General features: G+C 50.1%; 2 protein-coding genes across 2 annotated transcripts; one reads left to right on the forward strand and one right to left on the reverse strand.

Moving 5' to 3' along the window:
- The first annotated feature begins 13,317 nt into the window (after positions 1 to 13,317).
- On the forward strand, positions 13,318 to 73,749 carry CIB4 (calcium and integrin binding family member 4). The gene is made up of 7 exons (XM_033176311.1): positions 13,318 to 13,419; positions 14,112 to 14,146; positions 25,054 to 25,150; positions 59,543 to 59,684; positions 71,043 to 71,152; positions 72,032 to 72,120; positions 73,555 to 73,749. Exons 1-7 carry the CDS (start codon positions 13,366 to 13,368, stop codon positions 73,583 to 73,585), a joined length of 558 nt encoding a protein of 185 aa, XP_033032202.1. The 5' UTR covers positions 13,318 to 13,365; the 3' UTR covers positions 73,586 to 73,749.
- Positions 73,750 to 75,424: 1,675 nt separating this feature from the next.
- FAM166C (family with sequence similarity 166 member C) lies at positions 75,425 to 93,035 on the reverse strand. The gene is made up of 4 exons (XM_033176312.1): positions 92,679 to 93,035; positions 78,731 to 79,004; positions 77,293 to 77,405; positions 75,425 to 75,644 (listed from the first exon to the last, which is right to left on the reverse strand). Exons 1-4 carry the CDS (start codon positions 92,951 to 92,953, stop codon positions 75,500 to 75,502), a joined length of 807 nt encoding a protein of 268 aa, XP_033032203.1. The 5' UTR covers positions 92,954 to 93,035; the 3' UTR covers positions 75,425 to 75,499.
- Positions 93,036 to 142,360: the final 49,325 nt, after the last annotated feature.

A 142,360-nucleotide genomic window follows, 5' to 3' on the forward strand; every position in this document is an offset into this window, starting at 1 on the left:
TGTCTGCTCAGAAAGCCACTAAGGACCAGCTTTGAAATTACTTTTTCCTTTAACACTACCAAATTACCCGTCATAACTCCTTTCCCTAGCAGCCTCTACAGGCATGTAAAAATGCATCATCCTTTTGATATGAATTATACCACCCCCTTAGAAGGCAGAAGAAGCTAGAATAATTTTGCTGGTTGTTTAAATAGCAGCTTTTTCTTTTCTGTTGCTCAAGTTTAACTATAGCCCAGAGATGCTTCCATCAGCCCCACCTGCCTTGTTGGATAAATCTTACCCCACCTGGCCCCATCCTGCACTTGTCAGCACCTCTCTAGCCACACCCTACCTCCCCAGTACATGAGACTTCTCAAAATAGCCCAGGCCCTTATCCCCATTCTCACTGCCTCCCAAGCTGGAGGATCAGCCACGGGGTACCTTGAGCCTTAAGAAGGCCCTCTTTTCCCTCCTCCAGTGAGATCTTAGGGCCTTGCTGCTTGTCTGAGGTCAGTCTCCCATGCCACCCTGCTTCTGTGTGGCTGAGAGTCTCCCAGTGTGTGATTCAGACGCAGAGTCCCTAGCCCTGGCAAGTCCCTAGCACCTAGTGGAGCACCTGGCTCATGAGAAGCACTCCAGACACGTTCACCTGCCTCATTCAGAGCTGTACTGTGTCCTGGGCGCAGGGTGGAAGCAGTCAGACTGGAACTCAGTCTCTCAAGGGCTGCACAAACTACAGCCTGCTCCTTGGGCTGCCCCATGGTTTCTGAGCAGGCAGCCTGGGAAAGAAAAAGGAGCCCTGCTCTGAGAGGTGAGACACAGGCCAGTTCTGCTCTCAGCTCACTCCAAGTGCTGGACAACCTCCTTCCCCTACTCGGGCCTCTGTCTGTCATTGGAAAAAGGAGAGGCTGGATTCGATAAGGCCCAGAGATCTACAACGGAGTCCTGGGCAGGGGCTGATCTTACCTCTGGTAGGAGTTCACAATGGTGCCTGGAGCCGGGCGGCCTGCGAGGGCGGAGGCTGTGCTGCCCTAGCTGGAGGGATGAAAGTTGCACCAGCTCCTGGCCTGGGGTGTCCTGGATGGTGGCGCCCTGAGGAATGGAGGGAGGTCAGTGTGGCTGGGGCACAGTGGGTGAGGCATACAGCCACTCAGGATGGGGCTGGAGAGACAGGCAGGGGCACCTAGGCCATAGCAAGGCATCTGTATTTTGCGGTAAGTGCAGTGGAAAGCCATCGAGGAGGTTTTTGTGGGGCCCTGACATGATCCGATCTGTTTTTAAAGATTGTGCTGCCTTCATGCAGAATGGACTAAAGAGAGGCCAGGGGAGAATTAGGGACATGCAGGGGCAGGCGCATTGGTCTGAGTGGGAGAGCAGGGTGCCAGACAAGGGTAAACGGTGGGGATGGAGGTAGAAATGATCATTTTTGCAATCAATATGGTGGGTGAGGATACTGGACAACTGGGGTCTCTTACCACCTAGTTTCCAGCGTTTTCACCAGGACTCAGGTACCCCTGGCTATCTACATGGAATGCAACTCAGCTAGCTTCAGGAGGAAGGGTGGTCGGATGGGCTAGGGTTCCCAAACTTCACTGCTAACCTAGAAGGTGACTAAGGTGGGAGGCTTGTGTCTTCCAGTGACTCCAGGAAAGGTAGGAACTGATGGGAGCAGAGGTTGGGGCGCCTGTGCAAGGGGTTGGAGCTTGGCCACTGTCCCCTGCATCAGCACTGGGGAAGAACACCCCAAATGTCATCAAACGAAACCAGCCTCGCCTGCAGCCCCGTCCCTGCAGCAGCGAAGACCAGCTCCCATGGGTCAGCCAGTTGAGATTCAGGAACCCTCTCCTCCAGAGGTGCTTCGGACTCAGCTCGGTCCGCTCCAACTCCCAGAGGCCTTTGGGCTGATTTCCTGCTTCCAGCTCTGCTGGCCACGGGTGGCTGACGGAGGCAACTCAGTTGATTTGGTTTGCCTGGCAGGCGGATTGGTGCTCTCTGGGAATGGGGATAGAAGAGGGATCCTGTGAGACAGAGGAAGAGGGAGAAGAGCAAACAGGGGCTTGGTGTGAGAGGGGTGGGCTATTTGCTAAATAAAATTTAAATCCTTGCCGTGGTGGCTGCCAAGAAGAGAGAAGTAACTGATGAAAACCATATGTCTCTAAGTAAGTGGAAAGAGGAGCCCTGCTTGGTGTGTGGAAGATGTTGCTGTTGGTCTCCCATGCAATGGAAAAATCTCCTGTTTTAAAGAATACAATGTTAAGAGGCACTCTGAGACAAACCACATTTCGCAATTAAGTAGTTTACAAGGTCAGTAAAGGAAGGACAAAATAAACCAGCTGAAAAGGTCTTGCTCAATAACAAAATTTGTTTAAAAGTTGAATCTTACTGTCCAGAACTGTAATATAGGCTCATCACATAGTTTTTGGGGAAAAAAATAGCCAAAAAGATGAAATTTTTGAGGGATGGGGAAGCAGATCAAATGCTTTAAGTACTGATACAGCTATTGTATCTCCTAATGTTTGGGGAAAAAAGAGTAATTTTTTAAAAAAACGTAAACTGTATCACTTTTTACTTTTTCTAAATTGACCCGGAGACAAACTAAAAGCAGAGATGCAGACAAACATAACTACTGTTCTCTCAGTCGGCAGAACAGAATTCTAATTTCATCATCCAACATTCAAGTTCCAGCATAATGTGGTTCCGACTGTCCTTTCTAGAATTTTCTCCCACGGAACACTGCTGCCCCGCCCTTCTCACCCCCCTCCTCTCCTCCCCACCCCACCCCCCTCCACACACACTCCATCCTGTTTCAGGCTGCCACTGTGGGGCTTCCTGGTATACCCACTTCCCCCTGGCATGTCTTTCCTCCCAGCTGTATGGAAAAATGTTAGCCCTTCTTTAAGAATATCAATTTCCAAATTCTACCCATTTCACCGTAATTTCCTTTTGATACTTTTGGATAGATTCGAGTTCTGTGGTGAAATTCTCCATTTTGTCATCTGTTTTCTTAACTATGTTAATCACACTTATTTTGAAGTCTACGTCAGGGAGCTCCAGTATCTGGGTCACCTGTGGGGCTGTTTCTATGACGGAGATACTTTTTGGCTCCGACTGATGCTGTCCTTCATCATGGGGGATTTACTTCATTTTCCGGAAGGCAGTTAGAGAAGGGAAGGTCACTTGTAATCCAGGCTGCGGTTGAGCTGGTTTGAAGCTGTCAGGCTTTTTGAAGGCCGCTCTATTTCCAGCTCACTCTGCCTCCTGGTGTGTAACCCATCTGAGGTTCTCGCTGGAAGTCTGGCTTGTTCTTTAGGGCTCTTCCTCTTTGGTGGGCCTTCAATTCCAAGTTTGTCTTCCAAGTCCCACGAGACTGCCAAAAACTCTGCTCAGCTTCCCGGTCTCTTAGCCACGCTTCACTCCTTGGCTGGGTGCTGCTTACGGATCCGTGAATGCCTTCCAGAGAAAGGGGCCTTAGAAGCTAACCTCCACGTGCTTCTCTTCTCCAGACATCTTGGCCCCTAGGTCCTGCTTGCCTTGTAGTTTGAACTCCAAATTTATCTCTCAGCCCTTCGAAATTGCCAAATTCTCCTACTCAAGTTCTCAGCTTCTTATCCACACTTTCTGCTTGGCTTTAGCCTCTTGGCCCCCAAGCAGCTCATGAATCAGCAGATGCCTCAAGGGGAGGCGTGGCGCTGACGCTACCCACAGGCTTCCCTTCCCCCGGGGACCCTGCCCTCTCCAGCCTGGCTGCCCTCAACAGACAGCTTTTGGACTTTATCCAGCTCATTCCTGGTGGGAGGACTGGCCTCTAAGGAGCTACTCTGACATGCCAGAAAGTGAAGTCTTCCGTCCATCCGTTAGAATGTAAGCTCAGTGAGGGCAGGAACCATGTCTCTGCCACTGCTGAGATCTCTGGCTGATCTTAGTCACGGCTTTAAACATTCCTGGACATTCCCGAATGCCTGTCTGCAGCCCCAGAGCTCTGTTCTGAGCCCCTAGCCCCACATATCTAAGCGCCCCCTTGTCATCTTCATGCAGCTGCCACACAGATATCTCAAACTCAACACGTCCAAAATCTTGTTCTTCTACCCAAATCTGCATCTCCTCCCTTCATCCTGCTGCTTATGTCAGAAACCCCAGGGTCACTGTGACAATTCCTGCTCCCTCCCCTCCCACATCCAATCTCCCCGTGTTGCCAATTCCACCTTAAACGTCATATGAAGTCATCCTCCACTTCTTGAAGCCACAACCTTGTTCCCAAGACTGTGCCCTCCTATAGGTTACTCAGCAGTGCCCTCACAGTTCCCTGGAGCCATGCTGGCCTCCTTCCAACATGCTCACCAGCCACCCTGTGGGCAGAATGATCCCTTGAGCACAAAAATTGGATGATGTCATTTCTCCGCAGAACATCCTCCAACAACTTCACGCTGCTTTTAACAGAAAGCTTTGAAGATAAACTTTCAAGGAGCCACTGGTCCTGCCTGGGTTGCCCAATCCCCCTCCCTGTCTCTCCTGGCTCTTGACCTTGAACACACCGCATCCACGGGGCCTTCTCTGTCCTGCCAGTACCAGGAGCTCCTTTGCCCAGGCCTTCACACATGTCCTTCTCCTGCCAGGAAACACCCTCTCCCCATGTCTGCCTCTCTGCTGCTCATTCTGCAAGTCCCAGCTAAATGGCCCCTCCTCAGGGGAGCTTCTCGGACGTCCATAATTGGTTAGGTGCCCCTGATAATTCACCATCACTGCCTCCTCCACTCTGCTTATAGCGCCCAGCACAGTCTTCTTCGTGGAGAGGTCATTGCCTCCTTTTCTCCCCTACTAGACTCTAACCTCCCTGAGGCCAGGAACCGTGTCTGTCTTGGTCACCACTGTATCCCCAGCACTAGCAAGTTACCCAGGATACCTTAAAAGACTTGTAAATACTTTTCTGAATAAATGAATAAAAGATGGACAAGGACAGCAGATGGCCATACCCCAAGCCCCGGGCACTCAGCAGAAGGCCGTGCAGGGAGCGCTTGGCAGTCAGGGCAGCTGGGAGAGGGCTTTTAGTTAGCAAGTGTCTGAGGGTGAGACTATGAAAATAAGCAATTGTATCTAATGCAGTCCTCTGCTATCCAGGGAGCCAGCAGATCTGGGTTCCAGTCCCAGGTCTGGCACACATCATGACAAATAGCATTTTTATGATGCTTCACAGTTTACAAGGCATTTCCACAGATGGGATCGACTTAAACCGGCTCTGTGACCTCCAAGGAGCAGCTCTCAGAGGCCCCTGGGGAGGAAGGAGCCAGGCAGCAGACTCCTGAGCCAGCTCTGCCGTCAGCTCCACGTGCTGGTAGGAAAGACTCTCCAGCCTCAGTCTCCTCATCTGTTAAACGAAGGGGTCCAACAAGATGACCTCTAAGTTTCGTCTATGACATTTTAGAAATTCAGAACTACCCAAATCAGTAAGCACGTTTTTGGAGTCCCCCTCTCAAATAGCTGCTCCCCACTTCAGCATAAGTAGTAGGGCAGTGTCACCAGAGGCTCCTAACAGTACCAGGGGTGACTTAGCCTTTGTGTGATTTTGTGTCACACCAAAGCAGAACCTGAAACCAGGGCTTTAAAACAATTTTTTTTTGAGATGGAATTTCGCTCTTGTCACCCACATTGGAGTGCAATGGCGCTATCTCAGCTCACTGCAACCTCCGCCTCCCAGGTTTAAGTGATTCTCCTGCCTCAGCCTCCCAGGTAGCTGGGATTACAGGCACGTGCCACCACGACTGACTAATTTTTGTATTTTTAGAAGAGACGAGGTTTCACCATGTTGGTCAGCTGGTCTAGAACTCCTGACCTCAGATGATCTGCCTGCCTGGGCCTCCCAAAGTGCTGGGATTACAGGCATGAGTCACTGCGCCTAACCTGAAACCAGGGCTTTTGAGAGCTAACCCCAGAGCAGGAGTGAGGGGCTGGGGAGAGAGAGGTGGGAAAGAGGAGAAGCCCAAGTGGGCATCCAGATGTGTCTAAGTCACCTCCAGGTGTCTAAGGGCCTTGACTCCACCAGGGCCTGCTGAGAAGCCACAGAACCCCTCCAGAGCTGTCACCCAGAAATACAGGTGAGGGAGCTTCTCCACCAGCTCCCAGCCCCACTGGTTGAAGGTCAGTGTTGCTCTGAACTTCGGGGCTGTGTGTAACCATAGCCTGAGGGGTCTACTTGATAGAGAAGGTTCTGAGGCAGAAAATGAGGCCTTAGGAGGCCTTGAGGCAACAGTGGATCAGTGAGAGAAGAACTAGGTTCACAGGAACCTGTCTGTGTAGCAGCACCTGAAATCAGGTGTCACCTGGAGCACCAGGGCATCTAATGCAAATTGCCAAAGGGCAGGATGATTGCTGTCCAGCCCTGCCCAAGAACCAGCGCTGGGATTTCCTCCCACACCCCCATCAACTCTCTGCTCTCTAAATGTCAAGGCCCCTCACTGGCTTTTCTGGGGAGCTTTTTGGTGTCTCATGTCACTGGAAATGGAGGATACCTCTCCACCAGGGCAATTCAGATGGGGCTCAGCAAAGCCTTGGGACACAAGCAGCTGTCACTCTACTGGGCACTCCGTGAGGAATGGATGCCGTGATGGGTGCCCTGCCCCACAATGACGCAGTGCTGGTCCATGTGGCTCCTCCCCATCCTCCCCTGGACAGTGAGTAGTGCTCCCAGGGCTGGCAATGGTGATGCTCCTGGTACCGTCGGGAGACCCTCGCTCAGGCTCCCTGGTGACATGGTGCTTCCTCCCTGTCTTCCTCATCTGTCCTTTTATTAACTTTAAACTCTAGGCTTCCCTCAGCTTCCCCCCTGATTCTTAAATGTCTGATTTGTTAGTAAAAAAGGAGCGTAGGCTGCTTCTAGCTTTTTCCCTCACACTGAACAATTCTGCTTTTCCCCCAGGCAACGTGAATGGAAGACTAAAGAAAAAAAGAAGTCTCTCATGAGAAGATGGGGGAAAGAACATGAAGATTTCAGTTTTAAGATATTGTCTGCTACCTTCTCCACACTGCTGTGGGAGTCCGCGGCATCCCGTTTGACCCTGGGAGATGTACCTGGGGGGCTCTTCATCCTGGCCAGGACTTTGCCAGGACACTGCACTCTCAGGCCCTCTGCACCCCCTCCCTGGGGCGTGTGGGAGCTTCTGGGTCCCTGTATGGTACCATCAGGCCAATGAAGCCAGGCGCTCTGCCTCGGGCACTCCTGCCCTGCACCCTACACCCGGCTGGAAATGGCTAAGAGCATGAGGCAGGTTTCTAGAGATGTGCAGGCTCCCAAGGCCCCTGCCCAGGGAGCTCAGGGATGTTGCTAACCAGCCCCGCCCCACCCACGCCATCCCTGGATAGCCAGTGCAGGGCGATCTCACTTCCTCACTGCCTTCCTCAGCTCCTCTGTCCCCAAGACCAGCAAAACAGCCCTGCCATCCTCTATCTTCCTGTCTACTCGGGAGGTCCCCACAGAAATCAGGATCTGCTCCCCGAGCTCTGCTTCTTGCCACACAAAAGGAATTTGGAAAATCTTGCCTCCAGACAGAGCATAGCTTTCCAGCCTGCTCGTTTGCTGGAAACGCAAACAAAAGTCTAACTGATGTTGGGAGCCAGGGAGCGACTTGCCTCAGCAGGATTTACCTTTGTGCCCAGCACAGAACTATTGCAGTGGAGGAGCCCCCTGGGCTGCAAGACTCAGGCTGAGGAAATAGATCTGAAGCAGTTTCAAATATATCCTCCCATGTACACATTCCTTTAATTATACTCAATGGTGAGGCACTGAGTTAGGACTTAACCCTTGACATTTTAAAAATAGCTTTATTAAAATATAATTGGCATATCATACAATTCACTTTTTAAAGCATACGACACAATGGATTTTAGTATATTCACAGCTGTACAACCATCACCGTCATCTAAGATCAGAGTATTTTGACCTCCCCAAAAAGAAACTCCATGCCCATAAGCAGTCACCCACGAGTCTCCCCACCCCCCGGCTCCCAGCAACTACCAATCTACTTTCTGTCTCTATGGATTTGTCTATTTTGGACATTTCCTATAAATAGAATCCCACCATACATAGTCCTTTGTGACGGACTTCTTTCACTTCACATAATGTTTTTAATACTCATTCGTATTGTAGCGTGTATCATTACTTTTTATTGCCAAATAATACCCTGCTGTATGGATATACCACATTTCATTTAATCAGTCGATGGACATTTGGGCTCTTTCCACTTTGGGGCTATTATGAATAATGCTGCTATGAACACTCATGTGAAGTTTTTGTGTGGACCTTGTTTCCATGTCTCTTGCGGATATACCTGGGCGTGGAGTTGCTGGGTCCTACAGCAACTGCTTAAAACTGCAAGGAGCTACCAAATTCTTTCCCAATGAGGTCACACCATTTAACATTCCCAGCAGCAATGTATGAGGGCTTCAATTCCTCTATATCTTCATCAACACTTATTACTTGGGTTTTTTTTTTTCCATTGTTGTTGTTGTTTTGAGACAAGGTCTTGCTCTGTTGCCCAGGCTGGAGTGCAGTGGCACAATCTCAGCTCACTGCAACCTTTCCCTCCCAGGCTCAAGCAATCCTACCACCTCAGCCTCCTGAGCAGCTGCAGCTACAGATGCATGCCACCATGCCAGGGTAATCTTTGTATTTTTTGTAGAGACAGGATTTCACTATGTTGCCCAGGCTGGTCTTGAACTCCTGGGCTCAAGTGATCCGCCCACCTCAGCCTCCCAAAGTACTAGGATTACAGACGTGAGCCACCATGTCTGGTGCTTATTACTCGTTCTTTTGATTTTGACCATGCTGGTAGGTATGAAGAGGTATCTCACTGTGCTTTTGATCTGCATCTCCCTGATGGCTACTGATGTTGAGCTTCTTTTTATATGCTCATCAGCCATTCATGTATCTTCTTACATGTCTATTCAAATCTTTTGCCCATTTTTAAGTTGGCTTATTTGGCCTTTTATTGTTGAATTGTAAGAGTTCTTTATATATTCTGAATGCAAGTTTCTTTTCAACTCTTCTTGAATTCTAAGAGACACCTAAATCATGGTCAGAGCAGGGGTTGTAGTTTTACTGTCTGTAAAACTGTAAGTTGCAAGGTGACAGAAACCTTGCAAAGAATACATTCTGTTCCACACAGAGGGTTCTTGCAGGGGTGGACCCTGGAGGGGAAGGATGTAGAACTGTCCTTCCCCAGAGCCTCCTCCCTCCTCAATTACACCCCTTTCAAAATCTCTGCTGAAGAGGAGTTTGAGGGATGTTGTGGGCTGGGGATGGATAGAGAGGCAGGTTGGTTAGTGTATCAAAGGCAGAATCATATGGAGGGAGGATTTCTCTCTCTTTTTTAAAGAACACTAGCTTTTATTTCTGGGGCAAATGAGATGGTACATAGAAAAGCATTTTGAAATGATAAAGGAATATGCAAATGTAAAGTGATATTCTTATTGTTAGTATTGTTATTGTAGGAACCAATGAAAACCCTCTCTGTGATGAAATGACAGAGCCTGCGGGGGTGCAGGGTTAGCAGGGGTTGGGGAGTTAGGGGGATGAAAGATCAAGGAGAGAGAAGGGTAGCAGAGTTTACAAACCTTGATTGTGTGTGTGTGAGAGAGACAGAGAGATTGAGAGAGAAAGAGACACACACAGAGAGAGATTTGTGATTTCTGGCATATTTCTTTAACACCTATATAATTATTTACTTAATATTTTTGCTTAGGTTCCTATTTATTTTAATTAAACAGATATGTTTATAAAGGAAATTTTAGATCACAGTAATAAATGGTAAAAGTGCCTCATTTTCAATATGGAAGATACCTTTATACAAACAAATATAATGAAATCAGTATTATTAAATTCTTGCTGGACCCGTGGCCATCTGGGCCTGTGCAACTGGCCCTGACTTCTTAGCCTGGTTCACTCCTCCCTGTCACTCAGGTCTCTGCTCTGGTGCTTCCATGACCACCAGCCCCTCCATTGTCACACCCTCTCTCCCACTTTCCCTGCTTTCCTTCTTCCATAGTACGTATGGCTGTCTAAAGGATGTGGGTGCACATATGCACGTCTGGATCCATGAGGGCAGGACATCATCTGTCTCATTCACCTCTGTCTCCACTGCCTCACTCAATGAATAGTGGTTGAGCCAATAGCTTAAAGCTCTGGGCTCCAGGGCAGCTCTCTCTTTTGTTTTTGTTTTCTTTTTACCAAGTGTCAGCCAGGTGTGAAAGTCACAAGCAGCCAGTGGCAAGCTGCCACTTGCGCCTCGATGTGATGAGGAGCACTGAGGCTGGAGAAGGAAGTGGCTTTCTGGGGTGTGATCCTGCAGATCACCTGACTTCCCCGAGTTTCCTGCCCGGTGCTTTGGGAATCCGCAGACCTGCAGCATGCCCACTTACCAGCTGACTGACTCAAGAGTATCACTTCACCTCACCGGCCTCCACCTTCCCTAGAGCAAAGAAGCAAGGATACCTTACTACCTTCACTGAGCTGCTTGAGCCTGAAGGCAGACAGTTTACATGGACACACCTGGCAAATAGAAGCTGCTTAGTCAACGGTGGTAGAAGCTCAAAGCGGTTAGCAGAAGATGGAGTTTAACCACTGGCTTAGCCTGCAAAAGTCCTACCCTTCCTTCCAGGCCTGACTCTTTTTTTTTTTTTTTTTTTTTTTGAGATGGAATTTCACTCTTGTTGCCCAGACTGGAGTGCAATGGCGTGATCTTGGCTCACTGCAACATCCACCTCCTGGGTTCAAGCAATTCTCCTGTCTCAGCCTTCTGAGTAGCTGGGATTACAGGTACATGCCATCATGCCCAGCTAATTTTTGTATTTTTAGTAGAGATGGGGCTTCATCATATTGATTAATCTGGTCTCAAACTCTTGACTTCAGGTGATCCGCCTGCCTTGGCCTCCAAAAGTGCTGGGATTACAAATGTGAGCCACTGTGCCCAGACCAGGCCCAACTTTTAAAAGTAGTAACATAATTTACCCTTGTTTTTGTTCGTTTTGAGACAGGGTCTTGCTCTGTCACCCAGGCTGGAGTACAGAAGCACGATCTTGGCTCACTGCAACCTCCGCCTCCTGGGTTCAAGCGATTCTCATACCTCAGCCTCCCGAGTAGCTGGGACTGCAGACACACGCCACCACACCTGACTCAATTTTGTATTCTTAGTAGACACGAGATTTCGCCGTGTTAACCAGGCCGGTAATTTACCCTTTATTGAGAACTCAATACATAGCAGGTATCTTGCTATAATAAGAGCTTCACATACACCCATAATTTTATTTTATGACTGCAATACTTATAAAGTAGGGATTTATCATTCCCCTTTTACAGATGAGGAAACTGAGGCTTATAGTATTTCATGACTTGCTTGAGGTGATGCAGTAAGAAGTGATGCCGCCAGGTCTTTCAGATTTCAGAGCCCGTGTTCTTAACCACTGCATGATAACAGTGACTTAAATGCCACCACCTATATGAAAGCTTGGTGCCCAGCAAGACTTTCCTCTTCTAAACACTCGTAACTCTGTACTCTTCTCTGTCTGTGACACCTGCCTCCGTCTGCTTTAGTGTGTGTATGTGTGTGTGTGTGCGCGTGTGGTGAGCATACATTCTTTTTTCTTGCTCCCTTAAAAGAGCGTGAAGAGCATATGTTCCTTGAGGGTGGAAGTCATCTTCAGTCCTCTCTCCCCCAGGGTCAAGCCAAGTCCCTGGCACACCGTGGATATCCTACTTGTGTCTGGTGAGCAGATCAAGGAATGGGGGTCCTGGGTTTCCTTCTGCCAGGCTCTATCCCCATGGAGCACAGTCAAAGAAAAAGCAGGCAGTTGCACTTCAGAGATATAAATAAGCTTCATCAGAGGACCACTGGGATGTTTATTCAGGAGAGCATAGGGAAGATGTGTCCTAGAACAAGGAGACCAGCCCTTCATGACAAAGGTGGGTGTGCAGACCCTCCTGGAGGCAGGGGAGGGAGAGATGGCTTCTGGAAGGCTCTCCTGGCCTGTGATGTTGATGGCTGTGTTGGACATTATCTCTGTCTGCCCATCCTGCTCTGCCCTGCTCTCTGCCCTGTGGGAGATCAGAGAAAGAGGAGAGAGTGGGGTTGGGGTGTTGCTCCCAGGTGGGTGGTGCCGGGGCGAGTAGCAGCTCTTTGTTGGGCTCGGGAGTCTGTGTTATCCGTGTGATTTCCCTACACCCTGAACACACCTTCATGGAGAGTCCTTTTGTTAGACCCTTTTCACATGATCCTGATTTGATGGTGCCCTTTGTTCCTGCAGAGACCTGACGGATGGGGTAGAATGCCCTTTTCTATACTTTTTGGGCCACTTCCTGTGGCTGGATCTATGCTGATTTATTTCTGTATCCCCATGCCTGGCACAGTCCTGGGGTTGTGGTTCCTTGATTATTTTTCATTTTGATTTATTAGAGACAAGGTCTTGCTCTGTCACCCAGGCTGAAGTGCAGTGGTATAATCATCGCTTACTGCAGCCATGAACTCCTGGGCTCAAACAATCCTCCTGCCTCAGCCTCCTGAGTAGCTGGGACTACAGGTTTGCTGGTGTACACTTCTGCACCTGGCAGGTTGTAGGTTTTTTCCTTTTTTTTTTTTTTGAGATAGAGTCCCAGGCTGGAGTGCAGTGGTGTGATCTCGGTTCTCTGCAACCTCTACCTCCCAGGTTCAAGCGATTCTCCCACCGTAGCCTCTGGAGTGGCTGCGACTACAGATGCATGCCACCACACCAGCTAATTTTTGTATTTTTTGGTAGAGACGGGGTTTCTGCATATTGGCCAGGCTGGTAGCAAACGCCTCACCTCAAGTGATCCACCAGCCTTGGCCTCCCAACGTGTTGGGATTAGAGGCGTGAGCCACCATGCCCAGTTAGGTTGTGGTTCAAATAGCTAGCATTTATTGAGCACTTACTATGTGTCAGGCATTGTGCCCTGTATTAGTCAATCCTCACAACAATCCCATGACTATCATCCCAGCTCACAGATGAGGAAACGAAGACACACAGATATTGAAGAGCTTGTCCCAGGTCACAGTGGGGCGGATCTGGGTTTGGAGCCCCGGCAGTGTGACTCCTGAGCTGACAGTGTGACTCTCAGCCCTGTCTTTGGGCTGCCTTTCTGCTTGTTGTATGGGGACTGATGTCTCTTAGCTTTGGGATTGAAAATAATTTGCTTATTTGCTAACTCAGCAACTCAGGTGGAATGGGAATGAAAAGAATGTGTTTCTTTGACAACTCAGTGACTCAGGTGGAATGGGCAGAAGGTGGAATGTAGGTCACCACGGCAACTGGATCAACGAGGTGCCCCAGCTGGTGAGTCCTTGGGGCTGAGGTTCTACTGCTGGCAGAGAAAAAGGTGTGGTTGGCATGGGGCAATGCTTAAGGTACCAGATGCACTGGGAGGACCTGGAAGAGTACCAGGTGTGTAGATCGGGCTGGGGATTCTGGGCAGAGGTGGGAGCTTTCTCAAGCAGGTGGAATGAATGGGAAATTCCTTCCTGAAGCTCTAGCAGGGTTGTCCAACCTTTTGGTTTCCCCGGGCCACATTGGAAGAAGAAGAATTGTCTTGGGCCATACATAAAACACACTAACACTAATGCTTGCTGATAAGCTAAAAAAAAATCACGAAAAATTCTGATAGTGTTTTAAGAAAGTTTACAAATATGTGTTGGGCCCCCATTCAAAGCTGTCCTGGGCTGCATGTGGCCTGCAGGCCGAGGATTGGACAAGCTTGCTCTAGATTTTACCAGGCGGGATAGTGGTGGTCCCTGTCTTTGCTAAATCTGCACCCATGTGGCCCAGATGAGTTCTCTGAGGTCGCCTTCCTCCATCTGTCTCCTGCTCCAGAGCCCAGAGTTTCACTCTTGTGTCTGATCTCCTCTCCACATCTGTGCCAATGCCCTCCTTCCCAGGGCTGTAAGAGACTTGGGGGTAAGAAAGAGCACCATTTTCTCTCCAGCTGCCACCTCAGGCATCCGCCTCAGCCTGGGGTTCCCTAGCTGTGCAGAAAAAGAATGGGCGTTTCCTCCCCAGCCTCTGAATTGCGCCACTCTCCAGGGGCCACAGCAGGGATGAATGGAGTGGACACATCACTTCTTTGTGATTTATTGCAGGCCCTGACCTTCCTGACCAGAAATGAAATTCTGTGGTGAGTAGAGGCCCCTCCCCTCTTTCCTTCTCCCAGCTCCTCCCTCTGAACTGGATTCTTGCCCTAATACAGCCTCACTCTGGTCCCTGAGTGTGGTCCCTGCTCAGAGCCACACAGTCCTGGAGATGGGGCTGGGACAGGGCCGGCAGGGATGGGAGGGCCATGATCCACAGAGCCCCACTGGAGCTGAATGAGACATCAGGCTTTAGGCTGCTAAACCCTTTACTGGGATCCAAGGTGAGTTTTCTTCAGAGGATCATGGAGCTGGACAGAACCTCTTTGGAATAAGGAGGGAAACAAGGAAATGACTGGGGGCAGTTAGGTCTGAAGTCCATTTTGGCTGTTCACTGGCTGGGTAAACTTGGATGCATGACTGAAGCCCAGCCTTCCTTCCCTTCCCTCCCCTTCCTGCTTTCCCTCCCTCCCTCTCTCCCTCCCTCCCTGCCCTCTCTCCAGTGCCTGCCCCTGGAGGCCCTGAAGGTGGGATGGTGAGCAGCCCTGCTCCCTGTTATCATGCAGACCCCTGTCCAATGGGGAAGAACCTTCATTCAACGTGGAGGTGGCCAAATACCCTTCCCGTGGGGCTGTAGGGAGAGTGAACAGTGTGAGAGGGCTGTGTGTGTGTGTGTTTGGGCCAAGCCAGGTGCCCAACAAAACCTGTTAGATGAATAAAGGAGCTCACCAAGACACTTTCAGGGGAAGGTGGGGGAAGGTTCCCTCTCACCATCTCCGCTTGGACTAACCCTCCCCCGTCACCACATGGAAGCCACATTTCCCACTCAGGGTCTGGGGGTGGCAGGTAACGACTTTGTCACAAGCGCAAGACTCTCCAGGCACAAACAAGGATGGGGGATGGCCAGGGCACGGGGAGCTACAGAAACCAAGGGCTGTCACCCGGCGACGTTATTTCCCTTTTGAAAATATTATTCACTCACTTTTTTAAATATTAAAAAAATGACATAACTCCAAATGACCCATACCCTACTACCCATATAACCTCTATTGAAATTTTCTGAAAAGTAACACATGAATAAAAATAAAATGAAATCTAAAAAAAAAAATCTGCGAGCACGGCTAGAAAATTCAAATAATGGTTCTCACTCATAAGTGGGAGTTGAACAATGAGAATACATGGACACAGGAAGGGGAACATCACGCACTGGGGCATGTCGGGGGGTGGGGATCTCGGGGAGGGATAGCATAAGGAGAAATACCTAATGTAGGTGACAGGTTGATGGGTGCAGCAAACCACCATGGCACGTGTATACCTATGTAACAAACCTGCACGTTCTGCACATGTATCCCAGAACTTAAAGTATAATTTTAAAAAAAAAAGAAAAGAAAATTCAGATAGTGTAAAAGTTCTAAGAGAAAAATAAACGTCTACATTCTCTCCTCCCTATCCTTTTCCCTCAAGGCCACCTCTGCTCACTGTTGGCTTTTCTTACTATCTAGCCTTCTGGAAGAATTTTCCATACATAGGCCGACACATTTATCCTCCTTTTACCCCATTCACACTGTTGCATTTATTTCATTCATACTGTTCTGTATCTTTTTTTTTTTTTAAGCTTCTGGTTTTTTTTTTTTTTTGAGACAGAGTCTTGCTCTGTCTGCACCTCCCTGGTTTAAGTAATTTTCTTGCCTCAGTTTCCTGTGTAGCTGAGACTACAGGTGTCTGCCATCACGCTCGGCCAATTTTTGTTATTTCTGTAGAGATGAGGTTTCTCCTTGTTGGCCAGGCTGGTCTCGAACTCCTGACCTCCAGTGATCCTCCCACCTCAGCCTCCCAAAGTGCTGGGATTACAGGGGTGAACAACTGCACCCCACCTACATTTTAGAACTTCGATAGGTATGACAATGTTGTCCTTCAAAGGAGTTGCACCAGTTTATACTCTCAGCAATGGCCATACCTGTCCCTCTTTCCACCCCAGGGGCTTCAAATGGCATTCATGGATCCACCCCTGGGGCTCCTCCTATATGCCAGGAGGGATGTGGGTGGCAGATGAGAGGAGTGAGAGGAGGATGGGAGGGGTTCAGGCTCTTTCTTGAACATCGATCCTCCATTTTCATTTGTTCTGCATTGGCCTTCAGAGAAAGATTTCCTTGGAAGCGAGCCATGCTCAGGGACGCCTCCCTTCTGAAACTCTCACCCAGGCCCTGAGATGACCTCCTCCCAGATCCTGTTTCCAGTCTGTTTCCATCCCCATGGAAGGTACATTTCCCCTGAGAAGAGCACAGTTTGGCTCTGTGTTTTGCTGGGGAAGGGGGTCCCGGTGAGTGCTGCCAGGGAAGGCTCCAGTTCACAGTTCACGGTTCATGGTTCAGTGCAAACTTCTCCAACAAGCAGTTCTCAAAGCTCTTTCTGGCCTGCCCCTTCTCTTGACAGCACCACTCCTGAGCATGAGGGGCCTGTGCCTGCCCCCGGGGTAGCTCCTGCTCAGGAGGCTCCCACTCTTGAAGGCCAGTGTGGGTCAGCGCTGGGGATGGTAAGGTTGGGGATACCACTGCATAAGGAAGTCAGAGTGGACGGCAAAGTGTCCAACTCCTGTTACTTGGACACCTTCAAGTAAGACAGAGTGAGAAGCACTGGTGAGGCCAGGGGCAGCAGCGCAGAAATGCTCAAATGGGAAGGTGATACCAGTGAGGGCTCTCTGCTGCTTTAAACCAAGGGGAGTCTCCATACTCAGGAGACCACAACCTGGGGAGCAGCTGAGAACGTGGAATAGCTGTCAAGAGCTTTGAAGAATGGAAGACCAGTGAAGGCAGGAGATGCTGAAATGTCCCAGTTAAAAAATGAGAAGTACACCTTGACCCAGCCATTCCACTTGCATGAAGAGGACACAGGTGAAGTAATGCTGATTCATCCATCCGGGGAAGACTGCCCTTGGAGAGGAGGGGAAGAGCTTTCCATTTGATATAGAGCCATCTCCAAGGGATATTATTAAGTTAAGAAAGCAAAGTTCAGGGGGCTTCCAGTTATATGGAGAATAGAGCATTTTCTTTGACCTCTGTTTCGTCTACTAAAAGGAGAGTAAAGGAATTAAAAAAAAAAGAAGAAGAAGAAAGAAACCCATAAGGACAAAGAGAACACAAGCAATGACAGCAAACGAGAGAGGTCAACAAAAATTTTAAAAGTGCAAAGCAGATAGACCCATGACACAGACTTAGCTGAACAGAAAGCTGAAAGAATTTGCCTGCAGGGGTTGGATGATGGAATCGAGAACCCAGAAAGGCTCAGGAACCTCCGAATGCCAGGATGCAGGATCAGGTGAAAACAGAAAGGCGGACTGAAAGTCTTATGTGATTCCTTCTCTCTCTCTCTCTGCAATCCACTTGGCACCCCTGCCCTGCCCCAGCAGAAGACAGGAGCTAACAATCTGGGGAGAGTTGGAGCCAGACAGGCCCCTGACTCAGGGCCACCAGCATGATGAAGAGCAGGGTGAGCTTCTGGTCAGCATCTTAGAGCCTCCCTGTAAGTATAAATCGAAAGCTAAGGGACACCAGGTATTTGAGGAAAAAATAAAACACAGCCTACATACACTAAGTCATGTCATCATGACATTTCAGACTGCCTGAGATGATGAGAAGATCCTGAGTGCTTCCATAGAGAGCAAAACAGACTACAGAGAATCAGGAATCAGAGTAGCTTTGGACTTACGTTGGAAGACAGTGGCTAAACACATTCAAAATTCTAACGAAAAAATTTCAATCTAGAGATAAGTTCTAGCTAAGCCATTAATCAAGAGTGAGGGCAGAATAACAATACTTTCTGACATGCAAATTTAAAAAATCATTTCTTATGGACCTTTTCTTAGGAAGCTTTTGGGAGATGTACTTCATTAAAACTAGTGAGTAAACCAAGAAAAAAGAAGACCCAGGATCAGGGAAACAAAGGCTTTCAACCTAGAGGCAAAACGAATTACAAGGAAGATAGTGAAGGGAAGCTGAAGGATGACAGCAGGACAGTCGGCTTGTAAGGCAATCAGTTCAGATTAGAATTAAGGAGTCAGGGGTTCCAGGAGTGGTGTCTCTAAGAAGATAAAATGAATCTATCTAGATACCATATTGAGAGGTACTTAGTTCTGCAGAAAGTTTGGAGATGAAATAAAGATAGTCACGCAAAAAACAAAGCAAAAAACAAAAGTGATTATTAACTCTGGGAAAAACAAAAAGCCTTTCAAGAAAGAAGATGTAATCATGTTGCACTAGGGAACTCAGCTTGAGCAATGTTTGAATAATGCCTATATAATATATAACATTATTATAAACACTGAATATTCATTCAGGAAAATTGTTTTATATTGGGAGGTTGGGGAAAGGAAAAGAAGTATATATAGAGAAATCCTCTTTTTTTCTAGTAAGAGGTCACAAGATAATATCTATAGTGAAAACAACAGCAAAAGGCAGTATTAGCACAGCATTTAGAAGTACCATATAAATGTTAAGCAAAAACCAAGTGAAACAGCAAAATGCTTGGAAACTGCTGCCTCTGGAGAGCAGGGTTAGAGAGGTGGTGTGGGATACGGAGCAATAGTAACTTTGATTGTAAGCCTCACAGCACTATTTGCATTTTTAATCTATTTAACTGTATTACTTTGGCAAACAAGACCAGCACATCCAGGCTGCTACTGCTCTTGTGAAATAAAGGGCTGTTCATACATGCACACACACAGGAGAATATCCCTGGAAGCAGACACACAGACTGATAATAGCTTATCTTCTTGGAGGGCCCTGGGGAGTGGAATACATTAGGGTTGGTGTGGGTGTGCTGTCTGTAAAGTGAGGGGACAGCTGTGATATGGATGCCCAGCTGCTCTGGCTCAGGGAGCAGGAGGCAAGTGATACTCAGGGAGAAAGTGGCCATCCTGGGCTGCCAAGGCCAAGTTGAGCCAGATGAAGCCCTGGTCACTTTTGAATGATTTTCCACTGTGGCCTCTGACAGTATCTTGTGATTTTCCTATGAATATCATAGAGAAATGTGGTCCATGGCAGTACAGTTGGATGGACTTAGCCAGTTAAAAAAGTATTCAAGAGACCAATGAGTAGAAGTAACCTTTGCAGGGAGGCTGGCTTTGTCCAACACTTTCCCACCTTCTTATCTGTGACTTGCATAAGGACACAAAGGCCTAGTCACCAGATCTGTAGATGGCACCTCCTGGGGGTTGGTGGGGGGAGACCTCATGTGCTAGACTTGTCTTGGAGCCAGCCCCTTCCCGTTCCAGGGCTGCTTTGGTTTGGCCCTCCAAGAAGAGGTCTGTTCATCCTAAGTTTCCAGCCTATGAGACTTTCCTTTCACATGTTTTTGATCTCAGCAAAAGCAAGGTCCCTTTCCACCTTAGCATTGGGGCAGCACTCTCTGATTCTGGTTAAATTGGTTGTCCCAGAAGAAGCCTTTTCCTGAGATGCCTATTCTGGGCCCAGGCCCTTCTGGCAGTGACTGCAGACCCTGCAGACCCAAAGAGGGCCCATGTGGCTTCCTGGGCAAGGCACAGCCTGACTCCAGCCCAGACCTCTATGTCTCAGGAGCAGGTCAGCCTGGCCCAGCCTGAGCTCTTTGGACTACTCTGCGTCGCCTGGGATGGTTCCTGACACTCTCTTGGGTGGGGTGGGGTCTGGTTTAGGAGCCTGAAGCTTTGCTCCCAACCTCTGCCCAGGCTGACCCAGCCACAGGGCCTCTCTTTCTTCCTAGCACCTCTGGAGGCTCCAACACTTTGTAGACTCCATGGCCCTGTCCTGGCCATTAACAGGCACCTCAAGGCCAGCAGGTGGAGTGGTTACAGGTTTATTTCCTGGAAGCCAAAGACCTGGGTTCGAGGCTCAGCTCTTCCACTTAGTAGCTGTGCAAACACGGGGGAGTTTCTTACCCTCACTGAGCGTCAGTTTCCATCCTTATAAAATAGTTGAGGGAAACAGAACCTAATCTCACAAGGTTGTTATTAGGACAACTAGAAGATCAAATCTGTCATTGTGAGAGCAATACCTGGCACATGGGTAAGCACAGATTATGTGGCTGCTGTTATTATCATGGTATTATTATCCCTACTTTTTGCAAATGAGGAAATCAGCTCAAAGAAATGAAGTAATTTCCTCAAGCCCACACAGATTGCAAGTAGTATATCAGGGAACTAAAAGCCATATTTTCAGGCTAAAGAAGGAACATTTGTAAAATATCTACTATCTGCAGGCAGTACCATAGAGCAAAGGATTATTGACCCCATGGGGTGGGGGTGAAGCCAGAAAGCTGAGTCCAGGCTGGGGCTTGAGGAGTGGGAATGTTCTTGATCTTGCTGGGACAGTAGAAATACTGAGAAGCTTGTAGAACCTGTAGGTGCCTAGGGCTGTATCCTGGCCTTGAATAAGAACCTCAAGGAGTGGGGAGGGCAGATCCTTTTACAAACTCCCTACCTGATTCTTACGTGGGACCCCGCTGAGAACTACTAAGCTAGAGGGTCTCAGAGGCAAGGGGGTAAATGGGATGCCAGAGAGAGGCATGAAAACCTACAGTCATAGCGTCCCTAAACTGGAGGGAGCCGGGGGATGCTGTGACTCTCATTTCACAGAAGGGAAACAGAGGCCCGAGAGGGGACTTGGCGAGTCCAAGGGCCCACTGAGAGTCAGCGGCGGAGTGACCTCCACCCCGTCTTAGGGCCGGCCCCTGAGCCTGCAGACAGCCCCTCCTGCCTCTCCGGGCTATGTGGAAGGGAGCCATGGCCCAGGCTGCTGGATTGCTGGCAGGCTGAACGTGTGAGTTTTTCAAATGGCTTTGACTTTTGAGTCCATTAGTGATTAATTCAGGGTTCCATTTAGAGCCAGCTGATCCATATTTGGAGGAGGAGAACATTTTGTGGCAGCTGAGATGCAGCCACAATTCATCTATGGGCAGCCCGCCCACTCTGCAGCCTGGGAAGGCACCAACTCCAGGCAGGCACCCCACCAGCACCCTCCCCCAGAGGACTCTACAGGGGGGCGACTCGAGTCTCTCACCTGGAAGAAGGGTGGGCAGCACAGCCCGAAGAACTTGGTTTAGGGTTCAGTCCTCCACTCTATCTCTTCCCAGCTGTATAACCTTAGGTACAACCCTTCAACTCTCTGAGCCTCAGTTTACCCATCTACAGAAATGATGTCCCCTCCACTTCTCCCGCAGGGAGTTGTTGGGAAAATTCAGTGAGATGATGTGTGTGAGTGCACCCAGCACAGAGGCTTTGTCATGACAGGAGGGTGGCGAGGGCCGGGGAGTTTCTTCTCTGTCCCTCGGCAGCCCCTGGTGCCTCCTGGGGAAAGAGCTTTGGTGTTTGTATCTCTGGCTTTAACATTTACCACTGTGTGACCTTAGGCAGATTATTTTACCTACTTGACTTTCAGCTTCCTCATCTGTAAAAGAAACAATGAGCCCTTCCTTGCAAGATTGGCATGAAACATGAAGAATGTCCGTGAGAGTTGGCTGCCCAGAGCGGGCACTCCCAGTGGTGCTCATGGTGGGGGCAGGAGCCCGAGTACACTTGCGCATTGCCTTAGGGATTTAAAAAAATAACAAAACATTGTTTTTTGTTGAAAATTGGTCTTATTGAAAGTTGGTCTGCTCTCTATCACCTCAAGCCAGCAATTCTAACAATGACAGTGACAAAATGCTCCTTTTGACTGGGGCCGGCCACTCCCACTGCCCTTGACCCTTTTTTTTTTTTTTTTTTGAGATGGAGTCTTACATTGTCGCCCAGGATGGAGTGCAGAGGCACAATCTCAGCTCACTGGAACCTCCACCTCCCGAATTCAAGTGATTCTCTTGCCTCAGTCTCCGGAGTAGCTAGGATTACAGGTGCATGCCACCATGGCCGGCTAATTTTTTATATTTTTGGTAGATGGAGTTTCACCATGTTGGCCAGGCTGCTCTTGAACTCCTGACCTCAAGTGATCCGCCTGCCTCAGCCTCCCAAAATGCTGGGATTACAGGCGTGAGCCACTGCACCTGGCTGGACCCTCGCCCCTTGTAGGCCACTGGACACTTCAGCAGTGATGGCTTTTCTTCCTCCTGGTTGACCTGTGGTGCCCAGCACCCACCTCAGTACCTTCCTGGAGAATCTCTCCCCCAACCCATTCCACACCCTGCTTTCTGCTCCCTCCCAAACATGGGCAGTCCCTAGACCCTAGTGACAGCTCAGGCCCCTTACGTGGTCAAGGCAGCAGTCATGGTGCTCTCCATGAACACCACACGCCACTTCAGCTCCCATCCGTCACACCTTAGCCCAGGTCTGCACAATGCCACTGGAAGGAGCTTGGCTCCCCATCGGACAGAGTCAAGATATGAACCTGGGCCTGCGTGCTCGGAGAGATCTGGCGGTTTGCCTCGGGTCTCATAGCTAGAGGTAGAGAAATAGGATCCAGATAGATCTGTGAGCATCCCAGCGGGAAACAGGTGGCACACTCAGCGGGGTCTGTGAAGGTGCTTTGCAGTGAAGGAACTGTTCAGAAGGAGGCCCAGGGAACCACCCAGGGACCAGCCCTGACCGCCTCAGGCCTGAGGTGCCAGCTGAGAGCTAGAGCTGCGGAAGCTGGCTGCTAGCCCGAGACAGTGGGAACACAGACACTGCAGAGTCGTGTGGGGCTGGGGGGAGAGGAGGGTAAATTCCCCACCCCTCCCTCATATCTCCAGTCCTCCTGGAGCTTCCCTTAAGCCGAAGGGCAAGGGAGGTAGGAACGCTGTCAGTAGAGATCAGCCTCCCAGGGCACAGAGTGCAGTGGGCACACAGAATCTCAGCATAGTTTCTGTCCACTCTCCGGGTGCTGGGATCTGAAGGATATTTTTCTAGTCAGTGAGATGAGAAACAGTATGTGGCTGGCAGGGTGGGAAGCCTCACCTACCATCATCGTCAGAGCCCTGGGAGAGCCTCCTGCCTCCTGCTCTACCTCTGAGTCATCGTCAGAGCCCTGGGAGAGCCTCCTGCCTCCTGCTCCACCTCTGAGTCTCCACTCATAAAATCACTCTCCAAATTCTTCACCTAGCTTTGATTGTTTTTTGAGACAGAATCTCGCTCTGTACCCCAGGCTGGAGTGCAGTAGTGGGATCACAACTGGCTGCAGCCTCAAACCTCCTGGGATCCAGTGATCCTCCCACTTCAGCCTCCCGAATATCTAGACCATAGGTGTGCACCAGTATGCCTGGCTAATTTTCACTTTTTTTTTGTATAGATGGGGTCTCCCTATATTGCCCAGGGTGGTCTCAAACTCTTGGGCTCAAGCGATTCTCCCACCTCGGTCTCCTGAAGGGCTGGGATTTCTGGTGTGAGCCACTGCACCCGGTCTTCACTTAGTTACATGTCCCTAAATTCCACCAATCAGAGCCTCATTTGAGTCAACAAACCACATGCCCTGCTGCGTACAGACTCCTTTCATGGGATTGCTGGCCTCTTAGCACTCCGAGGAGAGTAGAGGTTTGATGGCAGACAGGAGAGGAACAGGAAAGGACTAAACGAGGGAGGGGTAATTTTGGAGCATGGAGGGAACCATGAAGAAAGGGGAGAGCAGGTCTGGGTCAGGGTGGTGGGCTCCCACTGTAACAGTCTAGGTGTGGGTTGTTCACAGCCCACGGGCACAGGGGCACCTGGAGCATAGGAGAGAAACACAGAGGGGGGCAGGCTGGGTATCCCCTCCGAGGCCCCGGGTAACACAGATACCCTCACCTACCAGACACTGCGCTGATGTTTCATACATCTCCCCTCATTTAATCCTCAGGAGTGTGTGGGGGAAGATTTATTACCCCCACTGCAAAGAGGAGGAGACTGAGGCTCAGGTGGATTCAGAACCTTGCTTGACGCCTCAGAACTATTAAGTGGCAGAGTCAGGATTTCAACGTAAATCTGTCTGGCTCTAGAGACAGTGTTTTTAACCAGCCTGTGGTGACCCCACCACCCACCATCTACCATTTACACACAAACACATAAACCCTTCAGCCTCCTTCATACTGAATCCCCACCCCACCGCCACAGACCTCCAAGAGAGGTATCATTCTCGTCCCTTATCCAGATGATGAAACTAAAGTTCAGAAATGTCAAGTGAGTTGCCCGAGGTCACACAGCCCTGCCACAGTAGTTCAGGTTCTGGGATCCAGGCCTCTTGGGCCCCAGGGCACCACTGTCTCACCTCCACAGGCTGCCTTGGTTGCTGGACCTGTAGGCCTAAGAGCCTGCTGGTGGACAGGGACCCAGGTTCAGGGCTCAACCTCTCTCAGCCTCAGGCAGAGCTCCCTCCCACCCCCTTACTCTCAGGGATCACATGGCCATTTCACCTTCTGCCTGTATCTTATAACCAAAATCCTCTTGACTGGCATGGGATCCTATAGACAGAGACATTGCCGACAGGGATGATTAGGAAGACCACTCAGTCCACGATGTCCTAGGACCAACCTTGCTGTCAAGTGGCCTAGCAAGGCTGGTGGTTTGCTGACTGCAGGCAGCTGGGTTCTAATCCTGGCTCACTCAGGCCCACAAAGTGACCTCTTTTCTCGGGTTGAGGATGGAAATTGGCAGATGGCCAGAGGTGTGGACCCTGGCTTCCCCAAGGTCCTGCTGGCTTCCCCATCTGTAACCGAGGGACTGGACATAAGCCCCTTCAGTTCTGACATCCTATGACAAACCCTCGTAGAGTGTGCTGCTGGCTATAGGGCATATTCGCCTAACTTTCCTCTCACCTGGTTCATCTTTGCATCCCGCATGGTGTGCCCGGCACACTGGAGGGTCCAGGGATGTTTCTAGAAGACATATTTATTACTGCACTTTATTATTATTGATTACTGCCTTTTCTGCAGTCGACCCCGAGTCTCTTTCCTCAAAGAGACACCCCCACCCCTTGCAGCAGAAGACAGTCTTGCTGGTCTCCTTCTGCCGGTCACATGGCCCTCATGCGTCTCTTCTCAGCATCCATGACACCTTCCTGAAGCTCTGCCCTCCTGGGAAGTACTACAAGGAGGCGACGCTCACCATGGACCAGGTCAGCTCCCTGCCGGCTCTGCGGGTGAGTCCAGGATGGTGGGTGGGGCGAGGGCAGCATCAGTGGGACTGGCTGATGGGCTCATGGGTGCTGGAATGGGTGGGGTGGGGTGGGCACTCCATGCTGTGGGATGGTCATCTCACTCCAAGGGACTCCTGATCCTCCAGGCAGAGGAGCACAATGACATGGCTCCCAGACACTTCCTGCATGCATCTGGCCTCCCTCCATCCTCGCCTCGGTCCTAGAGCAGGACCATATGATAACTGTCACTACTTCTCAGGTGGGGCCGGGGCAGAGGGAGCATGAGATCTGCTCCAGGCCTCACCGTGGGAGGTGGCGGCCCCAGCTGGAGGTGCTCACTGACCCTGCTGATGAGCCTCCGAGGCCAGCCTGTGGGTCTTTGGGTGGGCTCCAGCTTGCAGTCCACCCCACGCTGTCTGCTCATTCCTTACTTAATCCTCACCCCAGCGACCCTACACCAGCCAGTTTCCTCTGCTGTCTGTTGTGCCCCAAACAAGGGCAAGTGGTCCTAGGCCAGGATCCCCTGCAGGACCGTCAGTCCTTGAGGAAGCCAGGGTGCAACCCCAGCCATCGGCCCAGTCCCTCAGCCCTTCTCTTCTCCTCAGGCTGCCTCAGTGGACTTGGGCTTTTCTGGAGGAACTGAGAATTTTCTCAGGTTCTTCTCTGAGAAACCAGGAGGAGCAGGACTTGGGGCCCAGAGACTGTCCTCCCAAACTGCCTTCTTCCAGCTCCAGGAGTGGCTGCAGGAAAGAAGGGTGTTTGCATTTCTGCTCTTGCAATCCTCTCTCTCCTCATCTCACCCTCAATTTAGCCAATGCTCCCGGACTGGAGGTTCCTGTTACACAGAGGGCTAGTTGAATGCTCATTCCCCTCAGCTTCCACAACTTTTCCTGGGCTGAATCTCACCTTCCAAGTACCCAGAACACACTCCCACCCCGCCCAAACACACACCCTTGCTATGGGTGGGTCCTTGGCAAACCTTCCCTGGTCTTGGTTTCCTCACCTGTAAAATGGGTAGAGCAGTAGGGAGAAGCTGGGAATGACCATGTGCACTCTAAGACTCTGACTTCACAGGCAGTGCTAGCCTGAGCTGTCCCGGCTCCCCCAACCTCCCAATCCTTTAGGGACAATTATCTGAGCCTTTATCCCTGTGATGAAGAGGCCCTGCCCTTCCCCCAGGGCAGCCTAGAAGAGCCCAGAGGCACACAATAAAGGACTCCAAAATCACTCCTGAGATTTTAATTAAAATTTGTGCATCGCATTGAGAGGCAATGTCATGTTAACAAATCATGGCTACGTCAGGCTTTCCTATTTTTCATTTAGTTCTTGGCAGAATAATGATTTCAGTTTGTCATTGTTCAATGAGAGCCCATCTTCGTTTCTGTCTGGAGCGAACTGGGCTCTGAGAGCTGTGGCCATCACTTGGAAGAGGCCCGGGGACACCAGGGAGGAGGAGGCTGGCTCCTGAGGGAGGAACATGGAGGGGGCACAGACATATCATTCAAGCCACAGCTGCACCGCCCCTCTAAGTGACAGGTCTATCTGTAGGGCAGACAGAGACAGAGGAAAATGCACAAAGATGGGTCTTGAAATAGAGGCAGGAGTGGAGAAGACAAAATAATGAGAAAAGGTGAGGGGTGGGTAGGTGGGTAGGCAGAGCTGGGAGAAGCTGGGATTCTGGAGGGGGAAAGACATAGAATCCTCAGAAAGGTGAGTAAATCGGAGACTGTGGCTGTGACAAAAACAAAATGGGGAGGCTGTCTTCCTGGCACCCCCCACTTCCTGGCCTCACCTGCACACAGTCACACCCCACATGTACAAGTGCATGGACTCCACTACACTTAAACATGCGCCTGGGATTTCTCTCAAACCCAGGCCATCCGCTGAGGGACCTGGGGCCACGGCCAGCCAGAGAGGCAGGGTGGATGAGAAGCTTCTATCCTCCCCTGGGTGGAAGCAGGGTCACCGGACAGTCCCAGACTCTCTGAATGTTAAGACTGGAAAGAAACTTAGAGACCACCCAGTCTACTCACTGTCTGTTTTTTTTTTTTTTTTTTTGAGACCGAGTCTCGCTGTCACCCGGGCTGGAGTGCAGTGGCCGGATCTCAGCTCACTGCAAGCTCCGCCTCCGGGGTTTACGCCACTCTCCTGCCTCAGCCTCCCGAGTAGCTGGGACTACAGGCGTCCACCACCTCGCCAGGCTAGTTTTTTGTATTTTTTAGTAGAAACGGGGTTTCACCGTGTTAGCCAGGGTGGTCTCCATCTCCTGACCTCGTGATCCGCCTGTCTCGGCCTCCCAAAGTGCTGGGATTACAGGCTTGAGCCACCGCGCCTGGCCAAAAGTGTCTAATATTACTAAGGAGTTAGTAATTCCTTTTCATTAGAAGGTAGGGTATGTTTCTTTCTTTCTTTTTTTTTTTTTGAGAGGGAGTCTTGCTCTGTCTCCCAGGCTGGGGTGCAGTGGCTGGATCTCAGCTCACTGCAAGCTCCGCCTCCCGGGTTTACGCCATTCTTCTGCCTCAGCCTTTCCGAGTAGCTGGGACTACAGGCGCCCGCCACCTCGCCCGGCTTGTTTTTTTTTTTTTTTTTTTGTATTTTTTAGTAGAGACGGGGTTTCACCGTGTTAGCCAGGATGGTCTCGATCTTCTGACCTCGTGATCCGCCCGTCTCGGCCTCCCAAAGTGCTGGGATTACAGGCTTGAGCCACCGCGCCCGGCCTTACTCGCTGTCAAATGCTCCTCGCCCTGATTTTATTCGTGAGGAAATTGAGTTCCCAGGAGGGAAACAACTCCCCAGGGGCTACATGATGGAAGAATCTGGACTAGTCCTTGCTTTAGGGGAGTCATTCTGAACTCTGACCCAGGCAGGGCCCCCTATTCTAATCAGGGCTTGGCTGAGCAGTGACCATGTGCCTGGGTCTTCCAGGTGCCACAGAGGGCCCAAGGGCAGCCGAACTGGAAGGGTGGCATAGAGGGTGTTGGTGACCTATGGCCCCAACACATTCTTCTCCAGCAATAGCCTTGTCTCAGCAGGGTCTGGAGTCTCTGTTTGGAGTCCCAAAGGACTAAGATCAGGGGGACTGAGTCTGGGCCTGGCGCTATCACACTCCATGCATGTTACATCCCCCCATCTATAAACCAGTATGAATACCTTGTGCTGGGTAAGGGATCCAGTGGAGGTGAGCCATTGTCTTCTGCACCCTCTTTTATGCTTCCCCTGTTTCTCTCTTCCATGTCATGGGTGAGGAGCCTGTTGGGGTTAGGAGTGGGGTGCAGCAAGGCTTGAGAAGACCTGGCGTGGGGCGGGCGGAGGGGGAAGGCCTGCTCTTCCCAGCAGATAGTCTAGGTGCACAGGCCGGGGCTGGGATGCTCCACCTTTTCTAGACTCTCAGACTCCCCTTTCCCCTCGAGCTTGCTCACTGGAAAACAGCTGGGAAGCAGGGTCTTGGCCACATGACTTTAATTTTACTTTTCTGATTTAATCTTAAATGGTCATGATTTTATTCTATTATACAAATAAGAACCAGCTCATTGTAAAAAAACAAGAGAACACAGAAAAAGAAAAATAAGATAAAAATGATATATTAGTCTAGCTCAAGGGATGACTGCCATGATCATTATGGCTTATTTCCTTCCAGACTTTTTTCTGTGCAGATATATACATGTTGATTGGGATCCCATTGATTTTTTTTGTATATTGCTTTTTTTTTTTTTTTTTTCTACTTGGGTTTCTTTATTACCTTTCCAACTGGTCTCCAACAGCCAGAACCATCTTATGAAGGGAAAACCCCGAGCCACTGCCCCACCTAGAGAACTAGGGATAGGGCACTGGGCCAGGCCTGAAAGAACTAGGTTTGGATTCCCTTGCTAGCCACATGATCTTGGGCAAGTCACATCACAAGAGGAATGATTGGGGTTAGGAGAAACAAAGGGGCAGATAGACTTCAGCTAACTATACTACAAGGCTACAGTAACCAAAACAGCATGGTACTGGTACAAAAACAGACATGTAGAGCAATGGAACAGAATAAAGAACCCAGAAATAAGGCCACACACCTACAACCATCTGATTTTTGACACATGACAAAAACAAGCAATGAGGAAAGAATTCCCTATTCAATAAATGATGCTGGGAGAACTGACTAGCCATATGCAGAAAATTGAAACCAGATCCCTTCCTTATACCTTATACAAAAATTAACTCAAGGTGGATTAAAGATTTAAATGTAAAACTCCAAACCACAAAAGCCCTAGAAGAAAATCTAGGCAATGCCATTCAGGGCATAGGCATGGTCGGAGATTTCATGATGAAATCGCCAAAAGCAATTGCAACAAAAGCAAAAATTGACAAACGGGATCTAATTAAACTAAAGAGCTTCTGTACAGCAAACAAAACTGTCTGTGCAAGTCAGGGTGGGAAGCAGTGGGGAGTGGAGGCTGTTTTCCGCAGGTGAAAGGCTGTCCTTGGAAAAGGAAAGGCCTCACTCTAGGTGGTCCCAGGCATAGGTACAGGTAAAGCACATGCAGGTTTCTCCACAGTACAAGGAAACACTCCCTAACTGCCAGCGCTATGCACAGAGGGAAGGCGCTGTCACTGAGGGATGTTCTAGCATCCTTAAGTCTCAAAGAGAGATTGGACCGCTGCTCTGGTGCCCTCCACACTCTGAGTCTGTGGTTCTGGCCCTAGGACTTGCTCTTACTCTCTTTTGTGGTGTGCCATCTACCACAGTATGTCCCAGACTTACAACATTTTGGGGTACATAGTAGGTGTATATATTTATGGGATACATGAGATGTTGTGATGCAATGTGAAATAAGCACATCGTGGAGAATGGGACATCCATCCCCTCAAGCATTTATCCTTTGAGTTACAAATAATCCAATTACCCTCTAAGTTATTTCCAAATATACAGTTATTATTGACTATAATATCTGTATTAAAAATACATCTATATATAGACCATAATACCTTGTTGTGCTATCCAATAGTAGGATCTTACTCACTCTTTCTATTTTTTTTTTTTTTTACCCATTAACCATCCCTGCCTGCCTCGCCCCCTACCCTCCCACTAGCCCTCTCAGCCTGGTCCCAGACTTTTTATTTAAAAAAAATATTTTTTTTTTTTTGAGGAGGGACCAGAGATGCCAACTTTCAGTTTTGCCAAGTAAGGACGTTAAAAAAAATGTCATCCAATGTCAGTGACCATCATTTTATTTTAAAGAAATATTAATTTTAAAACAAAAATGTAAGAAGACTCGAGTGTTTTCAGACACACCCCTTTTTGTCCCTGTTGTTCTCCGTTTGTCACCGGTTGTCAAGAACTTTGTCACTGACTCATCCCTAGTGCTCAGACCAGCTTTTGGAGACCTAGAGCGAGGACTAAAGATTCCTTCTGTGCCTTTCCGATTCTGGACAAAGCAGAAGTCTTGCTTCCCAAAATGAGCAAGGAGAGACTTGCTAGGAGGTGGGGGCCCGGGTGTGCCTGCGTCCTCTGTGGCCGCAAGGATGGGAGCTGCGTGACTCACACTGCCCAGAACACGTCTCTGGAAAAGGCTTTGAGAACTGGGCCCCAGGGAGCTCTGGGTACTGATATAACTTGGCTCAGGGGCTTGAGTGGTCTGGGAAGAAAGCTCTGTTTTTTTAACTTGGGTTCACTCATGGAAAAAGCAGGCTTGGGAATATTGGGAAGGGTCTGCCCATCAGCGGAGAACAAGGTGAGAGAACATCCTGGGTAGCGGGAAAAGCCTGCTGTCCGCAATACCCTGCATGGGGACAGGACACCATGCCCCCTTTCCACTCAGCATTTTCTGTTTTCTTTTTGTCTGATGTATTTGGTGTATTTAAAAGTGTATTCGCTTAATGTTTCTGTTCTTGTAAATAATTATCTTGCTTTCTGTAAACAGATGAGTATGGCATGGTGTGACTTGGGTTTCCAAGCCCAGAGCTGTATTTGCATCCACCGGGGATGGCTGGAAACAGGGTCTGAAGGAAGATCGCAGGGCCTTGGAGCAGGTAGGGTGGAGGTCTGCACACGGGCAGAGCCACCTCACGCCCCTGGCCTCTTCCCTCCTCCCGCTCTGGGATTCCTGCAGGCAGATGGTCTTCGCATAGACTTGCCCCTACTACACTTTATCCCCATCTGTCACAGCGCAGAGAGGTTTGGAAACCTGCCTGAGGTGTAGGGAGGTATGGCCAGGATGGCCCCTAAGGTTTCAGCTCCATCTCAGTTTCTATCTATCTTCCAAAGTTTTGCGAGCCTTTCTGAGCCCTGCTTAGAGGCTAGTGCCTATCCGCTTAGAATAGCTTGCAAAGAACTCACTCCCAAGGCTGAAAACGATAAAAAGTCCTGAAATTTACTCAGCCTTTCAAGAAATCCTGAAAGTAGGTGGAGTGGGGATGGTAGTGTATTTTTAAATTTTTAATATTTATTTTATTTTACTATTTATTTATTTATTTTGAGACAGGTTCTCACTCTGTTGCCCAGGCTAGCATGCAGGGGTGTGAACACGGCTCCCTGCAGCCTCAATCTCCTGGGCTAAAGTGATCCTCCCACCTCAGCCTCCCGAGTAGCTGGAACCACAGGGATGTACCACCACATCCAGCTAATATTTGTGTTTTTCATAGAAATGGGGTCTTGTCTGGCTGGTCTTGAATGCTGGTTTTAAGCAATCCTCCTGCCTTAGCCTCCCAAAGTGCTGGGATTAGAGGCGTGAGTCACCATACCTAGCCTTCATCTTTATTCTAATTTAAAAATTTTTTTTTAGTTTTTATTATTTATCTATTTATTTATTTATTTTTTGAGATGGAGTCTCGCTCTGTCGCCCAGGTTGGAGTGCAGAAACACCATCTTGGCTCATTGCAACCTCTGCCTCCCAGGTTCAAGCAATTCTCCTGCCTCAGCCTCCTGAGTAGCTGGGATTACAGGCACACGCCACCAAGCCTGGCTAATTTTTGTATTTTTTGTAGAGATGGGGTTTCTCCATGTTGGCCAGGCTGGTCTTGAACTCCTGACCTCAAGTGATCCGCCCACCTCGGCCTCCCAAAGTGCTGGGATTACGGGTGTGAGCCACTGCGCCTGGCCTTTTTTTTTTTTTTAAGTTTTTAAATCAAAATTATTTATGTGTGCCAGGAGTTAAGTTGCCCTATGAGGGTTGCCACATTTCCCCTTCTCTAAGGCAACCATTTTCAGCTGTTGGCTGATTCTTTCTTTATTTGCCTCCATATCTTTAAAGAGCACCTCGTATTACCCCTTCTTGATAGTTCGGCCTTTGACTTCCCCTAAGAAGAGCTAAAGCTCTTCCCCTCCCTGACATCCATCCTATTCCTCACTCCTTGTTCCCCTCCCCTCCCAATATAGTTATATGATAGTTTGGGGGAGATCAATATTCAATGTTTTGTATCATTATTATTATTATTATTTATTTTTTTGACACGGAGTCTTGCTCTTTCGCCCAGGCTGGAGCACAGCAACGCCATCTCGGCTCACTGCAACCTTTGTCTTCTGGGTTCAAGCAATTCTCCTACCTCAGCCTCCTGAGTAGCTGGGATTACAGGTGCCCACCACCATGCCCAGCTAATTTTTGCATTTTTAGCAGAGACACTGTTTCACCATGTTGGCCAGGCTGGTCTCGAACTCCTGACCTCAGGTAATCCACCTGCCTCAGCCTCCCAAAGTGCTAGGATTACAGGCATGAGCCACCGCGTCCTGCCTCAATGTTTTGTATTATTATGACTACACACACTGTTCAGAGCTGAGTCATGAAATAAGCTGTAGTTACTTTCCCTTTCTGTGTAGTTTTGTTTATTTTTCCTGGATTTCATCATTATTTTTGCTTAGTTGTCTATGTACTTTTCATTGAATTGACACCAAACCTCTGCCAATCTTCTAAGTCTTCTCCACAGGCATTTAGAAGTGAGAAGTTTCCTGTACATTTCATTTTCCTAGCAAAATTTCTCTTGGAGCCTTCTAACATCTCTAACCAGGACTGGGTTGCTCTCTGAGCCTGGTACATGTTACCACCTTGGGATCTCCTTTCATAACCATCTCAGATTCTTCTCACCACTCTCCTGGGTCTTGCATTTTCTGTTTTCATGTCTCTCCATTTACTCCCCTACTTTTGGTGGAGCACATCCTCTGGTAGCATTCTAATAAAGGGTGCATGGAGGCAAATGTTTTTACAACTTTCATATCTGAAAATGTCTTTTTCTCCTCTCACACTTGACTGAGAATTTACCTATTTATTTATTTTTTTGTCTTGAACTCCTAGGCTCAAGTGATTCTCCCGCCTCAGCCTCCCAAAGTGCTGGGATAACAGGTGCATGCCACTGAATCTGTCCTTTGACTGAGAGTTGAGACGGAATTGTAGGTTGGATATCATTTTTCTTTAGAATTTGGAAAGCATCACTTAATTGTATTTTAGCTTTCACTGTTGACATCGAGAGGTCCAAAGCCTTTGTGCTTCCTAATCTTTTTTCAGGATCTGTGGTTGTTTTTTTTTTTTTCTTTTTTTCCTGGAAACTTGTAGACTCTTCTCTTTTATTTGAGTACTCTGATATTCCCAACAATAATTGTTGGCACGAGTCCTTTCCCCTGTATGTGAGGCACGCGGAGGACCCACTCAGTCTGGAAACTCATGTCTCTCAGCTCCAGGACCTTTCCTTTAATTACTTCATCGATAACTTTCTCCCTCCTGTTCTCTTTGTCCTTTCTTTCTGGAACTCTAATATCCTGCTGCTGTATATACTAGATTGATCATTTATTCTCTCTCTTTTCTCTCCTACTTTTCATCTTTGCCTTTTTGCTCTTCTTTCTGGGAGATTTCCTCCACTTCGTCTTCAACTCTAATTGGGTTTTTCACTTCTGCCATCATGGGTTTAGTTCCCAAGAGCTCCTTTTTGTTCTCTGATCTTCTCTTTGTAGCGTCCTCTTCTTTTTCCTTCAAGGTGCTTTTCCCACTTGCTTGTCTGGGTCCTCGGCTTGCGCGTCAGAGGCCTTCCTCAGACATCTAGTCATCCAGGGTTCATGATGATGAGTGAAGGGTGGTTGCTAAAAAGCTGTTTTAAAGCTGAAGTCCCTAGGTGGGATTTACCGACTGGGAGCTTCACTGAAGGGTGATCTGAGGGTTCATTTTGAGGATTCCCTAGAAAAGTGGGAAGTAAAATTCTGCCTGCTAGCATCATAGAGCCGGGTTAGGAAATAGGGCTGGTGAGGTCTCAGAGTTCAGCACCTGTATGTTTATTCACTCCCCAGTTCTCAACCATGTCTGATGCCCCCTGTGGAGAAAGCCTCTGCTATAATCTCCCCAGAGAACAACCGCCTGTCTTTGGCAGGGACTGGGGATGGGCAGTCACCCGGTAGTGCTGAGCAGCGGTTGGGGCAGGGCGGGGGCGGGGCGGGGCGGGGCAGGGCGGGGGAGGGGCGGGGCGGGGCAGGGCGGGGGCGGGGGGTTGTCTAGAACTCCAACTGCTTTTAAACACTTGCAATTGACCTTCCTGTCAGCCGGCCTCTATTTCCAGCGCTACCAGGAGCTCCCAGTCGCAAAGCCTGTAGGGGATTCCGGGATGTAGATCAGGGTGGTGTTGCCTTCTCCGCTGTGGGCTTAGCTTAGGGTTCTGCTTCCTTGCATCTGCTGGGTCACTTCCCACTTGTTTGTCTGTTTCCCGTGTGTGTCACTGTGAACCTGCTGTTGTCAGTCTCTATGTTTTGTGGGTCATGCCTCTAAGAAACCCCTTTACTTTCATTTTAGCAGGTGTCAGGACAGAGTGAGGTTTGATGCAAGGATCATTCACCCTGTCATTTTACCCAGAAATCACACCTGCCTTCCCAATGTCCAGTAAAACATTACAGAAATCCCCTCCTCATCGTTGCCCTCGTAGAATCTTCCACACACATAGCAGCTGCCCCCACAACTTTCTTCTTCTGCTCTCCACTCCCAAACTCCCAAGCGCTCCAGAAGGCTGGTGTCCTCAGAGCCTGGTCATGTGCTGCCCTCCTTCTGGTCCCCACGCTGGGACGCCTGGCAGCCAGGCATCTCTGGAGCCTCCCTCACCCCCTGGCCCTGTGAGGAGACTCCTGGGAAATGTCACTCCTCTTCCCTTTGATTTCATCCCCAGAGGGAAAAGACCGTGGGTAAGAGATGTTTTTGTGGAGAATGCCTGGTGAAGAGAGGCTCCCACGCCTGGCTCTCATCTGTCACCCCATAAGAAGTTACTATGAGTTCGGTCATGGGGGCTGACGGGGCCTCTTCTCAGGGAATTCTGGGTAAAGAACAGGAGACTTACCAGCCAAGGGGCTTCACAGAGCTCAGATTCTTGACCCAAGTGCCCAAAGCTGGGACCCGGATGGTCTCACCCAGGCTACCGGTAGGCACAGTCCCTCCTAGAGACGCCAGTGGGAGATGCCTTGGTCATGCCCATCAGCTTCTGCTTCCCACTTCTTAGGAGCTGAGTGGCTTCCTGGGCGGCCATGCAAGTCTTGGCACAACTCCCCCCTCCTCGAGGACCCAGGAAGGACCTCGCTAGTGCTGCCCTGTGGCCAGACCACGACCAGGCCCTCAGAGTACCCACACATAGACTCTTCCCGACTCTTCCCCAGCACCCGGCCCGACTGGACCCCCAGGTCCAAGGCAGGCTTGGCTCTCTGGCCCAGTGAAAACTTTGCCACTAAAAATGACAGTCTTGGCTGGGTGCGGTGGCTCATGCCTGCAATCCCAGCACTTTGGGAGGTCAAGCTGGGAGGATGACTTGAGCCCAGGAGTTCAAGACCAGCCTGGTCTTGACCTCACTACGTTGCATAGTGAGACCCTTTCTCTACAAAAAATAAAAAAGTTAGCCAGGCATGGTGGTGTGCGCCTGTAGCCTCAGCTACTCAGAAGGCTGAGGTGGGAGGATGCTGGAGGCCAGGAGGTTGAGGCTGCAGTGAACCGTGATGGCACCATTGCACTCCAGCCTGGGTTACAGAGTGAGATTCTGTCTAAAAGGAAAGAAAAGATAGTCCTGCTTCCTCTTGCAGAGACCTGGGTTAGAGGAGTCTCAAAGGATTGTGGGTTTTTGAGCCTCTTTTCCTCTGGATGTGGCACATGTGGAGGGCGTTAGACTATGCCTGTCCACCTGAGATGAGGTCTGGGTGGAGGGAGGCAGGGCCTGGACTCCAGGGATCTTCCTGGTGCATTTTTTTAAATCAGTTTTGTCAGAGCTGTGTCATGGCCACCACCTCGCCACACTTTCCAAGGGTGAGCCAGCCTTCATAGACGGAGAAACTGAGGCCCACGGGCGGGGTGCAACCTACACACGATAACAGGGCCAGTGAGAGGGTGAGCCAAGGTTCCAATCCAGGCTTCCCTCCTCAGTCTAGGCCGTTCCACACTCCATGTTCTGATTTTCTACCGTGTCCAGAGAAAATTCTGTGTCTGGGGTTTGGTCCATTGATGAGGAACTGCCTGACCTCCTGGCTCTCATGCGCTCAGGGCAGCCCTCTGGGCACGCCACACTCAGTCAGAAGGCAGAGGATCAAGCAGGAGGAAGGCAGCCATTGGGGAGTCTTTGATCATCCTTAACCCAGGCAGGGACAGCTGGACCTGGTGATAATCCTCCTCCTGTATTTAGGCCACTGCTCTGAGCCCCTCCCTCACCCTCAGATAGTCTCCCTGGCTTGTTAATGAAAAGCAGCAGATTGGATGAGTACGGCAATTCCACTCTCCAGCCCCAAATGTTCTCTGCCCTAGTCACCGCTTCACGGTTGCAAGCACCTTCACAGTTTGCCTAGTTTGATCCTCACAGCACCTCTGTAAGATGAAGTGGTATCTCCCCATTCTACAGATGAGGAAACTGAGGCTCTGAGAAGCTAAAAGCCCTACCCAAGGCCACACAATTGCCCAGTCTGTCCTGCCAACCTGCCTTCATCCAGCTCCAGAAGTGGCTACAGGAAAGAAGGGCGTTTGCATTTTTGCTCTTGCCAACTTCTCTCTCCTCATCTCGCCCTCGATTTAGCCAACCCTCCCTGAGTGAGAGGCTCCTGTTACACAGAGGGCTGGGTGAATGGTCTTTCCCTCCCAGTTTACCCAACTGTTCCTGGGCTGAATTCTACCTCCTACATGCCCAGGACAAAATCATGCCCACCCACCCACATATTCCATGCCCTTGCTGTGGGTAAGTTCTTGACGAACCACTTCTCTGGTCTTGGATTCCTCACCTATAAAATGGGTAGAGCAGTGGGGGACGCTGGGAGTGATCATGTACGCTCTAAGACTACTGACCCCTCACAGGCAGTGCTTGCCTGAGCTGTCCCTGCTCCCCGCACCTTCCAATCCGTTAGAGGCAGTCTTTTGAGCCTTTGTTCATGCTATGAAGAGGCCCCGCCCTTCCCCCCAAGACTTCTGTTTGCTCTCTTCACATCTCTTCATCTTCTGGGAAAGATAAAAGTCAAGGTCACCATGCGGGTGACACGTGTGTGTGCCTGTGTGGATACATATGTGTGTACATGTCTAATGTATGTACATGTGTGTGGCAGGGGGAGGAAGGAGGAGGAAGGAAGATGGGAAAGAGCTGGTGGCTGGGGTGGTTGATGGCTGAGATGGAATAGCTTTTCTCATATACATCTGGGACGCCCTGAGGAGTGTGTGTCTTGGGTGTTGGGGTAGCCTGGGCTTAGGTCCAGCTCCTGACAGCAGGGCCCCTTCAACTCCCAGTACCCAGCTTCTCGGGCTCCTGTGGCAGGCCTGGGAATTGTCTGATTCCCAAGTCCCCAAGCCAGGCCCCACCCTTAGGACCCAGACGCCCCAGCGGGACTAATCTTCCACTGAGAAAGGACAGAGAGAACAAAGGGCCCAGCCTGGCCTCCCAGGCTCCCACCCCGAGGCTCCACCTCGCAGGGCCTGAGGTCACCGAGCCTTTCATCCCATTGGGGAGATGCACACTGGCTCTGTGAGCACCCTCGGAGCTGGCGACCTCCGCTCCTCACTCACCCAGGGCTGAAGGCACAGCCACCGAGCTGCACTCAGCTGACCTCAAGGCCAGCTGGCTGCCCCACCTGGCCCCCAGGCAGTCTTGAGATCTGGGCTGTGCCCAGTGTGGGATGTCACCCATGCATCATCTCACTTACTCCTCAAGGTAACTGTGTGAGGAGGGAGTTGTTTGCCTCATTTACAGCTGGGCAGCAGAGGCCCACAGGGGTTAAGCAACCCAGCCACCACAGTCACGTGGCTGATGGAAATCGGCAGCCTTGCTTTCCAGCACTCACCCCCAACCGCCCCCCAGCGCTGGTGGGAGGGTCCCGACGCCTGATGCCAGTCGGAGCTGGGAGGGCAACTTGGCAGCTGGCTCACACCCTGCATTTTCAAGCATCATTAGATCTTTTTCTGACAACTTCATCAGTTAGCAGGGCTCAGAATTGGCAAAAATCCTTATTTAGACATTCAGCCAAAGAATTAAGAAGTGGTTCGTTTCAGAAAAAGCTCAGTGATGTAGGAGGCAGTCTCTGTTCTGGGTCGAGCAGGCAGCAGCGGAGGGACGGGCTCTGGCCCCCTGCCTCAGCCTGGCCGCTGCCACCTGGCGGTCTTGGGCTTCTCAGGGCCCTTCTCACCACCCTTCTCAGGGCCTCAGTGTCTTCATCTTCCAAATGGGTGTGATAGCACCTCCCACTGGTGAGGAAGGTAGCGAGGAAAGCCTGAGAAGGTGGGGAAGAGCTCAGGGCTCTAGTTTTAGCTTTCCCATCTGCTGGCTGTGTGGCCTGGGACCAGTTCCTTCCTCTTCCTGGGCCTCAACTTTCTACCCGGACCAAAGGGCCGGGCATGGATGACCCGAGGCTCTAATCTCACTCCAGGGGTGAAGGAAGCCTGCAGGGATGGCAGCCCCCCTCCCAGGGCATCCTGGGAGGGAGGGGAGATTCCGTACCCTGCAGCCTATGTGGTGCTTCTTGCAGGGGGACAATGGATGGGTAAGACTTTCCACTGCTCACCTGGCTGAAGTTGGCTCGACCCCTCTTTCATGCTGTCTGGGGGCAGGGGATGGAGAGGCACTCTACTTTCATTTGTTCAGAGTTTGACGATTCCCCTGACTCCTTACGTGCCACAGTTTACTGGGAAGCAGCATTCAGACTGTTACTGTCTCCAGTTCACGGAGGAGAAAATTAGGCACTGGGTACCTGAGTGACCTCCCTCAGTCACCCAGCTAGTCTGGTATGCGGCCAGGGCCGGAACTCAAACCAGCACTGGCGACCACAGGGCCAACTCTCCTTGCTTCTCATCACGCTTCTCACTTCCTGGGAAGATTTTCTCATCCAGCCAAACCCACCCAGGCCTCTAATTGGTTCTGTCAATGATTCGTGACTTCTCTCAAAGCTCCCAAGAGCAGGGCGCATTATCCTTGCCGTGCAGCACTGGAGAGGCAGTTTAGCAGATGGAAGGAGTACAGGCTTCTGGGCAAGTTGCTTCACTTCCCGGAGCCTCAGCTTCCTTTCCTTGAACTTGGGCATGGCAAGCCCCCTTTGCAGGGTTGTGTAAGAATTCTGTGGCTCGGCCCTTCCCTAAGGACATTCTGCACACACAGCATCTCATGTGCTTCTCCCTGTGAGGGGTGTGTGCGAGTCGAGACGGGAATGATCAGCCCCACTTGGCAGATGAGTAAATGGAGGCTCGGCAGATGGAGGGGCTGCCTGAGGTGGCAGGACTAGCCAGTGACCAGCCAGAACTGGGCGCCCTGTGGTACAGCGACTCTGCCAGGCTCTGCCTCCTGGGAAAAATGTTCATGTGTCTGAGGTGAGAAGTGAGTCCAGGCTTCTCTCCAGAGGAGAAGCCTCCTCCCTCTAGTGCAAATGACACGCTGATGGGATCATTTAAAAAGTATTGCTCGTGCCCGAATTCCCTAGTGGCACCAAGGGACAGGCAGATGAGGGCCTGGGGAAGGGGATGGCGGGCCTGGGGACATGCTCATCCAGTCTCTTGGCCACAGTCCGGCACTCCCAGAGTACAAGATAAACAAACTCCATTTCAGCTTTTCAAGAGTCCTGGTCCCAAGGGCCCCTCTCTGCCTGCTGACTTGAGGCTTTATTCCACTCATGTCTTTTCTGATAACTTCATTTGTGCCCCAGAGACCTCAGACTTGTTTAAAAATAGAAAAATAAACAATATCGTTCCTGAAGTGCCCCCTCCCCTCTTCGGGCCTCCTAACGAGGTGCTGGCCAAGCTGGCCGGGGCTCTGTTCCCAGGGTTTTTGACCCTCTGCAGGCCCTAGGCCTGCTGCTGCCTCCACAGGGAGGAGACGCCCTGCAGCTTTGGAGGGCTTTCTGGCAGCCCGAATGGCTAGTGTCAGAGGAGGCGTTCAGTCACCTGCCTGCCACCGTTGGCAGCGTCTGCTCCTCACAGCTGGGACAGCTGGGATGCGGGCACCCATTCACCCAGGTGCAGAGGGACAGGACAGGCCCTGCACAGGCCCAACCCCAGGGAGACCTGTTGGGGACATTCCCTCTCCTCTTAGCTCTGGCCCCAGCCCCTCACAAGACCACAGGCCCCTTCTGGGTGCCAGGCACTGGATACAACTCCAGGATGCAACTCCTAAAGTCTCCTAGGCTCTTTAGCTTGTCATTAAAAGTCCTGGAGTTGAACTGCAGTTTGTGTATAACCTTAGCTTTCCCCATCTGAAAAATGGATCCAGCAACAGTAGCCCTGCCTACTTCAGAGGGTTTTTATGAAGACTGGATGAGAGAAAGGAGATGAAATGCTAAAATACTCCGGGAAAGTGAGGGGGATTTCAGGCAGCATTCCTAGAAGCTGCCTGTGGAGGGGGACATGGTTGTGCCTTCTGAGTGGCAGGACCACCTGGGGAGTCTTTATGTATAAGCTCCAGCCCGACATCAGGGGTTAGAGGGAAGGTGGCTAAGAAACTGGGGTGCTCCACCTGCAGAAAGACGGGAAGACATACATTCCTTACATCCTTGCTGGTGGGTGGAGGAGGAATTAGATTTGGCCCCACGGGTACTGCTAAGGTGGATGAGAGAAGTGACCCTGGGGAGGGTTGGCCCTAGGGAGGAAATTTCCTAACAGAGAGAGGAGGCTCAGTCAAGAGAAAGCAAGCTCCCTGCCGCTGGAGGCCTCCAGGCATGAGCTGGGGGATCAGGCTCTGGTGGGAAAAACCCACTCTCCTAGAAAGCTGAAGCTGAGATGAGGAGGAGAGATGATGAATTCCCTTGCATCTGCTGAAAGTCCCCCAGGCCTTAGGGAAAGGATCCCCCTTCTCTCTCCTTCTGCCCAAGGCCAAATGCCAGAGGGAAGTGCTCCCAGCAGACCCACCCAGCATCTAGGGGAATGGAGGCAAAGGCCATTGATCAAGATGTCACTTTTCAGGTGGCAGAAAACCCAGAGATGGGAGATAAGTTCTCTCTGGAGAAGGTTGGAGCACCTACTGTCCCGGCCCCTGTTGGTGCAGAACCTCCCCCTTGTCCCATACTCTGTGAACTGCCCCAGGGCTTAAGCCACCCCAACTTCAGGAACATCATCACGGGGAGCAGCTGGCAGAGCTGATATGGACTGAGGACAGCTTCCTTCTTTGCATATGCAGCACCTCACTTGGCCAGCTGCTCCTGCTCTCTCTGGGCAAATGGCCTCCTGGAAGAGGAAGAATCACCGAGAAGAGGGAAGGCTCCCAGCAGGGCCAGGCAGTTGGCAGTGGTCCCAATTCTTGAGTCCCTTCCTCCTTAGAGAGGCCTCTGAGCCACCAGGAACCCTGGGAAGGGAGGGAGGCCAGGGAACCACCGTGCTTTTTCAGGCTTGCACGCCGAGAAAGTAGAAGCAGCACAGGGGCCAACAAGGACCTTAGAACCCTGTAGAATTATCCATGAAAATGTCCACTACATCCTAGTTATCCATCTTTGGCTCTGTGTTTTGGAAAGTGTATGGAAAGGTACAGACATAGATGCTCTAAGACTCAAAGATGGTGCGATGAGCTGGGGCTATCTTCCACTGAACTTCCATTCTTATTGAGCTCTGAGCTTAATAAGATTTCTGTTTTCTGCCAGGCTTTACGGAAGAAGAGTGCACATCAGCCCCTCACTGGGTCTGGGGGCCAGGAGTTCAACTCTGCCTGGGTTCAGCCCTTGCCCTGCAGAGAGTGAAGCAGCAGAGAGAAGCAAAAGCACCTGCCTCCAACCCCCTAGGAAGGAAAGTTGTTTTGCTTGCTTAGCAAATTGTCTCTGGAGTGCACTTTCTTTTTTAATTTGCTTTTTGTTTATTGTTAACATAGTATGACACCAATAAAATAAAATTTTAAGAAAGCAATTCCTTAGCACCCAACGACCCTAACATAAATTTTCATTTTCTATTTTCTTTTGCCGTCTGTTCCCCTAGGCAAGCTTTATTTTATAATATTGTAGACATACATAGATACAATTTTATTTTGTGCTCTTTTCCATTAGGCATAAATGCTTTTTCTTGTTGCTACATAGTCTGTGTAATCATCATTTTGATGGCGCATAATTGCATTGAGTTCTGATTTACTAAACTATCTCCTTGTGGCTGGACATTAACATTCTTTCCAGGGGTTTATTTATTTATTTGTGACTATAAATAATTTTGTAATAAACACCCTCATCTATTATTTTTTCATTTTTTGAATTTTTTTTTTAGTTTAGATATCCAGGTTCTCCTTGGAGGCTTTAGATGGATAGAACTGTCTGCTCCAAGAATTTAAACTATGCAACCATTAAAATGATAATTATACCGAGTATGTAGCAACATGGAAAAATCTTTATGCCTCATAGGGGAAACTGCACAAAATAAGAAACTTGGGCTTTGGAATATCCTTAACCCAAATCAATGATAAAAGACAGAGCCTAGGCCGGGCGCGGTGGCTCAAGCCTGTAATCCCAGCACTTTGGGAGGCCGAGACGGGCGGATCACGAGGTCAGGAGATCGAGACCATCCTGGCTAACACGGTGAAACCCCGTCTCTACTAAAAAATACAAAAAACTAGCCGGGCGAGGTGGCGGGCGCCTGTAGTCCCAGCTACTCGGGAGGCTGAGGCAGGAGAATGGTGTGAACCCGGGAGGCGGAGCTTGCAGTGAGCTGAGATCCGGCCACTGCACTCCAGCCTGGGCGACAGAGTGAGACTCCGTCTCAAAAAAAAAAAAAAAGACAGAGCCTTGTGACACATCACTAGAGAGCTCCCTCTAAGTTGACATCACTCTATAAAGATCTCTTTGCACATGGTTTCTCAATAGGCAGCTGTGCCCTGTGTTATCATACAATCTGTTCTCTCCATCCTCCCATGGAGGGTATTATGTGAGAACTTCCCAGATGGACTGCACTGACAGGTGCCACAGCACGGCTGGCCCTGCAACCTGAAGGCTAGGTCGCATCTCCTGCTGAGTGTGCAGTGGATCCTAGCCCCGAGTCTCCTCCTCCTGCACTGCTGCCATCCTGGAGGGACAGATGCAGAAGTTCTCATCACTCCTGTGACAGGTCATCAGCCCATCTGGCCACCCCAGCAAATGCAGGGATTCACGGGGCATTTTCCACTTCTCCCCTTGCTCTTGCAGGAGCAAGCTTTGTTCCTGGACTCTCAGCCTGGGCTTGTTTGCTGGCCCAGGAGTATGACACCCCGACGTGTATTTTTTTCCATCGCAATGCAGAGTTTTCCTGGAAAACATTCCAGGGAAGGAGCTCAGGTTTGAGGGTCAGACAGACCCGGGATCAAATTCCTGCCTTTCTTCTTATTTAGTTAAGTAATTTAACCACATCACTCCTCAGTTTTCTTAATCTATACAATGGACTTGCTGATATGTACTGCTTGGTTTCTTGTAAGGGATTAATGAACAAATAGATGTGAATTTGGCTGACACAGCACCTGATACACAGTAAATATTTAACAAGCACCAGTTTCCTACCTTCCTTTCTGCCCTTCTTGGACCCGAGGGAAGGTATAGATAAGGTGTGGTGCCCAGAGGCCTGAGTACTTAATAAATGCCAAGGTAAATCATGGCTGGCTGGCAGAGCCCTTAGCAGGCAAGGGCAGCCTGATGCTACTGGGGCAAAGTCCCCAGGATACAGGAGAGAGAAGAACAGAAAGCTGGGGGTTTCAAAAATCCAATAATCCAAAATGTCAAGGACTGAAACATTAAAAGGCCTTTGAGTTGCTTAGGTTTAGACTCAGTTGTTTAAAGAGTCACCGAGTGTGAGGCAGTGGGTGGGCAGGGGGAGAGGCGGCTATTGGTGAGAGGAGGCTGCAGTGCGAGTCCATTTCTGTTTATATCAGTTGAGTCAAAGTGAGGGACAAAATAGATCAATTGTTGCTTAGATGTGTTTGATAAAAGAGAAACTGTTGTCTTGATGCAAAGATCTGCAGCCTGCAGAGTTCACAGGGAACACGGTTCCCAGCGTGCCCTGGGCTGGGTGTCCCCAAACAGCTGCAAAGCAGCCCAGACACCATCTGAGAACCTCTGGCGGCTTACAAACAGGAAGGCTGCTTGTAAACAGTAGGCCGGAACCAGGAGGGTCGTGGAGGCACAGCGGGGCCCTGCCACTCCAAGCAGAACCCAGCCTGCTCCCATGAGAAGCAGAGGAGCTAATGTTCTAGGCAGTTTTCTAAGCTTCCGCTGCCTGCTCTGCCCTTGAGCGGGTGACTTCATCCCGTTAGTTACAGTCTCTTGCTTTGTACTAACTGCCTGTAAAGTGCAGGTACAGACTGTGTTTTAAAGGTTTTTATATTGGTTGTTCGGAACTTTGTATTTTCCATGGAAAAACGTATAAACTGTCTTTAAGTTCCCAGCCTGAGCCACAAGTGTTGAGGCTACTCATAGTGCAACAGCATTAAAATTGAGAAAACAACCTTGCTGCCCAGACCTGGAGCCCTAACGTGCCTGGGACCTTCCCGTCCTGAAAAATGGAGTTGAAATGGCTGTGAAATCCCTTCCCTCCTCCTCTCTGGCCCATGAGCCTACGCGATCCTCCCCCATCTTTCTGTTCTTTTGTCTGGGGTCGGGGCGAGGTTCACAAGGAAGAGGGACTCCTACATCTTCCTTCTGTTCCCTCTGCCTCCGTCTCCTGCACGTCTGCTTCGCTTCACATTCACCCAAACAAAACTCTCGGCCTCTTCACTGACATCTGCAAAAATTCCACTCATGTCAAGCACTGTGTGAATTTCGGTCAGCACCACTGAAGGCTGGGGAGAGGGAGGTGGGGAGAGGAGGAAGGTGGTCTCTGGAAGGGCCCTGGCTTGTAGCATTTTCATCTGCTGCCTCTCCCCTCTCTCCTCCCCCTGCCCTCCTCAGCCTCTATCCTGGAGTGCCTGTAGGGGCCCCATTCTCTCTGTACTGGGCACCAGCTCCTGCCTCCACCCAGCCTCTTCAGAGCAGAGGGGCGTCCCCACTCACAGAACTCACCTTCCCCCACACCAGTTGTTTTAGTGTCAACAGTAATCTTTTTCTCATTGCCGTCGTAATTCGATAAAACCAGCAAAGCGGTAGAATGGAACTAGAGTCATCCGTTTAACAACAGTGCTTTATTTGGGGCTCTGGGAGAAGTGGTTTTTGTCAAAAGGGCTGCAGTGGTCAATAGAAACATTTCCTAAATAAATCTGGCAGAAATTGCAAGAGGGAATCCAGGTAAAGGACAGGATTGCAGGAGAGACAGCTCATCTCAGGTGGAAGCAACTGTGAGCGATGAGAGAGAGCAAGAGAGGGAGCGGTGAGAAGAGGGTGGGCTCCAGGGTGGGGGTGATGTGCCATGCCGCCTCTGCAGGGCCCGGCCACCCACAAGACAGGGGTGCTGTGCTCCACACCACTTCTCCCCACAGCCCCCATCGCATCGCCACCCCTGTTGGGTGGCAGGCTCTGTCCAGGCAAGGATGGGGCAGCCTGGGAGTCAGCCCGACAGCGTCTGGTGTCGTGTCTCTGCCATTTAGTGGCCCTAGGAGTTCGACCAGGTCATTTAGGGGATGTAGTCGAAGGACTGTCCACAGAGAAACCCAGGCAGCTTATTCAGATATAGACTCTTGGGCCTTAGGCCTAGAGTTGAAAGTCTATGCTGGGGTTAAGGATTCTGAATTTTGTTTAAAACTCCCCGTGGGACTCAGACACACAGCCAATGTGTTAGCGCCTCTGTGATTCTCTAGCCTCAACTGCAGAACGAAGTGAAACGTAGGTAGGTATGCAGCATGTGAGCCCCCTTCTCACCCTCTTCTCACCAGAGCCGCTCTTTTTTTTTTTTTTTTAGACAGAATCTCACTCTGTCACCCATGTTGGAGTGTAGTGGTGTGATCTCGATCTCAGCTCACTGCAACCTTCCCGTCTCCTGGGTTCAAGGGATTCTCCTGCCTCAGCCTCCTGGGATTACAGGCGTGCGCCACCACGCTTGGCTAATTTTTGTATTTTTAGTGAAGGTGGGGTTTCACCATGTTGGCCAGGCTGGCCTAGAACTCCTGACTTCAGGTGATGCGCCCATCTCGGCCTTGCAAGCTGGGATTACAGGCGTGAGCCATCGGTCCTTGCCAGAGCTGCTCTCCTTTGAGTCCCCTGGAGATTTCACATGGAGGTGACATTCACATCAGCCTGGCTGGCCAGCCAAGCCTCTGGCCAAGGTCAGCATCTGAAGAGCCAGAACACATATTTCTGCTGCCCTCTGGCAGGTAGGGTGAACCTCTGGACACACGCTGGCCCAGGTAACAGCTTTGCTTGGAGCTCAAAATGAACAACTCTACCCGGTCCAGGAGTGCTGGTGGTGCTGATGGAGGACAGGTGAAGTGGGGTGGGGGTTACTCATGGTAGCAAATGTTAATTGGGGTCCAGGCAGTGCCAGGTGTTTTGCAAATATAATCTCATTTGAGCCTCACAAAACCCTGTGAACAAGGCTATGACTTCACCCATTTTACAGATGGGGAAATAGAGAGGCTCTGTGACCTACCCAAGGTCACACAGCTTGTTTTTGTTGTGTTGTTACCTAGGAATTTGAATATTGTTTAATGTGTTATAAGATATTGTAGAGTTGGTCACAAGCTATTAAAGATGGTAATGTACACATGTGGATAGATATTTAACTATAATACAGGTAAGGTTTTGTTTCTCCTGTAATAGATGTTGATGAACAAGTGAGGGGACAATTGATTTTTGGTTCTCTTTTTTGTTCTTTTTTCTCTTTTTTGCTCAGGCAAGTTGCACTATTAAAATATTGAGACTGTATAAACACAGTCAAAAGCTACAAGATGGGAAAATCTTGTAGAAGTCAAATAAGAAGTCATTCTACTAACTTTTTAGAGTCAATCTGACTCCAGAGTCTCTACTCACTCGCTGCCTACCCCAAATCTCCCACAAGGGCAGGCTTCTAGGTGGCCCCCAAAACCTCAGGCCTGCAGTCCTTTGAGCTCCACCTAGGAGAGGTAGTTAGGGCAGGTGGCTCTTTGGGAAGGTTCCTCCAGGGAGTGGCAGGTACCTGTTGGCCTGGAATCTGGGGAGGACTGGTTTGGTGGGTCTGAGCCAGCTTCAGGCCACATGATCCCGTGACTGTTTAATAATATTTAACATTTTTACTGCCTTTCTTCCCTATTTGTTCCATTAGTGATCCGCCTCCAGCTGCCGGCAGGACACATCCTTAGCCTGTCCCTGCCAGCCCATCTGTCACTAGGAGACAGCTCCCATTCAAGCCTCTCTGTTTTTAGACTTCAGGAAGGTTGAGCATCTCAAACATAGAGACTGTTCCTTTCTTACAAGCAATTAGCAGGAAAAATGCCTCCAGGGCCCCGGACAATAGAGGGAGTGCATTCACCTAAATAAATTTCTCACCCTCCATGCTCCCTGGACCACAACACCCCAGAAATGAAAATTTCAGGATTCTTTCTACCTGGTGAGGATCATACCAACCAGTTAAGAGTCTTTGAGGGGTCTCAGGGTACAAGTTAAACCCCACTGCTGCCCTCTCCTCCTTCACATTTTTATTCCCTGGAAGGGAAAGACACAGCTTGAGGGGCGCAGGAGGCGAGGGGACATGAGTCCCATGTCCCTGCCAGCCCTGCCTCTTTTCCCATTCCCCTGCACAGCTTCTCCCTGAATCCCACCACATCTCCCTCCCTTCCTGATCTGGCCTCGGTTTTGCTCCCCTCTCTGTCTTCTTCCTGGTTTCTCCTTCCGAGCCCTTTGTCCGTCCTGCCTCCCAGCTTCACTGTCCTGTCCTAACTGTTGTCATAGCACTTTGTGTGTACTTGATTGAGACACTTCCCCATGCTGTCTGGTTCGGAAGAGACATCTATCTGTAAGTGCCTAGGCTGAGCTTCTTGGAGTGCAGCGGCAGCGCCTGCATCATTTTGGGGCACCCCAGGACCCAGCGCAGTGTCTGTTGCTCAGTACCTCTCCCTGATGCATTTGCGGCAAGGACTTGAAGTTCAGATGATGAGCTTTGTGTCTTCACCCCCAGTGGAAGAAGCCACATCATTCGCCCTCCCCCGCGCCTCTCCCCTGCCCTTGGCCTGTTCTCTGAGTAACTGTGGGCTGGCAGGGTCATGGGACTCATGGCGATGCCTCAAACCCCGCCTGCATGGTAGGTGGGAGGGTGGTTTTGAGACATTTTCTCGGGAAACAGTTAATTAAATGCTCGATGGAGTCAAAAGTGGCACTGTAGTTGAGCATTTGAATTCAGAATCTGAGTCTTGACCTTCGTTTGGCTAGTTGCTATATCCTTCTTTGGGCTTGTTTCCTCTCTTTGTAAAATGAAGTGATAATATCAACCCTGCATTTGTAAAATAAAGTGATAATATCGACCCTGCCACTTGCCTGCAAGGTCGTCACAGCCTGCACACAGTAGGTGCTCACTCTTATTGAACTGACTGAATGACGCTGACCCAACACTGCCACCTTCTGGTAGAGCTACTCTAGTGCTGAAGGGCGAATCCTGGTTCAGACCCAGAACTAGGAATTCTTCCTAGGCAATGGGATAAAGGAAGAAGAGCCTTCCCTGAAAGGGTGTCCATTCCCCTGTTCGCAGGTTGAGTCTAGCAAGTTCATCTACCTGTGGCATCCAAGCCACTGCGGGTGGTGATAAGCTGTTCCATTTCTTCCAGGCAGCCACTTGCAGGAAGCCCAGGAGCACAGGGTGGAATGGGTTCCACCATTCACCAGCTGATAGACACTTTCCCCCAGTGACCCACTGCCAACAAGGGGTGAAGGACATTTTTTTTTCACTTGAACAAACATCAAAAATTTTTCTTTTTTTAAAAAAAATACGAGCATTTAATGCTATTAATTTTCATGTATACACTACTTTCTCTGAATACCACAAATTTTCGTATGTTGTGTTTTCATTTTCACTTAGTTCAAAATAATTTCTAATTATTCATGATTTCTTTGACTTTGAGGGTTTTCAGGAATCTTTTTGTTATTGATTTCTAATTTAATTTTGTTGTGTTCAAATAACATTTTCTGTATGCTTTAAATCCTCTTAAATTCATTGAGGTTGGTTTTATAACCCTGAATATGGTCTACCGTGATAAAAATTCCAAGTACACTTGGAAAAAATGTGTATTCTGCTGTGTGAGGTGGCGTGTTCTGTAAAATATCAATTGGGTCCAGTTGATTGGTAGTCTTTTTAAGTCTTTTATATCCTTAATGATTTTTAGAGGTCCTGCTTGTTCTATCAATCATTGGTTGTTGAAATCTCCAACTATATAATTGTGAATTTGTCATTTTGAAAAGGATTTAAAAAGAGGGGAAAAAACCCTTCATGTTTACTCACCTACTTATGATTTCTAATGTTCTTCATTCCTTTGTGCAGATACAGGTTTCCTTCTGGAATTTTCCTTCTGTCAGAAGGACTTCCTTTTATGTTTTTTGTAGCTCTGGTCTACTGCTGATGCATTCGCACAGCTTTTGTTTGGGGAAAAAAAGAGTATTTTGCCTACAGATTGGAAAGGTATTTTTGCTGGGTATAGAAGAGTAGAATAAGAGCCTTTTTTTCTTTCTCTCAGAGAGTTAAAGATATCGCTCCGTTGTCTTCTGGCTTGCTTAGTTTCTGACAAGAGACCTAGTGTCATTTTTATCTTTGTTCCCCTTTACATATGTGTTTCCTGCCTCTGGAGAAAGATTTTTCTTCTATTTATTTATTTTTTTGAAACAGGGTCTTGCTCTGTCACCCAGGCTGGAGTGCAGTGGCATGATCATAGCTCACTACAGCTTCGTTCTCCTGAGCTCAAGCAATCTTCTTGCCTCAGCCTCCCAGGTAGCTGGGACTGCAGACGTGCACCACCATGCCCAGGTAATTTTTTTATTTTTAGTAGATACAGGGCCTTGCTATGCTGCCCAGACTGGTCTCGAACTCCTGGGCTCAAGTGATCCTCCTGTCTCTGCCTCCCAAAGTTTTGGGATTCCAGGCATGAACCACCATGCCCAGACTGATTTTTCTTCTTATTACTGCTTTTTAGCAGTTTGATTAGGCTGTGCATGGATGTAGTTTTCTTCATATTTCTTTTTTCAGGTATGATCTTGCTCTGTTGCCCAGGCTGGAGTGCAGTGATGAAATCTTGGCTCATTGTAATCTCTGCCTCCTGGGCTCAAGTGATCCTCCCACATCAGTCTCCTGAGTAGCTATGACTACAGGTGCACACCACCACACCTGGTTAATTTTTGTATTTTTTTTTTAAATAGAGTTGGGGTTTTTGCCATGTTGCCCAGGCTGGTCTCGAACTCCTGGGCTCAAGTGATCTGCCTGCCTCGGCCTCCGAAAGTGCTGGGGTTACAAGCATAAGCATGGGTCTGTTTTCATTAGCTGATTTTTCTGCTGGTTATGGGTCTTATTTTCCTTCTTTTTTTGCATGATTGATAATTTTTTTTTTTTTTTTTGAGACGGAGTCTCGCTCTGTCGCCCAGGCTGGAGTTCAGTGGCCGGATCTCAGCTCACTGCAAGCTCCGCCTCCCAGGTTTACGCCATTCTCCGCCTCAGCCTCCCGAGTAGCTGGGACTACAGGCGCCCGCAACCTCGCCCGGCTAGTTTTTTGTATTTTTTTAGTAGGGACGGGGTTTCACCATGTTAGCCAGGATGGTCTCGATCTCCTGACCTCGTGATCCGCCCACCTCGGCCTCCCAAAGTGCTGGGATTACAGGCTTGAGCCACCGCGCCCGGCCATGATTGATAATTTTTTATTGGATGCTAAGCACTGTAAATTTTGTATGGTTAGGTGTTTAATTTTGTTGTATTCATTTAAATGTTACTGAGTTTTGTTCTTGGATGCTGTTTTGTTACTGAAATCTTTGATCCTTTCAAGTCCAGCTTTTAAGGTTTAGTAAGACAAGTACTGTGTACCTTTCACCCTGTATTCACATCAGGGAAAGCTGGGTGAAAGGTGGACAGGACTTGTATACCTATTATATTTTTATATAGATATTTTTATCTATATATTTTTCAAAACTAAGAAATAAAACTTAATGCTTGTGTTGTATTAATGCAATACAAACTTTGCTTGGCTTTCACTAGTTTTCCACTCACGTTTTTTGATCTGTGTCAGGATCCCCTCCAGGGTCCCACCTTGCATTTAGTCATTGTGTGTCTTTCGCTCCTCTGATCTGTGATAGTTTCTCAGTCTTGCTTTTCCATGATTTTTTGGAGAGCACAGACCAGGTGTTTTTGCAGAACATCTTTCAACTTAGGTCTGTCAGATGTTTTCTCATGATTAGACAGAAGTAATGGATTTGTGCAAATTCTACAGAAGTGAACCCCCCACCCCACCCCATTTTTTAGAGGCAGAGTCTTGCTTTTTTGCCCATGCTTCAGTGGAGCGATCATAGCTCACTGCAGCCTTGGACTTCTGGGCTCAAGTGATCCTCCTCCTTTAGCCTTCCGAGTAGTTAGGACTACGGGCACATAACACCACACCAGCTTATTTTAATCTTTTTAGAGATGGGGTCTCACTATGTTGCCTAGGCTGATTGCGAATGCCTGGCCTCAAGGGAGCCTCCGGCTGCAGCCACCCAAGCTCAGGATTACAGACGTGAGCCGCTGCACCTGGCCTGAACCGCCCTTCTCAGTGCATCATACCAGGGGATACCTGACATCAACATTACCTGTTACTGGTGATATTAACCTTGATCATTTGGTGAAGGTAGTATTTCCAAGTTTCTCCACTGTAAAGTTATTTGGTAGACAGAGCTAGAAAATATAGGTATGTATACTAACCCATGTATACTACACATCAATATTTGTTTGTATCTATCCATCTGTACATGTAGTAAAATGCCCATTAGTTCATATTGATGTCTCTGACTAATCCAGTACCATATCTAACCTTCCCTCTTGCTTCTTTATAACTTATTTTATCTTACTTATAACTTATTTTTTATTTATTTACGTATTTGTTCAATCATAGTATACTTGTAGTAAGAATTGCTAATCCATAACCCTGTGAGAATCAGATTGACTCACTAGAATACAGTGAATTTATATTTATACATATATACAGTTTATTTATATTATTTTGGTCTTTAGCCTACGTACCTGGTCAAACATCACTTTCCAAAGTTGCTTAGTCACTTCCTCTTCTTCCCCTCCTTTCAGGGAGGTTTTGTCATGCATTTGTAATACAGTTGGTTTCATTTGCCATGACCTGCATTTCATCCTGGGTTCTCTACCATCCCATATTGTCTTTGATTTGCATCCAGTAAAGTTCACTCTGTGGTGTACGGTTCTGTGGGTTTCCAGAAATGCATAAAGGCATGGCTTCTATCTGCACCACAGCACCCTAGAGAACAGTTCCATTACCCCCAAAATTTCCATTGTAGTCAACTCATTCTCCTTCCCACAACCACTGACAACTACGATCTGTTTTCTGACCCTATGGTTTTACATTTTCTGGGATGGACTCATACAATATGTAGCCCTTTGGGTCTGACTTCTTTTATTTAGCAAAATACATTGAAGAATCATCCATGTTGTTGCATGAATCAATAGTTCTTCGTTTTTATTGCTGAGTCGTATTCCATTGCATGAACGTACCACGGTTTGTTTAGTCACTCACCTGTGGAAGTACCTAGTGATTATTATGGCTTGCCTTTTCGTTGTCTTAATTATGTATTTTGAGCAATGTAATTTGAAAATTTTTAATATACTCCAATTTATGAGTTTTCTCTTATGGTTTGTGCTTTTGTATGTTGTTAAACAGTCTTTGCCCCCAAGATCATGAAGATACCCTCCTGTGATATTTACTTAATGTTTTATTTTAGTCCTACATATTATACCTATGATCAATCTGGAATTGATTTTTGTGTATGGTGTGAGATAGGATTATAAAGATTCATTTTTTCCCCATATGAATGTCCACTAAACCCAACACCACTTATGGAAAAGACTGCCCCTTCCCCCACTGCATTGCCGCATTGCCGTGTTGTCTTTGTCATAAATCAGGTAGCCATAAATGTGTGGGTCTGTTTCTGGAGTCTCTATTATGGCCATTGATCTATTTGTCTATCCTTGCACAAATACCATACCACATTAATTACTAAAGCTTTAGCATAGTTTTTTTGTTTTTTTGTTTTTTGACAGGGTCTCACTCTATCACTCAGGCTGGAGTGCAGTGGCACAATTATGGCTCACTGCAGCCTCAATCTCCTAGGTTCATTGATCTTTGTACCTCAGCCTCCCGAGTACCTGGAACTACAGGCGTGCACGACCATACCTGGCCAATTTTAAATTTTTGTTGTAGAGACAGGGTCTCACTATGTTTCCCAGTCTGGTCTTAAACTCTGGACTGAAGGGATCCTCCCCTCTTAGCCTCCCGAAGGGCTGGGATTATAGGTGTGAGTCACCACTCCCAGCCAAGATCTTGATAGCTAGTGGTATAAGTCCTTCAGCTTTATTATTCTTTAGGATTAACTTGGCTGTTCTTCACCCTTGCATTTCCATGTAAACTTTAGAATTGGCTTGTCAAGTCCTGCAAAATGGACCGACTAGAAAACTTTCACTAGAATTGCATTAACTTTATGGATCAATTTATCAACATTAATAATATTGAGCCTTCTAACCTGTAAGTATATCTGACGGGAGTTTTAAAAGGCACTAAAATACAAAAGGTTTTGTTACACCCTTCTCCCAGGACATGGGCTCTGCTCACCTAACCTTACACAGCCATGAGGGACTTTTTGGGCAGTGCCTTTCTCAGTGAGAGGTTGCTTCAGGTAAACTGAGGCTTCCACTCAAGACTGAGGAAGAACTGACATCTTCTGTACCACTCTAACAGACACCTTCATCTACCGCTTTCTTTGACAAGTGTTTTACATCTGTGTAAAATGTTTAAAATATAAACATTAATCATGTCATTTTATTTATTTATTTATTTATTTATTTATTTATTTATTTATTTATTTTTGAGTCGAAGTCTTGCTCTGTCACCCAGGCTGGAGCGCAGTGGCATGATCTCAGCTCATTGCAACCTCCGCCTCCCGGGTTCAAATAATTCTGCTGCCTCAGCCTCCGAGTAACTGGGATTACAGGCGCCCATCACCACGCCTGGCTAATTTTTGTATTTTGTAGTAGAGACAGGTTTCACCACATTGGTCAGGCTGGTCTTGAATGCTTGACCTCAGGTGATCTGCCTGCCTTGGCTTCTCAAAGTGCTGGGATTACAAGAGTGAGCCACCATGCCCAGCAGCCACTGCGCCCAGTTGATAAACATTAATCATATCTTTTTTTTTTTTTTTTTTTGAGACAGAGTCTCACTCTGTCACCAGGCTGGAGTGCAGTGGCGCGATCTTAGTTCACTGCAACCTCTGACTCTGGGTTCAAGCGATTCTCCTGCTTCAGCCTCCTGAGTAGCTGGGACTACAGGTGCATGCCACCATGCCCAGCTAATTTTTGTATTTTTAGTAGAGACAGGATTTCACCATGTTGGCCATGATGGTCTTGATCTTCTGATGTGGTGATCCGCCCACCTCTGCCTTCTAAAGTGCTGGGATTACAGGTGTGAGTCACTGCACCCAGCCAATCATATTATTTTAATAAGAGTGGGGAGCAGATACAATGCACAAAATAAAGTATGATTAGAAAATGAAAACGCTAAATGAAGTCTAAATAAAAAAAGAAAACAGAAACACTAGTAATAAAGAAAATTTAGAGATAAGAAATTTTACATAAATTAATACTGTTTGATTTTTTTAATGAGCTTTTGAAAGTCCAAGTGCACCAATGACATCATCATTGAGTCACTAGTGTATTTTTGTGTGAATTTTTTCCAGCAACTGTAAAAAGCTTTTTTTGACTAGGCGCTAGTTGGAGAAATGTTGAGGAGATATTTTTAAGCTAAGTCCAAATATTTTCCCTCTGACTTTCATCTTCAAATCAAATCTCTTGTTCAATAACTTTAAGAAGATCTTTAAAAAAAGAAAACTTTTAGTTTTTTTGGCAGGGACTGCAATCTTTTTATTGTTGATAAACTGTAGTTTCTATTTCCAAAAACCTCCCAGCATTTGGGGTTTATTTTCATCTACTTTAGTTTCATCACGCATAGATGGAGATCATACACGAGTTACCTGTATAAATTGCTATACTGACATGTTTGTATTCCCTTTGTTCAAAACGCCCTCAAACCAGGGTACATGTTATTCTTGAAATGGAAGCATTGCTTTGTCAACTGTCACTTCCTTCCTCCTCTGGAGGATTGAAGACTTCTGAATAAGTGTGAAATTTCATACAGATGATAACTCTCTGGATAGGTCCCCAAATTTATTGGTTCAGATTTCAGATTGTTAAAGTTATAGCATCAAAAATCTGGAATCCAATAAACTGGACCTGTGATCTCTAATGAGGCTTGCTCTTCCAGCTTCCCCTTCTTGGCTGTTCTGTCTGCCTGGGGCTGGACTGAACCAGATCCGAGGACACTGGCTGATCTGGCCTTTAGCTCAGGATGGAGAGCAGGGAGGGACATGCGGCTGCACCACCTGGGCCCTTAGCAACTCTCCCGCAGCACTATCGGTGTCTCTTTGACTGGAGCTGCTCTGTCGCGGGGGGGGCTCATAACCTGGGCTGTCCCTTGAGACAAGGACCCTGGGGAAGAAGGGAGCTGCACCTTGTTGGAACAGAGACAGCCCTGGGATGCTCTCCTGGCAGGTGCCTGCCAGGCCTCAAAACGAACTATACTAGCCACTCCTTGGTCCCCAGGACCCAAACGCAGCTCTGGTGAGCTCGGCCCTAGCCCTGTGGCCTGACATCTGCCCTGCCATCCTCTCAGGGACAGTGTCCCCTGCTCCATACTCGAATTCCTCCCTGTTTCCCAAGCCCAGTGGCTCCATGTCAGCTCCATCTTCTTTGACCTTCTCCCTTCTGCAGCCTTTGGTCCCGTGGCCCCCTCCTGTGCCTCTCACTTTCATAGTGACAGAGTCATAGAGTCATTTTTAGCCATCCACTGAGTTCTCCTAGGCTGTGAACCATTTTTTTAACTTCAATCTAGATTCTGTGTTTGCACTTTTTTTTTTTTTTTAGATGGAGTCTCCCTCTGTCACCCAGGCTGGAGTGCAGTGGCATGATCTCAGCTCACTGCAACCTCTGCCTCCTGGGTTCAAGCCTCCCGAGTTCAAGCCTCCTGAGTAGCTGGGACTGCAGGCATGTGCCATCACACCCTACAAATTTTTGTATTTTTAGTAGAGTTGAGGTTTTGTCATGTTGGTCAGGCTGGTCTCGAACTCCTGGCCTCAGGTGATCCGTTGGTCTTGGCCTTCCAAAGTGTTGGTATTACAGGTGTGAGCCACCACACCCAGCCAAAAAGTGCTTTATATTAAAGTAAGAATTTTAGAGGGATCCATTTCCAAGGTTTTCTATATTTTAATGGCCGCTGCTTGGCCTCTGATGTTTTTTTGGCACCAGGCACCTTAGTGGAAATAGGGCAGGACAGGTTCAGGAGTCCTGGGTCTCAGGCCAGCTCTCCCACTTGCTGGCTGAGTCCTTCCCCTTTCCCAGACCTCATTTCCACATCCGTGAGATGAGCAGGTTAGCCTAGATCACAAATCCCCAGCAATAATGTTAAAAAATGAGAAACATGTACTCATCATACGTATATATTCATTTATAAACTGTATACATTTACTACTATACTAAGCTGATACAATATCAAAATAAAAAAATTAAGGACAAGCTAAAAATTACATAAAATATTTAACAAACAATTCTCCCTTTAATAGGTATAGTAAGATTTCTTCCTTGCACTATGCTATTGTTTGCATATAACTAATAATATTGTAAGAGAAAGCAATGTGGTTGGATATGCTTAATTATTCTTTGAAATCTTGCTTTAAGATTGAGCTAGAACCATTCAGAGGTCTGGTTCTGTTCAGTTTTGTTTTGATTTTTAATAGCTGTCGTAACTGATCCAAAGAGAGGAAATGTATCATGGGCTGTATGTCTTAAATCATGGCACTCATTTTCAACCCCATTCACCAATTAAAAGCTTTTGATTGAAATTAAGCTAGTAATTGTCTGTCTTCCCTTCCCTTATGTCAGTGGCTCTTACACTAAGTGGAAAGTATTACATTTTTATATTTTTAACAAATTGATTCAAAATCCACTGACATTCTTTATTTGGACAATTTCCAAACAGGTCAGAATAGTCTGTTTCTGTATTTTCAGGTATGAAATATAAGCATTTCTATAGGTGATACACATGTTTTTAACCACAAAAATCCCATTTAAAAAATATTCTCTTCAAAGCATGAGTTTCTTTAGAAAAGCAATAATGCTAAAATGAGTCACCTTTACCTTGAAAAGTCAAATGAAATTGAGTTCATTTTTTGGCGGATATTTGCTAGGTAGCATACTGCCAACAGTTACTTGTCATCATGGGAAGGTCAGCAAATTTGGAACACTTGTCTTTTTGTACCAGGAAAACATATAACTCATCTTTAAGTTTGATAGCTCTTTTAAGAACTCTTCCAAGAGCAAAGCAGCACACCTCCATGTGGTTCAGAAGATTTTCATACTCACTTTCCTTCTGATTACAAATCATTGTATAAGTTTTATTTCTTTCTTTTTTTTTTTTTTTTAAGATGGGAGTTTCGCTCTTTTTGCCCAGGCTGGAGTGGAATGACGCAATCTTGGCTCACTGTAGCCCCTGCCTTCCGGGTTCAAGCGATTCTCCTGCCTCAGTCTCCTGAGTAGCTGGGATTATAGGCATGCGCCGCCACGCCCAGCTAATTTTTTTTTGTATTGAGTAGAGACAGGGTTTCACCACCTTGGCCAGGCTGGTCTTGAACTCGTGACCTCAGGTGATCCACCTACCTCGGCCTCCCAAAGTGCTGGGATTACAGGCATAAGCCACTGTGCCTGGCCAAGTTTTACTATATTTTAACTCTTTTTTTTTCTTTTTTTTTAGAGAACCATTTCAATGCCTTCTGCTGTACTTTAGGTATTTCTGGGCTTACCTTCCTGACTGCAGTAGCCTGCAGGAACTCCTGCAGGGAAATCATTTGGCATGTGTCGCCATCCTGCACCCTCACCCCAGAATTCTTTTCCATCATGGAGCAGCCACCCCCTCAGTGAGTATCTTCACTTTTCCCCAGCAATGGTGTTTTCATTAAAGACATTTATTTACTATTCAGTCCATGTCTCTGTTTCCTTTAGTGGCCTGCAGAAATGTGGTTTTTCACATATAGAATCTAGGAAAACCATATTAGAAAATCTATACCTTTATTTAACTATTTAGCAAAGCTTTCACAGTGTGAAATTTGTTCGAATACTTATTTCTCTGTATCTTCAGCAATATTTTCTCTGCATCTTCCAACGTGCTCACATGTTGTGTCATAGGTACTATTCGTGCTACCAGCAGCTACCACATCAACTGCCCTGTTTTCAGTCTCTATAAGACATGCTGTGTGTGTGTGTAGAGTCATGTGACATGGATCTAAGGAGTGTACTGGTGTCCTGGCAACCACCTCCCTCCCATCACTACCAGCAAAGACAAGGGGAGGTCCCCCGGGAAAGGAAGCTTGGTATCTCATTCCCTGGCTGGCTGTACGCTTGGGCAGTGAGCCTGTTGGCTTGCCTTGCACCTGCCCGAGCACAGAAAAAGAAAACTAATGCAGGGCTTCTTGTTATGTCTGCCTGGATACTCATGATGTCTACCCCATAGAAAAGGACTCGTATTTAGAGTAGGAGAGGTTTCAGCTCTGACATTCTCTTGTTCATTTGCGTTTTCATTATAACCATTATCTTCAATTGTGGTGTCCTTGCAGGAATCTTGTGAAGTCACATATCCATCTGCAAGAGTCATCCCCGGCACCCCATCATGCTCAGGGTCCTGGCTCAGTGAGCCACCGTCTACTCTGAGATTTAGATTGCGTCTGTTGTTTTCATCTCAAACCCAGGACACAGTGTTTGTAACAGATGAGAGAGGCCCAGAGAGACACAGCCCCGACCCTGATAGATCTCCTCCCTTTTCTTCCCTCCTCACCCACAGGTCAACCCTTTCAGAGACCATATCTGCAGGGTTTTCTCCCACAATGGCGTGTTCTCCTTTGAGGATGTGCTGGGCATGGCATCTGTGTTCAGCGAGCAGGCCTGCCCAAGCCTGAAGATTGAGTATGCCTTTCGCATCTATGGTAGGTGCTGTGGGGGACTGAGGGGTGAGGGGTGGAAGGGCCATAGACAATATACCATATCTGGACTCCATCATCAGTTCATTGATGGATGGTGTTAACTGGGGTTTGCTGGAGTATCTGTGGGTATGTTCGTATTTTGCATGCACCATGGAGTAAAAAAAAAAGAAAAGATTGAGAATGACAGCGTCAATGGATAGACTCCCCTCCATGTCATCAGAGAGCAATGGAGTCATTGGCCTTGATATTTGGTGTTAGTGTGCGGTGTGTGGGCAGGCGAGAGAGAGAGAGAGAGAGAGAGAGAGAGAGAGAGAGAGAGAGAGAGAGAGAGAACCACATATGCATGTAAAGGATTTATGCTTATTTGGCAGAAGAAGCATTGGATGGGAAATTAAGGAAATTTGAACAATCTTGAACAAATCATTTCACTTTTCTAGGGCTCAGTTTTCTCATCTGTAAAATGAGGGGATAGACAGAGATAATCTCTGAGGTCCTTTGACATTTTCTGGTCTCTAACTGTCTCAGGTAGTCAAAAGACTTTGCTGAAGTTCTGCTTTTCAGCAGGCAAATGTCCGCTTAGCACAGCTGGGATGCAAGGGAATTCTCAAAAGGAATCAAAAGCAAAGAAAGAAGTCTTAAGATGCTTTCAAACAAACCAGGTGCAAGTCTTTAGTGCATCCTGATAACTCTTTGGCCCCAAAGGACTTGCACATTTAGACTTGCTCATTTGCATCTCACGTTCCTTCCTTTCCTGCCAGTTCCTCCCCAGTCTCCACATGGTGGACTCCATCTCATTTCTGCCTCACCCAAGTGGGATGTGGATAGAAGACAGTAGAAGAACTTTAAGCCAGATGGACTTATGAGGCCTCAGTTTTTTCATCTGTAAAAAGGACTTAATATTTTTGCATCCCATATGTCCTCAGGTTCAGCATTCAGTAAGCACACATGAAATCACAGAGTTCCCTCCTGAGAATGGCTGAGTAAACTCCTATCATATGGTCATTCCTGCAGATAGCAACTATAAAACCCTAAACTAAATACAAAAATCAACTAGCTGATGGCATTGGAAAGTTATCGAAAGCAAGATGTGTTCTAAAGAGAGCTGATGCCTGGAAGAAGGAAACGGTAGAAGATGGGTTTTCCTTCACCCACCTTTTTTATTTTTAACTTTTTTGTCCCGAAGGTGGGCTTCAGTGAGTGGAAACACTGGACTGATGCAGGCTGATGGAAACACTGGACTCTTTCTGACATGAAGAACCAGAGAGTTTGGGGCACACACAGCCCCTGCAAAGTGAGGGAGAGCCTATGAAAGAGAAAGGGAGTCCAAATTTTGCATGTAAACTATGCCCGTATCTCTTTCTGACCTCTACACCACAAACACGAGGGCAAAGTCAAAGTAGCTCAGCTAAGGATAAAATAACTAAATTGAGATTTGAGCTGCCACTACCTTTTTACCAGATCCACGAGTGACAGGGTTTGCACTTTGAGTCCAAATCAATTGCCTGCTAAAACCAAAAATTCAGCACTCTTTGGAGAAATACAGAGTCGCTACAACAAAACATTTATAATGTCCAAGAAGCTATTCAAAATTGTACACAATGTACAAAAATATTTTTTAATTGATGAATTCTCAAGAATGGAGACTGACTGACATGACCCAGATGTTGGAATTAGGTAATAAAGTTTTTAAAACAGCTATTATAACTGTATTAGTCAGGATTCTGCAGAGAAACAGAACCAATAGGCTATTTATGTGTGTATATGTATATGAGTGTGTGTGTGTGTTTACATGTGCATATATATATAAACTTACATACATATACACACACATATATATACACACACACACACCTATCTCTACATATATATGTAGAAAGAGAGAGAGATTTATTCTAGGAACTGGCTCATGTGATTACAGAGGCTGAGAAGTCCCATGATCTGCTGTCTGCAAGCTGGAAAGCTAAGAAAGGTGGTGGCATAATTCATTCTGAAGGTCCAAGAACCAGGAGCATCAATGTCTGTGGATGGGAGAAGATGGATGTCTCAGCTCAGAGAGTACAAATTCATCCTTCCTCCACCTTTTTGTTCTATTGGGTCCTCCATGGATGGCACAATGTCCAATTGGTGAGGGTGGATCTTTACTCAGTCTATTGATTCAAATGCTAATCTCTTCCAGAAACACCCTCACAGAGATACCCAGAAAGAATGTGTTGCCAGCTATCTGGGCACCCTTAGCTCAGTCAAGTTGACACATACCATTAATCATCACAGTATTCATGCCCAAGGATGTAAAAACTGCTCATAACAAATGAAAAGATAGGAAATCTCAGCAGAGAAGCAGAAATTATAAGAAAGAATCAACTGGAAAATTTAGAACTGAAAAGACATCTGAAACAAAAATTCACTGGATAAGCTTAACGGGAGAATTGAGATAACAGAGGAGTCAGGTAACTTGAAGATAGATCAGTAGAAATAACCTAATCTGAAGAACAGAGAGAAAAATTACTCAGGGAAAGGAGAACAGAGCCTCAGAGACATGAAGGACAATAGAAAGCTCTAACATGTATCTAGGTGGAGTCTGAGAAGGAGAGGAGAGAGTGAATGCGGCAGAAAAGATATCTGAAGACATAATGGCCCCAAATGTCCTACATTTGATGTGAGACACAGATTTACGGTGAACTCCAAGCAGGATATGTAGAAATTAAATCACATACCCAAATTATGTTGGCTTCGTAGGCCCCACCTGTCCACACCAGCTTTCCTCCTTCCTTCCCCCAAGTATTTCTGGGAGTCTCCAGGGGGATCCCAATGCATCCAGGGAGTTGGAGCCCTCTAGCTGCTGCTCCTCTCGGCCAGGCCTCCCACAGGTGGCAGCTGTGTTGGCTCAAGCCCCCATCAGTGCTCCTCCTGAGGTTGCTTCTCTGGGAGGATGCCAGCCTAGGCTTGGTGTTCCCGTCTTAGCCAAGAGTCTTTAGGTTGCAAACCACAGAAACTTACCTATATAAAAGCCACTGATAAGAACCAGCACTAGACGAGTTTTCCATTGTGTAAGAAATTACCACAAGCTTAGAGGCTTTAGATGACATACATTAGTAACCTCATAGTTTCTGTGGGCTAGGAGTCCAGGCATGACTTAGTTGGGTCCTCCTCTTAGGGTTTCACAAGCTGCCATCAAGCTTCCGGCTGGGGTGCCTTCTCACCTGGAGGGCGCTTGACTGGCGGAGTCTGCTCCTGAGCTTGCTCACGTTGTTGGCAGAATTTACTTTCTTATGTCTGCAGGACTTAGGGCCTTAACTTCTTGCTGGCTCTCAGCCGGAGGCTGCCCTCAGCTCCTGGACACCTGGGCCTCTCAACCTGGCCACTTGCTTCTTTAAAGACAGCCAGCAGGAGAGACTCTTGAGTCACCCCACTGGCAAGATGGAGTCATAAAAGACAGCGTGTTGGTGGAAGTGACAGCCCATCAATTTTGCCAAGTTTCATTGGTTACAAGCAAGTCACAGTTCCCACCCACACTCAAGGGAGTTGGGGATTATACGAAAGCCTGAGCACCAAGACGTGGGGCTCTTGGGAGAGAGGTCACTAGAGTTCATCTGCCAAGAGCATTATGGAGCCCATGGTGGAAGTGAGGCAGGACTCCTGGGGCCCTGGGGCACAGTTGAATGAGAGTCAAGAAGCCAGGCAGCTGTGGTCTCCTCTCCACGGCTACCTCGTCTCTCATCTCTGCCTCTCTCTGTGGGCTTTCCTTCTCCTTCTGCAGATCTGCTATGCCTCTGTGCCCACAGGCCAAAGATGACTCCCCGGCCCCCACATGGCCTGCAGGCTTCACTCTGAGTAGCCACAAGCATCTCTGTTTCTCCCTTCTGTTTTCTCACCCAGTCAATGATCTAGCTTCCCCTGGGATAGGTGACCAGCCTTGCCCAACCACCTGCAGCCAAAAAGAAGCAGAGTTGTGAAACAAGCATGGCTCCAGAGGCCTGCCACTGGGATGGGGACACTTCTCAGAGATGGTAGAGCGTAGGCTGGGCAGAGGCCACAAAAGACATCTTCCTCCGCTGACTTTCTGTGGTTTCCTGAGCTAAACAAACAAAAACACTCAAACCCTTCAGGAGAGAGGTGAGCAGCAGGTTCTCCTTGGGCTTCAAGGCACAAGCTAAATCGTGTTCAGCTGTGACATGGGACGAACACCCACTGTCCCAAGAGGTCAGACTGAGAGCCTCAGGGCAGATCAAGGACTAGACAACACAATATCCCCCACAATGTCTTTGTATCTTCCTCCCCCGACTCTCTCCAGGCCCCTTGGAGCATATAGGTTCCTTCCTCCAGCCTAAGCACAAACACAAAAAGCTCAAAGCCTTCATGCAAATCAGCTGTGCAAATAGACGCCCAGGGGCTCATAAACGCCCAAGCTTCATCAAATCGACTCAGACGAACCTGAATTCTCTCAGGGCTCAGAAGGTTTCTTTACAGAGCTGTCAGCAAGATTAGAGATGGGACACGTGGATCCTGAGCCTGCGTAATAAGTCGAGGAGGGAGTGGTCCACAGAGAAGGATGAAGAGGGGTCAAAAAAGAGGGGAAAGGAGACAGAAAGGGAAAGGAGAAGGCAGGCATGGTAACTGTCATGGTGATGATTCTCAGCAAAAGCCCAAAGATGGAATTCAATGCTCCGGCCCCTTGCTACCCCCGGTGTGGTCCACAGACCAGCAGTATCAGCACTGCCAGGAAGCTTATCAGAAATGCAGAGCCCCAGGCCCCACTCCATGCACTGGATCTGAATCTGCATTGTAGCAAGATCCCCAGCAGATTCCTCTGCGCTTTAACGTCTAAAAAGCATTGCTCTAACCCACTGCTTTTCACACTTGGCTGTACATTGAATCACCTGTGAGTTTTTTTTTTTTTTTTTTTTTTAAATACAGATGCTTGGGCCCCAGCTCCAGGGACTTGATGGAATGGTATTGAGTATGTCCCGGTCTTGGGCTTTTTGGAAGCTCCCTGGATGGCTCGAATGAGCAGCAGACTGTGAGAGCTGTTGCTCTAAACTGCTGTAGGAGTTAGAGTTGCATTCAGTGATGTGGAGCAGTGGCCATGGTATTACAAAAAATAAAAAAACAAAGTCTGGACTCAGGCATCCAGAGTTGGGGCAATGGCTTCAGGAGGTTACTGAGGGTCCAGGCTCCTTCGAGCTTCCTATTCTGCCAACAGTCAGGGACCATTATCCTCATAGTCACAACATGGCTTCTGTGCCCAAAGACATCTCGTCTTCATTTCAGGAAGAAAAGGTGATAGGAAAAGGGATCAAGAAAAAAGTACATCCAAAGTGCAGATAAGTCCACTCTCCTTTCACAAGCTTTCTTGGAAGCCCCCGCCAGCATTTTTGGTTTATATTTCATTGGCCAGAACTATGTTACCTGGTTACCCATAGCTGCAAAGGAGACTTAAAACATCCAGCTACACATTTTAAGCTGGACATGGTGTCATCCTGAAAAGAAACTGCAGTTATGTTAGTAAGAAAGACAGGAGAATGGCTTTTGGTCAAGAATCCAGCAGGGGCTGGGTACAGTGGCTCACACCTGTAATCCCAGCACTTTGAGAGGCTGAGGTGGGTGGATCACCTGAGGTCAGGAGTTCGAGACCAGCCTGGCCAACATGGTGAAACCTCATCTCTACTAAAAATACAAAAATTAGTTAGACATGGTGGCAGGCACCTGTAGTCCCAGCTACTCGGGAGGCTGAGGCAAGAGAATCAGTTGAACTTGTGAGGTGGAGGTTGTAGTGAGCCAATATTGTGCCACTGCACTCCAGCCTGGGGAACAAGAGTGAGATTCTGTCAAGGAGGGGGAGGAGGAGGAGGAGGAGAAGGAGGAGGAGGAGAAGAGGAGGAGGAGGAGGAGGAAGAAGAAGAAGAAGAAGAAGAAGAAGGAGGAGGAGGAGGAGGAGGAAGAGGAGGAGGAGGAGGAAGGGGAAGGGCAGGAAGAGGAAGAAGAAGAAGAGGAAGGAGAAAAAGTAGAAAGAGAAGAAGGAGAAGGAGAAGGAGGAGGAGGAAGGGGAAGAGGAAGGGGAGGAAGAAGAAGAAGAAGAAGGAGGAGGAGGAGAAGGGGAGGAAGAAGGGGAAAGGCAGGGGAAGGGGAAGAAGAAGGGGAAGGGGAGGAAGAGGAAAAAGATGAAGAGGAAGAAGGAGGAGGAGAAGGAGGAGGAGAAGGAGGAGGAGGAGAAGAAGAAGAGGAAGGAGAAGGAGAAGAAGAAGTAGAAGAAGAAAGAGAAGGAGGAGAAGAGGAGGAGGAAGGGGAAAAGGAAGGGGAAGAGGTAGGGGATGGGGAGGAAGAGGAAGAAGATGAAGAGGAAGAAGGAGGAGAAGAGAAGAAGAAGAAGAAGCAGAGGAGGAGGAGGGGGAAGAAGGAGGCGGAGAAGAGGAGGAGGAAGGGGAAGAGGAAGGGGAAGAAGGAGAAGGAGAAGAAGAAGAAGAGGAAGAGGAGGAGGCAGAGCAGAGGCAGAGGCAGCGGCAGTGGCAGCAGCCAGCAGGGACAGCCACACCTCCCTGGAGCTTACCTACTGGGCTCCAGGTCCTGCTCTGAGAGACATTCTGGTCTCCAACTGATCAATCTCCTCTCTCCGTACCTCTGGAGAGAGTTTCCACTGGTGAGAGACCACCATCCCAGCAATGTCTGTGCTCCCGTCAGCACAGCCTCCACCAGTTAGGAATTATCCCCAGGCAGGTACCGGAGCACCTGTGGCAGATCTCCCCCTACCTTCCCAGGGCCTGATGCCATGGCAGGTGCAGGTGGCTGGGGAGAGGCAAAGGAAGAAACCTCAGTTCTCATGAAAGTCACGGTGAAAGAAGCCTTCCCTCCCTCCACCAGACAGGTTGATTTCTGTAAAAGTCCTGGGAAACTGCAATGAGTAGGAATGACAGAGACTTCGAGTGATGATGGTCAGAGTCTTCGGGGTGCCTGAAGGCTGAGTCCCGACTCCACTAGCTCTCTGGGCCGCTCCTAGCATTGTTGGGAGACAGCAAGAAGAAGGCTCCAGCCCCTCCCAAGTGGTCTGAGACTGCAGAGGCCGCCTGGGCTGGTCAGCCTCCCGGAGCTCTCAGCCCCCAACCCCTCCCCACCTTCTCTGCCCTTGCCACCCCCAAAGGAGGGGAACTGTCCAGGACTACATTTACTGTAGCAAATTATTGTTTCCAGATGGCTTGGGGCCAAAGCCATGTCATTTGTTGCAGTCTCCGCATAGAACAGCTGGGCCAACAGGATGCCTGGGGACACCGCAGGGTCTCTGAGAGAGGCTGCAGAGTTCCCAGCAGCAGTGCAGTGTGTCACTGTGGCTGTCCACCATCTCCAGGCCCTGGGGCTGGTCCCTCCAGCCCCTTCACATGCTCTGAGCCATTTCCCATGGAGGTGATAGCAGAGCCTGTACAGGGAGAGAGGCTCCAGTCCTGGCACTGACAAGCATTCAGCCAGGGAAGGAGCACTGCTGGAGGAGTGAGGGGAACTTACACCTTCCATATCCATATCCTGCCATGGGGAACAGAGACAAGTCTTGGCTCTGCCACCAAAGGACCCTGTGACATCAGCAAACTTGGGCCTTAGTTTCTCTAGTAGAAACGAGTATAGAAACTGGTATAAACCAATATATCTCTCTAGTTCCTTTCCTTCAAGGTGGGTTTATAAAGCCTTTTCGGTTTGTACTTTTAGTGTTTAGCAATCATCAAGTGATGTAGAATTGAGTCTCTTAGTATAAAAGATACAACTATACTAAGTTACAGCCTTGTATAGTTACTAAGTATTGACAATAACTATATATACTAAGATACCTTAATATAGAAGAGGCTTATTAGATACAACTAATATGCTTATTCTTATTTATATCTAACCTTCTATACTGAATATCTTCTATATTCTGTGTGATATCTATGTATTTTCTTATTTAATCTCCACAGCAACTCTGTAGAGGTACTGCTATTACTCCCATTTTACAGATGAGGAAACTGAGACTCAGTAATGAATTAGGATTAACTTTGGTGGCCAATGACAGTATACCACAGGTACAGGGCTTAAGCAAGATAGCTTTCAAGATTGCTGAAAGCTATATATTTATCTAATATATAGAAGTCAAGAGATAGTTACCCACAGTGGTTCTTTTTGTTTTTGTTTTTGTTTTTGAGATGGAGTCTCGCTCTGTCGCCCAGGCTGGAGTGCTGTGGTGCGATCTCGGCTCACTGCAAGCTCTGCCTCCCCGGTTCACGCCATTCTCCTGGGACTACAGGTGCCCGCCACATCGCCCGGCTAGTTTTTTGTATTTTTTAGTAGAGACGGGGTTTCACCGTGTTAGCCAGGATGGTCTCGATCTCCTGACCTCGTGATCCGCCCGCCTCAGCCTCCCGAAGTGCTGGGATTACAGGCGTGAGCCGCCGTGCCTGGCCCGTTACCCACAGTGGTTCTAAAGCTTTCAATGTCAGGAATCCCAGGTCCTCCTATCTTGTCGCTTTATCCTTCATTCCCAAGGTCACCTCATTATCCCAGAGGACCACACCTTCTCTTTATAGACGGTCCCAGAAGTTGTCTGTGCCTCTTCTGCTTACACTTCATAGTCACACGGGCACATCTAGCAGCAAGGGAGGCTGGCAAATGTAGTGATTGTTTTGGGTGATCCTCTGCCCATGAAAGATTGGCGCTTTATTGCAATAAAGGCAGTTAAGGGTGGTTAAGAACATAGACTTTCCATCAAGTGAGACTGCCTGGGTTTAATCCTGTCTCCATCACTTACCAATGGTTACCCTGGGTAATTCATTCATTATGTATTCAACAACAGTCATTGAGCATCTATTCTGTCCCAGGCATTGTTCTGGGAACTAGGGATACAGCAGTGAGCAAAAAGACAAAGATGTCTGCCCTTGTGGAATTGATATTTGAGTGGAGGGAAATAAATGAGCTAATAACACATAATGTGTTGGAGAGTATTCTGTGCTGGGAGAAGGACAAAGCTGGGAAGACACAGGAAGTGCATGTTTACACAGGGACTGGGTAGTGCCCTAGGAGGAGCTGACACTTGAATAAAGACCTACAGGATCTCTAGGTGAGAGTGTCCCGAGGAGGGGGAGCCTCTGTGCAAAGGCCTTGAGGCAAGAGTGTGTCAGCTTGATTGAGCAAGGAGGCAGAGTGATGGCGGGCTGACTTGGGGATCAGGACCTGGACTCTGCTCTGGGTGAGACGGAGCTGCAAGAAGAGGGCAATGAGGAAGGAATGACAATCAACAGATCACCTGGGCTATTGTGCTGGGAATAGACTTCAGGGGACAGAGAGAGAAGAGGGAAGCTCAGCGAGAGACTGCCAGGGCGAGCTGGAGAGAGGCAATGGTGGCTGGGCTAGGGTGGGGTAGTGCATGAGAAATGGGGGAAGCTGGGAGGATTTGCCAACCCATCACCTGTGGGGTGCAAGGGAGAGAGGTAAGGGTGACTCCAGGTTGGCCTGAGTGGCTGGAAGAGTCCCGAAGAGTCCCAATTCCCATGGAGGGAGCAGCTGTGAGTGCAGCAGGTCTAAGGGTAAGGGCTGGGGAGGGAAGCATGAGGAGCCTGGGCTTGGACATGTAGAATGAGGGACTATTGGGTAAGAGCAGGAAGGCAGGTGCATATGTGAGCTTGGAGTTCGGGGAGAAACCCAGGATGGAGACACACATTTGGCATTCATTAGCCTATAGGTGGAGTTTAAAGGTTGCAATGAGCTGAAATGAGATTAAGGAGGTAAGTAGGGTTATTTAATCTCTGCATGCCTCAGTTTCATCTCTGAAGGATTAAATGCAGTGAACTGCAAAGCGCTTAGACCACTGCCTGGCCACAGCAAAAACATCTGTGCTTGTTGTGGTGGTGATTATTATAATTCACTCAGGCAGCTGTGTTTACCACCCAGTGAGGGGCTTGGGTGATCGTGCTGGGAGCTCTGGGGGAGCGGTGCTGAGAATGCCGGACATCGCCTCACCTGCCTTCACAATTCGCCCACCTTCCAGACTTAACCCCTGATACTTCTCCGCTCAGGCCCTCCCCGCGGCCTCTGCTCCCATCACACCGTGCCAGTCACTCCTGCCAAGCAACCCAGAGTGGCTCCTCTGCCGCTGTCCCTGCCTGGCTTCCCAGGGTGACTCCATCTCTGCCGCTGTCCCTGGCTCCCCAGGGTGCCTCGGTCTCTGCCCGCTGGTGGCCCGGCACCTCCTCCACCCGCCGTCCCTCCAGGTCATGCTCTTCCAAGGCCTGTTGAGAAGACTGATTTAGGCAGCCCTGAGGGATAAAGGACACCCCTCAAGGTGGCTCTGTGGGAAATAGGGTCAGGAGGACCCTGGCTGTTCAGTGTTCAGGAGGTTTATGTAATGACCATATTTTATGGCCCTAAAAGGAGGATCCAAGGCCTGGCCAAGCTCAGGGCAGCACTCCCCGACTGGTGGGACGGTCAGTGGGCACTTCTGAGCGCCGTCCTGGAAGGCAGGGGCCCTGGGCTGTGGCTGCAGTTGAAGAAGCAGCAGCCGGCACACACAGGAGTCAGTGTGGCCCCCAGAAGTCTGGGAAGTCCCGGTGCCACCCCCACTGTCACCCACCCCAGAGTCCCCAGGGCTCCCCGCGGCCGGAACCTTCTGGGCACACCAGGGCCATGGCAGCTTCCTGGGCTATTTTAAAGGGGATTTGAAATGTATGGAGCCCGCCATGGTCTGCAGGCTCCCTGTCCCGTTACCCTTTATCTGACAGCTGTGGCTTGCCTGGGATGAAGAAATGGTGCCTGTTCTTGCCCATTTCTGGACTCCATTTCAGGAAGGAGGCTGCATGGGGTTGGAGGGAATATTGCCTCTTGTCCCGTTAACACTTTAGGGCACAGCCAGGGTCAGTATGGCTAGCTCCTCTGTGGAGAAGCTACAAGGACCACTGTCCCCCCTTCACTGCAGAGGTGAGGGCACATGCCCAGATCACACAGCTACTGCATCTGGACAGTAGCAGGGACTGGCACCCAGGCCTTCTGACTCCAGATCCAGGCCGCCTTCCACTCCACATTGCCTGGCAACCATATAACCCTCTGTGCCTCAGTTTCTTTTTGGTAAAAAACTAATAAAAGTTTGATTGTGAAGATTCAATGCCTTCAAGCTCCCAGGAGAGGTCTGAGCATGTAGTACACACACGATCAATACTTACTACCACTGGTATTTCTGACAGGTTATTGAGCACCCATGTGTGTCCTGCCTGGGAGAGTTGGGCTCTGGGGGGCCTCCCAGAGGCTAATGGGCATCTGTGGGGTCCTGGCTGGTGCTGTGTCCCCCAGGACTCCTCAAGTCCCCTTCCTGTTCAACCTCCGTCTCCCTCTAATGCAGGTCTGGCCTCTTCTTTGCAGATTTTAATGAGAATGGCTTCATTGATGAGGAGGACCTGCAGAGGATCATCCTGCGACTGCTGAACAGTGATGACATATCTGAGGACCTGCTGATGGACCTCACGAACCACGTGTGTGCTGGGGGCTGGGAGCTGGTGGCTGGGGCTGGGGATAGGGGCCACGTTGTCACCCAAAGCCCCAGGATGTCAGGCCACCCTCTTGGGAGGAGATCCAGGGCCAGTCTGAGTCCGATGACACATTGGCCTTTGGCGCACACATTCCCTGGGGGCTGCCAAGGGGACAGGCAGCTCAGGGTGCCGTGAGGAACGGGCACACAGAGGGAGGCAACTGCCCCTCGACTTTCTGTCCTTCCTCCAAGACCTGTCCGGGGTCCTCAGAACACTGAGCCCGACCCACCCACTCGAGGGACCTCCCTACATGAGAGGGACTGCCAGTAGTGGGCCAACAGCAGCTTAGCCTCAGAGGGACCCATCTCAACATCCCCTCCCCACACTGTCCCAGCACAATACAGTGCCCAGGTGTCCCGGAGTGACAAACACGAAGATGGCCCCACAAACTCAAGTCAGGGCATGGATCTCAGCTTTCAGAACATGACAAGTGTCCAGCATTTCCAGTCTCGATGGGGACTAGAAGGAAGATAAAACCATGAGCACTGTTGAGGGAGTCACCACCACCTCCCTGCCTGCCTGGGCCACCTGTAGTGCAGAGCCCCTGTGTGTACTGGTTGGCGGGGCAGATAGGGGATACTCTTGTTCTCTCACTGCCAGGCTGGTGCTGGAGGCCCCAGGAGTGAGTGGCAGCCAGTAGGGTCCAAAGCTTTGGTGCATGTAACCTAATCTCTGTGGGGTCACTGGAATCAGGGGACCTGGGAGACAAGTGTTAAGCATGTGGCAGAGCCCCTGGTATGTGACTTTCCCCCTCCACCCCGTGCCCCACCTCATTGCCTGACACCGGGTTCCACTCAGCCACCTTCTGTGCTCCCTGGCCAGGTCCTGAGTGAGTCAGATCTGGACAATGACAACATGCTGTCCTTCTCAGAGTTTGAACATGCAATGGCCAGGTCTCCGGATTTCATGAAGTAAGGCATTCTGGAGGGGGCGGGACTGCCCAGAAGAGTGGGGGGGGGGCAGGAAGGGCCCCCCGATCTCTCCTCACTCCATGGGACATCTCAGTCTTCCCAAGGAGGCGGAGTTTCCAGAATACTTTGCAGATTCTTTCAGAATCAGCAAAACTGGAGCTTCTGAGAAATTAGGTAACCCTGGGGTATTAAAAGGCAGAGGAGAGGATTGGATCCCAGGCTTTGAGAATGACATCACAGCTCCAACCTCAGAGCATTCCCTGTGCCAGCCGACACACCTCTGTGCTTCTCCTGAGGCCCACTGGACTCCTGATGACCCCACTGCCTCCAGCAGCCAACTGGGAGTTGGTGGTTTCAGGGGGGATCGGAAGATGCTGGTGGTGGAGCTCATAGAAGAAAAGAAACAATGAGAGAAGCATCCAATTCTATTTCTTAGAGCAAGAGGGGCCCAAAGGGTCTTCTGAGGCCCAAACATCCTTGAGAAGATTGGCCATCTCCAGATCTCCCTGGCCATGTTGAAGTCTTTTTGGGGTGCTGCCGCTTTCAGGAGATGCATGCCCCCTGGAGGCAGTGCGCACCATGGAGGACAAGCCGGGTGGAGCTGGTGTCTCCTGCTCCTGGGTCCGACTCTGCCCCGGTCTCAGAGGCGCGCTGATTTCAAGTGTGCCCACTCAAGGTGCTTTTGCAGATGAAGGGAAACAGAACTAAGAGCTAGACCTCAGCCAGCACCAGGGCAGAAGCCCGGGGCTGCCGGGTCCCTCTGTGCCAACGTCTCTGCCTCCCATCAGCCTTCCATGCTCACTCGGTGCTGTGCACCAGCTGTCTCCGCTTTGTCAGACACAAGACCATGCACGGCCTCCCTGCAGTGGTCAAGTTTATACCTCCTCAGTCTTGAGTGACCTTCAGTGACTCCTAAGTAACACCTCTCAGCTCTGACTCCAAATCCCCAGAGACAGGATCCGAGTGGCCATGGTCAGGGGTCCTCCCCGCTTCTGACTGCCTGGATGAGGAGCGGGCTCCTCATTCCAACAGGCCTGCTAGGGCCTGTGGCCTGGGTGGCCCCTCTCTAAAAGGATGCACACTTGGGACCACCCCGGCCAAAGGTAACTCCTCTTGTTCTGTCACAGCCCAGCACGTAATGAAGCTGGCACCCTGACTGCTCGGAGTTTCGCTTTGAATCTCTTCCATTTCTTTCCACTGATGCGAGCACCACAAGATTCCTTCTGGTGCCCTGCCTTTGCCTTGTGGTGATGCTGAAAGAAGCTTAAAGAAGGTTTGGGGTTGCTTTGGGACGGCTGCAAAGTGGCTGTTGCCCAGAGAAAGGGACATGAGATGCAGGCCAGGGAGGGAGCCTCCAGGACTACTGTGAACCCAGGAGTCAGAGGGCCCCTTGGACCTGCAGGCTCACGTGGCTCACGGGACTCTTTCTTTCAGCTCCTTTCGGATTCACTTCTGGGGATGCTGATGTAGCTGCAAATACCTGACTTGGCAGCCTCGAGGGAGGCCACTGGAACCGAACCCCTCCAGCGTTGGAGGGAGCTGGTTTGAAGTATGACTTTGTCCTGGGCCCACCCTCCCCTCTAGAATATTGTTTATTAGATAAAAAGAAAAGAAAAACCTGTTCCTGAGTCCACCAGATCATCACTTTTTAAATGCAGGATCATACATGGTACTTTTTATTAAGAACTGCCCATTCCAGGGCTTCCATGTGCCAGGGACATCAAGCAGGCTGGGGTGGCAATCTTTTTGAGGGAATAGTTCAAATCTCAACTTGTGTTACAGCAGGGGACCAAGCCAAATGGGATGAAGGTCCCTAGCAAGATAGAGGTCCTTCCCTCCCTTCATCAAAACCCCCGACCCCCAGCACCTCGCACTGCAGAGCTGCACAGAGATGTGCACATAGCAGCCATTCCAGCCAGCGCCCGGCTCCCCACTCCCCTTCTGAGGGAGAAGGCATCTTGGCCCTGATTGTGGGACTAGCATTCAGAGTTTATTTGCTTTGCTATTCAGCCAAGCCCTGGAATGAATTTGGCCACCACAGAGAGCCTTTGGGGTCCAGCTCCTCAGGGATTTGGAGACACAGAAGGCCCCCACTGGGTTTTTCTTATTTACATTATCCTGGGGGAGGTGTCTAATCTAATCGCTGGCTACAGAGGAGGGGCTGCTCCAGCCCCAGGTGTACTTGAACCTGGCTGTGTTCCCCTTGCCATTAGGTCCTGACTCACCCGTTGAAGGACAATAAGGGCCTTATCGTTTAATGGAGTGCCCTTGATCAAATCCAAGACATGCTGGAATGTTGGAGAAAGTCCCCACCTTGGTCTGAGGTCCCCATCCCAGATCCTGTCACTGAGGGGCTCTCACCCCCGTCCTGCCCCTGCCCCAGCAGGCAGGAGCCTCCTGGGAGGTAGGAAGCAGCAGCCTGGTGGGAGCAGATCCTCCAGACCCTCAAAGACCACCCCAGGCATGTGGCCTCAGCATCCATGCCCAGCATCCACTTCTGGCCTGGGGCCCCGAAACATAGGAATTCCTGGAAGAGTGGCTGGTCCTAGGTCATTCCCTCCCATCCTCTTCTAGAAGCAGCTTCAGGGGTAGAGGCCACATCCACCTGTCCAAGCCAGTCTAGGCAGAATGCAGAAGGTGCCTGCTGCACACAGCTTCTTCTCCCAGGCTCCACCCTCCACAGGCTCCTTCAGGATCCCAAGGTTTACGTCTTCCCTGCCCCTCCGTCTCCACATGGACCACAAGCAGGCTGTGTCATGGACTTGGGAGTCAGAAAGACCTGAGTTCAAATTCTGGCTGTGTTACTTCCCAACTGTGTAAGCTTGGGCAACTTTCTCACCCTCACCCTCTCTGAGCCTCAATGTCTTTACCAGTAAAGTGGGGATAATAACACTTCTTCCCTCACAAGTGATCGTGTGGACCAAACGATGCCAAGTCAGGGCTCCAATGAAAATTCCTTTCCAATCATACCCAGTACAATTATTCTGGGGCCACTTCCCCTTCATTCTTAGACCGGGGTAACTGGACTTCCTTGCTTATACCAGTAGAATCAGGTGGGAGGTCTCTGTACCTGAGTGGCCTGCCACTAAGGCTAGGGAACCCTACATTCCTCAGTTCAACTTGCCCCATCTTGGGGAGAAGGTAGCTGGACCTGTCAGGTAGCCAGACACCACTTTTCCTTGGCTTCAGTCCCTGGGGCAGAGCTTTCCGCAGGGCCTTAGGGCATAATGCTGTGTGACTTTCAGGGGGCATTTCCTGCTGTGGCTGAGTGTCCCTGGGATCCAGAGGAGAGGTGGGTAGGATGGTCATGGCTAAAGACTTTATTCCAAGGAAGCCAGGCTGGTCTCGACCCGGGATCTCAGGCATCAGGCACCTGGTCTCATGCTCTGAACTCAAAGTAGCAGTCTCTCCTTTTCCGCTCTTGTGGGGAGACCCTCTTCCCTGACGGGAAGGTCTGGTAGGTCTTCAGGCTCTCAGGGGCTAGTCTCAAAAGGTGCCACTTCTTCTTTGGGCACAGAGGAGGCCTAGGGGTGAGGATGGGACTGGTGTTATGCAGTGTGCCAGGGAAGGAGGGTGATGCATGCCCACCCACAGCCCCATGTGCCAACTCTCCAGCTGATGCTGGCCTGCTGGCTACTCGTCAGCTTAACACCTGATAAGTCCCTCTGGACTTGGGGTGGGAATAACCTGTATTTACATAGTGGCACGGTGGTGAAGAGTGAGGGCGCAGATGTCAGACAGACCTGGGATGGACTCTGGTCCTAACTCCTGCTAGAAATGTGCATATTTAAGAATGGCTCAGTGGTGGTATCCCCCTCTTAGCGTTGACTTGAGGAATAAATGCAGTAATGCATGTAAAGCTCTGAACAAGGAGTAATCACACAACAAATGTTCTAAGAAATGATGATGGTGCTGATGGAGGGGATTCCAGGAGGGAGGGGCTTGCCCCAAGCCCGTCACTGACCCTCTTCTCCCAACCACCTGGTTGGCCTGGCAGTGCAAGTGGCCAGGCAACTTGAAGAAGGAACAGAGCTGAGGTGTCCCGCTCTCCCCACGGTGATGGGGGTGGGGGCAGATCCTGGCCAGAGCTGTCTCAAGAGGATAGCTGTCCACAGGAGAGTTCCACTCTACTCCAGGGATGGACTGGCTCAGAGCCATCCCAAGATTGGAGAGAACCCCCTGAGTCCTGGAGGTGGTGATGGGAGATGCTGCTTCCTTTCCAAGCTCTGCCTCCAACCATCCAGGCCATGCAGCACAAGTTCCCTAGGTGATAAATGCACCTCGGGTTCCCTTTTTTTGTAAAATGATCCTATCTTGCAGAAAGGAACTTTTGGATGCAGTGAAGCCCGTTTCTATAAAAAACCATTAAACTTATGAAAATAGATGCTGCTTTATCAGTAAGGATGATGGTGAATCTCAGGACTCTGAGGCAAGCAGGGAGTGGTCGGTATGGAGCTAAATCCCAAGCTCTATCCACTGACCTCGCAGGCCAGGCACCACCCACCACCCTATCCCACCCCAGGACACCTCCTGTGAGTGATACCCCTGCCTGCGCTTCAGGAAGGATAGAGCACAGAAACCACAGTACCCAGGTCATCTTTCAGGGCAGAGTGGGCCTTCCCTGGAGAAAGGAGCTCTCCTAGATAAAAGCAGTGAGGGGCAGGAGGCAAGGAACTTTCCTATTTTGTTAGATGGACAGAAGTCCATGTTCTCTTAGGAGAACATTTTCCAAATGTGGATGGGGCTGGGGGAGATTCCTGCTTGGTGTAGTGCCCTCTGTATCCACCAGAGGGCAGCAGCTCCTTACTGCTCTCTGCATGGGCGCCCGCGTTAGGACTAGTGTAGCTGCCAGGCTGCCTTTGAAGGCAGGGCATCAGTCCGCAGATTCAGGCCCACTGAACTTACAGAGTTTCTCCCAAATTCCCAGTGCATCTGGCCAGGAAAGCACTCTTCCTGATTCGCCCATTCAGGCTACCAGCATCCCCCCCTGAGGCTGCCAATGCCCTGACCCCCTTGCTCCGTAACCATCACTCTCTGCACCGCACGTTTTAGGGTAAGATCCTCAACTCATTTCTCAGTCTGTGCGCTGTGCATGCCTGGCCGAGAACAGGTGCCCCATGGGTGTGTTTGTTGACTGCGTGGATGAAGGGAGGGCAGGGACTCAGAACTCACAGGACAGTGGGGAGGGGGTAGTGTTCCGGCTCCCTCACGGGCAGCACAAAGTAGGAGACTCGAGGCACCGTGCCCGTCTTGTCTTGATAGTACTTCCGGTGCTGCTGGACTGTCTATGGTTCAATCAAGGAAGAGATGACAGGTTGTTGGTCCACAGGACTGACCCCAGGCACCTGCATTCCATGCCTCGCTGCACCGGGGCGGAGTTGGGGGCCACCTCCCCTAATGCCCCTGGAGGAGTCCCAGAGTTGCTGGGGTTGCAACTCAACTGCCAACCAGCTGGTTGTCCTCAATGAGCCTCAACTTCTCATCTGCCTAATGGGAATAATGACACCCACCAGACCAGCTTTGCTACAGAGTGTAAATGAAACAAGGGACCAGCTCGGACAAAGTACAAAAACTCAGCCCCGCAGGCGTACGCACACCTGCTATGCACACAGGCACCATGTCCGCCTGGCCTGTGTTTGCTCCCTTCTCTCCTTCCCCCCTGTATGGGGCATGTTCTGTTGAGCGCCAAGATGGAGGGAAAGGCTTTGGCAGACCCCCTGACATGGCCGCATATGCCTCAGAGGCTGGTGGCATCGACCTCCTCCTCTCCCAAGGAAGTTGCTTCACTCATACAAGTTCTCTGCCCTGGGGCCAGGACAAACCTTGTCCTTGCAATCAGGCTAGAGGGGGAAGCTTGAGAGAGAAGGTGATGGAGAGAGTAAGGTTTTGGGAACACAGGAGAGAATGAACCCGTATCCCTGCCAAGGGCATAAGGGCCAGCTCAGGCTGGTGCACCTGTGGTCTCTGGGAATGTGTCTGAACCACATCCAGGGAGACTTTACCAGCCCAAACAGCAGGACAAGAACAACAGGGGTATGGGTAGGTCCCCGTCCTCGGGCTTACTCCCTGCAGGGCAGTCTCGCCCAGCCTGGGGCTGAGGGTGACTCAGAGCATGCCCCCAGGGGGGCTGCAGGGCATGGAGGGGGTGAACAGGCTCCCGGATGTGGGTGGATAAAACACCGTGGGGCTGGACCTGGGGCAGGGGGCTCTAGCGGGGCCTTTGCTCATGTTATTCATCTGGTGGGTGGATCTTAGACCTTTTACTCACCTAGAAAATATATGGCATTCCACAGATCCAGGAGACTCCAGGGGGAGGTAAGGGCAGGAGCATCCCTAGAGACCCCTAGCTCCACTGGCAGTGGGGGTGAGCAGGAATTGGAGATCCAGAAGCCCCAGGAGGTGGGGAGAGATCGGGGGGCAAAGTCCTAAGCCTCCCCACTCCCTTTAGCCAAACCCACCATGCTCCCTGCTGGCTCAGGGGCTCTGAGAAAGGAAATCAAGATACTGTGGCAGGTACGAGGTCTCCCTCAGTCCCTGGCCATCACTTCCTTCCCGTGGTGGGGGCAGGTGGGTAGGAGGGGAGGCCACAGGGCAGCCCCGCACAGCTTACCTGGTAGAAGTTCATGAGCTCTGTGGATCGGTGGCTGTCCAGGTTGAAGCGAGTGTAGCTGGGCTTGTGCAGCCAGCGGTCCCGGGAGCTCGCGCGTTCCATCAGCAGGAGGCTGGGGTTGGTGGAGAAGATGGTGGGGAAGTGGCCGCCTTGGCTGAAGGCAGTGTGGCTCTTCTCCATGGCTATGTTTCGGTGGTCCTGGAAGTACTTGAGGGTGGTGGTGCCGTAGGGAGCGCCAAAGGAGAAGGCCACAGTGGGGACGTGGCCTTGGTACCTGCCGATCACAGAGGAGGTAGTGGAGCCACAGATCAATGAAGGGCCCCAGGTCTGTTCCAAGAGAGGCCCTTAAAAGTGGAGGGTGCAGTGGCTCATGTCTGTAATCCCAGCATGTTGGGAAGCTGAGGCAGGAAGAACACTTGAGCCCAGGAGTTCTGAGACCAGCCTGGGCAACACAGTGAGACTCTGTCTCTTCCAAAAACAACATAATAATTAAGAAAAAAAAAAGAAGAAGAAGAAGAAGAAGGGTAGAGTCGGGGGAGCCCGGTGGCCATCTTTGGCCCTGAGAGGCTTCCCAGGGTGCACTGACCTGCTCAGGTCTTTGGGGAAGGCCAAGTCCAAGGGACTCGGGGCCTCTCCCTCCCCACAGAGGTCTTTCCTAGATGCTTCTCTCTCCAGACCAGGAGCTTACACAGCGGCCAGAACACCAGATACACCCTGGTCAATGCTGTAGGCAAATCACTGTCCCTCCAGGGGCCCGCATTTACTCAGGCGATGGCCTGAAGATGCAAAGGCCTCCTCTGGCTCCCCCATTCTGCGGTTGTCTCATGAAAGAGTAGGGGGAGTATGAGAAATGAGTGGGAGCCCAGTCAGTGAAAGGCGATGGGTGGGAGATGTGGTGTAGCAAGGCCTAGGTTCAGCATGCTGCAGCCTTGCTCCCGGCACAGCAGCCTCCCAACGCGCTACTCAGGCAGCCTGAAGACCTGACCAAGGTTCTGGAGCTCTGAGAGCCTACAAGGAGTCTTCCACCTCTGCCACCAAGGAGGTTCCATGAGAGGGACAGGAGATGGGCAAGCGGAGGCCTTGGTGACACAGGTACTCTAGAGATCCTTGGTTAAATGAGACTCGCTCCAAGAGCTAAAGACTTGTTTTGACAAAGCAAGGGAGAGTCAACAACACCCAGAGAGTACGGGCGCCAGACTCGCGGCCAATGCGGAAGCTTGCCGAGCAGCACGGCCCTGTGCCCCCTTGCACGCCTCACTCTCCGGGGTCTGACTTCTGCTCCATGAGGCCCTTGAAATCGCTCTTCCCAAGGCCGCCTGTGCTCTTGCTGCTGCAGGTCGGTGGACACGCTCTGTCTTGCTGGGCCTTCCGGTAGCACAGGGCATCGCCCACCTCTCCCTTCCTGAAACACTGCTCTTGGTTTGGATGACACCTTTGCTCCTTTCTGTTGCTTTCACCGATATCTCTGACCACACCTTCATGAGCCTTCTCCGCTTCCCGCCTCTTAAGCACTGGTGAACCTCCGGGGTCTGTCTTGGGTGATGGCAGCCATGCCATGGCCATAGCCACCTCCTGTGTGCAGATGACCCCAGTCCACAGCTCCAACCTGGGAGTTCTCTCCAAGCCTTAGGCAGCTATGTACAATTGCACACCAGACATCTCCCTTGGATGTCTCCCAGGCTTGATCTCCCACCCCCACCTTCCCTGACAGTCTGGTCCCATGTCTGTGAAAAGTAACTCCTAGCTGTCTAAGTCAGAAACTGACACATCCATCTCACCCACATCTAGTCAGTCACCAAGTCCTGTAGCTCCATCTGAGCCTACTGAGCCCAGCCATGTGCCCTTGTACCTGGCCTGTGGTCGTAACAACCTCACTGTTCTAACTGCACCAGACCCCTGCCCCTGCAATCCCTTCTCCACCAGACTGAACTTTAGTTCAGAGTCAGATCCTTGGCATGGCATTCGAGGCCATCTGTGATCTGACCCTGGCCCAGCTCTTCAACCTCATCAGCTCCCCTACACCCCAGTCCTGCAGAATCATTGCAGCCGTCTAGATGTAACTCCTTCCCCCCACTCTCGCCTTTTCTGGGGTCTTTCCCTGTGCCTTGGGCCTCGGTCTCATCAACAGAATGGACGCTGCCTGGAATTAGATAGCAACGCATGGTTTCCTTCTTTTTGTCTTCAGGAAAAAGGCAAGGAAGTGAAGCTGAGTGACTGCTGACAGGCCTGCCCACTGTAGGGAAGGTCACACAAAGTGAGTCCTTCCCTGGCTCCTGGTCCCACCGCCCTCAACAGCTCTGCCTTCCTGGGGTCTCACAGCATCAGGCATTGGCTGGGCCAGAGCTGCGATGAGGCTGCAGAGGGGAGAGGCTCCACCCCAGCTGCACAGGCCCCCTCCAGCCTCACTACTCACATCCCTGGATGCCACAGAGGCGCTGCCCTTGACACCGTGACCCTGGCGGTCCTGACTCTTCTCCACCCACCTCAGTGCCCTTCCTCCTCAGCCCCCTGAGTTCCCCACAGAGGCCAGGTCTCCTCTGGAACTGGGAAGACGGAGGAATCGGTGGGTGCCTTGCTGTCTCTCCAGTGAGGCTGGGTGGTCACCTTGGCCACTCCAGGAGACACAGTCCTCCTCTCAGCCTGGGCGCCACTCCTGGGTCTGGAGCTCCTGCTCTGGCTTCACCCAAGGCCTCACTGTCCCATCTGTCTCTCCCCATCTCTCTCAGCCTCTGCCCTTCTTCCATCATCTTTAATGTCCCCCTCCCTCTCGGCCTCTTCCCCTCTGCCTGTAAGCGGGCTTGAGCCGTGGTTCCTAGATTGTAGATTTCTGCAGTGAGGGCTGGTGCCCGTTTATAGGCAGAGACGAAACAGCCAAGAGAGGAGACGTTAAAGATGGTGAAGAGGAAGGTGGGATTGTAGATTCCCTCCTTCTGGAGCTCGCTAAGGAATACGCTGCACCTTCTGCCTAATTTCTCAACTCTCACCCTTTTCTTGACCTCCCTCAGTCTGCCTTCAGACCCATCACTGAAACGTGAACCTCTACATCTAAATTAAGGTCATGTTAGATCCTGCTGTTGCCAAATCCAGTGTCCTTGGCTCACACTGTCCCGCTGCAACATTGGCACCGATGAAGAAACTTCTTTGGGAAAAAACCTAACCTGAGACGTGCAAGCAAGTTCCTGAGAGTACTTTGTGCTGTAGGTGAAGCTGAATCAAGATATAGATTCAATAAATTAAGACGTCAAAGACAAGCGATGGGGAGATGCAGTCTCCTCTATCCTGAGGGCTCCTCCCACGTGGAGGGGAGGTTCCTCCCACACCGGAACCATCTCCCAGCCCCACATGCTCTTGGGCACTGGAGGTGGAGGAATGCCTGGGTGGTGAGTCACTGGGAAACACTGGGCAGCCTGTGACCCGCCCCTCCCCTCCCTCCTCCTCCTCCTCGGAAGCAAGGAAGCCCGCTCCGCCCCTCTGAGCCTTAGGTTTTAGATGGACAGGCACTGCCCGCGGGGAGGAGGCTGGCCTCAGCGCAGTCCCGCCTGTCTCATTCTAAGGCTGTGTTCACCCCATTCTCTAACAGCCACGTTCCTCTTTCATCTTCTTTCTCAAGTGGTTCGGAACTTAGGGAATGGAAGAGATGCTGGTCACCAGGTGCTGCCAACCCCAGCAAAAAGAAGAAGCGATAGAATGAAAGGCAAAGGAGGAGCCACAGCATTCCACAGGGAAAAGAACGCAAGCCAATCATACCACACCAGCCAGGCGGCCACGGGGGTACAAAGCCACCCTTTCCTAGCACGAAAGGGTTCAGCGACCAAAGCACTCACAAGCTCTTCTTGAAAGTCATGTTCAGTGACAAAATCCTGCCAACCAAGAGATGATTCAAAAGAAAAAGACAAAAACCAACTCGGTCATGTAGAACCTCTGTTAGAATGAGTGGTGGTGAGCTTCACATCTATTTAAGTGCAGAACCAGGAATAGCAACTAGGTGAATGCTGGTTACAGAACAGAATGTAAATGTTATAAAACCTGTCAAAGTAAAACTAATTTAAGCAACCAAAATTAGGAGGTGGGTGGAGGGGAGATGGGGGTGCACTTACTAAGAATCTCTTTAAATCGGAGTCAACCCATGGCATCTAAAATTGAAACACGTCGTTAGGAAAAAGTACAACATAATGAATGGCTGTAGCCCTTGGTGGTTTTTCTCCTCTCTCTGTTTCCTATAGAGGGATCTTTTTGTGCTAATATCCCTTGCGATGAATTAACACTTATCTCAAATCCACCTATTCTTCCATTTTGCTGCAGTTTCTTTCTCTTCAGTGAAGTTATATTAAGATTCAATTTCGTGCATTTCATTTTAAAATAGCAAATATGGTATGATTATATTTTTATAAAGTTGCTTTTGTCTGTTTTTATATCCATCCATCCATTCACTCCTCCATCTAGTCCTTTATCTGAATATATGCATAAGGTCTACGGCCATACCACACTGAACGTGCCCAATCTCATCTGAATATATACGTAAAGAGAAACTCTGAATAAAATTCACCACATGTTAATCCTAGATAATTCAGGGTGTTTGGATTTGGGGTGATTTGTTGCTTTCTTCTTTGTACACACATCATTTTTTAAAAACAGAATCAGATGGCACACAACATTAATTTATCAGGAACCTGCTGTGTGCTGGCAACACACTAAGTGCTGGGAACACAAAGACCCATGGTGCCCAGCCTGCCTTCCCCGAGCCCAGTCCTTCCCCGAGCCCAGTCCTTTCCCAAGCCCAGTCCTTACTCGGTGTTTACTGACTCATGGGGTGCACGTGTCAGGGGCCATGCTGAACTGGCCTGGGTTCAACCAGCTCTAACCCAAGTGGGACCGCGGTCAAGGCTCTAGTGCTATCAACCACAAGGAGGGAAGGCCATTCCCAGGGTGGGTACTGGAGGAGCTCCATGATGAGTTTCCACTGGGGCGAGGCTTTGAGGAGAGCCCCGGAGCAGGGGGAGCCCCTGAGTCTGGCTCCTTTCCCAGGCGATGGTGTTGCCCCAGGGTTCTCTTCTCTTTTCAGGGACCCATTCCTTCTGGGAGATCTTGTCTACGTTAGACTTCCAATGTGTCCCGTATGTCAATGACAGCCAGATCTGGGTCTCCAGCCCCTACCATTCTGGCAATGGATCCACATGTCTGGCTACCCACACAAGGCCGGGCCACCACGCCACAGACCCAGCACCACTGAAACTGCTCTTCCTCCAGTATACCCCTGCCCCCTCCAACCTCCACCTAAGCCAGAAACTGGGGCTCGATGGCCCTGTGTCCTCTCTTCTCCGTCACCCTCCACATCTGACCCCTCTCTAAGTCCTGCCTAGGCCTCTCCTTAGCCTCTGGCCTGCGGCCCTTGTCCGTCCCACTGCTACAAGCCTCCCTCATTGCTTGCCTGGACAATCTCCAGTCTCCTCCCTGGTCTCCTAGACCAAGCATCACCCCCTCCAGCCTGCTGTCCACACAACACCAGAGCCATCCTTCCTCTCCTCCATCACTTCCCTGTAGGTGCCCTGGGCCCCAGCAGCCTTACTTCCAGTCTCCAGGGCCTCACGTACTCTTCAGGCCTCTGGGCCTTTGCATGGAGTTCCTCTCCCTGGGATGTATTTTCCCTCTTGCCCACCTGGGGATCTGCCACCCACTCCAAAGGATCCAGTGCCCTCTGCTGCCTCTCCTGACTGCATACCCTGTACCTAGCACTTGCCTCGCTGGGAGGACTGTCATCCTTAGGTCCACACTCAGACCCGAATAAACTTGTCCCTTCTGCTAATCCATGTTCTCCTTTATCCTCGGCACCTGGCACATGACAAGTGCTCAACAAATGTTCACTGGAGGAGGCAGAATTCCAGAAACTCTGGAGGCACCATGCCCTGGAGTCCTGATTTAAGAGGAGCGTGGCTCTGATCAGCAGAGCACATGTTGGCATGAAGCATCCCGCCCACAGGGGCGTTGGGCTCCTCTGAAGAAAGGAGCCATAGAAAAATGATGTGTTCTCGTGATTCTTCTCTTCGCCCCCAAGCTCTCTGCCATACTCCTCCTCTGCTCCCTGCTTCTCCACCTTCTCTGAATGCCAAGATATTTGCATCCCAATAGAATAGAAGCCCTCTCCTCCGCAATCCTCCTGAGTTCTGCCTGGATTCTGTTCAGGGCTTGCTGCTCAGACAGGTGTGTGTGCGCACACACACTTGCATACATGTGCAGGTTCACATTCTTTAGCACTCAGTGGGCACATCTTGGCAAGCTAGGTCTGTGTCCCTTGTATGCACCTGCATTTGTGTTCCTTTGAGCTCCACAGTGGAGCCTTCTGCCATCCTGTTTGTGTTGATCTGTGGCAGGCCAAGGTAGGGAGGAACAGAGAGGAATGGCAAGTTTTAGAACAGGGCATCGAGTGGTCCCAATGGCAGCATCTGCTGTGTTGGCTGGTGTCACCACACCTCCCCTTCAACCCCTTCATCTGCCCCCATCCACCGCCCTGTCCCTCCATCCATCTGTACACCACGTAAGCCAGGAGACTGTGTCAAGCCGGGCCCCTGGGCAATGGTCACATGTGGATTCTAAGGCCCACTGTGGGTTACTGTGTGAAAAGGAGCAGTCCCTTCCCTGCCTCTTAATAGCACTGCTTGGCCCCACAGCCAACATTAAAACTAATTACCACGAGCCATCGGGGATCCCATGATCAGCCTTATTAACTGATTAACCAGCAACTATTTGGCGTGTCCCCATTCCACAATGCATCCTCTCCTCCACAACACCACCTACTGAGGACAGTTCTGATCAGATCCTTCCCCAGGGCAAAATCCTTCAAGGGCTCCCCATTGCCTGTGACACCAAGCACAAGCAGGGCCAGGTGTCAGTCCCTGCGTGCCTGGGCCTCTGTGAGAAGTCTTTCCAGTCGCTTCATCCACTGTCAGATCACAGCTTTCCCACTCCAGCCGAAGAGGCCATTTGCTGCTTTGAAAGAACACCCTTCTGGCACCTCCACACCATCTTTTTTCTCAAGCCACATCCTTCATCCAGAAGGCTCTGATCTCCTCGTTTCCCACATTGTGATCTGACCCATCCTTCGAGGTCCATCGTGAATGCCTCTTTCCCATGGAGCCTCCACGACCCAGTCCATAGACCCGGCCTGTCCACTCCATGGAGCTGTCTTTGCCCTTTGCACCTCTCCTATGTCTCAGTTCATAATATTTTTCTTTCTTTTTTTTGAGACTGAGTCTCACTCTGTCACCCAGGCTGGATGCAGTGGCACGATCCTCACTGCAACCTCCATCTCCCAGGTTCAAGCAATTCTCCTGCCTCAGACTCCCAAGTAGCCTGGATTACAGGTGCCCACCACCATGCTCAGCTAACTTTTGCATTTTTAGTAGAGATGGGATTTTGCCACGTTGGCTAAGCTGGTCTTGAACTCCTGACCTCAGGTAATCCACCCTGCCTTGGCTTCCCAAAGTGCTGGGATTATAGGCATGAGCCACCGCACCTGGCTTCAGTTCACATATTTTCATATCACAATAATCTGAGCCACTGGAATATTCTTTCTGTATGAATTATAGGCTCTCTGGGGAGGGAGGGTTCTGTTGTACTCATACTGGCATGCTTGGCATTCCCTGCACCCAGTGGATGCTCTGTAAATATCTGTTGAATGGAATTGACAAATGGTGGCACATTTTAAATGGTTGGTCTTTCTTCTGGAGAGAAGGGGGATCCCTGTTGCAAAGCCCAAGTCTCCAGGAGTCCCTGATCACCTGTTCTTAGGAGGTTCCCCATTTCCTCCAGGTTGAGAGGCACCAGTTACCTATGAAATGTCCTTGAACAGCTCAAAGTTGAATTCCAGGAAAGAGATAGGGGCTGGCCTTGGGGCAGAGGTCTTGGGAAGGGGGTGGGGAATGATGTGGCTTATGAATCCTCCAGAAGAGAAGATATTGCAGCAGAGAAAGGCAGGTGAGTGGCCAGAGGCCCCCTAAGTGTGTGAGGCCCTCTGAGACCAGGCTGCCTCCTGGGGGGATAGAGAGGGAAGCTCCCTGTGGGGACAGGGCCCAGAGGGAGAATAATTGAGGGGCTGTAGAATTTACTTTCTGCTTCTGTATTTTGGGCTTGAATCTGGGACAATGATCTATTCTCTCAGCTGGAGATGAGAACTGAACAATGAAAGTAGCACCTGCTGTGCCTTCAGTCAGACCTCTCAGCCTGGGGCGGGGGTGTGCCAAGGAGAATGGCACAGGCTCCACACAAGGAGGCCCCTTCTTTCAAATGCTTGAAAACAGGACCACACCTACCAGTTTGTCAACAGTGGTCTGCATTGCAAGGGGCCATAGAAATTCTCAGACAAGAGTTCTTGTCCCTGGTTACATCTTAGAATTGCCTGGGAGGATTAAAAACTCTTGCAGCCCTAGCCCAGCCCAACCAATGACATCAGAATCTCCAGATGGGGCCTGAGCACAGGTCATAGTTAAAGCTCCCCAGGAGATTCTAATACTAACGAATGGGCAAAAGGGGTCCCCTACCTCTTCCTGGCCTTTGTTTCACACCCCAAGATGCACTGGCCTGTTTGGAGGGCTGCACCTCCGGTGCCAGGGCCCGGGTGTAAGTGGAAGGGGTTTTGGAAATGCAAATGCTTTGGGAACCCTCCCTTCCCAAGCCTGGCCTGACCTCTCTCCCTGAAGGGTAAGGCCCCAGGCCCCAGGAAGCTGGCAGGGTATATTACTCTGTTCCCACACTGCTATAAAGAACTGCCCAAAACTGGGTAATTTATAAAGAAAAGAGGTTTGATTGACTAATAGTTCCGCAGGGCTGGGGAAGCCTCAGGAAACTTACAGTCACGGCAGAAAGGGAAGCAAACATGTCCTTGTTCACATGGCAGCAGGAGAGCAAAATGGGTGCCCAACAAATGGGGAGCCCCGTATAAAACCATCCGATCTTGTGAGAAAATAACTCTCACGAGAACAGGATGGGGGAACTCCTCCCATGATTCAATTATCTCCACCTGGTCCCTCCTGTGACGTGGGGATTATGGAAATTACAATTCAAGATGAGATTTGGGTGGGGACACAGCCAAACCGTATCACAGGGGCAGGCAGTAGTGGGCTGCAGGCAGTAGTGGGCTACAGGCAGTAGTGGGCTGCAGGCAGTAGTGGGCTACATGCAGTAGTGGGCTACAGGCAGTAGTGGGCTACAGGCAGTAGTGGGCTGCAGGCAGTAGTGGGCTACAGGCAGTAGTGGGCTACAGGCAGTGCCTACTGGCTTCAAGGGAATCAACTTCTAAATGTTCAGGAATTTGTTGTCTGTTAATAAACAAGCCAGTATTAAATATCAAATTACATTAAATTACAATTAAATATGTTATATTAGGCCAGGCATGGTGGCTCCTATAATCCCAGCACTTTGGGAGGCTGAAGCAGGCAAATGACTTGAGCCCAAGAGTTCGAGACCAGCCTGGGCAGCCCTGTCTCTACAAAAAATACAAAAACTAGCCAGGTAAGGTGGTGCACACCTGTGGTCCCAGCTGCTCAGGAGGCTGAGGTGGGAGGATCACTTGAGCCCAGGAGGTTAAAGCTATAGTGAGCTGTGATCATGCCACTGCACTCAAGCCTGGATGACAGAGTAAGGCTCTGTCTCAGAGGAAAGGAAAACACACTAAAACCAAACGAGATAAATAGTCAAAACTCCTCACTTCCTAATTATTTTACCACGTGACTATCATCTGTGTTTGAGGTTGTCATGTCCACCGTATCTGTGGGGTGGACATATTAGATAATGCTGCACAGCTGTGCATTCATCCCTCCCCAACTCTGCAATTAAGGACACTATGTTGATAGTTTGAAATCAGCTTCGGTGAGAGTATTTATACCACAGATATGGATGAATGTTACAAATCAAAGCAGTTTTGCTCCAGAGAACTGGTTGTTAAACATTTGCCAGCACACCACGGTGTGTGTTTGCTGTACAGGGATTCTTGGATGGGGACACAACCACCTTTGTGAGACCACTCTCCTGACAATTGAGTGGAACACACTGATTTTAGGATCACAGGCCCCTGAGGTCTCCAAGGTCCAGCTCAGTGACAGGTGCGGGCACAACAGCCACCCCAGGCAGACAGAGGAGCTGGGAGGTAAATCCTCCTGCCCTCACTCTTGGTGACAGCCACTGGGCAGGAGCTGTGGGCATGGGGCACAGGGGCAGTCTGGGCATGAATGAATGCATGGCGCAGGCTAGGGGTCTGCACTGAGAGCCGGGTGAGGCGTGGCCGGAAACAGAGGATGAGTGGATGCCACCCAGATACGACCTGCAAGCAGGAAGCTTGGATCCTCACTGAGGTCAATCTCATCCCTTCAAACCCCTTCAAATCTCAGGGACTCTGACCCGAGAGCTCCTGCCCACTGCCGGAATAGCACCCAGTCCAGGCGCAGGCAGGCACTGCCTGTGGCAAAGTGCCTAGGAGCTGTGTCCCCAGGAACGGCAAGGGGCCACACGGAGGGCCCTGGCAGGCGAGGCTGGAGACCAGCTTTGTCATTGTCTCGTGTTTCCCGGGGTTCCTGGAACCAGGTCTTGAACACAGTAGAGATCTAACGAATGATAACAGCTAACACTGACCAAGTGCCAGGCTTTAGGCATGTTAACTAACTGAAAACTCTTCAAGCTGCACACCATGATCATCCTCATTGAACAGACAAGGTAGGTGAGGCAGAGGGGTAAATAACCTGCCCAGGGTAAGGAAGTGATGGAGCCAGGATTTGTACCAGGCAGGCTGGCTCCAGAGTCCATCTCTTACTGTCGACCCCATTCCCTCCCTGCTAAATGAGGGAGGCAGGTGAAATGCCACATGAGAGTTGGGGAGATATTGGGGTGAGTTGGGGGTGTTGAAGTCACAAAGACAAGGCTCAGCAACTTGCTGAATGACTTGGGCAAGCTGCTTATTCCTTATCTGGGTTATTGTGATGATTTTAAAAAAGAAGAAGAAGTGAGCTGAGATTGTGCCACTGCACTCCAGCCTGGGCGACAGAGCGAGACTCTGTCTCAAAAAAAGAAAGAGGGAAAGAAAGAAGGAAGGAAGGAAGGAAGGAATGAAGGAAGGAAGGAAGGAAGGAAGGAAGGAAGGAAGGGAGGGACAAAAGAAAGAAAGAGAAAGAGAGAGAGAGAGAGAAAGAAAAAAAGAAAGAAAGAAAAAGAAAGAGAGAGAGAGAGAAAGAAAGAAAGAAAGAAAGAAAGAAAGAAAGAAAGAAAGAGAAAAGAAAGAAAGGCCAGGCGTGGTGGCTCATGCCTATAATCCCAGTCCTTTGGGAGGCCAAGGCGGGTGGATCATCTGAGGTCAGGAGTTTGAGACCAGCCTGGCCAATATGGCAAAACTCCGTCTGTACTGAAATACAAAAATTAGCTGGGCATAGTGGTGCATGCCTGTAATCCCAGCTACTTGGGAGGCTGAGGCAGGGAGAACCCAGGAGGCAGAGGTTGCCACGAGCCAAGATTGTGCCACTGCACTCAAGCCTGGGCAACAGAGCAAGACTCTATTTAAAAAAAAAAGAAGAAGAAAAAAAAGAAGAAGGAGAAGGAGAAGAATAAGAAAATGTTGTAAAGGGCCCAGCACAGTGCCTGGCACATAGTTGGAGCTCAGACTTAGGAGATCACGGTGTTATTACAGGCATTAGGGACCTGGCTCCAGCCCAGCACTTCCATCACCAGCGTGGGGCTCAGGCAAGTCCCCCCAGACCTCAGTGACCACATCTGGAACAGGAGGGGATGGGGCTACATGATCTCTGAGGTCCACACCAGCATGAATATTCTCTGCCTTTACGAATAAAGCAGGTAAGAGGGGGGTGATTTGAGTGTAAGAAGAGATGGCTGTGCTTTAAAATCCTGTGATTATTGTTTGAACAGACACACAAAAATAGTAATTATCCAAGTGTGGTCGGGAATCTTGGGTTCTTTCATTAACTTGACAGAATTGCCAATGAGGTAGCATTTGGAAACACAAAACGACTCAATTCATTCCTCACTGATGGGAATCTTTAAGGGGAACACATCCCTTCCAGAAAGATCCAGATGAGAAAGCAGCAGATATGGGCTCTGCTGCTCAAACTAGCCCAGTCCAGGCTTGAAACCTCATTCATGATCCTCTTATCGCCATTTCTAAATCAATCACAGGACTGAGCACTCGAGGGAACTGCCGAGAAGTGGCAGGAATAGGAAAGCACCCTGGGGACTGCTTCTGAAACCTGCAGCTCCCACCCCTTCCAAACAGAGTGGTGGAACTGCGGGGCAGGGTTTGCAGGAGCACCGGGCCTTGCCCCTCAGATGGGAAATGTCCAGGAGTCAGATAATAGAAAAGTTTCCAACTGGAGACTGTGGGAGGCTTAAGAAAAAAAGTCAATGTATAAAATCAAATCTCATGATAAACACCCAGAATGTGGTGTCAACACCACCATCCAAGGTGGCAAAAATGGATTTGAACTAAACCTTATGTGTTTACACCACACTGGGGCAGCCCCCCACTCGTTTGTCTTTATCTTCCCAGCCTCCTAACATAACACCTGGTGTGTCGCAAGCACTGACCCACATGAATGCCTTAAATACAGGAAAACAGGCAAATCCTAAGTCACCTGGCTTGGTTTCGGGAAACTACCATGATCTGGTGTATCAGCTTTGTCTGATGGGACCCCAGGTAGACATCTGAGCCTCTACACATCCCGCAGGCAGCAAGCTCTCTCCAGGGCCCAGAGAAAGGTGGCATCCACAAATGGGCTGGGTTAAAACTACAGCACCAGCCCCTGGTTGCTACTTTCTCATGCAGCCTCCAGAAATGATTTGAATGTCACAGCACCTCAGTGTCTAGCTTATTCTGCTTCAAAACAATCCCAACTTCATTCTAAATACACTTTTCTTCATTTTGCCATCTGTTCCGTTTGCAGGGGAGCGCATGCGGGCTTTTTCACCCATTTGGAGACCCTGCCTGTAGAACCCTCAAGACATTCATTTCGTTCATTCGTTCACTCTTTTTTTCAGACAAGGGATCTTAGGATCATTCATTCATTCTATATAGATTTGCTGATATTGTACAGGTTGCCTCTCAGAATCCAGTGCCTGTTCTCAGCATCCATGCTGACTGGTAGGAGGGATAAAGACAGCCTTACACCCTGGGAGAGGCGGTCTGGAGTAGAAACATCAGACACTGTAGGAGAAAGAGCCAAAGAACAGGAGGGAACAGCCAGACTTGCATGTTAGATGTTTGGAGTCTGAAAATATCCAGAGAAAAGAAAGGTAGGTGTAACCTAGCATTTGAAAGTGCTAAACAGCAAGCCAGCACTCAGGGCAAGTGGCCAGGAAGCTTTCCAAGAAAAGCTTCCGGGAGGATAAAGAGAGATCCGTGAAAGGACCAACCGCAAAGTCGGGTGGGCGGGGGGACTGCATACATAACCCATTAAGTACGGCTCTTCCGGCCTCGCGAGGCTCTTTGAACCGGCACCCACCCGATATCCTTCCCTCCTTCAACCAACAAGTACTGACCTTGCCCGAACGCTGGGAGCTGGCCCTGTGCCCGGGGCAGAGGGGCCTGCTTTTTCTTGCATTCTCTGTAAGCCTGCAGGCTGCCCACCTGGGGCGTCTCCAAGCGCTAAACCCCACGTGGCTCCATCTCCTCCCTCTTCCCCGGCTGGGTCCACAGGAGGTCCCTTACCCCCTGCTGGCTGTGCCCCACTTGCCAGGGAGCGCCTTCATGCCAAGGGGAATCTGGGGCACCCCCGCCCGTGCCTGCCCACTTCCTACTCTGAAACCACAAACCCCCGGGAAGGCCCCCGCCCTGTCGGGTGGAAAATTGGCTCCTTGGGGTTCCTTCAACCCCAGAGTCCTGGGGCAGGGGGCTGAGTTTCGATCACCGAGGAGGGCGCTAGCGGAAGGGGAAGGGGAGGAGGCGTACCCGCGGCCTTACCCGGGCATGAGGCCAGGGGGCACGTAGGCGGCATTGAACTCGGTCAGTAGGGTGCCTGCGCTGCGGGAGGCCATGGTGGGTGCGCCAGTGCAGCGAGCCTGGTGCTCCGCTCCGCCCCACGGTAAACAGCGTCGGGTCACCCGGCAACGGCCACGGCGGCCCTCCTGGCAACGCCAGCTGGCACCGCTGTCCTCGCATTCCGAGACATTGCGCCCTTCTGGCGGCCCTTTTCCCCGGAGCAGCCCCACAGGGCGCGCACAGAAGGCAGCTCCCATTTCCGCGAGCTCTGCTGGGTGACCCCTGTCACTCTCCCCAGCGCATCCGGGCTCTCTGCCTTGCTGCCTGCGGGAAGTGCAGAGGCTCAGATGCGGGACAGAGGCAGATAATCGCTGTAGAGGCCTCGCGGGATCCGTCTTGCGGTGACCTGGCTTGGAACGCGACCCTACCACAAAGGACAGGCCAGGTCCTGACTTTGGAGGCCACGCACAAAGCAGCCGCCCCACTGTGGCTCAGGCCCAGAAACCTGAGTAGCCGAAGGGTCCCCAGGAGCTATGTCTCTTCAAGGCTCCCCTGCATCCCAGCTCTATGGGGGTTCCAGGAAGGGGCTTTGCAGTGGGCCGCGCTGGGCGTGGTTGCCTAGGACGCTGTGCATAATTGTGTGTGTGTGTGTGTATACACGCGTGCGTGCTTGCGTGTGTGCACGCGGGTTGCGAAGAGAGGCATTTTTCATGTTTCTCCTTCATCTCTAGCTGGTGGCTACCTTCTCACCTCATCATACCCTCAAACTACTCCATAAGAGGAGTTTTGTTGGTAAGGGGCAAAAAGAAAATCATAGAATGTCTGGGTGTGTGATTTACATTTGTCCCCAATGCTGTTCATTTTGGGGATGGCATCTGCAGGGGTGGCGCTTGCCCCAGAGAGCAGGCCTGCTGAAGGCCCACCCCCTTGTGTAATCCTGCCTCCCTCCCTCCCTGGGACTGCTTCACCCGGGTTTCTCTAGGGACCCTCACACCAGCCTTGGTGCCTAGGGCAGGGCCAGGGCCTTTGGGTTTTTCATAAGGGGTGAGGGTATGGGGACAGCTTCCATGGTGCCAGGCTCTTGGTGACTCGGGTGGCGGGCCTGCCACCCCAGCTCCCTCTGCAGCAGTCCTGGTGTCATGAAGAAGCCTGACAGTTCCCCCTTCATCTCCAAATCCTGCTTCTTCCCTTCAGATGCCAGATGGAGAGCAGTGCTCCCTTCACACTTGGGTTCTGTAAATGGCAGTGGATGAAGACCACAGACGCTACTGGGTTCACGGGATGCTGCCACCAGGATTCTCCAAAGACTCCCCCTGGCAAATGCCAGTGAAATGGAGGGGAGCCACATGCTTCCCAGAGGCTCAAGAAGCAGAAACACTGAGGCCTGGTGGGAAAGGGAAAGCTGTAGGCAAAGGAACGGCTGCAAACAAACTGGGTGGAAGGAAACTCCATCTGTCCTTCAGGATGTAGTCATGTCTGTATTTTTCTCGATTCTCATTGGGGAACATGTTCTACAATAAGGAAAACATGAGTCAAACCCCTAGCGGGTGAGGTTGACTGCCTACTCCCTCCCCCCATTCAGGGCTGCCCAGCCAGTCCCGCTGGTAAATCCACCACCCTGCCTTCCACCTGCCTGTGTTCTAGTCCATCTGTCCCGTCTGATTGGGATCTTGTGCCATCCATATCATATTCATCCCTGAATCTCAGCACCTGGCTCTGGAAAGAATTCAGTAAACTTTCGTTACATAAATTATATACTCAATTACCAAAATGAGTAACAGAAGAATGGACATTAAAAAGTGGGATCTGGTCGGACAAGGTGACTCACACCCGTAATCCCAGCACTTTGGAAGGCCAAGGCAGGTCAGCAGTTTGAGACTAGCCTGGCCAACATGGTGAAACCCCGTCTCTACTAAAAATACAAACATTAGCTGGGTGTGGTAGCACATGCCTATAGTCCCACCTATTGGGGAGGCTGAGACAGGAGAATTGCTTAAACCCGGGAGGCAGAGGTTGCAGTAAGCCTACATCACGCCACTGCACTCCAGCCTGAGTGACAGAGTGAGACTCTGTCTAAAAAAAAAAAAAAAAAAAAAAGTGGGATCTGTCTTAGGTTTCAGAAAGGTCAGCTGACTCCACTGACAGCTGTTGAGTGAAACTGCTACCATTTTATGGATGTGGAAAGTGAGATTCAGCATAGATCAATGCCTTGGCTACGGCAGGTTCATGGGCTTTTACTTAAAGATGCACAGGGTCTGTAAGAGGCCTCATGAAATTCACTCCCTTCAGGGGAGGACCTCCAGAGAACCAAGGAAGGAGATATTTTCTGTTGTTGTTGTTGTTTTACCTTGTAGCCACCAAGCCTTAAAAACACAGATCACCTGATGACCTCATGGGTAGAAAATGCTAGTGAATTTAGGTGGGTTTTTTTTAAAGACATTAAACTTATCCAGGTTTTGAAAATTTAGTTATTGTATTTAATAAGCATAATACTCTAAGACATTTTTAAATTCAATATGATTAGATAAATGTGAGAAAGGTAAGCAAGAATTGGTTAGGAAAAAGGGCAAAGGAAAAAAAACGTAAGTAGAAACAGAAAAATGGGCACAGTAGCAAGGAAATATCTAGAAAGAGGGAAGAAAGCTCTTGGGACATACTGTAGGTTATTTGGAATGTGGAATTCAAAGGAAGTAACCTCTTGTTACCATGCTGTGAAAAATTAGTATTTCTCTTTTAAACCTTTAGACTCTGTTTCAGGTAGATCCCTGAGCTCACTCTTTTCTCCTTTCAACAGTAATTGGGCATTCTACGGTGCACAGGATACCATGTGGAGCTCTGGGGTAGAGGGATGCTGTGCTCCAGGGTCCTCCTGAGGTCAGTAGGGGAAGAGGCAAGGCAAGCAGCCCCAGAACTCAGTAAGATGAGAGGAGGCAGGAGCAGCACAGAGGAGGACCCCAACCCCGCCGGGGTGCAGGTGCAGAGGCACCTCCAGGAGGAGGAGGCACTCGAGCTGAGTCCAGGGTGGGGTGGGGGGCATTCCACCAAGAACGAATGGCAAGAGCAAGGGTGCAGATGACCCAGCACAGCCTCCAGCATCAGGGATTCTGGCCCCCAGGGTCCCTTTCCTTGGTGCATGCTGCTGGAAGACAGGAGGGGGCAGTTCTCCTTTGGCCTTAGAAATTTCACTGTAGACATCCCTTCTCCTGCCCCTAGCAGCTTATAAGATCAGAAGGCCATTCAATTCTGCTCCTCTGGCTGGAAAGCAAACATCAGCCTGGCTTACCTTCGCTAGCCTGCCTGACCCCCAGCCTTGGGGTGGGGCTAGGTTAGTGCCCTGGATCCTTAAACATGGCCACTCGTAGCACATAAGCCTCTGCTGTCTCCACAACCAGGCATCTCCATCATGCGTGGCCTGGTCCTGAGCTTCCCCTCAGGCAGCAGCGCCAGCCTCTCTGCTTCCTGAGATTCAGAAACAGTGATCCCAGGTCAGGGCTCAGGGCCCAGCCTCTTGGGGGCACAGTCTCCAGCAGAGAAGAGGCGGGCATAGGTGGACAAATACATTTCCTTCTTGTAGTGTGCTCCTGTGGGTGGGAGTGCCCCTCGCCCCACACCCACCCCACCCATGCTCATGCCCATTCCTCTGTGCCCACTGCTGGTGGCAGGGCTTGCTTAGTAGGGAAGCAGCAGAGCCCTGCGGAGGGGTGGGCAGAGCCTCCCTTCCAGGAGCTGGGAGAAGACACCTGAGGCTGGACAGAGCTTTATCTGGGAGCTGGTGGCTGCTGAATAATGAATTCCAACTCTGCCGCACTCCCAGGCTGCACACTGGGTGCACACACACACACACACTGATCACACACGCTGGGCTGACAACTTGGAGGGGCGGGGGCTGTGAGGCTCTGTGAGTCGCTGCAGGAGCAGCTTAGCTCGGCTTGGTTGCCTTGGTCTCTGTGGGCAGCATCGGAGGGGGGTCGGGAGGAGGAGGAGGAGGCAGCGGCAGAGAAGACAGAGGCGTGTGAGCCGTGCTCCTCCAGCTAGCTCCTTCCTGCTGCTCCTGCCTGGCAGTGCCAGGCAGCTCACACCAGCATGGCCCTGCTCATCCACCTCAAGACGGTCTCGGAGCTGCGGGGCAGAGGAGACCGGATCGCCAAAGTGACTTTCCGAGGTAGGGAAGCCCCTGTCTTAGAGGGACGCCAGCTCTGAGAGTTGGACCAGCGCATGCTCTGGAGGTGGCCGGGGATAGGACAGGGCTGGGAGGATGAGTGGGAAAAGTTCTAGCAGGGCCTGAGGAGATGAGCCTTTTCACAGGTAGTCATCTGCCTGGGACTGACTGGCCATTGTGATTTCTGGAAAATCTGGGTTCCCTGTGCTTCCATGCCTGTGTCTCCTTGCGCTTGCCAACATGCCAGTGCCCAGGCAGGGTGCAGAGCCCTCTGCCTGGGGAGGCAGAAGTGAGGACAACATCCCTGAGCTCAGGGAGACCCAGGACCCCCTCTTCCTCTCTCTGCCTCTCCTGCAGGTTGATTTCCTTGAGCACAGGGTAGGGGCCAGGTCTGGAGCCTGGGACACCCAGGGTGGCTGGGAGAAACCAGGCAGCCAGTAGCTCCCTGGGCCTTAGAGTGATGGGGGACACTGTTGGCTTCTTTTAGATCTATTCATGGGCGGGGACCCTAGGAAACCCTCACCTCTCTTCTGTCTGGTCTTTTCTCATCCTTTTCACTCGCGTTTTCAGTGACCATTTATCATGATCTACTGTGTCCCAAGGATAGGGGTAGAAACACAGAGCTGAGCACAACCCAGCCCCAGCTCCAAGGAGCCTGCATCTGTTGGGCAGGCATGGGACAAGCAGCACAGGTATGTGAGACAGAGGGTGGGGGTGAGTGCAGCATGCATGCTACAGAAGCAGCACCCTCACCCAGGCTGGTGACTGGTGGTCAGGGAAGGCTTCCCGGAGGAAGCAACATTCAGCTGATACCCAAGGGACCAGCAGGAGGTAGCTAGGAGAGGAGGTGAGGACTGAGTAGGCAGGGGAAACAGTGTGCCCAGAGCTGAGAGGAGCTGAAACTTTGGAACCGAAAGAGGTTCCATGTGTCTACAGCCCAGAGAGTGTGCAGGAGCGGAGGCCAGAGAGCCAGGCAGGGCAAGGATGTGAGGCTGGTCCTGACCCCGCGGACAGCGGAGCCCTTGAACATTTTAAGTGGGGAAAGGCAGGGCCAGGCTGACTGTGTCCTTCACCACCCACCTCTGCCTCTTCATGTGGTCACTCCCCAGCCCTGGGGGTTAGGGGTACTTCTCACTAGACACGGCTCCTTCTCCCAAGAGAGGGGTCTGAGAGTGGTGAAGAGGGGGCAGAGAGGACCCCACCATACTAAAGAGCAAAGTGAACCTTGGGGCCCAAGCTGGACACAGCGTCTGCACCTCTGCTGGAAGGGACTGGAGAGGCCATTGGCAGAACATTCCAGCAAGAGCCCTGGGGTACCCACATCACCTACTCAGAGGCCCTGGGATGCCCACATTGCAGCTTGTGTTCATAGGGACAGGCAGGGGTGGAGGTGATGGCAGTGGCCCTGCCAGCAGGAGGAGGTCACGCAGGAGGGAGAGGGAGGTGTGGACTGGGCTGCCTTTTGCCTCCCACCCCAACCCAGTGACTGCTTTCTCTGCAGCACCCTGGACCTCCCTCTGTGTGCCACCTGCTGGCTCACGCTGGCTTTAGAAAAAGCAAATGTGTCCTTTCATATGTGAAATGTGGCCCTGAGCTCCACGGGCAGCATAGTGTGGGGTAGTTAAGCTACAGGTTGCCATCCTGCTGCAGCTATGCTGAGACAGTCCAGTCTGCACCGGACAGGCCCATTTGCAGGCAGAGAAACCAAGATTCAGGGGTAGAACACTGTGCATGGCATTCACAGAGGGGCTGAGGCACGGTGGTCCCAGCTCTCAGGATCCCATCCTGAGTACTCAATCCTGCAAGCTCTTTATCTGCTCCTGGGCCACCTGGGAGGCAGCACCTTGTCTATCTGACACCCATCTTCTCCTTGGAGCAGCGAAGGGCTGGGCCTTTAGGCTCACTGACCAAACAGGAATTAGTCTATTTGCAACCCTTGCTCTCTGGACTGAGTGGAGAAATTGCTTCCAAGCTCCACATCGGCAGGAGGTGGCCATGGGCAGAGCTCCCGGGGAAGGGGGCTGGGCAGCAGGAATAGGCAGATGACAAGCAGTTTCCAGAAAGTTCCTTTATTACAACCAGAGATGCCTCAGCCGCTCACCTGCAGTGTCCAGCAGTTGACAGCTGTAGGCATCCCAAAAGACCAACACTGACCACAATTCAGAGGGAATGGACCCACTCTACGATGTTCCGCAGCATCTCCCGGCACACACAGCCACTGGGGGCCAAGCAGGTCCTCTGCAGGGGGAAACAAGAAACTGGTAAACATGCAGAGGGAGACACTGGCCCCAGGCTCCCCAAGGCTTTTGAGTGAAGCTCAATGCTGGGGTGCGTAAGGGAGCCCTTGGTGAGTTGTGCCCACTGGCAGAGGCCCCAGGTAGGCCAGAGCAGCTGGTTGAAATACGGCTTGACCTTCTGTGCTGTACCATCCAGGACACTAAGGAAAGAGCCCTGCTGAGCTATCATGGAAAAAGTTCTGGATATGGAGTCAGAAGCCCTAGATCCTACCTGGGTTCTGCCACTTACTTCACCTCTCTGACCCTCAGTTTCCTTATCCATAAAATGGGCATGATAATAACATGCACCTCACTAGATTGCTTCAGGGAAACCATAGGTGTGGAAGAGTTTGAGGGAAGAGTATTCAAACAGCCGATGTGTTTGTGAGGCAGCCATTCCCGTTCTCCTTGGGAGTAGCTGTTGGCCCCTGAGGTATCTTCTCTCCAGTCCAGCCTTCTCCCCCTGTCGGCCAGGAGTGAGCAGAGGGCCCCACGTGAGATATAAAGGGAAGAGGAGAACACATCTGATGGGTTCCAGTCTGTGCCAGGAACAGGCAGATTGGGCCTGGCCTCTGCTCTGTAGGAGCCTCTGCTAAGATGTTCCGCAGGAACCCAGGCAGGCAGACCTCCGAGACTCCTGTTCTCACCTGGCTGGGCGTGCACCAGCTTTGCCTGTGGCCACCTCTTTTCCCACTGCCCTCAGGTCAGTCGGCCCCACGCTCAGGCTTCTCAGTGCTCCCAGCCAGTTCTGTATCTAGCTCTTAGCTCTTACTGCCCCTGGCTGCTCCTAAGCTGGTCCTGCCCTGTGGATGCATTTCCTGAACGTGCTGATATTTGTGCACAGGCCTGGGACCCTGAGGTGAAGGGGCCAGGCTGGCCATCCAGGAGTTACAATCCCATTGGGTCAGACAGGAGATAGGGAGTCCTGAGCGAATCTCCATTGTGCCTGCAGGCCACGGGGTTCAGCTGGGTTTCCCATTAACAAAATGGAGACAGTGATTCTCATTTAGCTCAGAGGCCTACAGTTCCCAGGAGTAATCAGGAGTGGGCTGTGTGAGAAGGAGCCATCTTGACCACAGGTTGCTACTCAAAGAGAGGAAGTATTAGCTTCAGGTATTTCCTTTATCAGCTCCTGAGATGGTTCCCTACGTCAATGACAGAGCCACAGAACGCAGGGTGTGAGGGGTCCTGAAGTTCTTCTAGCCTAACCTTCTGTCCAGTGCTGAGCCCCAAGGCTGGGGGACCTGGACTATCAGGGAACCAAGTGACAGACTGTCCAGGGCCAGCCCTGATGTCTCCCTTCTCTTTCCATCCCCTGAGCCTTCTCACCAAGACATGAGGTTTGGGGATTTTCTGTGTGAGACAAGAATGTCTGAAGGCTGGACCTGGCTTCCACATAATCCACCGTGGCTGGGAATTGGCACAAAGGTTTGCAGGGCATCCCCCTCCGCCTTTTCATTCCTACTTCTCTTCCCACCCTACCCGATTCCCACTCTGCTATGTTCCCACTACATTCAACTTCCAGTCATTCCCAAAAGATACCACACCCTTTTACACCTCCAAGCCTTGAGACATCGATCATGTTTCTTCTGCCTATAATGACCACCCTCCACCTTGAGAAAGCCCATTAATTCTGCTCATCCTTCAAGGCCCAGCTCATATGCCACCTCCTCCATGAAGCCTTCTCCTCCTCTAGCACTACTCTGCACACATTCTTTCGACTGCTCTGCCACGGTACATTGCATTTCAGAAACTGGCCACACCTCTGCATGCTGCCCTAACTTTTGAGCATCTTCAGGACAGACATCAGACACGGTTTCTGTCTTTGCAGAATTCACTGTGTCATGGGTTTGAGTTCTTCCACTGTGGCACTGCCACTCTTTGGCTCCATTTTCCCAACTATGAGCTCCCACCCCAGAACTTTCTATCCAAGGAGGATCAAGGGACTGGAAGAGGCCTCAAGGGCCAAGAACCAAGAACCCTGGCTCTTACTCCTTCTATCAACTTCCCTAGCCCAGAGAATCTTCCAGGGCTCCAAAGGGGCCTAACAAAAAATTTTTTTTTAGACGGAGTCTCACTCTGTCACCAGGCTGGAGTGCAGTGATGTGGTCTCGGCTCACTGCAACCTCTGCCTCCTGGGTTCAAGTGATTCTTCTGCCTCAGCCTCTGGAGTAGCTGGGACTACAGGTGCCCGCCACCACACCCGACTAATTTTTGTATTTTTAGTAAAGACGGTGTTTCACCATATTTCCCAGCCTGGTCTGTAACATCTGACCTCATGATCCACACGCCTCGGCCTCCCAAAGTGCTGGGATTACAGGCGTGAGCCACTGCGCTTGGTCAGGCCTCACAAATATTAGCAAGTTCAGCTTCAGCCCATAGGTGGGAAGCGAGAGGGATTGCACGTGTAAGCCAGAGTCAGTTAGGGGAAGACGGAGGAAGGAGAAAAGGCAGATGGGAAGGGAGGTGGGAGCAGACTCTGAGTTGGCCCCTGGAGCCCAGAAGGGAGGCAGGAGTTTTTATTGAGCAGGGGAAATGGGCAGTATTTAAGAAGCCATTGAAGGATGGTAGCTCATTGGCAGGATCAAAGGCCACGAAAGGGCCAGGCATGGTGGCTCATGCCTCTTTCCGAACCACACGTGGGGCAGGATCTCACCGTCTGACAGAGGAGAAGAAACACACACAGAGGTGAAATGAGTGCAGCATACAGGAGGGCCGGGGTGGGGGTAAATCACAGCAATGTTTAGAGGATGACAGCTTACTTAGAGCTACAGAGACCAGGGAATAGGAGCAGGAAGAGGAGCAGGAGGAAGTGCCTAAACTGGGTCTTGAAAAACTGCCCCTGTTTGCACTCATGGAGATGCAGGAAGTGAGGAATTGGTGATGGAGGAAGGTGAAGTCATTCTGGGTGAGGGACTGACCAGACCAGAAACTAGAGGAGGAGAATTGCAGCCAAGTTCCATGTCGGGGAAATCACACCATGTAGCTGGAGCAGAGGCTATAGGAAGTGGTAGAGGGAGACCAGCTAGGAAAGGAGCAGTGGGCCTGCTGAGTGATTGTACAGGGAAGGGTTGCAGCTGAGGCACTGGGGACAAGATTTCCCCCTACTGTTGGCTGCAGGCGCCACCTCTGACTCCACATTAGATTTATTTTCCCCAGTAAAATGAGGGAGCGCTCTCTCTTGATGAAAAATACAGCTACTATTTGGAAACTTATCTGCCGCCCCTGATGAAGGAGGCAGAATACCCAGTGCACCTACCCCTGAGATGCTCCTGCAATGCCTAGGCCTGTCTGTGGGCTGTAGTCCAGCCTAGCACCCCCTCTCTTGGAGAATGTGGGGTAGGCATTGTCCCTGCTGAAGGCAGCAATAGAGGGGACCCTTACAACGATCTTGGTAGCCTGTGGCTGGCTGTGGACATAGCCCTGCGCTTTTGCTGTAGTCCCAACCAATATGCCCCCTGCATCCTCCATTCTTCACAGCACACTCAGACCCCCTCACCACACCTGGGGGAAATCTTCTGCCTAATGCCCCAGGTAGTGAATGTTCACCCCTCCTCCCTCCCCCAGAGCAAACCATTGCACACCAGCGAACAGCAGACAGAGCACACAGAAAATTCCCCAGGCTTCTCCTGCTTTGATAGGAAGAGTGTGCTTTCATGTAATGAAAATGATTGTCAAACTGTCTTCTGCTGCAAAAGCCCTCAGGAAAATGCTGCTGGGAATGTGCTGAGAACAGACTTACAAATCATTTCTCTGAATTGGGAAGTCTTGGTTATCTTAGCCACCTTTACCGACCATGTGAAAGCCACATTTCTCCCACCCACTCCCATCCCTGGATCTCATTTTATTTTTTATTTTTTTCTGTCGCCCAGGCTGGAGTGCAGTGACACAATCATAGTTCACTGTAACCTCAACCTCCTGGGTTCAGGCAGTGCTCCCACCTCAGCCTCCTGAGTAGCTGGGACTACAGGCACGCACCACCACGCTCAGCTAATTTTTGTATTTTTAGTAGGGATGGGGTTTCGCCATGTTGCCCAGGCTGGTCTTGAACTCCTGGGCTCAAGTGATCTGCCTGCCTCAGCCCTCCCAAAGTGCTGGGATTATAGGTGTAAGTCACTGCGCCCGGCCTTATCTTCTTTTTTTTTTTTTTAACTTTTATATATATGTTTAAAAAAACCTCAAATATATACAAGAGTGGAGAGAATAGTATCATGGCCCTATGTTGTCCCATCCAATTTCAGCTACCATCAATTCACGACCAATCTTGCTTCATTTGCATCCCATGATCCTACTTCCCCACCCCAAATTATTTTGAAGAAAATCCCAAACCCCATACCATTCCATCTGTAAATATTCAGTACATAGCTATAAAAGACAAGAACTCAAATCCATCTTTAAATATTCAGTACATAGCTATAAAAGATAAGAACTCAAATACCACATAGTTTGTCGTTTTAAAGAAATTAATAACAATTCCTTAGTACTATCAACTAAACAGGCAGTGATCAAATTCCTAATTGTCTCATCAATCTCATAATTTTTTTCCAATTTATTAAAATCTTCATTTTTAACATGTTTTGTAAATCAGGTGTTTAATCATTTATTCACGCATTCTGTTGAAGGGCAGCCATGTGCCAGGCACTGAGGGACAGTGGGGAATGAGACAGACGTGGCTCCTGTCCTCAAAGGGGGAAGATGACCGCTGCACCCATCATGAGGAGCACTGTGGGAAGGGAGGCACAGGTGCCCAGGCAGCTCGTGGCGAGGAAATCCACTTAGCCCAGGAAGCTAGGAAGCCACCCCAGTGGGTGAGCCAGAGTCAGTTAGGGGAAGACTGAGGAAGGAGGAAGGGCAGATGGGAAGGGAAATAGGAGCAGGCTCCCAGGTGGCCCCTAATGCCCAGAAGTGAGTCAGGAGTTTTTATTGAACAGTGGGAATGGGCAGTATTTAAGAAGCCCTTGAAGGATCGCAGCTCGTTGGCAGGAACAAAGGCCATGAAAGGGCTGGATGCGGTGGCCCATGCCTGTAATCCTAGCACTTTGGGAGGCCAAGGCTAGGGGATCACTTGAGGCCAGGAGTTCGAGACCAGCCTGGCCAACATGGTGAAACCTCATCTCTACTAAAAATACAAAAGTTATCCGAGCATGGTGGGTGCACGCCTGTAATCCCAGCTACTCGGGAGGCTGAGGCAGGAGAATTGGTTGAACCCAGGAGGCGGGGGTTGCAGTGAGCCGAGATCACGCCACTGCACTCCAGCCTGGGCGACAGAGCAGGACTCCGTCTCAAAAAAAAAAAAAAAAAAAAAAAGCCATGAAAGGCTCCATCCCAGGCAGAGGGGCTAACACTAGTTAACACTAGTGCAGACTTAGTGGTGTGGAGATGCATCAGGGGAGTGTGGAGGGGAGGCTGGAAGGCAGGGCGTGGGGGACTCAGCCAAACACGGAGGGTCTTTGGTGTCACACTAGAAACACTCTTAGCAGGAGAATGGGATGCTAAGATATTGTTTTGGAGAGAAGACTCTAGATGTGAGGACTGTGGGCAGGGATGCTTGGGAGGAAGTCCAGGGCAAGCGGAGGGTGGAGAACCTCAGCAGATGGGCATGAGAGAGGAAGGAGCAGCGTTGGGATCAGGGGAGTGAGTGAGAGGGCAGGACAAGGGTACCTCAGGACAGGAGTAAATTGTGGCCCTGGGGACCACCGTGGACCCAGGGATTTGGGGTACAGGGCCTTAGTTGATTCTCCTCTAGACTCCTGCCAGTTGCTGACACCCTGAATTCTGGCAAACATGGAGACATCAGAGTGAAAACACCTGGGGCCATTGCCATCCAGGTAGGCGCCTCGAGGGCAGGCCCCTTGGCTGCTTTCCCAGCGGCAGCATGGGGCCTGGCACAGAACAGACCTGGCATAGAAGTGGGAGCAAGGAGCACCGCCTGTGGGTGCAGGAGCAGTGATCAGTTAGCAACAGGGGCCCCCATGCAGCCTGCCATCCAGACAGCACCAGGCAGTGATCCACTTCTCTTGGTGACAGCCCTAGAAAAGGCTCCAGAGACATGGACCATCACGTGATCATTTTTACCCTAGACCACTTGACCGCTTTCTGTCTGAACTCATCCACCTGCTAGATGCTGCCTCAACAGTCCTCGTTTCTATTTTATTTTCTTTTATTTCAAAGCAGAAGGGCTAATCTGCTGAGGTGGAGATCAGTTTTCACCCACTGGCTTTTTTTTTTTTTCAGCCAAAGTTTAAGAAAAAGTCAGGAAGGACTGCAGTTTCAACAATATTTTTACCCTATCAGAGTAAAAGAATCACCCTCCCATTACAACTCATTGTATTCCCAGTGCCTGATGCAGAAAGGGTACTCTACACACTTGTGGATCACTGGGACCACAAGCTCCTCTGTCATAGTAACAGGGGAATCTTGGACCCAGCAGTTGCTGACTGTGTGGGTGGCACTGTCCAAGGTTCAAAGACAAATACCACAGGCCCTTCCTGCCTCAGTGCCAGGGTCTGAAAAATGGGAACCAGTGCTCTCAGTCAGTTGCAGGACAAAGTCAGAATCTGAGTGAGGACCTGGAAGAAGGGTTTGAGCTGAGCCAGAGAGATGGGATTTATCATCCCTGCTTGCCCCCTGCCTCTCAGATGAATCCCTGACCCAAGCCTAAGTTTCCATAATGTAAACCTGGATGCTAGCAGGGTGGGTTAAGGGGAAATACATGAGTGGAGGTAGAAATGATATTTGAGTACAGTTGTGTAAAATGAAAGGTTAGAGTTCCATGGGGCCTCCATTTAGCAGGGAAATGGGGAAAATGGAAGGGGTAACCTCCAGTGTGAGGCCCAGGGACTCTGCAGTACCCAAGTCTGGCTCTGTGAGTCACTGGTGATTTTCAGAGAGTACACTATGTAAGAAACATGAGGAATAGCTGCTTTCTTGGACAACTCTTTGAATTGAGTTTCTTTCTGTTACCCTGCCATCAACTGTCATTATAAAATTGAAGATGTGTTTCTCATGGGGAAAAAAAGTATTATTACAAGAGATAATCACAAACAACTAGACAGGAAAATCACACCACCGTCAACCACCTTGATGTAACTGGCATTTCTAGAACATTACACACCCAAAACTGAAAAATATACATTCTTCTTAAATGCACCTAGAACACTCGCCAAGACAGACCACATGCTGGGCAATTAGACAAGTCTCAGTACATTTCAAAAGACTGAAATCTTACAGAGTGTGTTCTCTGACCATAGTGAAATTCAACTAAAAATCAATAAGAAGAAGATATCTTTGAAAGTTCCAAATATTTGGAAATTAATACCCTTCTTAACTTATGGTCAAAGAAGGAAAGAAAAGAGAAATTATCAAACATTTTAAACTGAATTACAATGAAAATACAACATATTAACATTTATCATTTTAAGTACTTATAGCAGAAAAGAAGAAAAGTGTGAAATTGTAATCTAGGTTTCTGATTTAAAAAGGTACCAAAAGAAAAACAAATTAAACCCAAACCTTGAAAACATTATGTTAAATGAAAGAAGCCAGACACAAAAGATCACATTGTATAATCTCATTTACAGTCAGGCATCGCTTAATGATAAGAGTACGTTCTGCGAAATGCATCATTAAGTGATTCTGTCCTTGTGTGAATGTCATAGAGTGTACTTACACACACCTAGACGGTCTAGCCAACTACACACCTAGGCTATATGGTATGACCTACTGCTCCCAGGCCACAAATGTGTACAGAATGTAACTGTATTCAATGCTGTAGGCAATTATAGTACAATGATAAGTATTTGTGTATCTAACTAAACATAGAAAAGGTACAGTAAATACAATATTATAATCTTATGGGACCACTGTTGTATATGCAAGTGGTCGTTTGACCGAAACGGTGTTATGTGGTGCAAGAATGTATATGAAATGCTCAGAACAGGCAAATCCATACAGACAGAGAGGAGATTTGTGGTTGTCAAGGGCTGCGGGGAGGGAGAATGGGGAGTGACTGCTCACAGGTGTGGAGTCTCCTTCCAGGGTGATGAAAATATTCTGGAATTAGGTAGTGGGAATGGGTGCATAACCTTGGGAATATACTAAAAACTACTGAAATGTACCCTTTAGAAGGATGAATGTTATGGAATGTGAATTATATTTCAATAAATAAAAATCAAACACCCCCCGCCAAATTAAAACCAAGGGGAGTATAAAAGGAAGGGAATAGGAAATAGACAACAGAGAAATTTAACAAAGCCAAAAGTTGGTTCTTTGAAAAAAATTAATAAAATAGATAAACCCTAGGAAGGCTTATCAAAAGTAAAAGAGCAAGAAAACACAAAGTACCAATTTCAGGAATAAAAGAGGGAGTATCAACACATTAAAAGGAAAATAAGGGAATATTACAAATAACTTATCTCCATAAATTCTACAACTCAGATGAAATGAATAAATCCTTTGAAAAACAACCTACCAAAACTGACATAAAAAGAAATGGAAAATCTGAAGAGCCTCCATACCTATTAAAGAAATTGAGTTTCTAATAACAATGATGATGATGACAATAACCTTCCTGCCACAAAGAAAACTTCAGATCTAGATGATTTCACTGTCGTATTGTAGAAAACATTTTTTTTTTCTTTTTTTAAGACTGATTCTCACACTGTCGCCCAGGCTGGAGCGCAGTGGCGCAACCTCAGCTCACTGCAACCTCTGTCTTCCCAGTTCAAGCGATTCTCCTGCCTCAGCCTCCCGAGTAGAGTAGCTGGGACTACAGGCACGTGCCACCATGCCCGGCTAATTTTTGTATTTTTAGTAGAGGCAGAGTTTCACCATGTTGGCCAGGCTAATCTCAAACTCCTGACCTCAAGTGATCTGCCCACCTCAGCCTCCCAAAGTGCTGGGATTACAGGCGTGAGCTACCACACCTGGCCTGTAGAAAACATTTAAGGGGAAGCGTAATAACAATCTTACACAAACTCTTTCAGAAAATAGAGAAGGAAGAGCACATCTCAATTCATTTTATATTATCAACACCTGACAAAGACCTTACACAAAAAGAAAATTACAGCCCAATATATCTCATGAATACAGATGTAAAAATCCTTAACAAAATATTAGCCAACTGAATAGCAATATATGAAAAGGATAACACATTATGACAAGTGAGTATTATCCCAGGAATGCAAGGTTAATTTAAAATTAGAAAATCAAAATATTTTACCATATTAACACAGTAAAGGAAAAAATTCATGATTATATCAATAGATGCAGAAAATGCATTTGACAAAATTAAACACCCATTCATGATAATAACTATCAGCAAACTACCAATAAAAAGAGCTTCCTCAATCTGATAAAAAAACATCCAGCTAACATTATACTTAATTCAGAAATATTGAACATTAAGATCATGAGTCAGGCAAAGTTTTCTACTCTCACCACTTCTATTCAACACTGTACTAGAATTCTAGCCAGCACAAGGCGGCAAGAAAAAAACAACTCCTACAGGTTGGAAAGGAAGAAGTAAAACTTTCTTTATTCACAGAAAACCTAATTGGTTATGTAGAAAATCCTAAGGAATCTATTAAAAAGCTACTATAATTAATGAGTGAATTTAGCAAGTTTTTAGGATATATGATTAATACACAAGAAAATAAATTTTACCAAAGACGGGAAAGACTTCCACCCTAAAAACAAAACAGAAAAAAATGCTGAGAGAAATTAAAAAAAAAAAAAAACCAAATGTGTAGAAAATAGATTATGTTTATGGACTGAAGATTCAGAATTGCTAAGACGACAATTCTCCACAAAATGACCTATAAGCTGAACACAATCCTGATAAAAATCACAACAGACTGTTTTGTAGAAATTGAAAACTTTTTAAAATTTATATGGACATACAAATGATACAGAATAGCTAAAGCAACCTTGAAAATGGAGAAGAGAATTGCAGTGTTCACACCACAGCTGACCCCTGAACAACATGGATTTGAACTGCGAGGGTCCACTTATATGTGGATATTCTTCTTGCCTCCACCACCCCTGAGACAGCAAGACCAACCCCTCCTCTTCCTCAGCCTACACAACATGAAGATCATGAGGATGAAGACCTTTATGATGATCCATTTCCACCTAAAGAATAGTAAATATATTTTCTCTCTCTCATTTTTTTTCTTTTGTTGTTTGTTTTTTTGTTTTTCAGATAGGGTTTTACTCTGGTTGCCCAGGCTGGAGTACAATGGCTTGATCTCAGCTCACTGCAACCTCTGCCTCCTATGTTCAAGCGATTCTCCTTCCTCAGCCTCCCAACTAGCTGGGATTACAAGCAAGCACCACCACATCCAGCTAATTTTTGTATTCTTAGTAGAGACAAGGTTTTACCATGTTGGTCAGGCTGGTCTCGAACTCCTGACTTCAAGTGATCCACCCATCTCGGCCTCCTAAAGTGCTGGGATTACAGGCATGAGCCACTGCGCCCAGCCATATTTTCTCTTCCTTTTTTTATATCATTATCTTTTTTATAACATTTTCTTTTCTCTATCTTACTTTATTGTAAAAATACAGTACATAATACACATAAAAATATGTGTTAATTGGCTGTTTATGTTATCATTAAGGCTTCTGGTTAACAGTAGGCTGTTAGTAGCTAAGTTTGGGGGAGTCAAAAGTTACACACAGCTTTTCAACTATATGAGGGGCTAGTACCTCTAATCCCTATGTTGTTCAAGGGTCAACTATATTTAAGTTACAGGAATCAAGAAAGTGTGACATTGGTCTAAGAATAGACACATAGACCAATGGAGCAGAACACAGTGTCCAGAAATAAACCCTATACATATAAAATCAACTGATTTTCAATCAAAGTGTTGGACATCTAGAACTAGATATCTATATGGAGAAAAAATGAACTTCAAACTCCTATCTCATACCACCCACAAAAATTAATTTAAGATGGATTATAGAATTAAGCATTTAAAAACTATAAGCTTCTAGAAGAAAATATAGAACATCTTTGTTATATTTTTAGGTTAGACAAAGGTTTCTTAAAGAAAAATTAAAAAACACTAAACATAAGAAATAAATTTCACTAAAAACTTGCATTTCTTAAACATTGGAAACTCTTTGGCTAGTCACAGAGTAAAAAAAAATTGAAAACTCCTATTCATTAAAAAATCACATTTAAGAAGGCATGAGAAGGCAAGTCACACACAGGAAGAAAATATTCACATTTATCTGACAAAGGACTTGTAGCCAGAACATATAAAGAACCCCTATAAGTCAATAATAATGAGACAAACGATGAAATTTTTTATATAGGCAAAAAAAAAAAAAAAAGACTTGAACAGACACTCCATAGAATAAGATAACCATATGGCCAATAAATATGTAAAAATGTGATCAACATCCTAAGTCATTAGAGAAATGAGGATTAAAATTACGAAGAGATACTACTTCACATGCTCTAAAATAGCTAAAATGTAAAAGTCTGACAGTATTCAAATGTTGATGAGGATGTGGAATAACTGGAACTTTTTTACATTGCTGATAAGAGTGTGAAATGATACAGCAGTCCCTTTGGAAAACTATTTGGCAATTTCTTTTCTTTTCTTTCTTTTTTTTTTTTAGACGGCGTCTCGCTCTGTCACCCAGGCTGGAGTGCGGTGGCGCCATCTCGGCTCACTGCAACCTCCACCTCCCACATTCAAGCGATTCTCCTGCTTCAGCCTTCCGAGTAGCTACAACTACAGGCGCGCGCCACCGTGGCTGGCTAAAATTTTTTTGTATTTTTAGTAGAGACGGGGTTTCACCGTATTAGCTATGATGGTCTCCATCTCCTGACCTCGTGATCCGCCCGCCTCGGCCTCCCATGGCGTGAGCCACCGCGCCCAGTCGGCGATTTCTTATAAAGCTAAGGGTACCTATCCTGTGACATAACCATTCTGTTCTTAGGCATTTCCTCAAGAGAAATAAAATGATATTTCCACAAAAGGACTCACACGAATGTTTAAATGCATTTATTGAAACTCATTGAATTTTACACTTAAGATCCATGAATGTAAGTTTCACCTAGTTTTAAAAACAGAAGAGATAATCACATCTAAAATACCTAAAACTTGAAAAATATTATATAAGATGAGAGAAAAAAGTTATTTCTGATTACATGCTACTAAAAATAAGCTACAAATGTGATTCGTAATAGAAGAAGTCATTTTTATATTTAGCACATAACTTAAAGGTCTAAAGGAGAAGCGAGCTGGGCGCAGAGGCTCACGCCTATAATCCCAGCACTTTGGGAGGCCAAGGCGGGAGGATCACTTAAAGTCAGGAATTCGAGACCCATGTGGCCACAGGGTGAAACCCTGTCTCTACTAAAAATACAAAAAAAGGCCGGGCGCGGTGGCTCAAGCCTGTAATCCCAGCACTTTGGGAGGCCGAGACGGGTGGATCATGAGGTCAGGAGATCGAGACCATCCTGGCTAACGCGGTGAAACCCCGTCTCTACTAAAAAAAATACAAAAAACTAGCCGGGCGAGGTGGTGGCGCCTGTAGTCCCAGCTACTCGGGAGGCTGAGGCAGGAGAATGGCGTGAACCTGGGAGGCGGAGCTTGCAGTGAGCTGAGATCTGGCCACTGCACTCCAGCCTGGGCCACAAAGCGAGACTCCGTCTCAAAAAAAAAAAAAAATACAAAAAAAGTTAGCCAGGCATGGTGGTGCACTCATGTAATTCCAGCTACTTGGGAGGCTGAGGCGGGAGAATGGCTTGAACCGAGAAGGTGGAGGTTGCAGTGAGCGGAGATCATGACATTGCACTCCAGCCTGGGTGATGGAGCAAGTCTCCATCTCAAAAAAAAAAAAAAAATAAATAAATAATAAAAGGAGAAACAAGACTATTTAGTAGACTGAGAATAGCTATTTCTTATTGAGGGACAAACTGCACCAGATGCTATTGTAAGCATTATTATTTCCTTCATTTTAGGTGTGAGGAAACCAGGGCAAAGAGAAGTTAATTAGCTTCATCCAGGGTACGCTAACTAGGAAGAGGTAGCTGGGATTTGAACTCAGGGACTCTGGTCCAAGAGCCTTAACCTCTATCCTATACTCCCTCGTGCTTGTAAGGGACTTGATGCTTTACTTAGACTTTCCCACAACAGTTTCTTGTCACCCTCGCGATGGTCCCAAGACATAGGCTGGTCCGGGATAATGACCCCCAGCTTACAACTTGTGACTCTGAGACCCCAAGGGGTTGGAAGGCCAGCTCCCAGGCCCCCAGCCCATGGGCCGTTGTGCCAGGCTGCACACCTGAGTGGGCCTGGCTCTTTTTCCTGCACACAGGGGTGCCTGGGCCCTGCTTCCTGGTGCTCCATGGGAGTATCTGGCCTTCAAAAGAAACAGATTGATCTGAAGTGGGGAGAGAAAAAATACAGCAGGACCACCACTCAGAGAGCTGCTGTAGAGGAAGAGCGGGAGAGGAGACACCAGGACATGGGAGCATCGCGGGAGGGAATGGGACTGTTTGCTGAGCTCTGTACAGCCCAGCCCAGGCAGTGCATACAACAAGGCTTTGATGATTTTAAATAACGCGAGGAAATAGCAGCGCCAGGTTTGAGTCACCAGCAGAGTTTTACTGTTTCTCAGTTCATACAGGGACAACAGCAATGGCAGGCACTGCTGGGAGACAGGCCAGTGGGCTGGGCCCTGGCAAAATCATGATGTCCTTGAAAACAGTCTCAGGACCTTCTCCTTCCCCTTCAGATGGCCCACCACCTCACCCTCTGCCCTTTTGGGACCCCAGCCCCTCTCCAGTCTTGCTTCCACAGGCTGCTCCCTGAGGGCAGACCATTTTTGCTTTTCCCTTTGCCATTGGGACTCCCCTGTCCTGTGTCCAGCTCCTTGGGGGCTCCGTTCTCTGCTCCATGCTTTCAAACATTTCCTTACACTGCTCTCTGTGCCTGGATTTCCCTCCTTCTCCTTGCTCCCCAGTCTGTCTGAATATCCAGATTTCTTCTGGTCTTCCAGTGTCAATGCCTGTGCCTCTGCAATGCCTCCTTAATCCGTTACATGGAGAGTCATTGCTCCTTTTTCTGGGTTTTCACTTTATTTACACTTTTTGCATGCCGATGACAAAATTCTGTCTTATATCATAAGCAGAATTTTCCATGTCTGACATAGCTCCCTCTGGATTGTAATACGCTCTTAAAGGCATCGTTCAGATTCGAATGGTCTTTGTACAACTGCCCTCTGTGAAGGCCAAATGGCACACAAGCCAGGAGCAAGAAAGCCCTGGTTGCCTGTGGAAATGAATGAACACACATGGGCTGGCAGCCATGTCCCTGCACACCTGCCTTTTCTCAGAGGCGTGGCCCTAGCAGGGTAAGCTGTCTGGAAGAGGGAGATATTTTGCGCAGATGGAACATTTTGTCCCCTTAAATCACTTCCCATGAAAGGCCAGCATGCCATCCTGCTTCTGAAACAAGCACTGAGCTCGTCTCCATTTAGGAGAAGAGCTGCCGTGTGGATATTTTTAAGTGGTGAATGGAGAAATGGGTATATCTGATACCATGGTGCTTGTTACACTTTGAGCACAGATTCTGCTATTCATACTCCATCTATTGACTCAGGGAGGAGTTTATTTCAAACCAAACAGCTCAGCTATCCCAGAAGCAGCTGCCTCAGAAGGAAGGAGGATGCTGTCCTATTTTCCCCATCTAATCTCCTTCTCACTCGATCCACAACAGCCTTTCCATGTAAGGAAGAGGCTATTTTCTTTCAAGCTTTATTCTCCATCTTCCCTGTGGCAAGAAAGGTGATTGGATATTGGGATTTTTAATGGTTTTGTCTGAAAGCCATTTAAAATGAAGCTGGAATGTCAACAAGACTGACGTTGAACGGAGTAGATGTTAAGTGGAAATGAACTTGAAACAAGAGATGGAGTTAGTCATTCCCCTGATCACTTGGAACAGACGATGGAGGTCCCCTGGCTCTGCTCCAGTGAACAGAACAGAACCACTTGAATACTGCCAGCCACTGTTTGTACATACCCTCCTGAAATGGCTCATCCAATATGCTGAAGGACATTTTGTTTTCTTAATAATTTGGCCTTTCCATTGTTTCTATATGATTGATGTGTTTCAGCAAATCTTTTTAAAAAAAGAATAGTTAGAGGTAAATTTAGCTCATCCTGTTTGAAAATATTCACCATCTCTAAATCTCCAGGGCCTAAATCAATGAGGTTTTAGCACATTTCGACACAGAGCCCTGATGTATAAATTCTGCAGTGGCTAATTTCACGTATTTTACTTCCTCTCTAACAAAGCTATGGACAAATGCACAAGCAGGGGAGGGTTTGAGCCTTGGTGCTTCCTGTAGATGTGAATCTGACACCATCTTGGAGCAGGGCCCCTCCCCACCCTCTCCCAATCCTCTGCTGGGTTGCTCGGTTTTTTACTCCAAGAGACCCTGGAGGACAGCTATATCTGAGGCTCATTAAAATCTTCTAGGATGAAAAGGTCTTTGATTATTCAGAGCAGCAGGTCTTTAGGGGAAGGCCCTATACAAAACACGCTCACCTGATTCTCAATTTATATTGTGTGTTACCTGTGGGGAAAATTAAAAACTCAAACCTCAGGCACTTTCCTTCTCCTCCCTTGGTTGCCTGGGGGCTTGCTGTTGAGATATTTCTTGTTGATCGCTTTGTTTTTTATGTCCCTGGCTAGTGCTAAAGATTATTTCTTTCCCATCTTGTTTACTTCACATCTCTTTTCTGTATAGATAGCCTCTGCTTTATGGCATGGCTTTTTCCTCCTTATCTCAGATGCAGCCAGCCCTTCCCCACTTGCCCCCACCCCAGAACACACACACACACGAACACACACCCTTTCAGAGTGTATCCACACTCCCCGTTTCAGTGGATCTGACATCAACGACTCCTCCGCCCCAGCCCTCCTTGTCAGAGGAGAGCTCTGCCTTGAACTAGGACTAGCTCCTGGGTCATAAAAGCTGCTAGGACCCTGGAGAGCTCTTACTAAACAGATAAGGCCACCAACGCCAGAGGAGAGAGGTCAATTCCTGGAGGGAACAAGCCTGCTTTGCTGAGCCGCGTTCCTTGCCCAGCCCCTAGACCCATCACAGGGAAGGTTCAGAGGACCTCTGACCACTCCAGTACCTCCTTGTCCTGGCGCCACTCTAGCCTGGTCTCCCAGGTTTTCTGTAGGGAGAGGAGCACAGTCCACTCCCTGCATGCCATGGTCTCCAACAGTGACAACCCAAACTAATTCCCAAATAGGAATGGCTTCAACCCAGAGAGAGCCCTTCAATGAATTGGTTTATACAGGTGGAGATTTAAAGGTATTTGTCTTTCGACTGGGTGCAGTGACCCACACCTATAATCCCAGCACTTTGGGAGGCCGAGTTGGGCGATCACTTGAGGCCAGGAGTTCGAGACCAGTCTGATCAACATGGCGAAACCCCATATCTACTAAAAGTAAAAAAATTAGCTAGGCACGGTGGCACATGCCTGTAATCCCAGCTACTCAGGAGGCTGAGGCACGAGAATCACTTGAACCCAGGAGGCAGAGGTTGCATTGAGCCGAGATTGCACCGCCGCACTCCAGCCTGGGTGAGAGAGCGAGACTCCATCTCAAGACAAACAAACAAAAAAAGGCATTTGCCTTTCAATTACTAAAAGCAAGCATGGTTCCTGGAAAAAAATTCAAATTCACATTTATTTATTTATTTATTTATTTGTCTTTCAGCCAGGTGTGGTGGCTCGCATCAAAGCATGCTGCTTTCCGTACCTTCTCACTCTCCCTCCCCAGGGATAATCACTTTCTTTCTTTTTTATTTTATTTATTTATTTATTTTTGAGACGGAGTTTTGCTCTTGTCGCCTAGGCTGGAATGTAACGGCGTGATCTCGGCTCACAGCAACCTCCGCCTCCTGGGTTCGAGCGATTGTCCCGTCTCAGCCTCCCAAGTAGCTGGGATTACAGATGCCCATCACCACACCCAGCTATTTTTGTATTTTTAGTGAGACGGGGTTTCTCCATGTTGGTCAGGCTGGTCTCGAACTCCCGACCTCAGGTCATCTGCCCGCCTCGGCCTCCCAAAGTGCTGGAATTACAGGTGTGAGCCACTGCGCCTGGAGGGGGTAACCACTTTCAATGGTTTGAGATGTTTGTCTCTTCATAGAAGAAGTATATACATATAATTTGGGTGTTGGTATTTTTCTTTTTTATTATTAACGGAGTTCTAATATACATGCTGTCTTTTTTCCCTTACTATGGAATTGACAGAGGATAATAAATTAATTCTAAGCAACAAATTTTTCTTTAACTCATCCTATCTCTAGGTTTCTCCTCACAGAAATTACAGTCCCTTCTCTTGTGGTTCCATCCCACCCCTAAAACAGTATTTATCCTCCCTTCTCTGTACCATTACTGTTTCTTGTGCAAAATTGTACCTTGGAGTATGTACTGAATGGTGTTGCACTGGAGGCCTGGTGCGGCGACCCATGCCTGTAATCCCAGCACTTTGGGAGACCAAGGCGGGTGGGTCATTTGAGGTCAAGAGTTCCAGACGGGCCTGGCCAACATGGTGAAACCCTGTCTCTACTAAAAATACAAAAATTAGCTGGGCATGGTGGCGGGCGCCTGTAATCCCAGCTACTCGGGAGGCTGAGGCAGGAGAATCACTTGAACCCAGGAGGCAGAGGTTGCAGTCAGCCGAGATCTTGCCACTACACTCCAGCCTGGGGACAGGGCGAGACTCCATCTCAAAAAAAAAAAAAAAAAAAAAGGTGTTTCCCTTGCACTGGTGCCCTGTTGCTTGGCTCCTGGCCTCCCTTCTAGACCATCAGCTCCCTGTGGGTGGGAGCTTGTGCCTTTGTCATTGGTCCATCCTCTATCCCGAGGCCCTGGGACATGGCTTGGAACATCAGAGACTCCAGTGGCTACTTCTCAAAGTGAACTGAATTAGCTGGTGTTTCCCACACATTGGAGTCCCTTCAACCTGCCCTCGATTCTCTTCTGACTTATTTCTCCCCACATCTTGGGCCAGTTCCAACTGGACTAGCAAAGAGGGCAGCTTTCCCTCTGTCCTCCCAGCATGCCCTACTGGGTGGCATACGGATGGGGAAGCCTGGGACAATGGGTGTCCATCTCATACACTCTCTACTTCCTGTGCCAGTGGGGAAAGTAGGGGCAGGAATAAAGCCCAGGAGGAAACTGCCAGAGACCGTCTTCTCTGCTAAGGCTGACAGGAAGATGGACAAGCATGACAGTGGTGGAAGGGGAAGGCCCTTGTCCCACAGGGAATGGCTGTCTGGGATCTGACTTGTTATTGTGGACCTGGTTTGGGCAGGAGCTCCTGGGGTGGCTGCAGAAGGAAGCTGGGCTTCACAGACCCCCATCCGCAGGCAGAGGCTACACCCTCTGTACCAGGTTTCTACTCAGGGCAGCAGGGCCCGGAGTCACCACCAGAGCCGGGGAGGCTGCAGAGGAGGCTGAGAGATCCACGGGGGAAGAGCGTGGTGGAGAATAGCGCCTGGGGTCCGCTTCCACGGCCACTCTGACCAGCCTGGGCCTTCTGTGCCTTAGGATTCCTGTTCCTAACATGGAACTCATGGCCTTTGACTGGCTTCCCTTACGGGACTGCTGAGAGTGTCAGAGAAGAGGCTGCATGGGGACTGGACTGGCAGAGCTGTGCAAGCCAGGAGATCCCATGTTGCATGACAAGTCAAATGCTGTCAGGACGACTCCCAGGATGAGGAGGTCTGACCCCACGCTGGTCGTCTGGACAGGTCTGACCCTAGAATTTATTTCCTCTTTCCCCGCAGGGCAATCCTTCTACTCCCGGGTCCTGGAGAACTGTGAGGATGTGGCTGACTTTGACGAGGTAGGACGCCCAAGACCGCCCCCTCCCTCAGCCCTGAGCCCAGAGGGGAGCAAGCACCCTTCACTGCCTCTTGTGGGCACACACTGGCCCCAAATCCCAGGCGCCGGCCTGCTCTGAGCCGCTCACCTCTCAGCTGCTTCCTGAAGGAGGTGGTGAGGAGGGTGTGCAGGAACCCCCTTCCCTGTGTTCCCCCCAGAAACCTCCGCACAGGCGAGGCCCCCCAGAAACCTCCGCACAGGCGAGGTGTGCAAATGACACGGGGAACAGCAGCCTGGCCCACCTTGACAGCCCTGCCAGGTCTGGGCCTGTTATTCCCTGTGGAGAAAGAGCCCACAGGTGCTGTAGACCTGAATGTGAGCCACCAGCTGAGGGCCCAAGGAGGCAGGCGAGTGTTGGGGACGTCGCAAAGGCCAGTCTGTGTCAGTCCTCAAGGGTTGAAGAGCAGGGCAGCCCCAGTCACTGAGGTGGGAGCCCCGGTCACCAGGGAAACATTGTCAAGCACCCCACCTGAGTCAGGGCGCCATCTCCAGACCTTGAGGGGAAACATGGGGAACAGAAGACAGTCTGGATTTTCAGCAACAACTCTGGGGGTGCCATGAGAAAAGACGTGAGCTGCTGGTCTACTGACAACGATTTTTCTCAATCCTCACTCCAGCTGGGCTACTGTCACAATTTTATCAGCAAAGGAGTAGGCGACTCCATCCCACGGGAGTGTCTGGGAGCGGTGAGCGGACTTACAATGCTTCCCTCTCCCTGCCCGTCCCCTCAGCACCTGGCCTGGCTGGGAGCCCCATCCTTACACACACACACCAGTTTAAGCAGCCTGCGGCCTCCTCGGCCTCCTCACATTCTTTCATCTAGTTGTTTGCTGCTTCCAGAATCTATATTCCCCTCTGGCTGCTGTAGTTTCTCCAGGGTTGACTTTGGGGTGAGGACCAGCAGTCGTCCGTCACCATCTTGGCCAAACTGGAAGCTCCATAGTGATCCTCAAATAGCGTACCCCCTCTCGCCTGGGCTTGGCTCTCCTGCTTGGCTCTGTGGGGGCTGGGAAGGGCCTCATGGCAGACTGTGCCTCTTGAGGTTGGCTGCTGGCGTTCGGCTGAGCAGCCACCAGGCTGACACTTGGCACCAGTTGTCTCCCTCCCTCTGAAACCAGGCCACATGATGTGGCTGTGTCCATCGACCCAGAGCTGGAGACACAGGGAGCAAAGCCTCGCTCCTCACTCAGGCTCAGACACAGCCATCAACCATCGCGGCCCAGCACCACGCCCTCCCCAACCACTGTGGGGCGCAGTTGCCACTACCTCCCTGGTACATCCCCACTGCTACGCAGGACAGGTGAATTGCTCATTTAAAGTGAATCACTAGAGCTAGGGAAGTTTCTGTCCTTACCTTCTCCCCCTCCTGGTTGTACAATGACCTCAGTTTCCAAACCCGCCACCATCTTTGTCAAATGGGATTGGTGATGGGTGTGAAGGTCTCTGCAAAATGATTAACAAAATGAAGGGTTATGGTGAGAGTGGAACCATGGCTGCCCACTGAGACAGCAGTCATAGAGGCTTCAGGCTTGCCCCATTATACACCCGGTCTGCTCCCTCTACTACCCATTTCCTCATTCAGGGCACTGGCCTGGCTCAGTGAAGATTCCAGCAGCCTGGCCCAGTTTCCCATAGTCCTACCTCCCTGGGCTTCTGCCCACTAATCCGCCAGGCACAGCATCTGACTCCCTCCTCCCAAGACTCCCAGGGGACATGTCAGCCTAGGCGTCCAGCCAGGGGGCAACTTGATGCCCCTTCCAAGGGCACTGCCACCCCTTTCCATGCCCAGCGCCCCAGACACCTGAGCCACAGGTATGCATGACATTCAAAGTTAATCACCGTGTCCTTCTTCTTCCCAACTCTACCCAACCCACCTCGGGGGAGAGTCTGTCTCTGCTGGGCCTGAACAAGAGGCCACATTCTGAGCATCTAATGAATGCCAGGCTGGGCTTGAGATACTGCAGAGGGAGGAACCTGGGCTCAACACCCCGTGATGATTTGAGCTTAGGGATGGGGTAGCCAGAGTTAGTGTGGAGAGACTGGGGCGGGGCAGAAGCCAGGCAGTTATGGGAAGAAGCATGTGACTAGGGTCAGAGAACAGGGCACGTGATGGGAAGAAGTGGCTCCGACCTGGGGAAAGTGCTGCCCGCCCACTGGGGAGACAGGCGAGTTTCTAGCTGTCACAATGAGGAACCTGCTGGCATTTAGTGAGGTGGGGAGCAAGGATGCAAAATGACTCGCAACACTCAGGCCATCCCACACTTCCCACCTGGGAGCCCTGTGTGGAGATGGTGGCAGCCCTAGAAGCAGCACTGAGCTGCTACCTGAGCCATGCCCCTTCCACTCAATCTCTGAAATAATCCACAGACGAAATCAGGCTCGGATGGTAACTAACCTTCCCCAGGTGACAGAGATGGAAGCGGCCAAGCCAGGGCTCTGAATTCTTGCATAGATGAGACCTAAGCCCTCTCTGGATACAGTGATAGGGCCTGACTCCCACCACCCCTGCAAGGCCCGTGTTGAAGTGTCTCCACATCCCCTGCCGCCATTTCTCCCTGTGCGAAGTGGCTGCAGCCCTGGCCACCACTGGTCAGCAGTGCACATCCCACAAAGTAGGAAGGCCACCCTCCCATCCCCTGTTCAGGAAGGGCCCGGAGGCCTGGGTCAGCCCAATCCCAAAGATAGCCTGGAACCGTACCCTGGCTTTAACCTGTCTCCCTAGACCCAGTGGGTAAGCCGTAAACTTCCCTGGCATCCCCCTGAAAGAACCTGCCAGATTTCCCAGAATATCCTGGGAAAGAGGCCCTTTCAAATCCCCCAAAAGCCTCTTGACTTTCCAGAAAGTCTCTTCTCTCCGCCTTACTCTGCCCAGGGCCTGCAGGAGTCAGCTTAGCGAGACTTAGTGGCCTGGGAGTCATGAGACCTGCATCATAGTCCTTGCTGAGGAACCTCTTTGGGCCTTGTGTTCCCCTTCTGTAAGAGAGGGATATGCTCCCTGCTCTACCTGCCCCCACGGGACTGTCACAAGGCTAAAAAAAATGAAATGACAGACAAGAAAGCAAATGTCTCTCACAGCTCTACTAGGTAAGGGATTCCAAGCAAGGGAGGGGCCCCTCCTGCTCAGGCATGGGTGAGAGGGGCTGCAGCAGCTGGGCTTAGGAATCTGAGTGGGGAGGAAGAGGTCATGGAAGAAAGACAATGCTCTCTACAACAATGGGTGGAAACAGAGCCTGGACATGGTGTCTCCTTTCCCAGAGGCTGGAACCTGAGCTCCTACATTTAACCTACAACACTGGAAAAGCTATGGAGAGACAGAGAAGGACCCAGCCTTTGTGCCCTGGGGAAGCAGGAGTAGCCACCTTTAGCCAGTTTGCTTTGGCTCTAACACAGGCCCTGTGTGGACCAGGCCCCAGGGGAGAGGCCAGAGTAACAATAGTACTTGCAGCAATGATAAGAACTGCTGCTGTTTACTGAGCACTTAGTGTGTGGCAAGATGGGTTGAGAGCTTGACACAAGCATTAGACTCTCTAGAACTTGCTGGGTTGGTCGCTTCCTAGGTGAGAAGGAGCCACACCAGGATTTAAACTCAAGTCTACCTGATTCCAGGACCTGTGGTCATTTGCAAAGTAGACAAGATTCAGCCCTGCCCTCAAGGGGCTCAGTCTGGTGGGCAGATGGACTCACTACAAACAAGGAGGGACCCTGGGCCTTCTGAGCCCAGAGGAGGAAGAGGTCACCAGCCTGGGGGATGACAGGGCAGGGGAGTTTGGCATTATCTTCCCCTTTCTGCTTGTCCCTGGAAGTCATGGGCTGTTACCTCCTGGAAGCCAGAAACGCACCTGTCTTGTTCATCATTGGCCTGGCACCCAGCATGGAGCGCAGAAAATGTTGCCGAGTGAAAGAATGAACAAAACAGTGATATTCAGTAGGACTGACACCTGTCACCACAGGCCTGTGCCCAGACCAAGTGGGCTCAGCAGGGCTAGTGGTATATCAAGCCCTTTGCTGTGGCCTGGATAGAAAGGAAGCAGTCAAGGCACAGACGAGATCACCTAAGGGGACTTTAGATCACCTTGATCTCTAAGGTTAGAGATCATCTAGTTTAACCCTCTTGTCTTGCACTTGAAGAAACAGGTCTTAGAGTGGGGAAGAGAATTGCCCAAGAAGACCAGCTGAGATCTGAGATCCTACATTTAACTTACAACTCTGAAGAAGCTGGGGAAAGAGACAGTGACAAAGACAGAAACAGAGAGAGAGACAGAGAGAGAGACAGCCTTTGTGTCCTGGGAAAGTGAAAAGGCCACACTAGGGAGACTGAGCCCAGGTCTTTAAGCTCACAAATCCGTCTCTTTCCCATTATACTCTAAAGCAGCAGTCCCCAACTTTCTGGCACCAGGGATCGGTTTCATGGAAGACAATTTTTCCATGGACTGGGATGGTGGTGGCCGGGGGTGATTTGAGGATGAAACTGTTCCTCTTCAGAACATCAGGCATTAGGTTATTTTAGGGAGTACACAGCCTAGATCCCTGGCATGTGCAGTTCACAGTAGAGTTCACATTTCTATCAGAATCAAATGCTGTCCCTGATCTGACATTAGGTGGAGCTCAGGCAAGAATACTCGCTCACCCGCCGCTCACCTCTTGCTGTGCGGCTCCGTTCCTAACTGGCCATGGACTGGTACCGGTCCATGGCCCAGGGTTTGGGGACCCCTGCTCTAAAGCTTTATAGTGTATCTCAATATTTTCCCCCAAACCTACAACCCTGTCCCTTTAAGGATGCTACCTTGCTGATTTAGGATGCTTCCAGGCCCAGTCAGGGGCCAAGCTGGACAGAATCCAGGTCATTCTCCAAAGTGCATCGGGGAAACCTTTTCTGCAGAGTCCTAGATCACTGGGGCTGATAGGATGCAGAACCTTGCGCCCTGGCCAGCACCAGCCAGGTCAGGGCTAAGCCTAGACCAGAAAACTGGGTCAGGATTCAGCACTCCCAGGGCTCCTGAGACCGCCCCCGCAACAGAGGCCCTCTTTCCCTCCCTGTCTGTACTACCTACCATCTTGCTTCTGTCAATAGTCTTATCCCAGGCTGCTATTCCGGGTCAGTGTCTGTCTCCAGAACTGTCCAGTACTATCCCCAGGACTGAGAAACAACCTGCATCCCTGCACTCTGCCCAGCGTCATGCACAGAGACTGGCACACAGCAAGTACTCAGCAAATGTTTGCCCCCAGCATGGGGCTTGCTGGCTCGTGACATCTTGAGTGACCATGTTTGGCTTAACTGCCCAGCAGTACCAGGCTTCAGGAGAGGGTTCAGTGTAGTGGAGCCCTAAGGACAGAACTCCAGACTAAGCATCCTGAGACTTGAATTTGAATCTTGCCTCTGCCACCAAGCAGCCTTGTGCCCCTGGGCAACTCTAGCCTCTCTGCTTTCCCACTTGTAAAAGGAGCACATCTTTGCCATGTTGCTGTGAGTCTGGTTACGGGTAAAAGGTGCTCCGGAAGTACTAAGTGCTACCCAGATGAAATTCTTCCTTCAGAAGCCCTTTTCCTTCAGTCTTTTTTTTTTTTTTTTGAGGCGGAGTCTTGCTCTGTCACCCAGGCTGGAGTGCAGTGGCGCCATCTTGGCTCACTGCAACCTCTGCCTTCCGGGTTCAAGCGATTCTCCTGCCTCAGCCTCCCAAGTAGCTGAGATTACAGGTATGCACCACCGCACCCGACTAATTTTTGTATTTTAGTAGAGGCAGGGTTTTACCACGTTGGCCAGGCTAGTCTCAAACTCCTGACCTCAAATGATCTGCCCACCTCAGCCTCCCAAAATGCTCGGATTGCAAGTATGAGCCACTGCACCCAGCCTCCTTTCCTTCAATCTAGTAGCTCACAAATTCAATGGCAGAGTCAGAAGAGGAGTGTGGTTCCCAAACCCTCAAAGTCCTCATCTCGTCTTGCTGTGTTCTCAGCATGTCACCCCAAATGGAGGAAAGGACATAACCACAAAAATGAGGAGACAATGAAAACTGAAATTAGGAAGAGAAGAAGCAGTGAAAGACACATGTGAAATCCACAGGCCGAGGCAGAAAAGGAAAGTGATGGGGGCGAGGGGGAGGGAGGTGGCATGACAGGGAGACGGGACAGCTGCAGACCTGCACAGAGTTCCCACTGGGAAAATCTGAACCAAAAGCATTCTGCAGGGCTGTGTTGCTTATGACTGCTGTCACCTGTGAGATCTCATTCAATTCTCTGAATAGCCCTCTAAGGTAGATAATTGTCACCCCCCCCATTTCACAGATGGGGAAGCTGAGGCACAGCTAGTGAGTGGCAGAGCCAGGGCTAGAACTCAAGTCTCCTGACTCAAACTTAGAGTTTCTGCAACACCATGGAGACTCCCAGTCTGCATGAGATACAAGCCTCAATGTTGTCAGAAGAACAAATAGAAGCAAAAGGTGGGCATGTCCTTTGGAGCTCTGTAAGGTACCCAGAGCTCACAGACGCTGCCTGAGCAAAGGAAAGTGTCAGCAATGGGAGATGGGGCTGGCAATGCTGTCTGGGCACAGCAAGGAGGTCTCTGGGGGTCTCTGGGTGCTGGGAAAGGGAATCCCCACCTCTTTCAGGGAGCTGTGGAGGAGCCATTGAAAAGTTTTAACAAAGGAGAGATGAAAAGAGAGGAAAATTCAACCCAAAAAGTCTCCTTCTTACAGCCCATGCCTCTGCTTGTAGGGAGGCCAAATGGGAGTAACCCCCAGTCCCAGACCCTGAGTCACTTCCCTCTAGCTGGGAGGCCCATCACCCTCCAAGGCCCCACACTGATGCCAGGACCCCACCTAGAGGTGCCGGCTTGATCCATCTCCAGGCCTGGGCCTTGGGATTTTTAAAAGCTTCTATAATGGATTCCAACTCCAGCCAAGATGAAGAAACCCTGAGAGAGACAGAGGGAGACAGAGACAAAGGAAGAGATAGAGACAGAGAGAGAAATTGATGAAAGAGAAAATGGATGTGGTGAGGAGAAGAAAGCACAGGAATGACGCGGGAGGGAAGAAGGAAAAGAGAAATGAGGGGAAAGCCTCTTGTGGGTGGAAAACGTGGGAGGGAGACAGGGGAGGAAAGAGAGGTATCTGTAAAGCACGGAGCAAGTCAGAGACTGAAGAAGCTGCTGTGATTCAGTGAGGACGCTGTCTTCTCCCTCACCCGGGAAGCCTCTGTCACTCAGTGAGGACCTGTCTTCTCCCTCGCCCAGAAAGCCTCCAAGAAGAACTTTCCCCTCTGATGTCTTCAGGGACTGCCCAGACCTGGCTGACGAGTTCCTGAAAGGGCACCTGAGCCACACACCTACACACGCTTCCCTGATTATTCTCATCTGCAGTCAGGGGCCCTTCTGGAAGCCCCCTCTCTCCTGGACCCTCCCTGACACCCAACTCTCACTCAACAAACTGATCCTTGCCCCCCAGCCAGGCAGCCTCCCTCCCCAGGTCTCTTAGCCTCAGCCTCCAGCCACCGTTCAACACCCCCCATCCCTTTCACAGGGCCATCTCCAAGGTCATGTCCTTTATTCCTGATCTTTCTCTCCTTCCAATGCCAAAATCCCACCCACAGACCCTCAGGGGGTTGAATCACTCCTCCCCGCTTCATCCCCAGTAAACCGAATCTCCGCGGCTCCTGCAGCTCCCCCACTCCCACGCGGCGCTGTGACTGATGAGCTGGGCCTTCCTGGGCTGCTTTATTTCCCTGCAGCCCCATAAAAGCAGCTTCATTAAGAAAACCACACACTCTGCTAAGCTGCCAGAGGCATCCAGAAGCTGGAGCCGCAGCCGCTGAATGAGGCCTGTGGGCCGGGCTGCCTCCACTTCCTGGGCCTCTCAGCCCACCCTTCTGTCCTGTGCCCACCTCGCCTCTAAAGCCCTCCCTAGGTCCTGCTCAGAACCCTCCCCACCCCACCCTGCAGACCCCTCTCCCCCTCCTCTGCTTCTTCCTCCCTCTCATGCCAAGGCCAGGTCCTCCCTGGGACTTAGCCAGTCCTGAAGGGAGATGTCACAAAGGCTGTTTTCCTGAAACAGGCCCTGCCCACACTGGGCAGTGACCCGCGGGGCTGGCCCAGTGTGCCCAATCCCTCCAAGTCCCCAGGGTGGGAGAAGGAATTTCAGCTTTGGAAATGGCAAACATGCAGGGTGGGCTCTCAGAAGCCTCCTTCCCAGGGCCTGCTCAGCCACCAACGGAGTGTCCGAATCACGCAGCTGCTCTGAAGCCAAGTTCCTTGTTTATAGAGTACAGAAGCCATTACCCGCCTCTCGGGCCATCGGAAAGACTAAATGAATGAATGCACATAAAGCATTCAGACCCCTGCATGAGAAAAAATTCCCCTGAAATGGCAGCTATTATTACTATTATTATTTATTATTGGCCTATTGAGCAGTCTGAATTTGGTAGGGTATAAAAATGGAGCTAAAAAATAAAAAGTCACTGCCTTCCACCCGATCTGTCAAAATCCTCCCTGACATGGTCTCTCCACAGAGTCTTGAGCAGACCTCAGTGCTGTCTGGTCCTGTACAGAAGGGCTTCCTACTCCAGTCTGGCATCCTATTCACCCCTGGCCATCCCCCTTCCCTCATGCTTGTGCCTCAGGACATGGAGTGGGACAGGGACCCCTGCTGAGGCCCTCCACATCTTCCCCTGGTGGGCAGCCCATGGAAAAAGTGCCATTAGATCACTCGACCCCACTTGGCCAATGGAGCGCAAATCGAAGACTTGCCACAGACAACAGTGGCAGGCTGGGCTCCTTGCCCTGCAGTGCTCCGTGGGTCTCCTGCCAGTCCACTGCCCTGCAGATGCCACTGGGGATTTGCATGCCATGCTGCCCTTCTTGCCAGTACCTAATTGCTGTGAGCTGTTTCCCCAAGAAGCACCACAAAAACACTACGCCCAGGACAGAATTCTTCCCACCTTTCCCTTGCCCAGTCTTCTGTCCCGTCCCAGGAAGGTGGGCTGGGTGATGGTTGGAGGTAACAGGGCCTTTGAGGAAGCCCTGGGAAGATGTCTGGCCCTGCCCATTGGCAGCTTTTTATAGAATGGGGCACTAGGCCACTTTAGCCTCTGTTTTGAGCCCTTGTTGCCATTTCTAGGGCACCAGGAAAAATCCCAATCAAATTCCTACTCATCATTAACATTAAGATAGGGAGGAAGCAACACAGAAGTGGTAAGGGTGAATCCAGAAACAGTGAGCTGGGGACAGGCTGTGGGCCTGACCCCAGGAACACTAATCAGCTCAAACCTGTCCCTGATGTTACCATTGGCAGAGTGAGGAGTGGTCTGAACTCAACATAAGAGTCTGGGGCAGAGCCTGCACCAGTCAGCGTGATCCTGATGGGAGAGAGCTGGAAGCTCACAGCTCCATTCAGCACCCGCCAAAAACCAGGATCACACTCACAATCCTTGCTGTCTCCCTGGGGCCCGACCACCACCCTGGTTGCACCGCCTTCTCCCAATACCCCTCAGGAACTAGGAAGCCATGGAAGCAGCACTGTGTAGGGAGTCAAAAGTCCTGGTAGGTCCAGACTCTTCACCTACCACATGACCTTGGGCAGGTCCTCCAACATCTCTGAGCACCATCTTTGAAAGAGGAGTGGGCACCAATGCCGGCTCTGCAAGGTGGTCATTGGAACTAAATGAGATTCCAGGTGTTAACGCTTCGTCCCTGGAGAGCACTGGGCCCAAGTGAGGGGCCATTCTGGCTGTTGGAGACCCCCAACAGAGATTCCCCTCCCACGCCCCAAGGCTCCTACCTGTTATTGCCACCAAAGCCACAGTTGTTCCTCTCTCCCCAGACGTTTCGGTGGCCAGTGGCCAGCAGCATCGACAGAAATGAGATGCTGGAGATTCAGGTTTTCAACTACAGCAAAGTCTTCAGCAACAAGTAAGTGTGGGATGGGGCAGGAGGGGCTGGGCCTGGAGGGGCTGGGAGCGTGCCCTTCTCCTTGGGCTACCCTATGTTTGGGGCTGAAAAGAGGGACCTACATTCCCAACCTGCCCTGGATTGATCTTCAAAGACCGAAGAAGTCTTGGGCTGGTCTTTGATCCCCATTTTGCTCCCTCATCTTGTCCTCAGAATCCCCCAGTCCTTCCAGCTGCTGTCAGCCAAGAACACTCCACCCTTCTATCCCCTCTTCTGTCTCCAACCCCATCAAAGCTTCCTATCCCTTTCTTTAAGTCTCCCTCAATGCCATGCTGGGGTACAGTTACCCATTGGAGAGGTGAAAGGTGGAGGGGCTGAAGATCTCCTCCAAGAAACACTCTGCAGCCCTGAGGGCAGGCTTAACAGTTTGGGATGGTGGTTTAGGAGTCAGGCAAGCCTGATCTCAGACACTCAGGTCAGTCATCTACTGTGTGGCCCTGGAAAGGTTACATAACCTCTCTGATTTCAATGTGCTCATGTGTGAAAAAGACAAGTATTTACCTCAAAGGACAGCTGTAAGAATTAAATGAGATAGATGTTAACTCACTCATTCAACAAATGTTTACTAAGCACCGATTGTGTATCAGGTACTGAACTAGGTGCTGCAGAGGGCGGGGTGCCTACCCTCATGGAGCTTGCACTCTGCAAGTGAAGTACACCTGCCGTACGATCATTTTCACTATGAGGTGTTCAATGAAAGTAGTTGTTGTCCTTCTCTCTGGGCCACAAGAAGAATTCAGAAGGATTTGAACAGGCTGGAACAGTGGCTAAGTACTATCTTGGATTCAAAAATCACAGCCAAGTGTGGCACACACCTGTAGTCCTAGGTACTTGGGCAGATAAGGCAGGAGGATCATTTGATCCCAGGAATTTGAGGCTAGCCTGGGCAACATAGTGAGATCCCATCTCTTTTTAAAAAAATCGGTCACTCTTATACAAGCTGGAGGTCATGGCTTAACTGTAACATGTCCAAAAGATGTGGAGGTGTTAGCTCACTGAGGACTCAGAATAACTCAACAGTGGGAGGAGACTACAAAGGAAAGAAGAGTAAGCTTCATTCTAAATCATACTAATAGAATTAAAGCACTTTTGATCTGAGCAGGAGAGACAAGGAGTCCACTGCTCTGATACTGGTGGCAGAGAATTCCTGTAGGCACCACCCTGTAGTTGCCAGGAGGAAAGGGACTTTAAGTGTTACCTTATGACAAATGGATGAGAGCCTGAAAGGGAAAATCATAGAGGTCATATTCATCCATTCATCAATCCATTGATTCATTCATCCATCCATCCATCTATCCTTCCTGTTATTCAGCCATCTGTCTATCCATTTGTTTATCCATCAGTTGATTCATCCATCCTTCCTTTCATCCATCCTTCCATCCTTTCATTCATCCATTCATCAATCCATCTCTCCATCCATTTATCAATTCATTTATGCACCCATTTATCCATATATCAATTCATCCATCCATCCTTTCATCCATCTTATCCATCCACTCATCCATCCACCCATCCATCCATCCATCCATCCACCCATCCTTCCTCCCATCCATTCTTTCATCAATCCATCATTCCATCTTTCCATCCATTCATCCACCACTCATCCTTTCATCCCTTCATTCATCCTTCCATCCACTCATCCATCCATTCATTCATCTTTCCATCTTTTTTTCTTTTTTTGAGACGGAGTCTTGCTCTGTGGCCCACAGTGGAGTGCAGTGGCCTGATCTCGGCTCACTGCAACCTCTGCCTCCTGGTTCAAGCGATTATCCTGCCTCAGCCTCCTGAGTAGCTGGGATTATAGGTGCCTGCCACCATGCCCAGCTAATTTTTGTATTTTTAGTGGAGATGGGGTTTCACCACGTTGGCCGGGTTGGTATCGAACTCCTGATCTCAAGTGATCCACCCACCTCAGCCTCCCAAGTGCTGGGATTACAGGCGTGAGCCATCACTCCTGGCCCATCCTTCCCTCTTTCCATTCACCAATCCATCTATCTATCCATCCATTCTTTCATTCTTTCATCCATCCTTCCATCCATCATCCTTCCTTGCATCCATTCATTCATCCTTCCTTGCATCCATTCATCCATCCTTTCATTCTTCCATCCATTCATCCATCCATCCATCCATCTTTTCATCCAACCTTGCAGTCACTCATCAAACATATAGTGAACAAATGCTTTCTGCCAGTCAGACACTATGCTAGTCACTGGAGATACTGAGATGAGGATTGAGGCACAGTCCCTGCCAGTAACCGCCCAGTTTTTTTTTTTTTTTTTTTGAGGCGGAGTCTCGCTCTGTCGCCCGGACTGGAGTGCAGTGGCCAGATCTCAGCTCACTGCAAGCTCCGTCTCCCAGGTTTACGCCATTCTCCTGCCTCAGCCTCCCGAGTAGCTGGGACTACAGGCGCCCGCCACCTCGCCCGGCTAGTTTTTGTATTTTTAGTAGAGACGGGGTTTCACCGTGTTAGCCAGGATGGTCTCGATCTCCTGACCTCGTGATCCGCCCGTCTCGGCCTCCCAAAGTGCTGGGATTACAGGCTTGAGCCACCGCGCCCGGCCAACCGCCCAGTTTTTTGCCACAGAAAGAGGAAAGAAAGGTGTGTACCTAGAGGCAGGATGAGGAACAGGCTGCTAGAAGACAGCAGACAACTGAAAGATACACAGCACTCTCCAGCCAATGTGCTGTCTTAGGAGGCAGTGAGCTCCTTGCCACTGGGAGAGGATGAGCAAAGAGTGGACCACGGTGTAGAGGGGATTTCTGAGTCAGGAAAGACCCGACCACATGGGCTCCAAGGAGTCTCTGATTCTGTGGCTTTTATTAGGAGCTTTCAAAATCTCAGCTGAGTATGGAGCAAGGGCATTTCAGGCCTGCTGGCAGGGCCACAGGGAGGATGTTTAGGGCACAAAGGCCTTCCCTTTGCCTCTCATGGCATCACACCATTCAGGCAGCTGCCTTTGGCACCCACAAGCAAGGTTGGTGAGACATTCCCCACTAGGGGCCCGCAAGGTGAGGCACAGCCTTCTTCCCTGGGGTGAGATACTATGAGGGTGTGTGACCTATGAGGACAGGAGAAACAGGAAAAGGTGGAAGGCTCACACACAGGCCAAGTGAGTGTGAAAGAGGAAACAGAATCGGAAGTCAAGCACCAGGGAGGGCACCTGAGAGCCCCTGCAGGAACCCAACTGTAGGTGCCAAAGCATCCAGGAGCCTTACAGCTTGGCCAGTACAACCCTAGTTGTGCAGGAGGGGAAACCAAGTCTCAGAGGGGATCCTGAGATCACATGGGTAGACAATGGTAGAGCCAGGGCTAGAATGCATGTCTGTTACCTTGTCTTCCTAATCCAACTCCCAGAAACCAAAATATTTGAGCAGTGATGGTGGAAACTGAGGGCATGGAAGACATTGTTAAATAATTTACAATGAAAGCTGCCAGCCTAACCACTGAAATGCTGGAAACCCTTGAGCCCAACAAAAGACTGCTACAAACAAATCAGATGTATTTGGGAGATTGGGAAATTGACTACCATGCGTGAATATGTTGAAAGTTCCAGCTTCTATTAGGTGTTTTCATTTTTGTTTTGTTCGGAGACGGAGTCTCACTCTGTCCCCCAGGCTGGAGTGCAGTGGCGTGATCTCGGCTCATTGCAATCTCTGCCTCCCTGGTTCAAGCGATTCTCTTGTCTCAGCCTCCCCGGTAGCTGGGACTACAGGTGCACGCCACCATGCCTAGCTAATTTTTGTATTTTTAGTAGAGACAGGGTTTTTTTTGCCATTTTGGCCAGGCTGGTCTCGAACTCCTGGCTTCAGGTGATCCACTTGCCTTGGCCTCCCAAAGTGCTGGTATTACAGGTGCCAGCCACCAAACCCAGCCTGTATTAGGTGTTCTTAAGTGCCAATAAGAAGGAAGACAGAAAGCGGGATAGTTCCTATCCTAGCTCTCCTCTTCTTCTTCCCTCCCTGCCCCCATCCAAGAGAAGGCAGGAAACCCCACAAGGGGAGGCCCAGACCTGATGGGAGAGGTTCAGCCATTTCTTTGGAAGCCTAGAGAATGCCTAGGGCACTGTTGGCTGCAGAGCTGCGATGGGAAAGAAGAGGTCCCCTTGTGGGGAGCACAGGCCCGGGCTGACACAGGTCAGCTTGTGGGGGTCAGAGTGGGAGAAAGGTGTTTGGAATGATGTGACACTCAAGTCTCCCCATCCTGGCATTTGCCTTGGCCAGGCCAGGGGAGCAATGAGGCCACTGCCCTCCACCCCCACATGGCCCAGCGCAGACCCCAGGCTCCTTCTCCTGGGGTGGCTGAGTGGAGGGGGTCTTTGGGTCTGCACTGGGCTTAGCAATGAGCAAAGCCATAGCCACTGCTAGGGACAGTGCCTGGCACATAGCAGGTCCCTGATTATTTTGTGAAATAAAAGAATGAATAAATGCCCCCCTGGTGTTAGGGGTATACCCTCTGTATACCCCAGGGAGTGGGAGAGACTTTCAGAGGGAATCAGTGTGGCACTTCTTCTCTGAAGGACTCAGGGCACTCAAGGGTGACACTCAGCATCATATGACTGATGAATTTGGGGAAACTGAGTTAAAGGAGGCATGGGGGAGCTGCCTGGGAGAGTGGGGCCCAGCACAAGAAATGAGCCTGATCCCATCACTGCCATCTCAGACAGAGGGATTTGTCCTAGAAGCGGAGAGCAGCTTGGAAACTGACTCCTCACCCAGTGGTTCTAGAGGCTGCCAGGAGGCAGACATGGTATGAAGAAAGGAGGCATCCTAGGCAGAAACCAGGAGACCTCCAGGTCTGCTCGGCCCCATCTGGAACAAAGACCTGTGTCCAGGAATCTTGGGCTTCCCCATGGGAAAGAAATGTTGGGTTCAGAAGATTTTGTGCATCCAGCTCTGCCTGTCCGGGACCTCTGAGAGGCCATGGCCTGGCCTCCAGCCTCCTGCCTGCTGAGGATGCCAGGGGCCCTGAATAATTCAGGAGCCAGGAGAGCAGGAGAGGCCTTGCAGGGCCCAGGACACCTGACGCGGGCTCCTAGGGGAAAATGATGAATTATTGACAGGATTCTGGTGCCCAGGTGCCGCTCTATTGTGGTCAGTCTGTGGGCCCGTCTGGGCTGGAGGCCTCTTCCTGCCAGCTAATTATGTGGGGATCCTAGCGCTGCCCAGCCACCCAGCCCCTCATGGAGCCAATCAGTCTCCTGTGAGGGGCACCCTCTTTGCCATGGTGACCCGGATGGCCATGTAAGGCAAGCAATCAGAGGACATGGAGTTAGCCTCAGCTCCTTTGCCTAACAGCCCCAGGGAAACTGAGGCCCAGAGAGGCCTCTTGTCCAGGGTCACACAGCAGGTTCAGGACAGTCAGGTCTTCACCCCAGGCCTCCTGACGCCTGGGCCAGTGCTCCTTCCCACAGAACACATAGCCTCACAACTCCATTCCCAGGGAAATGACTTGGCTGTCTAAGGGGCATTGAGCCCACCCTTCCTCAGTTGTCCTGGGCCCCACTCTCCCAGGCAGCTCCTCCATGCTGACCCATGTAGAGGATCAAGACCCTACTATGTGTGCAGCCAGGATGCACAAAGGCCAGATGCGGCAAGCAGGGTCGCCTCTGGGGTCACCACAAGGGCTAGAGCCAGGGGCTTCCCTACCTCTTCCTGTCCCAGCTTCTTCCCAGAGAATATCTACAGAGGACGGGCTGAGGGATGGCATCCTAGAAGCAGCACCAGGGCCTTTGTTTTGAAGCTATCTTCATGGCAAGCACTATGTTTTTGCTTAAATGGTATGTTACAGACCTGTAGAAAGAACCAATGTTTATAAAACTGCTTTTCTTTACACTTTACATAAGGCTGAGATAATATCAATTGTCCATGTCAAAGTATATAATTTTTACTTTTATTTGAGAGAGGTTGGGGATGAACTGTTAGGAGTGAAAACCCCCCAAGGCACTCCTGCGAGTGTGGCAAATTGATTCCTTTAATCTTGCAAGCTCCTAGCGTCCCAGTCCCACTCTCCGGGACATAGACAAGCTCTTGCTGTGCAAGACTGAACAGAGCTTGAAGGGTGGGGGACAGCCTGGTTCTGCCCCTGAAGCCCATCCTGCAAAGGAGACCCGCGCTGGGTGGGCCCTCCAGATGGCCAGCTCTGCGCATTATTAGGGCGGCAGGAGGGGCTGGTATTCGAGTGCCGGTGGTGGTAGAGGAATTACACATCAGCAGTCTCCTCACCACTGTCCGCTGGAAGTCGGAGGGCTAGGAGAAGGAGCCCAAACCACACCGCTGCGGGGGGTGGAATCTCTCTTGGGTCCTGCTGAGTGAGCCTACATCTGTCTGACTCCAGAGCCCAGGCTCTTCACTGTCTACACTGCTTCCCTTTAGGGATAGAATTAGTCTGCATGTGGACAGGGCTCAGACCAGGGTGTGAAGAGTGGGGGATTTGCCTGGAGGCCAGTCTCGCTCAGCACACTGTGTGATGAAAGCAGTGGCTGAATGGACTACCAGTGACAGCCCCATCACCGTCACCGCCACGGGAGTATCTATCAGAGGCTTGAAAGCATGTGTCAGGGAAGCTGTTTCAGGGATTCCTCCTGGAAGGGATGCTGGACAAAATCTCTCAGGTTCTTCCCACGTCTAAGGTCTGAGACTCAGGCGGGTTAAGCCTAGAAGGCTCAAGACGCCTCTCTGGGCACTTGCAGGGGGAATAGCTCCACCCTGCCCCCTGGGGGTATCTTGTCACATTGCAGCACCTCCATGGATCCTGGGGAGCTGCCTCTGCTGTTCTTAGGTATCTAATTCTGGAGAAAGATGTGCCTGATCGCCCCACGATCAACAGGTGCTCGATAGGTCCTAGGAGACTCAAGGCAGCTGAATAGCCATCCACAAAGGGTAACAGTAGAGCAGGGATTCTCAAAGTGTCTCCCCAGCCAGCAGCTTCAGCACTACCTGGAAACTTGTCAGAAATTCACATTCTCAGCCCCCCTCCCACCCACTGAATCAGAGCCCTGGGGGCGGGGCCAGTGGGGTGAACTGAAGTCCGGTGGACCCAGTTTGGTGACTTCACATCTGGAGCTTAAAGTTGGCCATGGCGGGAGTATTTATACCTCGGAAACCAGCAAAAGCTACAAATCAGCACCTCTCCTCTCCCACCAGTGACACATTTTCCAGCACATCCACAGAGGAGGATATCCCAGCCATGTGTGTTTTCACAAGCCCTCCAGGTGACTCTGTTCATGCTGAAGTTTGAGAACCACTGATTTAGAACAAAAAGAGGTGAGGCTGAAAAAAGATGAGCGTATTCTTTTGTGCCCATGGTCTACTGTTAGAATGTCTATATGGTACGGAAGCTAAAAGTCCTCTTCCCTCTTCATTTTATAAAGACCAAATTGAGACTCAGGGGCAGTGGCTCCCAGGCTCCTGGCCGCCAGCCCAGCACTTCTGTCTCTGGGGCACTGCCTGAGCTGGGGAGAGGTGCATGCAGCTATGGAAGGCTTCCATGGGGCTGCTCTAAGAGCCCAGAAGCCCAGTTTGGCTTTAGAGTGAAGGAGGTGTGTGGTCAGTTTCACCCTCGGGCAGGTGGGGCGTGCTGGTGGATGGGGCTCTGAGTTCCAGAGGGGAGCATTTCATATCCATCCCTCATGGCTGCCCCTATCACTTCCTCCCCTCACAGAGATGGGAGGATTTTTGAAAAATCAGTGTTCACCCTCCATAGACCTCAAGGTGGTATAGACATCAAGCACATCTAAGTCAGAATTCATCTGATTCTTCACCTCACCCAGATCTGCCTTTAATTAGCTGTGTCCCTTCCCCTTCCGTGGCCTCACCGTCTTCCTCTATAAATCTCAGGCAGCATCAGATGATGCCCAAGGTCCCTTCTAGCTCTCACACATCCTGGATGCTTCCCTTGCCTTTGTGCCTTCAGCTAGATACAGTGTGTGTGTTCTCAACCACCCCACGTGGAAGCACCATACGAGGACATCTCTCTGAGTTCCCCGTTCTCTCCCAGAGCAGCAAATAGCCTTCTGACTATGGGGTGCAATGGGGTTGAAGTCAACTCCATCAGCATTTATTGGGCACCCACTGTTGTTCATTATTTCAGCCAGCAGATATTGAGATCTCTAGTGTGCTAGAAATGTCAAACAGAGGCTGGAATAGAAAGCACTACCCGTGCCCTGGAGAGGCTCGCAGTTTAGAGGCAGCACATGAATAACGACCAACCAGACTGCTTTGGAGTGCTGGCTGTGCTGGGGGCTCTGATAAGAACACTCGCAGATGATCTCACTCAGTCTTCCGGCAACAACTCTGTGAAGTAGGGCTTATCAGCTCATCTTATGAGAAAACTGAGACTGAGAGAGTTTAAGGAAATTGCCCAGGAAGCAGGTAGCTCATTAGTCAGTGTCAGAGCTGGGTTCAGACCCCTGTCTCTTTGACCCCAGGACTGTGCTGTTAACCAAAGCATTGTACCGCCTCTCCCCTGCTGTGCAGATCCATGGGCTCTGCCATCACACAGGTTCCTGCCATCCAGGAACCTACAGGCTGCGGATGTGGAATGGATGAGTGAGTGCTGTTGGTGTGGGCTGGAAACCTCGATCATCATTATGGAGGTAGAAGCAGGAGGAGCTACTTGTCCATCCAGGAACCTCAGGTCCTTCCTCAGCCTCCACACTGAGCATCTGGAAACTTCTCTGCAAGGGCTCAGCTAAAGCTGGATTCCATACACTCTTCCCCACATTCTGTAGACATCCCCTAACGGTGCTCACTGCCCCTTGGAGCTCTGCCAAAGAAATGGGCCTCCCACAAACAACCATCCACAGTGGGACATGCTGCTCTGGCTGCAACCAGCCCTGGCTCCTAGACCACCTTCTCCAGCCCAGCCCAGAGCTGCAGCAAGCCCACCTCAGTCCTCCCTAAGCAGTCACAGCTCTTGGGATATCAGTCTTGCTCCTCACCCTGGTCTGTTCCATGTAACCACCGTGCCCCCTCTGCCATCCCTAGGCTCATCGGGACCTTCCGTATGGTGCTGCAGAAGGTGGTAGAGGAGAGCCATGTGGAGGTGACTGACACGCTGATTGATGACAACAATGCTATTATCAAGGTGGGTGTGCCCCAGGAAGTTCCTGGACGTTCCCATATGGGGCCTTCTGGGGGTCTCTTCTCCCTGCCCCACACATGGGGTGGTCTGGGGAATGCCTCTCGTGCATGGTGAGGTGTGGTGGGAGGAGGAGACTCAGGTCAGACTCTGCTGGAACAGCTCAATCTGTGGTCACGGCTGGAGGCCCTGTGGCATGGCAGGGTCTACTGCCCCACAGGAAGCACCCCTGTCCTTCCTACGGTGAGAATGTACCCTTCCATTTGGACCCAGCTCAGGAGTCACTAAAGAGGCTCCTCTCGTCATCCAAAGACCAGACCGAACCCTGCTGGCACTCGAGGGCATGACCTTCATTCACTCTGTGTATCTGGCTCTGGTCCTCCCTAGGAGGGCAGGGACCTCATTTCCTATTGTTTGTCACATCCCAGCACTTTTGCATGAGCACACATGCACTAGTGACACACAGTCCAGAGGCACCTGATACATGTTCTAACAAAGAAGGAGGCAACCCTACCAAGACAGCCTGGCCCCAGGCTCTGCTCAGGTTCTTCAGTCCTCTTGAGCTCAGCCATGGCCACTCGTGGGCAGTTGGCATGATGGTGGGGAACAGGGACCCTGGGTATGAATCTTAGGTCGCTCACTAACTGTGTGACTTGGGCAAGCTACATATCACCTCAAAGTGAGCACAGTTGTGGTATCCACCTCACAGGACTATTCTGAAGATTAAAGGAGAATACACAGAAAGTACTTAGAACAGATATGCACAATAAATCTATAACATTGTTAGCTATTATTTCCTGACCTCAGTTTACCCATGTATAAAATGGGGCTGTGCCATGGTCCCCCAATGGGGTCCTGTGTAATATATGACCCTATGTAGTGGCCAGGAGAAACAGCCTCAGAAGCCAGGACTGCAACCACAGGGAGCTAGAAAAGAAGGAACCCTCTTCTCCCATGAGCAGGGGTGGGCAGAGAGGGCTTCTTAAAGTTACCGGGGTCTCAGCCACCACAGCAAGGGGAGAAGGGGTGCAGAACAAACTACGTATGGACACCCATGGGAAGGCGGGCTGGGAGGAGAACACAGAAGCCTGGATGAAGAGTGTAGTGTGGGCAGTGAGATGAGAGAATTGGGGAGTGAGCAGGGATGAACAGACAGCAGAGCCCACACCCTGGATTTTCAGAATCAGGCTTAAGATGTCAGCAGAGGACAGTACTCACAGATCTCCTAGCCCACTTGCCACCCATCTCCGCTACCCATTGTTATGAATGGGAACAATGACGTCCTGGATGGGGAATGGATTTGGCCACGGTCAGAACACTAGTCGACAGCAGGACCAGCACGGACACCCAGGACTTCCAATGCCAGAGACCACCATTTTCCCACACCAACATCCTTGGTTCCACCAAGAGGGTCACATTTGTTCCATGGAAAGGACATGGGGCTTAGAGTCAGTCAGCCTGGGCTCAGATCTTCCTAGCTGTGTGACTTAAAGCAAGTAACTTAACCTCCTGATATGCGAGGTAAGGTAGGTTGCAATGTTGAAAAGATCAAAGGAGTGGACATTAAAATTAAAGCATCTTAGCATGATGTCTAGCACAGTGAGGGTTCAGAAAATATGTTCACCTTTCCCTTCCTTGGGAAATCTAAGCCTGGGTGCTGGAGTGTCCAAGCACTGAGTGAGGGCCGCCTGTCTGGGGCACAGGCATAAGTTACCTCTAGACCAGCGAGGAATGGTGATCCCTGGGCACTGTGGGGAAATTAGAGCTGCGAGAAAGTAATGGCCCCAGGACACGGAGCAGGAAGCCCAGTCATGATTCTCCATTGCTAAGCCTGAGCCTGGGTTGAGTGCTCTACTTTTCCCAGAGGGAAACCCTAGGGCAGCTCCCAAGATTCCCTCCCTCTCCAGGGCAGAAAGGGTGGGTGTGAGCCTGGGGCCTGCGCTCCTCTCCCGGAGGCCACTTTCAGCTCATCCTGTCACATTTCCAACAAGCCGATTTCTGGCAGGTCACGCTTCATGCCTGCAGGCAGCCCTTGTTCTGAGGAGAGGAGGTGGCCTGATCATGGGGATGCTAAACGACACTCTCGGTTATGGAGACAGTGGACTCAGGGGGTGAGTCCAGGCTCAGTTGTCCCAGGCAGTCCAGGCCCCTCCACCTGGAGCACCAGGGAGGAGTGGAGCCACCAGCAGCGGGACCTGGAGTCAGATCCCAATAAGCTGACCAGATCTGCCCAAGTCAGCCTTTCAGAGCCTCTGTTTTCTCATCAGCAAAATAGGGTAGAGGGGATCATACCATCCTAACCTCCTCCAGTGAGGCAAGGGTGTGGAAGTGCTGTGTAAACACCACCAAGCAGCCATATATACAGGGTGGAGATAGCTGTCGCCATCCCAGCTGCTCACCACCACCTCCCTCCCTTCAGACCAGCCTGTGCGTGGAAGTCCGGTATCAGGCCACCGACGGCACAGTGGGCTCCTGGGATGACGGGGACTTCCTGGGAGATGAGTCTCTTCAAGAGGAAGAGAAGGACAGCCAAGAGACGGATGGACTGCTCCCAGGCTCCCGGGCCAGTTCCCGGCCCCCCGGAGAGAAGAGCTTCCGGAGGTAACAGGCAGGGCCCCTCTGGCTGCCCACTGCTCCCAAGACATGGGGAAGAGGCCTGGGGCCTAGTCCCCTTGACAGGCCTCTCTAGGCCTAGCTGGGCTCAGAGTGCAGGGCTGAGCTTCTGGAGAGACATCCAAGAGGTGGGAAGATGTTTCTATAGTCCCCCACCCAGTGGTCCACCCCCGAGTTCACTGGGCAGGGAGCAGGGAACTCAGATCAAACTGCAAGGCCAAGGCCTCCCCAAAGGGCCTGAGGGAGGTGGAGCTCTGACACAGGGATGGGGCTAGATCTCCTGCCTTTCTAAGAGAAGGGGAGATGAGGATAGGAGGGGACCTGGCCTCTCTGGTTTAAGACCCAGCAGTGTCCACCAGATGCGAGGAGCCTGACCTCCACCCTGGCACAGTGAGGAGGCCCAAGAGAGGGCAACTCTTCCTGCCAGAATGAAGCCAAAGATCCTGGCTGGACCCTGGCCTTTCTTCCTCTTGAGAAGGGAGGGCACCTGGGAAGACCAGAGTCCAGGATCATGCCCTGCCTGGCTCTGTGTTGCTACACCACCCCAGGAGGTTGCCTTCGTGGCTGCTAAGGGCTCCCAGGACATTGTTTCCCATGGATCTGACCAACAGGTTTGGAGCGTCCCTGGGTCCTTCAGGACGTCCTGCCACCCACAGACCACAGGAAGCTGGGTCCAGACCAGCTCATTCCATGTGCACTATTTTTACAAAACAGAAAATGCAATTGTATTACTATTAGAGACCAAGGGGAAAAAATCTGGGCTAGCCCAGTAAGACGTTGTCCATGGGTTCCTAAGTCACTAGGAATGACATGTTAAATGCCAGTAAGTCAAGGGTGCATCTAAAGGACCAGGGTGTGTTTTGGGAAGGGACCCTCCATGCCACTGGAAACATATCCCTGTAAGCTCCTTCCATGCTTTCCTTTCCAAGTAAAGTTTACTCAGTCCCTCTGCTGAAGAAAACGTAGGTTCTAAATTAGTGTAATTGAACTGACAGACTTTTAAGGGACAAATATGTTTTCTCCTTTGCACTTGAATGAGTTCACACTCCCTTAAGCACCCCCTCACACACACATGCCTGAGTACACATGTGTGCACATACACATACACACACAGACACACACAAGCTTCAGAAACCCTGGGAGCCAGATGAGTAATAGTAACAAGGTCAAAGTGACCAGGCCTGCAACAAATATGGCGGGACTGTCTACACCAGGCCAGCCACGGGCAGGGGGCAGCCGCAGGCTAGCCTGGAGCCTGTCCCCTTAGACTCCTGGCTTTTTAGCAGAAGAGCCAGGCCTGAGTCCCAGCTCTGCCTCTTACTAGTCATGTGACCCTTGGCAGGTCTCTGACCCTCTCTCCTTACCTGCAAAATGGGACATAGCAATGAAACTCCCTGCCCTGCTGCTGGGAGAGCGGGAGGGATCACGGAGGAACGGACAGCAATGGAGGTGCTGAGTGCTGCCTGTGTCCAGGCTGGTGACAGGCAAACAGGTTTCTTGTAGCACAGCAATGCAAAGAGTCAGGAATTGGGTTGGAAATTGTGAGAAGAGGAGCGGTGCCTGGATGGGGAATGAAGGGATGCTGACCCAGTGGGCACCACTGGGTCCTCCTTGTCTGTCTCCATTCAGGAAAGAGGTTGGCAGGGCTGGTCCAGAAACTGTGGCTGAGCTCTAAGAAAGAGCTTCCAGAGAACAAGATCGGAAGACACACGAGGGCCATCAGTCACTGGGAAAGGAATGCTGGCCCCAAATCAGGAGAGCTAAGGCCCATTAAGTCTCATCTCGACTGTACCGCTCACTGGCTGAGTGACACTGGGCATGTCACTAGCCCTTGTGGGTCAGTAACAGGAATGGGTTCAGCAGGTTAAATCTGGCTCCCCTCCAACTCTGACATCCTGAGGGACCCAGGGATGCTCCAGACCTGTGGGTCACAGCCATGGGAAACAATGGGAGCCCTTAGCAGCCACGAGGGCAACCTCCCTGGGGTGGCGTAGCAACACAGTGCCAGTTTCTCGCTCGGTCCTACAAGGGTGGGCCAGGGTGCTGATGGGGGCTTTGGAGAGCTTAGACGCCCAGAGAGCCCTGGGCGCCAGGAATCTGGAGATAAGAGGGCTCTCCCGACCCCTTCCTCACAGCCTGGTGGCTTCCCCAGCTCTCCCCATCTTCATGTGGCCCCTCCCAGGGTAGCAGCAAGAAACAGGAGCAAAAGGAGGGGCTTCAACCCCAGGACTGGCAATTGGGAATTGCCAGCCGAAGCCAGGCACCCCCACCCTGCATTGCAGGGGCGTGTGCAGGTGCAGTTTCCCTGCTGCCACTGGAGCTGCCAGCCCAGGTCTAAGAGCACCTTGGGGACAGACGTTCCTGCTATACCTTCTCCCACCAGGCCTAGCCATGCAGCCAGCGGGCCTGGTTGTGGAAAAGAGGGGTTGAGAAAAGTTCTAGAGATAGGCCATTTGCTGGTGAGGAGAAGGTGGAGCAGGTTCAAGGACTTGGGGTTTTCCTGTAGCTTAATCCCGGCTACCCATACGGGGCCAGTGAGTTCTGGGTCAAGGAGTGCTGAGGTGAGGAGGGGGACCTGGAAGCTGGCCCCACAGCCCTAGATGTTGCATCTCATCCTTGTCACATAGTGTGGGTTCTGGGAGGAAGCCAGAGAGCTCTCCAGAAGCGACTTG

Source organism: Trachypithecus francoisi, unplaced genomic scaffold (genome assembly GCF_009764315.1).
Source record: "Trachypithecus francoisi isolate TF-2019V2 unplaced genomic scaffold, Tfra_2.0 Lachesis_group17, whole genome shotgun sequence".
Lineage (NCBI taxonomy): Eukaryota > Metazoa > Chordata > Mammalia > Primates > Cercopithecidae > Trachypithecus > Trachypithecus francoisi.

Coding starts and splice junctions, on each gene's coding strand:
- FAM166C (XM_033176312.1), bottom strand. CDS start 92,953: ATGGGAGCTGCCTTCTGTGCGCGCCCTGTGGGGCTGCTCCGGGGAAAA. Junction 77,406..78,730: donor AGCTCATGAACTTCTACCAG/GTAAGCTGTGCG, acceptor ATTGAACCATAG/ACAGTCCAGCAGCACCGGAA. Junction 75,645..77,292: donor TACCCCCTCCCCACTGTCCT/GTGAGTTCTGAG, acceptor CCTCACCCCTAG/GCCTCCTCTGTGCCCAAAGA.
- CIB4 (XM_033176311.1), top strand. CDS start 13,366: ATGGGGCAATGCTTAAGGTACCAGATGCACTGGGAGGACCTGGAAGAG. Junction 13,420..14,111: donor AGGACCTGGAAGAGTACCAG/GTGTGTAGATCG, acceptor GATTTATTGCAG/GCCCTGACCTTCCTGACCAG. Junction 25,151..59,542: donor GCTCCCTGCCGGCTCTGCGG/GTGAGTCCAGGA, acceptor CCTCACCCACAG/GTCAACCCTTTCAGAGACCA.